Below are 117,625 nucleotides of genomic sequence, written 5' to 3'. Positions count from 1 at the left end.
GGACTAGGGGTGAGTTAGGGACGGGATTTCGGGAATTCGGGATTTTCGGGATTGGAATTTCGGGACTCGTGATAGAAATTTTAAATTTCAATCCCGTCCCATACTATTAAATCCCGGTATGTCGCTATCTATAAATATTTCGGGAATTTGGGATTGGGATCTGGAAATCCCATATTTTGCCTAAAAAGTAAGAAATATTGCATTTTTTTTTTCATTAGTATTATTTATACACTAAACCAACTTGAATATATTATATACATATTATTGTTCTTGCACTATTTATTTTTACCACAAAATTTGGAACAAATAAAATTTAAAAAAATTAAAAATAAGTTGAAACGATATGTTATATTGTATTTCTCATCTCCTTGACACTATATATTAATTACAAATGCAATCTACCATAAGAAAAAAGTTAAACAACCATTTGTTTTATTTCCCACAAAAAAGTTAGAACACTCACGGGCACACCACACACCAAAAGAAATTAAAAAAAAATAGAAAAACTAAAACGATATATATATATATATATATATATATATATATATATATATATATATATCGTTTTAGTGTGTGTGTTTATTAGTTTTTTTTTTCTTTTTTTCCTAATTCGGGATTAAAATATCCCGATCGGGTTGAACCAATTCCTGAATCCCGTAATCCCGAATTCCTGAAGTTTTAGTCCCAAATAGTAAAATTCCGATCGGGACGGGACGGAATCCCGAATCCCGATCCCAAATGCCCAGCCCTAGCTAGGACATAAAATAATAGGGCAAATTACACATCACCCCCTAAAAATTTCTAGTTATTGCACTTTACCCCCTCAAAATTTTAAAAAAAGTGAATGTCCCCTTCAAAATGTTATTCTTGTTGCACATTGCCCCCATATCGAAATTTCGATGGATTGTTCATCGTGATTGAGCATTTTTGTTGCACGTAGCCCATTTATATGTTAGTTTTGTTGCACGTTACCCCTTAAAAACATTATCTTTTTGCACATTGCCCCTTCATAATGTTATTTTTGTTGCACAATGCCCACAAAAAAATGGCTTATGGGGCAAAGCGCAACCAAAATAATATTTTGAAGGGGGATTATCCAGTTTTCGAATTTTTCGGGGGAAAGTGTGAAAATGAGAAATTTGTAGGGGGTGAAGTGCATTTTCTCCAAAATGATGACATATAGAGAATGAGAATTAGTATCGGAGATATTAATATTAAATGATACATTTCATTAAAAGTTTAAGTTTTTGGTTCAGATGTCATTTATTATGGTATCAACGACAAACTAAATGAAAGGTCCTGACTTTGAATCTCGCCGCTATCCATTTCAAATATTTCAAGTGCAGAACTTCAAATGTAATTCTTTTGCACTTGAGGGGGCTTATGCGTATTGGAGATATTAGTATTAATTAATACATTTCACTAAAAGATTATTTTTTTGATTGAGATAGTCATTTAGCAGCTAGATGGCTCGTGTATGCAATATAAGTGAATATATGGCTCGTGTTTATAATTCGGTAATATTTACAGATTAATGAAGGATAAGACATTTATAGTTGTTTGTGTATGATTATATTTCACTAAAAACTTAAGCTTTAGATGGCTCTGTGTATGTACGTGTATATATGGCTCGTGTTTATGATTTCGTAATATTTACATAATTAAAGAGGTAAAAACATTTAAAGTTGCTTCGGTACTTCTAGTTTCGTACATGGTTATCTCTAGAAAAAATATCTTAATTATTCAGTAATTCAACAAATTATAATATTTGGTATTTTTCATGGGCAAATTGCATATCACCCTCTAAAAAATTCTAATTTTTGCACTTTACCCCCTCAAATTTTTAAAAAGTGAATGTGCCCCTTCAAATTGTTATTCTTGTGCACATTGCCCCCATATCAAAATTTCGATGGATTATTCATCGTAATTGAGTATTTTTGTTGCACGTAGCTCCTTTATATGTTATTTTTGTTGCAAGTTACCCCTTAAAAACATTATCTTTTTGCACATTGACCCTATAAAATGTTATTTTTGTTGCACAATGTCCACCAAAATTTGGCTTATGGGGTAAAGTGCAACCAAAATAATATTTTGATGGGGATTGTCTAATTTTTGAATTTTTAGGGAAGAGAGTGCGAAAATGAGAAATTTGTAGGGGATGAAGTGTATTTTGTCCTTTTTTAATAATAATACTCTTGGAATATGTATTCATCATTCTATATTGTACAAAAAAAAAAGATAAGAACTACTTAGACATTCGAATAAGCAATATTGTCCAACAATTATGTCACATGTGTTGAACATATATATATGTCTAATATTGTTATTAACACGTGCAATATGTGGTAAAATTATCCACAACACAACATATAATAAATTAAGAAGTAATCAAGATGATCAAATATTCCGTGACAAACGCACAATTTTATTTATATTGCATATAACGAGCACAACTACATCAAGATAATCAAAACATCCTCTAAAATTAACTAGTTCATCCAATAGAAATAACATTGTCTACAACTACAAATTTTGATGTTAATATGGAGTTAAAAGATGTGATTTCCATGTGTAAAAACTTAGTTTCTTTAAGAAGGTTGCTAGGCATGTTGATCTTGATTTTCGGACGCTTGTAAGCTAGTAAATTTTCTATCGAAGAAAGGTTACTACTTGACAAGGAAATTTATTAATTAACGTGTAAAGGAAAATAATTATTATAGAAAGAGAAGGTTGAAAAGCAGCAATGACACTTTTTAGGGTGACGGAGGTTTATTATATAGTTCAATCAGGCAACGGGTGGTGGTGGTGGGGATAGACACAATATTGGGATAGGTAATATTGTGCAAAGACGTGGACGTGGGGGTGAAGTTGGTGAAGTTGCTGGTGGTGGTGGGGATCGGCAAATTATTGGGAGAGGCAGTATTGAGCAAAGACGTGGCGGAGGTGGTGGTGGAGATCGAGGAGGTGGAGGTGGTGATGGTGGTGGCGGAGACCTAAGTGGTGCTGGTGGTGGAGGAGAACAAAATATTGGTAAAGGAAACGGTGAGCCAGGTAGCGGTACACATAGCCGAATTTGAGCACTGATGGTTGGAGCCAACATCGGCAACAGAGCAATTAGAATCCATAATTTGAGTTCCATATTGATTACCGCTAACAAGCAAATTAAATATACAAGATGAGTTTGTTATAGAAAAGAGACAATTTTATTCATATATATATAGGCATCAATTTGTGAGCAATCCTTGAAATATTAAGTGTGATTGTGCATATTTTTTTGTTTGATATAGGTTTGTTATAGTTCATTAATCAAAGTTAGGCCACTTTATTATAAACTCAATTATTTCTTTCATTGACAAATTGGAATATTAGAAGCAAGTGTGGTGAAGTAGAATTGGGTACGCTGTTATAGATTACAAGTTGTTGCATCACCGTAAATTTATTTTAGGGCAAATTACAGCCACCCCTGATGTATGGTCAAATTACGAAAAAATCCCTCTTGTTTGGATAATTACAGCAATCCCCTCCTTTTAAATATTTTTACGTAAAATTTATGTAATTAGGTTATTTACCCAACCAAATCGTATATTTTGTTCGCTAAACGGTATGAAATGTTGGCGTACCGAAATTTTGGTCCGGTTTTACCGAATTAACATCCCTAAATTTACCTCTGGAGGGGTCTTTTCGTAAGATAAATACATAGTTGAGGGGGGTGGCTGTAATTACCCAAACAGGATGAGGGTTTTCGTAATTTAACCATAGCTCAGGGGTGGCCGTAATTTGCCCTTTATTTTATCTAAATGAAAATCTAAATTATAGAATGAAAATTTTCCAATTTGTGAAACCAATAATAAATTCAATAGTGGAATGACACATTGGATTCGATCATTTTAGTTTTACATTAATGTTAATATTAGTTACGAGTTTCACTTAGAGGAATTATATTTGATTTAATGTTAATATTCAGTACGAGTGTCACTTAAAGTAATTATATTAAAAATTAGAATAATTGATTACACTAGTAATTTTTTAAGGGTAAATTCCACTCACCCCATTATACTTTGGCTTGGTATTACTTTACCTCCCTTCTACTCTCGATTACATTGATTTATCCCCTAGTACTTGAAAATTTGTCTCAATGTGGTCAATTCTGTTAATTGTCAGACATTTGATATTAACACCGTTTGATCTAAGCTCTAAAATTACAAACACCTCTCCCAGTTTAAATAATTATTAAAAAAAATAATTAAAAAAAATCAAGACAACTGGGAAACATATTCCAAGAAGCCAGCCACAATTATTTTTAATTTTTAAAATTTTTTAAGTGTAAATTACAAACACCCCCTCAGGTATGGTCAAATTACAAAACCCTCTCTCTTGTTTGGTTAATTACATCTACCCCTCAACTATGATTTTTTCTAACACCTCCACCCTTATGGTGCCAAATTCAACATAATCATCTAGATTATGTGAAATCTGCTCTAGTTTGTACTCGTTTTGTGTAAAAATACAGTTTCCGATGCACCACAAACTGATATATACAAGCTAAAAATCACATATTATGATCATCTTGCTTCATAATGTAGAGTTTGAATGGGATAAAACGAGTACAAAAGTGATAATATTCCATATAATCTCGAAGATTCCACTAAATTTGAGGAGTTAAGGGGATGGTTGTAATTATCCAAACAAGAGGGGTATTTTTGTAATTTGACCATACCTCAGGGGGTGTTTGTAATTTACCCTTTTTTTAATAATTATTTTAACTAGGAGGGGTGACTTTTTTTTTGTAATTTTCAGAATTAGATATCAAACGGTGTTAAGGACAAAGATCTGAAAAGTAATGGCCAGGGCCACATTGAGACAAATTTTTAAGTACATGAGAGAAAATCGATGCAATCGAGAGTAGAATAGGGTAAAGTGATATCGAGACAAAGTACAAGAGAGAAAATGAAATTTTACCGATTTTTTGAAGTATTCACGCTTAAATATTTCATTTAAGGTTGGGAGAAAGTGGAATTTACCCATTTTTTAAAGTATTCAAGCATAAATATTTCATTTAAGGTTTTGACAACTTGTGTGTGGGGTATGACGCTAGATGAGTAAGTTGTATTAAGTAAATTCTTGAGTCAAATTAAGGAGCTTGCGGCATGGGCATTTAAAACTTCGTTGACATAATTAATATGCCAACAATAAATATCTAGAGCTATATTATATATCAAGTTCATGCATGCATTCAAATTAATTGTTCATACTTATTACAACTCGAATGTTTTATGAACAAAGTTCGGCCTAAATTTTGAATGTCTTCTACACAAATATAAATGTCCTTATTTTTAAGCTTTTGAAATTTGACTTGTAAATATTTTGGAAAAATAATTTTATCACTTGGTTTCTCTGTTTTCGACATGATTTGACCACTATAGTGATCAATCGGAATTTCCGAACATTTCATACATAATTCTGACTCCGATCCGTATATATCTGGAAAAAACATAACAAAATTTTGTGCTCCAAAATCAAATCGGAATCAACGGAAATCGAAAATTTCGTAGCAGTTTCCAACTGTAGGTATATCTAAGAGAGATAATATAATGGATTTAGTTTTTAAAAAAGAAAGAGCACAATGGAGTATCTCCAATATGTGCTTTCTTTGCCCCCAAACATAACATACATATTTAGGGGATGTGATTTCCTTATTTATCCTTTTTGTTTGCCCCCAAACATAACATATATTTTTGCCACTAAGGAAAAAAAATTGGTCATTTAGTTTATCCTTTTAACGAACTTATTTTAAAAGATACTTCAGTGGTGCTTGCAAAAGTTTTTAATAATAGATTACGAGCTTTTTTTCTCATATAATTTGTTTTTAAGTGTTTGTAAAATTGACTTTTGCTTTTGCTTCTTTTAAAATAAGCTGCTTTAAGCGATAATTTTAACAGCACCCATGTACCTACTTTTTCTATTTTAGTTAATTTCCAGATTTTTTACAAACACCCCAACTTTAAAAATTAAGCACTTAATATCAACTTAAGCTATACTAACTTATGCTTTTAAATAAGCTTTTCCAAACATCACCTTCATTTTTAAGTTTTAACTTATTTATTATGAACGTGATATCTTTACATTCATTGTACGCTAATTATCAATTACTGACCACCTTATTATAATTAGGGTAAATTACAAACACCCCCCTGACGTATGGTCAATTTACAAAAAAACCCCTCTTGTTTGCATAATTACATCTACCCCCTCAACTATGATTTTTTTCTTACACATCCACCCTTATGGTGTCAAATTCAACATAATCATCTAGATTTCGTGGAATGTGCTCTAGTTTGTACTCGTTTTGTGTGAAAATATAGTTTCTGATGCACCACAATCTGATATTTACAAGCCAAAAAACACATATTATGATCATCTTGCTTCAAAATGTAGAGTTCGAATGGGATAAAACGGGTACAAAAGTGATAATATTCCATATAATCTCGAAGATTCCACTAAATTTGAGGAGTTGAGGGGGTGGTTGTAATTATCCAAACAAGAGGGGGGTTTTCGTAATTTGACCACACCTCAGGGGGTTGGTTGTAATTTACCCTAATAATTACATGGAATCTAATAATTACAATATATATTATTGCTGAGAGAACTTATATCAAGTTTGGGAAGGTAAATATTAATTTTTTTTACTTAGAAGTCCAAAACACCATTTGTTCAAAACATAGTGTACATACTTGTGAAGAATGTAAAGACGTGCTCGTGTAATAATTTTAATTTTGTGTTTGGTTATCAGTAGAAGAATAATTTAATTATTTTATAGATAAAAAGATATAATATTTTATATGCTCATTAATAATCCACAAATAGGTTTTCCTCGTTCTAAATTGTGCAAAGTTATGAGCTATTTAAACTTTCAAAAAAACACTATTGCCATAATTTATATAAATAGAGGTAAGCATGAAATTGTCAATATAACACATATAACTTGAGAAAATGAACAAGATGATCAATTTTTTCATGACAATGCACAATTTTATTTATTACATATACGAGTACAACAACATCAACATAATCCAAACATCCTCTAAAATTAACTATTTCATCCCATAAAAATAGCATTGTCTACAACTACAAATTTTGATGTCTTCTGGAGTTGAGACGCGATTCCATGGGTGAAAACTTAGTTTCCCGAAGAAGGTTGCTACGAATGTTGATCTTGATGGTTGGACACTTATTATCTAGTAATTTTTCCATCGAAGAAAAATTACTAATTAATAAGGAAATTTATTATTTAACGTGCATAGGAAAATAATTATTGTAGAAAGAGAGGGTTGGAAAGCAACAATGGCACTTTTTAGTGTGATAGAAACTGAGCATATAGATCAATCAGACAGGTGGTGGTGGGGATGGGCAAAATATTGCGCGAGGTAATACTGTGCAAAGAAGTGGACTACGCGGAGGTGGAGGTGGTGCCGGTGGGGTTGGGCAAAGTAATGGGAGAGGTAATATCGAGCAAATAAGTGAACGCGGAGGGGGAGGTGGTGAAGTTGGCGGAGGAGGAAGGGTTGGGGGTGGTGGCGGAGATGGAGGAGGTGGAGATGGTGATGGTGGTGGCGGAGACCTAGGTGGTGGTGGAGGAGAACGACAAAATATTGGTATGCCAAGTATGGGAAGTCTTATGCATGGCAGAAGTTGAGCATTGATAGTTGTAACAAACATAGACAAGAACGCTATTAGAACCCATACTTTGAGTTCCATATTGATTACAACTAACAAGTAAACTAAAGATCAAAGCTGTGTTTGTCGTAAAAATGAGACTGAGTTATGTTCTTATATATAGGCATCAATTTGTGAGCCAATCCTTGAAATACGAAGTGCGAATGTGTACATGTTGTCTGAACTAGGTTGGCTATAGTTCATTTAAATCAAAGTTAGGCCAATTTATTAAAATCTCAATTATTCTTTCATTGACAAATTCGATTATTAGAAGCATGAATTGTGAAGTGGAATTAGATACACCGTCATAGATTACAAGTTGTTGCGTAATCGTAAATTTATTATATCTAAATGAAAATAAAAAGTATAGAACGGAACTTTTCCAATTTGTAAAAAATGTTGCATTATATATCGTAAATTCATTTTATTTAGGGTAAATTACAAACACCCCCTGAGATATGGTCAAATTACAAAAAACCCCCTCTTGTTTGAATAATTACATCTACCCCTCTCAACTATGATTTTTTCTTACACATCCACCCTTATGGTGCCAAATTCAACATAATTATCTAGATTCCGTGAAATGTGCTCTAGTTTGTATTCATTTTGTGTAAAAATACAGTTTCCGATGCACCACAAACTGATATATACAAGTTAAAAATCACATATTATGATCATCTTGCTTCATAATGTAGAGTTTGAATGGGATAAAACGGGTACAAAAGTGATAATATTCCATATAATCTCGAAGATTCCACTAAATTTGAGGAGTTGAGGGGGTGGTTGTAATTATCCAAACAAGAGGGGTGTTTTTGTAATTTGACCATACCTCAGGGGTGTTTGTAATTTACCCTTTTATTTAAATGAAAATCTAAAATATAGAATGAAAATATTCATGTTTTTGAAACTGATGTAAATTCAAGAGTGGAACGAGATAGTTGATTTGCTCATTTTAGTTTTACATTTTTAAATTAATTACGAATTTCACTAAGAGGAATTATATTAACCCATCCTTTCTAAATAGTTTGAAAATATAATTTCAAAAAATGTTTTATCTCTGTTTTCGACATGATTTGACCAATGCAGTGATAAACATAATACATTTCTCTCAACACAAACAATACTATATCTTTCAAAATACATTTCTCTCAACACAAAAAAACATAATTTATTTCTTCAATATTTTTATAAAGCATTTTTTTACGAATTATTGAATTTATTTAAAACAAAAGAAGAATTAATCATGCTGATTTTATCATCAATAAAAAAAAATATTATTAAAGAAGTGAACTATTTAATAATAAATGTCATTGTAGGTATTTTGAAATATAAGAAGATATTATTAGTACAAAATTCTTTTGAGTCTAGATACCCGTTTTTTTAAACCAAATAAATTATCAAATCAATTCATTTAGGGGGAATGAAAAAAAAACTTGAATGAAAAATGAGATTTAAACAAATTGAGTACAAGAAGAAAATTACATGTTAGATGAAATATGAGATATTAAACAAATTGGGTACAAGAAAAACAAAATGAACTAAGTGCATATGCAAATGGCAGGAATTATAGAAAATGAGGGGTATATTTAAGAAAAAAAAAAAAAGAAAGATTTTGAGAAAAAAAAAAAGAAAGATTTTGAGAAAAAAAAATACTGGAAAAGTTTAGACAAGAAAAAATAATTTTGTATAATGTATAAAAATTAGATACTTGGAAGTGAGGGATTTTTTTTTTATAATACTATACACATAAGAATATTACAAATATCTAAAAATTTCGAAGTTAACAAAATACTTTGTAAATTTCGGAAGAGTTTTGGAAAAGGAAAATAAGAAGATTTTAGAAAAGTTGTGGTAAAATTAAGAACTTGTAAAAAAATGGGGTTTTGCCATGTACCTATACAATGGATGTAAAGTTCTAACCACCCAAACTACAATTCAGTATTAAGTTTTTTTACATTTAATTTTATACTTCATAAATATATAGAGAATTTGTTTTTTTTTTGGGTAATCAAGGATGTGCAATTGCACAGTACCCTTGGGAATGAGTGGATCCGCCATTGCTAGCAGCTATTGGCAATATGATTCGAACTTTGTTCAAAATCAAATATGATTATACTTACATATTTCATGAAGATAATTTCTCTATTTAACTTACATATGGAGTATTTAAAAAAAAAAACTCCATATGCTTATGTTCTAAAGTTTTTTTTTTTTTTTTTTTTTAACTTGTTATAAACTACACATTCAAAAATTAAAATATTCTTCTAATAATTAAAACGAAACTTAAAACAAAAGTAGTTGAAGTATTTATGAAAATAACCTTATTAAAAGGATGAAGTAAATGACTATTTTTTTTTCTTAGTGGCAAATATGTTCAACACATTTTGGGGGAAAAAAGTATATTATTTTTATTCGGCTAGTGGCATAATTTATTACAGATAAATAGATAAATCATATCCCTTGAATATGGAAGAATAAATCATATCTCTTTCTTTTTTTCGTTGAATTGAATAAATCATATCTCAATTGACCAAAAGTTGAGATTATGATTTGTTTAAAGACGTGATTGAGGAACAATTTTAATTTTGTGTTCGGTTATGGGTAGAAGAATATTTTATTTTTTCAATAGTTAAACACATTGTAACATTTGATATGCTCAATAATATGAGCTATTAAAACTTTCAAAAAACCAGTCTTGCCCAATATTTATGTTACAGGTGTTGAACATATATGTCCAATGTTATTACTTATTATTGATACATATAATATAATATGAGGAACAAAACATGAAGTAGAAAACATTTTAATTCACATAAATAGAGGTAAGCATGAAATCATACATGACATATATAACTTGTGAAAATAAACAAAATGATCAAAATTTCCATGACAATACTCAATTTTTATTTATTACATGTACGAGTACAACAACATCAAAATAATCCGAACATCCTCTAAAATTACTAGTTCCTCCCATAAAAATAGTATTATCTACAACAACAAAATTTGGATGTCTTCTGGTGTTCGGATGCGATTTCCATGTGTGAAAACTTAGTTTCTTGAAGAAGGTTGCTAGGAATGTCGATCTTGATAGTTGGACACTTATTAGCTAGTAATTTTTCCATCGAAGAAAGATTACTAATTAACAAGGAAATTATTGATTTAACGTGCATAGGAAATTTATTATTGTAGAAAAAGAGGGGTTGGAAAGCAACAACAACACTTTTTAGTGTGATAGATGTTGATCATATAGATCAATCAGACAGGTGGTGGTGGGGATGGGCAAAATATTGCTCGAGGTAATACTGTGCAAAGAAGTGGATTACGCGGAGGTGGAGGTGGTGCTGGTGGGGTTGGGCAAAGTAATGGGAGGGGTAATATCGTGCAAACAAGTGAACGCGGAGGGGGCGGTGGTGACGTTGGTGGAGGAGGAAGGGTTGGGGGTGGGGGAGGTGAAGGCGGGGGAGGGGAAGGTGGTGGAGGTGATGGTGGAGGTGGAGGTGGTGATGGTGGTGGCGGAGACCTAGGTGGTGGTGGAGGAGATGGGCAAAATATTGGTATGCCAAATATGGGAAGTCTTAAGCATGGCAGAAGTTGAGCATTGATAGTTGTAACCAACATAGGCCAGAGCGCTATTAGAACCCATACTTTGAGTTCCATATTGATTACCACTAACAAACAAGCTAAATATCAAGGTTGCGTTTGTTGTAAAAAAGAGACGAGATTTGTTCATATATATAGGGATCAATTTGTGAGTCAATCCTTGAAATATTAAGTGTGATTGTGTACATGTTGTCTGAAATAGGTTGGCTATAGTTCATTTTAATCAAAGTTAGGCCAATTTATTAAAACCTCAATTATTTCTTTCATTGACAAACTGGATTATTAGAATTTGGACTCTTAAGTGCAATTAGATACATCGTTATAGAGTACAAGTTGTTGCGTGATCATAAACTTTTTTTTATCTAAATGAAAATAAAAATTGTAGAACGAAAATTTTCCAATTAGTGAAACTTTTTGCATCATCGTAAATTTATTATATCTAAATCAAAATCTAAAGTATAGAACATAAATTTTCCTATTTGTGAAATTGTTGTAAATTCAAAGTGGAACGAGACATTTGATTTGCTCATTTTAGTTTTCACATTATTAAATTAATTACAAATTTCACTACGAGGAATAATATTAACCCATCCTCGATACAGGGCAATACACATTAGAAATTAAAAAAGTTGATTATACTTATACTTCCTCTGTTTCATAATAACTGTCTCTTTTTTAAAATATTTTTCGTGACATAAATAGTGTGCCAAATCAATTCATTTTAGGGGAATGAATACAAAACTTGAAAGAAAAAAGAGATTTAAACAAATCGAGTACAAGAAAAAAATACATCTTACAAACATGATGGTCTAAAAAATTGACAAAAATTCAGGAGCAGCACCCTTGATTTTGTTTTTGTTATAGTAGTATACACGTAAAATATTAAAAAAAATATATCAAAATTAACAAAATCATTTGCCACTATAGGAAGAGTTTTGCAGAAATATGAATAGAAAGATTTTGAGAAGAAAAAAATGCTGAAAATGATTTTGTGTAATGTAGAAAAATTAAATACTTGGAAATGAGGGATTTTTTTTTATATAATACTACTACATGCACATAAGAATATTACAAATATCTAGAAATTTCAAAATTAACAAATTCATTTATAATTTTTGGAAGAGTTTTGGAAAAGGAAAATAAGGAGATTACCAGAAAAGTTCTGATAATGTTAAAGGAGTGGTGCGTAAAAATTAAGAATGGGTAAAAATGGGGTTTTGCCATGTACCTAAACAATGTATGTGAACTTCTTACCATCCAATAGTTTTTACATTTAAATATATATTTCGTAAATATATAGGGAATTCGTTTTTTTTTTTTTAATCAAGGGTATGCATTTGCACAGTACCCTTAGGAATGAGTGGATCCGCCGCTACCCTTAGGAATGAGTGTATCCGCCACTGTAAGCAACTATTCACAATAAGATTCGAACTTTGGTCATTGAAGATATGATTTATATTTACATATTTAAGGGATATAATTTCTCTATTTATATAGCAATAAATTATGCCATGTGCCAAATAAAAATAATATATACTTTTACCCGCAAAATGGGCGTAACATATTTGCCGTTAAGAAAAAAATTGGTCATTTACTTTATTCTTTGAACGAGGTTGTTTTAAAAAATACTTCAGATACTTCTGTTCTTAAGGTTTTTTTTAACATGTTATGAATCACACATTCAAAAATTAAAATATTCTTCTAATAATTAAAAAAACTCAAAACAAAAGCATACGATTTTTTTTTGAAAATAACCTCATTAAAAGGATAAAGTAAATGACCGATTTATTTTTTCTTAGTGGCAAATATGTTCAACACATTTTGGGGGAAAAAAAGTATATTATTTCTACTCGGCTTATGGCATAATTTATTACAAATAAATAGAGAAATTGTATCCCTTAAATATGCATGAATAAATCATATCTTAATTGACCAAAAGTCGAGATTATGATTTGTTTAAAGATGTGCTCGCGATTTTTTTTTTTATTTTGTGTTCAGTTATGGGTAGAAGAATATTTTAATTTTTCAATAGTTAAACAAATTATAACATTTGATATGCGCAAAATAATACGAGCTATTAAAACTTTCAAAAAAACCAGTCTTGCCCATTATTTATGTCACAGGTGTTGAACATATATGTCCAATGCTGTTATTGATGCATATAATATATTATGAGGAACAAAACATGAAAATAGAAAACATTATAATTCACATTAATAGAGTTAAGCATGAAATTATTCATGACATATATAACTTGAGAAAATGAACAAGATGATCAAAATTTCCATGGCAATGGACAATTTTTATTTATTACATGTACGAGTACAACAACATAAAAATAACCCAAACATCTTCTAAACTAACTAATTCATCCCATAAAAATAGCATTATCTATAGAACAACAAAATATGGATGTCTTCTGGAGTTCAGATGTTATTTCCATGTGTGAAAAATTAGTTTCTCGAAGAAGGTTGTTAGGAATGTTGAACTTGATGGTCGGACACTTATTAGCTTGTAATTCTTCCATCGAAGAAAGATTACTAATTAACAAGAAAATTTATTATTGAACGTGCCTAAGAAAATTATTATTGTAGAAAGAGAGGTTTGAAAAGCAACAATGACATTTTTTAGTGTGATAGTGGCTGATCATATAGATCAATCAGACAGGTGGTGGTGGAGATGGGCAAAATATTGCTCGAGGTAATACTGTGCAAAGAAGTGGACTACGCGGAGGTGGAGGTGGTGCTGGTGGGGTTGGGCAAAGTAATGGGAGAGGTAATATCGAGCAAACAAGTGAACGCGGAGGGGGAGGTGGTGACGTTGGAGGAGGAGGAAGGGTTGGGGGTGGGGGAGGTGAAGGAGGGGGAGGGGAAGGTGGTGGAGGTGATGGTGGTGGTGGAGGAGGGGATGGAGGTGGAGGTGAAGGCGGTGGTGGAGATGGAGGAGGTGGCGGTGGTGGTGGAGATGGAGGAGGTGGAGGTGGTGATGGTGGTGGCGGAGACCTAGGTGGTGGTGGAGGAGAAGGGCAAAATATTGGGGTGCCAAATATGGGAAGTCTAAAGCATGGCAGAAGTTGAGCATTGATAGTTGTAACCAACATAGGCAAAAGCGCTATTAGAACCCATACTTTGAGTTCCATATTGATTACAGCTAACAAGTAGTAAACTAATGATCCACGATGTGTTTGTTGTAGAAAAGAGACGAGTTTTACTCATATATATAGGCATCAATTTGTGAGCCAATCCTTGAAATGTTAAGTGCGATTGTGTGTACATGTTGTCTGAAATAGGTTGGCTAGTTGATTTTAATCAAAGTTAGGCCAATTTATTAAAACCTCAATTATTTCTCTAATTGACAAATTGGATTATTAGAATATGGACTGATAAGTATAATTAGATACACCGTTATAGAGTACAAGTTGTTGCCTGATCTTAAATTTTTTTATCGAGAAAAAAATAAAAACTGTAGAACGAAAATTTTTCAATTTTAGAAACCTTTTGCATTATCGTAAATTTATTATATCTAAATCAAAATCTAAAGTATAGAACACAAATTTTCGTATTTGTGAAATTGTTGTAAATGCAAAGTGGACGAGACATTTTATTTGCTCATTTTAGTTTTCACATTATTAAATTAAATACGAATTTCACTAAGAGGAATAATATTAACCCATCCTCGATATGGGGTATTATGCATTAAAAATTAGAAAAAAAGTGATTACACTTATACTTCCTTTGTTCCATAATAATTATTGTCTTTTAAAAATATTTTTCGTGACATAATTAAAATGCCTATATTAAATATTATCTAGACTCTAGAGCTATCAAGTTCATGAATGCAGTCAAATCTAGTGTTCATACTTATACTTTGGAATGTTTCCGAACAAAGTTCGGCCTCATTATCAATGTCTTCTTACTCTTTTGCAAAAAAAAATATCTAATTTTAAGCTTTCGAAATTTAACTTCTAAATGTTAAGAAAAAATAAATTCAGAAATTGTTTCTCTGGTTCCACATGATTTGACCACTACACTGATAAATATTTTCTCTAAAATACCAACAAACAATACTATCTTTCAAAATACATTTCTCTCAACATAAACAAACATAATTTATTTCTCTCATATTTTCATAAAGCAAATTTTACCAATTATTCAATTTATTTAAAACAAAAGAAGAATTCATCGTGCTGATTTTATTATTAAATACAACAACAGATATATACAAGCTCAATTTTTTCTATGTGCAAACACACATAAAAGGTTTATTAGTTTAAGCCCACAAATTTATTTAATTTTCGTATATCAAGACCAAAGAGGATGAATATGCTCTCATCCACAAATACTACCAAAATACAGACACAAACCTTATATTCCTATTTTTAATTTGTTCAACAACCAAGAAAACAAAAAACAAAACAAAAACGTCTGACTTGTCGCCGCTACACGACTCCCGCCGCACCACCGCCACGACACCGAACAGGGAGATTGCCACCGCATCGACGCCGACATACAACCCACCCACTTGCACACCACCACCAATGGCCACCACTTTTTATACTAAACTTTTTGTTGGTGAATTCGAAAACATTAATCGGGCATTAATTCTTTGAAAACGAGCATTGATTCCTTGATAAGTATGCGTGCTGAACATTAATAGATGCTTATTTCTTGTTGGGTTGCAATGATTTGGTCGATTTATGATTAAATTTTGAAATTGAAATTGGAGCTGGGAAAACGGCGTGTATGCGCCGAAATTTTTTTTCTTTTTTTTTTTTTTGAAAAAGGCGGCATATGCAGACCGATTTTTTTTTTGAAAAAATCGGCACTATAATACTGATTTTTGTTTGTAAAATCAGAACGTGAATACCGATTATGGTTGAAAAAATCGGATTGTGAGTACCGATTTTTGGTATCGGTGATTTTTTTCAAAAAAAAAAAACAATACACAAGCTAAAATAAACGGTTAATACATATTTTATTACGTTTTTCACCCTCATAAACCGCCATCTCCTTGTTTTCCGACTCCATTGTGAATATTTGGTGATTGTTTGATTGTTTTGGTATTTAGGGTTCTTGGTGGGTTTATGAAGAAGAAGAAGACGAAGATTTTTAAATTGTGAAATAATGGGTGTGTTTATAGGTTTATTTTATTTGGACTTGCACAAAGGAAATGGGTGTTTTTTTTTCTATTTTTTTTTTTTTTTTGTGTTAATTTGGTATTTGAATTTCAGTAAGATTAAATTAGTATTTTTATGTTGGTGGTCTTATACAAAGAGATTTGTGGGCTAGCATACATCCGCTGTCAAAAAAATATTATTTAAGATGTAAACTATTTATTAATAAATGTCATTTTAAATATTTTGAAATAATATATAAGAAGATATTATTAGTACAAATTTTTTTCCGACTCTAGATACCACTTTTTTGAAACCCAATAAATCAAAACAATTCATTTTAGAGGAATGAAAACAAAACTTGAATGAAAAAAGAGATTTAAACAAATCGAGTACGAGAAACAAATACATGTTAGATGAAATATAAGTTATTAAACAAATTGGGTACAAGAAAAACAAAATGAGGTAACTGCATAAGCAAAACTACTACACGTATAAGTGAAAACGGTATCTGCAAATGGCAGAAATTATAGTAGCAACTGCATTTTTTGGATATAAAAAATGAGGGATATATCTAAGAGATATGTATTAAAAAAAAAAAAAAAAAAAGAAAAAAAAAAGCACAATAGAGTATCTCAAATTCTCTAATATTTTTAAGAGACTTGATTTTGTATTTTTTTTAACAAAGGAACCCGCAACCAATCATATAAATGTATTGGCTAAACCTATACTCTCGTATAAATTATACGAGAGACGCAAATCATATTAGGCTAACTATGTGTGACAAGCTCGACTTAGCGACTAATGGTGAATCCATAATTTTATCCAAGGGTGTTCGAAACTTAATATAATAAAAAGGGCAAATTACGGGCACCCCCCTGAGTTATGGTCAAATTATGAAAACCCCCCTCCTGTTTGGGTTATTACAGCCACCCCCTCAACTATGTTTTTATCTTACGAAAAGACCCCTCCAGAGGAAAATTTAGGGTTGTTAATTCGGTAAAATCGGACCAAAATTTCCGTACGCCAACATTTCATACCCTTTACCGAACAAAATATACGATTTGGTTCGGTAAATAACCGAATTACATAAATTTTACGTAAAAATATTTAAAAGGAGGGGGTGGCTGTAATTACCTAAACAAGAGGGGTTTTTTCGTAATTTGACCATACATCAGGGGGTGTTCGAAACTAAGATATAGTAAAAATACACCTAACAGTTGATAAAAATGATGGACTAAAAAATTGACAAGAATTCAGGAGCCGCGCCCTTGATTTTGTTTTTGTTATAGTAGTATACACATAAAATATTAAAAAAATATATCAAAATTAACAAAATCGTTTGCCACTACTATAGGGAGAGTTTTGCAGGAAAAACGAATAGAAAGATTTTGAGAAAACAAATGCTGAAAAAGTTTAGACACGAAAAATTGGTTTTGTGTAGTGTATAAAAATTAAATACTTGGAAATGAGAGATTTTTTTATACATAATACTACATACACATAAGAATATTACAAATATCTAGAAATTTCAAAATTAACAAAATCATTTGTAATTTTGAGAAGAGTTTTGAAAAAGGAAAATAAGGAGATTAGGAGAAAAGTTCTGATAATGTTAAAGAAGTGGTGCGTAAAAATTAAGAATGGGTAAAAAATGGTGGTTTTGCCATGTACCTACCTATATAATGTATGTAAAGTTCTTACCATCCAAGATTTTTTACATTTAATTTTATATTTGATAATTATATAGGGAATTTGTTTTTTAAAATCAAGGGTATGCAATTACACAGTACCCTTGGGAATTAGTGGATCCACCACTGTCAGAAACTATTCGCAATAAGATTCGAACTTTGGCCAATTGAGATATGATTTATACTTACATATCAATGGATGATTATAGATGTGTCAATCAGTGGATACTTATTCATAAAAACATCCAGAATGACAAAAAACTCCTTTACAAATAAGTCCACACATGGTCCACATTTTTGTAAAAGACTAAAATAGCCCCGCATACTTTAATTTAACTTCAATTTCATCCTTAATTTAATTTAACTTCAATTTTACCCCAAATTATTCAATTTTTTTGTCGCCGGATTCCGACGTTGACTTTTCGATTTTTTTTTCTTCCAGATTTTTTCGCTTGTTTCCGGCGTTGACTCTTTTTTTTTTTTCTTTTTGTAACATTTTTTTCCGTTTAAACAACAATATTGCTGTGATTGACAATAATATTAATTATATTACTGTTAAACACAATTAAATTAACTAAACTACAGTTCAACACAACAATATTGTTATATTAATCTCTAGCACTAATATTAACACAACAAAACTCATTATTATTGTGTAATAGAGTAATATTACTATGTTGACCGTTCAACAAATGTAAACATAATAAAAAGACAAGAGAATTAATATTACTGTGAGTGACAGTAATATTACTATAACAACAGTAATATTACCGTCAACCACAGTAATATTACAATAATAGACAGTAACATTATTACGTTACTCCGTCAATAACTCAAACAAACAAAAAAATCCAAACAAAATAATAATATTGATGTGGTTGACAGCAATATTACTATAACAACAGTATTACCGTCAACCACAGTAATATTATTGTGTTTATAGTAATATTACAATAATAGACAGTAATATTAATACGTTACTCCGTGAATAACTCAAACAAAACAAAAATCGAAAAAAAATAATAATATTGATGTTGTTGACAGTAATATTATTGTGTTTACAGTTATTTTACTGTCAACGACAGTAATATAATTAAGTTGACTTGTCAACAAATCAAACAAAAAAAAATAATAATAATATTACGTTAATTTACTGTCAACGGCAGAACAATTACATAAATGTATTGTCAAAGGCAGTACAATTACGTTAATTAACTGTCATTGACAGTATAATTACATTAATTTACTGTCAGTGACAGTACAATTACGGTCAATTTTAGCGACGGACGTTAAAAAAAAAATCTAAAAAAAACACTAAAAAAAAAAGTCAACGCCGGAATCGGTCGGCGAAAAAAACAAATCAACGCCAGAGATCAGGGAAAAAATATGGAAGAAAAAAAATTCGAAAAGTCACGCCGAAAAATATGGTTATTTTCAAAAATAATTCATATGCTCATGTTCTAAAGTTTTTTTGAACTTGTTTGGAACTACACATTCAAAAATTTAAATATTCTTCTAATAATTAAAAAAACTCAAAATTCTATAGTTTTTTTAACTTGTTATGAACTACACATTCAAAAATTAAAATAATCTTCTAATAATTAAAAAAACTCAAAACAAAAGCATACGAAGAATTTTTGAAAATAACCTCATTAAAAGGAGAAAGTAAATGACCAATTTATTTTTTTCTTAGTGGCAACTATGTTCAACACATTTTGGGGGAAAAAAAGTATATTATATCTATTCGGCTTATGGCATAATTTATTACAGATAAATAGAGAAATCGTATCCCTTAAATATGCATGAATAAATCATATCTTTTTTTTTTTTTTGCCAAAAGACTTATTATTCCATTAAAACCAAAAATGGGGCCTCATTAAAACCTTGTGGGTCTACTACACAAGAAAAAAGAGTACCCCTACAATGGTAATAAAAAGCCGGAGATAACCTATCTAGGTTATTACAAAACGGGCTAAATATGTTGTGACCCAAACGTCTAGGGACTATAATGCAATTCCAAGACCAAGAGACGCAGCTGCTCTTCCTCCATTTTTGATAATGGCATATCTGCCCCCCATTAGGGGTAAAAATGCAAATACCAAAACTTTGCCAGTCGCCTTTCCAATTATAACTGGTCTGCCCCCCAATGCGGGTAAGTTTGTAGATACCAAAATTTGCTATCCTATCACTGGACCTTCTCTTCATTATTTACGGAAATTTGCTATTCCCAACTTGTCGAGAATAAATCATATCTCAATTGACCAAAAGACGAGATTATGATTTGTTTAAAGACGTGCTTGCGAAATAATTTTAATTTTGTGTTCGGTTATGGGTAGAATAATATTTTCATATTTCAATAGTTAAACAAATTATAACATTATTTGATATGCTGAGTAATACGAGCTATTAAAACTTTCAAAAAAACCAGTCTTGCCCATTATTTATGTCACAGGTGTTGAACATATATGTCCAATGCTATTATTGATGCATATAATATATTATGATGAACAAAACATGAAAATAGAAAACATTATAATTCACAATAATAGAGTTAAGCATGAAATTATTCATGACATATATAACTTGAGAAAATGAACAAGATGATCAAAATTTCCATGACAATACACAATTTTTATTTATTACATGTACGAGTACAACAACATAAAAATAATCCAAACATCTTCTAAAATAACTAATTCATCCCGTAAAAATAGCATTATCTTAAGAACAACAAAATTTGGATGTCTTCTGGAGTTCGGATGTGATTTTCATGTGTGAAATATTAGTTTCTTGAAGAAGGTTGTTAGGAATGTTGATCTTGATGGTCGGACACTTATTAGCTAGTAATTCTTCCATCAAAGAAGGATTACTAATTAACAAGAAAATTTATTATTGAACGTGCATAGGAAAATTATTATTGTAGAAAGAGAGGTTTGAAAAGCAACAATGGCACTTTTTAATGTGATAGAGGTTGATCATATAGATCAATCAGACAGGTGGTGGTGGAGATGGGCAAAATATTGCTCGAGGTAATACTGTGCAAAGAAGTGGACTACGTGGAGGTGGAGGTGGTGCAGGTGGGGTTGGGCAAAGTAATGGGAGAGGTAATATCGAGCAAACAAGTGAACGCGGAGGGGGAGGTGGTGACGTTGGAGGAGGAGGAAGGGTTGGGGGTGGGGGAGGTGAAGGTGGGGGAGGGGAAGGTGGTGGAGGTGATGGTGGTGGTGGAGGAGGGGATGGAGGTGGAGGTGAAGGCGGTGGTGGAGATGGAGGAGGTGGCGGTGGTGGTGGAGATGGAGGAGGTGGAGGTGGTGATGGTGGTGGCGGAGACCTAGGTGGTGGTGGAGGAGAAGGGCAAAATATTGGGGTGCCAAATATGGGAAGTCTAAAGCATGGTAGAAGTTGAGCATTGATAGTTGTAACCAACATAGGCAAAAGCGCTATTAGAACCCATACTTTGAGTTCCATATTGATTACAGCTAACAAGTAGTAAACTAAAGATCCACGATGTGTTTGTTGTAGAAAAGAGACGAGTTTTATTCATATATATAGGCATCAATTTGTGAGCCAATCCTTGAAATGTTAAGTGCGATTGTGTGTACATGTTGTCTGAAATAGGTTGGCTATAGTTCATTTTAATCAAAGTTAGGCCAATTTATTAAAATCTCAATTATTTCTTTCATTGACAGTATGGATTATTAGAAGTATGGATTGTGAAGTGAAACTAGATACACCGTTATAGATTACCAGTCGTTGTGTAATCGTAAATTTATTATATGTAATTGAAAATAAAAGGTGTAGAATGGAACTTTTCCAATTTGTGAAACTTGTTGCATTATCGTAAATTTATTTTACTTAAATGAAAATCTAAAATATAGAACGAAAATATTCCTATTTTGAAACTTATGTATATTCAAGAATAGACATAGACAGTTGATTTGTTCATTTTAGTTTTACATAGTTAAATTAATTACGAATTTTACTAAGAGGAATTACATTAACCCATACGATACATGGCAATATGCATTAAAAATTAGTAAAACTGATTACACCGATATTTTCTTATTAAAGTATTGCATGTAAATATTTTATTTAAGGTATTGACAACTTGTATGGTTTCTTATTTCCCTAGATGATTTTTGTTTTTGGCCTAAAGGACTATATTATTCCATTATTTTAAAATATTTGGAGCCTCGTTAAAATCTTGTGGGTCTATACAAGAGAGTGTCCCTACAATGGCAATAAAAAGTCAGAGAAAATTCTAATTATTCTATTACAAAATAGCCCTAGGTGGTTGTTTTACGTCAGTTCTTGCGTCAAATTAAGGAGTTCGCGATATGTTTTTATCTTTTCTTTTCTTTCGTTCTTCCAATCTATCGGGTTGAGATATTCAAGAAGTGAAAACGGATAAAATTATACAACTACTTAATTTTAATAGATTTTTAGTAACCGAGTTTACATATGTTAAGGAAAATAATAATTCGAGAATTGTAGTTTTATAGAGCACGGTGTAACATTTAAGAGTTCATTGACATAATTAGTATGCCAATCTAATAATAAATATCTAGAGCTATGAAATTCATGCATGCAGTCAAATCAAGTGCTCATACTTATATTTTGGAACGTTTCCAAACAAAGTCCGGCCTAATTTTGAATGCCTTTCCACTCTTTTGCACCAAAACAATGTCCTTATTTTAAGCTTTTGAAATTTAACTTCTAAATTTTTGAAGTAACATATAGGATAAAATACAGTTTGCACCCATGTACTATCGAAAAGGTCGCATTCACCCCCTGTAGTATTAAAAACTACAAAAAACCCCCTCTGTTAGTGATTCTGTCAGTCAAGTTTGATATGGCACGTTGACCACACATATTTCAATATTCTGGACATTTTTATCCCTTGACTATATTGTTATATATATATATATATATATATATATATATATATATATATATATATATATATATATATATATATATATATATATATATATATATATATATATATATATATATATATATATATATATATATATATATATATATATATATGTGTGTATGTATACTGTTTTATACAATTAACAAAACAAATAAAAAAAACTATAAAATTATAGAAACAATTAAAATACAAAATTAAGAGTAATTGCACTGCAAAATTGAACACCTTCATTTTTTTGTTGACCGGCTGTCAAAAATAGGGGGGTTTTGTAGTTTTTAATACTACAGGTGGTGAATGCGACCTTTTCGATAGTACAGGGGTGCAAACTGTATTTTACCCTAAAATATAGGAAGACATTTGAATGCAAAGTTCTTTTGACTCTAGATACCAATATTTTGAAACTAAATAAATCGAAACAATTCTTTTTAGGGGAATGGAAGCAAAACTTGAATGAAAAAAGAGATTTAAACAAATTGAGGCCAAGAAGAAAATACATTTTAGATGATAACAAAATGAGCTAATGATACGATATATATTTAATATATCGTATATTTATTCGTTAGTTAGTATTTTTATTATTAATTAATTAGAATAGTTTGTTTAGGTTTATATAGATAGCCGTGAGTTTAGTATTTAGGATATATATTAAGTATTTTATTAGTTTAGGTAATTATCTTTCCTAGTGAGATTAGGATTCTAGGGTTTTATTATCTTTAAATAGTCGTCTTGTGCTAGGGTTTGATTATGAAGAGAGAAATAATAAAGAATAGATCTTACGTTTCGTAGGAAATATTTATGATACACAAGAGATCGTATCAATTGGTATCAGAGCGAAGTTGCGATTAACACCAACGCTTCGTTAGCAAGGCAACGATTATATCAAAGCTACGCTGGAGCAAAGTTGAGATCACATCAAAACTTTGTGAAATCATGATGTCAGAAACAAGACGGTTGGAGCGATTGGAAAAATCCGTAGAGAAATTACGGATCGATTTTCAGAAATTACTCGAACAAAGTCAAGGACGACGTCAACGCCATCACAAAAGCCGAACGGACCGCCGCCCATCACCGCCAACGCCACCGCTGCCGCTGTCGAGCCTATTGCCAGAGGAAGAGGAAGAGGATGACGGTGAATTTTTCAAAGAGCCACCGCCGCCGCCGCTGCCGAGCCTATCGCCGAAGGGAGAGGAGGAGGACGACGATGACTTTTTCGAAGAACCCCAATTTTTTGTGAGTTCGCCGAAAGATGAATTGTCGAATTCACTTGAGGTAATTTGGGACGAAGGTGAGGAATTAACTAAGGAAGAGAACGAAGAACTACAGTGGATAGTAGAAGAGTCCCACGATATTCAAAAGAAAGGAGACGATCAAGATTTGGTGACTGTGAATGAGCCCGGATCTGTAAAGACGATCGAGAAAAATAAAAGAATGATATTGATTGTGAAGGAGATGAAATTTGAAAAGACAATTGAGAAGATTGATTTATCGGGAGAGAGATTGAGAAGATTGAGATTTTTTGCAAAAGTAGCCTTTGGAATTTTGTTGGATCAGCATGAACAATGTGTTAATAAGCTTGGTCGTTCATCGTGTTTTTCGGAATCGGAGTTAATCGGGAAGCAAGTCGATGAAGTCAAACATAGGTGGAAACGCAAAAGAGAGGGACCAAATTGACTCGAACCTTGAGGACAAGGTTCATTTCAAGAGGGGTGGTTTGATACGATATATATTTAATATATCGTATATTTATTCGTTAGTTAGTATTTTTATTATTAATTAATTAGAATAGTTTGTTTAGGTTTATATAGATAGCCGTGAGTTTAGTATTTAGGATATATATTAAGTATTTTATTAGTTTAGGTAATTATCTTTCCTAGTGAGATTAGGATTCTAGGGTTTTATTATCTTTAAATAGTCGTCTTGTGCTAGGGTTTGATTATGAAGAGAGAAATAATAAAGAATAGATCTTACGTTTCGTAGGAAATATTTATGATACACAAGAGATCGCATCAGCTAAGTATAGGGGTGCAAGTTGGAACGGAAATTCCGATTTCCGCCGGTTCCGATCCGAAAAGTTCCGATTTTGGAACAACTTTTTTCATTCCGATTTCCGATCCGATTATTTCCGAAATTAATTCCGAAAAAATTCCGATTTTTTTCCGAAAAAAAAACCGTTTTTTTTCCAAAAAATACATCTTTGAGACGGTTTTTATGTAAAACCCTAGTTTTACGTTTATTATTTCTTGTGCAAAGCCAAAGAGTTTATTTAATATTTGCTAGAAGTTTTATTGGATATTATGATGTCGTTTATATTTTGAATTGAAATTTAGTAGTTATTTTTATCGACGTGGATGTTTTTATTTTTAGCAAATTATGAAATTTTCAGCGAAGTTTCGAAATTTTAATACTTATGTCATTTCCGAAAAATTTCCGAAATTCCGAAATTTCCGGGCCTTTTGGAATTGGAATGAATTTTTAGATTCCGAAAATTTTGGAATTGGAATTGGAATTGATTTTGTACTTCCGAGATTTTTTGGAAATATTCCGAAAGGCTAATTCCGATCCGATCCTTCCGACTTTCAGCCCTAGCTAAGTACATAAGCAAAACTGCTACGCAACAAAAGCAAAAACTATATGCGCAAATGGCGGACATGAGCCAGTTTTTTGATAATAAAAATGAGGGGTATTTCTAAGAGAGAATATAATGGATTTAGTTTTTTAAGAGAGATGATTTTTTTTTTTAATCAAGGAATCCATTGGATTCTAATTATACGAGTATTAAATAAAACTTGGACTCTATAATAGGCTAAGTGCTAACTATGTATGACAAGCTCGACCTAGCAACCGTTACTAAAGGGATTCGAACTTGGGTCAGTTAGAAATATAATTTATAGTTAAGGGACATAATTTCTCTGTTTATGTGTAATAAATTATGCCATAGGCCGAATAAAAATAATATATACTTTTTTTTTACCCCAAAATGGGGGGAACATATTGCCACTAAGGGAAAAAAAAAATGGTCATTTACTTTATCCTTTTAACGAGGTTATTTTCATAAATACTTCATATGTTTATGTTTTTATAAGTTATAACTTACTATAAATGTGATATTTTTATAATCATTGTACGCTAATTATCAATTATTGACCACCTTATAATTAAATAACTGAAGGTCGTTCAGTATATTGTTTTTGAGAGAACTTACATTGTGTTTGGGATGGTAATAATACTTGGAAGTCCAAAACACCATTTGTTAAAAAGATAGTACATACTTGTGAAGAACGTAAAGACGTGCTCGCGTAATAATTTTAATTTTGTGTTCGGTTTTCTGTAGAAAAATATTTTAATTATTCGATAGCTAAACAAATTATAATATCTGACATGCTCGATAATAATCCACAATTTTCATGACATGTATAACTTGAGAAAATGAACAAGATGATCAAATTTCCATGACAATACACCTTTTATTTATTACATATACGATTACAACTAACAACATCAAAATAATCCAAACATCCTCTAAAATAACTAGTTCATCGCATACAAAGAGCATTAACTACAACTACAAAAGTTTGATGTCTTCTGGAGTTGAGATGCGATTTCCATGAGTGAAAACTTAGTTTCTTGAAGAAGGTTGCTAGGAATGTCGATCTTGATGGTTGGACACTTATTAGCTAGTAATTTTTCCATCGAAGAAAGATTACTAATTAACAAGGAAATTTATTATTTAACGTGCTTAGGAAATTTATTATTGTAGAAAAAGAGGGGTTGGAAAGCAACAACGGCACTTTTTTGTGTGATAGAGTATAGATCAATCAGACAGGTGGTGGTGGGGATGGGCAAAATATTGCGCGAGGTAATACTGTGCAAAGAAGTGGATTACGCGGAGGTGGAGGTGGGGCTGGTGGGGTTGGGCAAAGTAATGGGAGAGGTAATATCGTGCAAATAAGTGAACGCGGAGGGGGAGGTGGCGACGTTGGTGGAGGAGGAAGGGTTGGGGGTGGGGGAGGTGAAGGCGGGGGAGGGGAAGGTGGTGGAGGTGATGGTGGAGGTGGAGGTGGTGATGGTGGTGGCGGAGACCTAGGTGGTGGTGGAGGAGATGGGCAAAATATTGGTATGCCAAATATGGGAAGTCGTATGCATGGCAGAAGTTGAGCATTGATAGTTGTAACCAACATAGGCAAGAGCGCTATTAGAACCCATACTTTGAGTTCCATATTGATTACAGCTGACAAGTAAACTAAAGATCCACGATGTGTTTGTTGTAAAAAAGAGATGAGTTTTTTTCATATATATAGGCATCAATTTGTGAGCCAATCGTTGAAATAGTGAAGTGTGATTTGTCTAATAATATAGGTTGATTATAGTTCATTAATCAAAGTTAGGCCACTTTATTAAAAACTCAATTATTTATGTCCATTGACAAATTCGATTATTAGAAGCATGAATTGTGAAGTGGAATTAGATACACCGTTATACATTACAAGTTGTTGCGTTATCGTAATTCGTAAATTTATTATGTCTAAATGGAAATTTTCCAATTTGCAAAACTGATATAAATTAAAGTCTAAAAAGACATTTTGATCCGATCATTTTAATCCTACAATATGTCTTGAATATATTTGAAAAAGTGATCGATTACACGAATTTATTTTCTAAAGTATTCATGCATAAATATTTAATTCAAGAACTGAAAACATAAAATTACATAATTACTTAAATTTTGGTTAATTTCATTTTGCCTATCTGAAATAAACCCAACATATAAAACACCCACGAACTTCAATATGTACCGAAAAAGCCCCACCAGATATTGGGTCAATGTCAAAAATCTAACGCCGTTAATTTTAGTGTGCAATTACATTTGTACCCTCTAATTATATATCAGAAACTTCTATCTTTCTTCTTCACATCTCCATCTTTTGTTTCTTTTCTTTTCTTTGAAGTTTTTTTTTTCCTTCTGTTTTTTGCTAATTCAACATATGTCAGGGGAATTTTGGTAATTTGCAATAACTTATGCGCGTTATAGACTTTAGTAATTTTTTGTTAAGAAATTTGGTCAACCATTATTTAGAGTGGAATTTTTGTAATTGTAAATAATTGAGGGTTTTTTTAGGGTTAACAGCATTTTGCCACTTGTACTGTGGCCACTTCTCCACTTTGGCACATTAATTAAAAAAATTGTGCGGGCATACCTAAACCCTTTTTTGACATACATAATCACATAAGGGCAATATTCTGGCGAATTTTCTCTTTCCGGATGCATGCGCGATGCACATGGCAAAGTACATGGGATTTTTCGTCTTTTCACCTGCAAATATCATATGATTTTATTTTATTTTTTCTTGGAATATATATGAATAAGAAAGGATCAAGTCATGAACAAGAAAGACTTTAGAACATCATCTTCTTCAAGAAACTGTCATGGAAGAAGACAAAAAGCTTTATTTCAATTAATTTTGAATTTGTGTAAGTTTCAAATTATGTTCATTTGAGCCCTTGATACTTTCAATTTCACCCCATATAATATTTTTTTCATGTGAAAAGACAAAAAAAACCCTTTAATTTCACATGTGCATCGCACGTGCATCGGTAAATGTGAAGATTCGTCGGAATATTCGCGCCATAGGTGGTTATGTGCGTAAAAAAGTGGGTTTGGATGTGCTCGTGCGATTTGTTAGTTAAGGTGATAAAGTAAAAAAAAAAAAAAACGTCCAGATGGCAAAATGCTATGAACCCTTTTATTTTATTTTTATTTTTTTTAAACCCTTTTTAAAAGTAGAGGGACAAATACTATTTTGTACTCTAAATAGTTTCAATGTGTTTTGAAACTCATTGATCCAGGCTTTATAGAAACTCATTTAATCAATAATAGTATTTGTCCCTCTACTTTAATTTAGAGTACAATTTTAATCGGTGAAATTAATATTTTGATAAACTACTTCCTACAATCAAATTAAAACAACATTTTTAAACACATTATTTGAAGAACATGAAACAACTTGCCAAACAATAGCAATAACGTAACGTTTCTATGTTGACATTGGCAATATTAATTGATTGTGTTTCACTATATTAGAGGAGTATCTACCCTAATTGTCTTAGCAAGTGGTTATTATTTATAGGGTAAATTACAACCAACCCGAGGTATAGTCAATTTACAAAAAACCACCTCTTGTTTGGATAATTACATCTACCCCTCAACTATAATTTTTTCTTACATCTCCATTGTTATGGTGTCAAATTCAACATAATCATATAAATTTCGTGGAATGTGCTCTAGTTTGTAATTGTTTTGTGTAAAAATACAGTTTCTGATGCACCACAATCTGATATATACAAGCCAAAAAACACAAATTATGATCATCTTGCATCAAAGTGATAATATTCCATATAATCTCGAAGATTCCACTAAATTTGAAATCGCAAGGATGGACGTATAAGAAGATTTATAGTTGAGGAGGGTGGTTGTAATTACCGAAACAAGAGGATTTTTTTGTAATTTAACCATACCTCAGGGTGGTTGTACTTTACCCTTATTTATATCAAAATGCCATAGACTTCTTTTGGGTGGGCAATATATATGTGTGTTGAATTTGATAACTAGTTGATTCCTATTTGCCTAACTTCATGCATGCCTTCAAGATATGGCTTAATTGGGATTAAAGAGCGTACCGTCTATCTTCCTTGTCAATACTTTCTAGGCTGAGCTTGCCCGTTGCAGTTTACTCTTTTCATGGGATTCGGGAATTACTGCATAAGAGCGGATTTTTTACCCAATACACAAAATGTGTTTGTTGTTCATTTGATAAAGAAAAAAGGCAAATAAACTAAATTACAGTTAAACCTCTATAAATTAATATAGTTTGGACCAGTCAAATTCAATTAATTTAGCGAAATATTAATTTAACAAAATAATTGTTAGCACGTTGCTCTCGAGTCAGGACCGAGAAAAACATATTAATTAAACGAGATTATTAATTTATCGAGTATTAATTTATTGAGGTTTTACTGTATATGCACGTATAACTTCCAACGTAATTAAATAAAATTTATTATAGAACTTTTTCTAAGTAATTTGGGAATAATATAAAAAAAATTGAAACTAATTCAAATTTAGGGCCTATTATTATAGTTTGAAAGTAACTGTCGCATTGTTTTTTTAACTTCTGTGTGCTCGTGTGAAACCATAAAAAAATTGAAGGGTAAATTCCACTTTACCCCCTCGTACTCTGTCCAAGAACCATTTTACCCCCTCGTACTCTCAATTTCATCGATTTGCCCCTTTGTACTTGTACAATTTCCCAATACAGCCCTCTTCGTCAACTTTTTTCGATTTTGACTCTGACGCCATTTGGTCAAGAGTCAAAATATTGACGTAAATATTGATTTTTTTCGATTTTGACTCTCGTGATTAGAAAAGAGAAAGTTTCACACATTCATATATTTTTTTTCTTTGCTGCACTGGGTGAAATCGATCAATTTTTGGGTCTTGATTTTTACTATGTTAGGGGTTCAATTTGGGGATATCTTGGAAGGGGAAGTGGTGGGAGAAGAAAAAATGACAATATTGACGGAGGAGAAACGACGCGTTATAAGCAGTGGCAATTTTGTAATTTACAGAGTTGACCAAACGGCGTCAGAGTCAAAATTGACAAAAGTTGAAGGAGAGGGCTGTATTGGGAAATTGTACAAGTACAAGGGGGTAAATCGATGAAATTGAGAGTACGAGAGGGTAAAGTGGTTCTCGGGTAGAGTACGAGGGGGTAAAGTGGAATTTACCCAAAATTGAACTCACCTAGCTAAGAAAATACTGTATGGAATGCTAGATAGGTGAGTTGTCTATTCCCAACAATTCAGTTTGCAAAATAAATTTAATGATATGCTTGACTTGTATTTAGTGATGAATGTTGAATATTGAGTCCATATATACTTTTTTCTCTGGTAATGAAAGAATTCACAATCAGTCATATTGCTGCACTGGGTAAATCTACGTTCCTCGTATGATAGTTTGAAAATCATACGGAAGACGTAAAGCACACTAGGCTCTAACCATGTATGACAAGTTCGACCTCGCAATCATTGGCAAGGAGATTCAAACCATAATCAATTGAAACAGGCTCATTTGCTCCAACCGCTAGGATATTCCTTACGGAAATTGCTAACAGTTGTGTCTGAATTTGAATGTTGGACAATTATTTTTGTTTGATAATTGAAAAACTAGAATATCTTAATAATAAATTTTTCTTTTGGCAAATATATATATTTTATGTTCCTTATGTTTCCACTAATTAATACTTGATCTCTCATGTTCACAAAAAATGCACTTGGTTCACTAAGTTACCACATCATTACGGCGTTAATCCCAGTGGCTTTTTGGTGGCCCAAAATATGGGTGTGAATTAAGAGAAGACAAATAATATTTTTTCTCGGCTAAGATGTACAAAAATTTAAATTTTGAGGGGGCCAAGGTCTATTAATGAATAAATAAATACCAAAATAAAATAAAAAAAATTAACAAAAAAATGGTAAAAAAAGAGGGGCGGAAGCCTCCCCAAGCGTACACATGGGTCCGCCCCTGGTTAATCCTCTCCGTCAGTTCAACGTTAGTGGGTAATGGAATCGTGCACGTGTTGGGCACTTGCACCTCATTCCCTCAAATTAAATCAAAACTATCGAGGGACTAAAAGTGTAATTAGTTTTAGAACAAGAGCGACCATAGATGTTTTAGTCGTAAGTATGCATATTTCGTTAGTGTATTTATTTTTTTTCCGTTCTTTCCGACAAAATTCCGTTAACTACTAACAACCCATTAACACATGAGACTAGCTAAATGTGGTTAAGTGGTATTACATTACACATTTAATTAGTAGAATAAAAAAATTTAATGGGGGTGAGTTAAATTCCATGAATTTAAAGTATATAAAATACATATTCAAAATATAAAATCAGAAAAACAACTTTAATTTTACTATCATATTTTGTGAAATTATAAATTTTCATAATTTACTATAACTTTTCACTAGTTTACTGTCAGTTTTATTAGGTTTGCTTTAAGTTTTCATAAGTTCACTATCAAATTTTCGTAATAAGTTTTCATAAGTTTACAGCTATTTAATTTTAATAAGTTTAATACAATTTCCATAAGCATAATCAAATATTCTATACATTTTCATTAAGTTTATTGTCATGTTTTGTTGAAATTTAAAAACTATTTATGGCTCGGTTTTATGATTTCGTAACATATATTTACGTAGTGGTCAAGAAGATAAAGATATATTAAATGTCTTTATCTCTGGAAAAATATTATAATTATTCAATAGGGTTTTTTTTTTTTTTGGGTCTTGAGAAGGATAATTATTCGATAGTTAGAAAAAATTACAATATTTGATATTCTTGAATAATAGTCCTCGGATATATATATATATAATAATTATTTTAAGTTATGCAAAAATATATATGAAGAAGTGAGACTTTATCAAATAAGCAATCTTGTCCAACATTATTTCACATGTGTTGACCATATATGTTTAATGTTATTACTGATGCATACTCCCTCCGTCCTTTATTATATCTTATTTTAGGTGGTTACGCGTAGATTAAGATAATATTATACGAAAAATAACATAATAAATAGTAAAATATCTTTGTCATCAATTATTTTTTAATTAACTAATTAAGAGTGATACGAGACAAAATTGATAAAAAAAAATGCAATTAATACTTTATTGGAACTCTAAAATGACAAATAATTTGGGAAAAAAAACACCTCTGAAAGACATATAATAAGAGACAGAGGGAATATAATGTTATGCGCGTTGTGTTAAATATTGTTATCCACCTAAATAGGGCTTATTTGATGTTGCACCCGGCTAATTATACAGTTGATCTACACATACTTAGACACACACCAATGTGCATAGGTGCTTAGTTTTATTTCACATAAATAATCTTTCAAATTCACCCGGTAAATAGAGTGTTTAAGCATGGAATTACTCACAATAGATATAACTTAGGAAAATGAACAAGTTGATGAAATTTTCCATGGCAATGAGAAATTTTATTCAATACATATACGACTACAATTACATCAAGATAATTCAAACATGCATCCTCTAAAATTAACTAGTTCTTCCACAAAAAATAGCATTGTCCACAACTGCAGATCCCGAGGTCATCTGGAGTTAAGGTTTCATTTCCATGTCTCAAAAGCTAGTTTCTTCAAGAAGGTTGAGCTATGCAAGCGGATCTTGATATATGGCCGAATATTTATTAACTAGTAATTTTCTGTTGAAGAAATATTACTAACAAAGCGTCTTATTTTTTAGCGTTTAAACGAAAAGTAATATTATAGGAGAGGTTGATCATATAGATCAATTAGGCGACCGGTGGTGGTGGTGGGGATTGGCAAAATAGTCCTGGTATAAATATCGGCAATGGAGGTAAAATTGGAGGATATACAATGCAGAAAAATGGAGGTGGGGGTGGTGAAGGAGGTGGTGGAGGAGGGGATGGGGATGGAGGTGGAGGGGAAGGTGAAGGTGGGGGAGGGGAAGGTGGTGGAGGTGATGGTGGTGGTGGAGGAGGGGATGGAGGTGGAGGTGAAGGAGGTGGTGGAGATGGAGGAGGTGGCGGTGGTGGTGGAGATGGAGGAGGTGGAGGTGGTGATGGTGGTGGCGGAGATCTAGGTGGTGGTGGCGGAGATGGACAAAATATTGGAATGTTAAATATGGGAAGTCTTATGCATGGCAGAATTTGAGCATCGAGAGTTGTAACCAACATAGGCAAGAGCGCTATTAGAACCCATACTTTGAGTTCCATATTGATTACCACTAACAAACAAACTAAAGATCCACGTTGAGTTTGTTTGTACAAAGAAGATGATTTTTACTTATATATATAGACATCAATTTATGAGCCAATTCTTGAAGTATTAAGTGTGATTGTGCATATATTGTGTAATATAGGTTGGCTATAGTTCATTAATCAAAGTTAGGCCGATTTATTAAAAGTTCAATTATTCATTTCATTGCAAAACTGGATTATGTAATATATAAAACTTTCTCCCCTATACTAATCTCCCTATTTGTGTTAGACAAGAATTTCCCGACTTATTCCCACATTACACCCTCGAAATATAGCAATTTGGTATTTTGTACCCTTGAAAACATTAGTAACACGTTACATCCTCAAAACACAATAAATCATTTACGATGCACCATGGATTGATTTTTTTTAAACTTGATGAGCACAACTTCATTTTTATTATGTTTTTTTTTTTTTAGTGTGCAAAGTACCAAATTAAATTGTTAGTTTCTTTTACCTGCAACCTAATTTTGAATGTACAAAGTGTGAAAAACTTCTGCCCATCTGCCCTATACAGTTGTAATTGATGATATTAATATTGTGGCAATTTGCTAAATACTCCTGAGCTCTAATTTTCTTTTGAATCGGGACACACCATTTTTTTGCAATTTACTAAAGGTCTTGTGTTCTTCAGTTCCCCCACACTCCTTCAGATGTCGTCCAACCCTGTTGCATTCCGTTGAATCTGGTATATCCTTGCCATCGATAAAAATCTCTATCACACAGAGCCACACAGGGGCGCACACACATAATCACACACCTACACACACAAACGCAACCACACACACGCACACACATACGATTTTGGTTACATTCATTCATCTCCGATGCAACCTAATAATCATGGAAACCAAATCGAAAAAATATTAAGAATTGTTTCATGACAGTGACGGTATATATTGTTGGTAGTGATGTGTGCACCAGAGATTTAATTTTTTTTTTTTCAACTTATTAACTAAGCTGTGTAACTAAGTTGACTAAGCTATGTAACTAAGTTGTATGTGTAAGTTATGTATATGATGTGGGAATCATCTATTTTTGTTTTAGTTTTTTCTTCACTGTATGTTAACTTAGTTGTTGCTTATTAATATAACTAAGTTGTGCAAATCACCGCGTCGTCGTTAGTGTTAGTTTTCCTAAGAAATTCCGTTAAAGCGGGAACGCACAGAGACTTAGCAAAATTGCAAAATACGCGTATCCTTACAGCTATAGAGAATATTTTTTAGAATCTAGCTAATTTCCCTATTAATATTTTGATAAAATACTTGGTGTAAAATTGAATAACATTTATAAACATAATATTTTGAAGTACATGACACAATTGGCCAAACAATAGAAAGAACACAACGTTTCTATATTGACATTGGCAATATTAATTGATTGTTTTAGCTAGCAAGTGGTTATTAGTTATATCAAAACGACATAGACTTCCCTTGGGTGGGCAATATATATATATATGTGTTGAATTTGAGAACTAGTTGATTTATATCCGCCTAACCTCTTGCATTTACAATGGAATTACTCCATAAGGACCCCAACAACAATAACAACCGGTAAAACTGTAAATAAACATTCGCAAGAGTGACCTAGTTGTTGTAAGGAGCGAACGACTGCGAGAGCAGAATTTACACACTGCACAAATATGGTTGTTGTTCATTTAAAAAAAAACAAATTATTATTATTATTATTATTATTATTGTAGTTTCAAAGTACTTTCATAACAATGCTTCCCAAGGTCTCGTTTTGTTCCTAGGGAGGATTGACCATGATAAGATTAAATAATCAAATTAAATCCAATTGTATTATTAGAGGATGAAATGTCCAATAAAAAACTCTTTAAAAGAAAAGATAATTCATGACAATATGATATTTGTGAGTCAACCCAGCCAGTTTGTGGGTACCGTATACCAAATATCAAACGAAGTCTAATTATTTAGTTAATCGTGACTAATCTCTCCAACCAAACGAGGACTAACTTTACTGTGCTCGTTCATGAACCCATAACACAATTGGTGCATGCATGCATGCACCTAGCTAAGATAATCAGCCCGAGCTACATTGTGGAGTATGGAGTGGTAGGTAGAGTAGTAAGCTATCTATTCATAACTGATCAATTTGCAAATCGGTTTGAAGTCTACACAGATAGCTCCTCAAATCAACACATTTATTTGAACTTGGTCCAATTTTCATTTATTTTATTTTTTTCATTTCAAGAACCCCTTCGAAACACATATATCCTCGAAATACTCTAAATATTTTCTATTTGAGATTAACCTTCCGGCTCATGCCATGATCGTCGACCCCGCTCCACTATTACCAAGTCAACTAATACAAGTTAGCTGATTATTAGCTTTTTTTTTGTAGGAGATAGCTAATCTTTCGGCGAAGTCGACTAAACTTTTGGCCAATTCAGCTTATTTTTCGGGCCAAGTCAACTAATAACAAAATCGTTTCATATTCAAAATCATATATCGATTCTGCAACTTCAAAATCCATAGTTTCAAATCATTTCATATGTATGTAGAGGATACAATTTCCATTAAACTTCTCTTATATGAGGTCATTAAATTCAAATGTACCTAAATCCCATTCACATACGCAAATCACAATTTCTACATTCATCAACACTTTCAAAATTCCTAAACACAAATAAACCAAAAGGACGCAATGCACATAATCAAATTAAAAACGGCGTGCTTCGTCTGTTGAGAAATATATACATTATATATATCACCGCAAGGCTTAACTTAACGTTTCAAACTGTACAAAAAACCATCCAAAACACACAGGCTGTACAGCTAATAATCGAACTGAAATATTTTCACTAGTTTGATTCTTTGTTTTTTCCAAAACATTTTTTTACCTGGAACTTTCGAATTAAGGAGTAGTATTCACAGAGATCTCATGAGGCAAAGATGGAGGTGTTGGTTGCTCTACATACGAGGGAACGACAAGCCGCTGCAAAGGCTTTAGAGCCACACTCAGCTGTGCAAAAGATGGACGCAAATTTGGGTCCCTATTATCACGGTAGATTGGAATTAGTCCATTTATGTCCAAGAATTATTATTACAAAAAAAAACGTAAGGGTAGATGTGTAAATATAAAAATATGACTTACGTTTGCCAACATTCCCAAATTATCCTCGCAACGAGCGGATCAACCTCCTTAGGGATGTCGGGGCGGCGGTTTTGGAAACCAACAGCACCGACAACTTGCATAGGGTTCATCCCGCTCCAAGGCAATTTCAGTGTTGCAAGTTCCCATAGAATAATACCAAAGCTATATACATCACACCTGTTTAATTACACAACACAAATTTTTTTTTTAAATAATAATATTATCAATAACTAAAACAAATTTACCATCCATAACTAGCCCAGACTAAAGATCGTAATAATCCCTATATCTATCCAACTTCAAATTCGGCATGAGTGGTTATTTCAAGTTCATCAGCATCTCTGAAATTTGGAGTTCTAATTAATTTGTAGTGAGTCGATTTAGGCATTCTTCGCGTGCTTTTTCATGTATAAGAAAATAGCAAGTTGAAATTAATGCCAAAATAAATTTCGGACAAGGGGTAGACAACTGTTTTCTTTCCCACTGCAATTAAAGGCAGAAAATAAATGGAAATTATGCATACTTTAAGCACGCTGTGAACAAGACAATATGCAATCTATACAAAGAATACATATCGCTTGTCAAAAATTGCAAATAACAGCCCACAAAAGATGCAGAAGCACCTCACAGAAATTGATTAATATAGTGTAAGAGTGTAGTAGGAGTAAGGTGATAAGCAATTTGACTTACTTCTCATTTGAAGGCTCATTTCGGAGAACTTCAGGAGCCATCCACTCGGGCTTTATTATCCAACAACAAACCCCCAATATTAATAAGTGAACGAGCATAAAAGGATGAGATAAAGGTCGACCAATCTCCAAATGAAAATTGCTAAAGCTAGAGCTAATTTGGCAACATCTAAAATAAAAAGCTCACCGTTCCTGCAGTCGACTTTGAAGATAAAAATGTATTGTGCTTCAAACGTGACAATCCAAAATCACCCACCTGCATCATAGTTTCAATACAAATTAAAACACTAAGATGCACTGGAAGTAATAAAAAAACGGAAGAAAAATATACAAAAAAAATACAAAATCGAAAAAAGATATCCTTCCCTCCTTTAATATCTAGCCGTGCATTTCTAACAGTTCAGAAAAAAAATGGTAGCGACCAAATGCCATATTCTATGGTCTCTATCTGAGACTGAGTTTATACGTATCGAACAAAAACAAATACTCTCGGCTGCTAGATGATAAGTGTGTAAACCAAATCCAAGATGTGGTATACCTTAACATTCCAGTTGTTATCTACCAAGAGATTGGGTGATTTTAAGTCACGGTGGACAATTGTCGGCATGCTTGTGTGTAAGCAGTTCATGCCTTTTGCCTGCAAATATATAATCTCATTAAAAACTAGGTCGATATTGTATAAGGAACATACCCAAAGGCAACATGCGTACCACATCAAGAGCCATTTTTATTCTCCTCTTTTCATCAATTTGACAATGAGGGCGATGAATTATCCGATATAAGCTTCCACTGGAAACGTAACAATGTAGGAAAGATGAAAAATCATTCAAATTTCATTGCAAGAAATCATGTTTTATGGGTAATTATAGATTGGCTGAACTTATAAGGTTAGTAGTTTGTAACACATATGGAATATTGTCATACGAGCATGATCCTTGATACAGAATGCTTAGCACATTGGGTCAAAGAAGCCAAATATACAAAGTCTAGTAAGCAATTGGTCATAACTAGCTAGACTTGCAACTAAAGCGACAACTTATATACTATTCAATATTGATAGTACAAATTGTCCTCCTCCAACTTATAAACTTTTGAAGCTATACCTTCATCTTCACATGTTTACTTATCCACCTATACAAAAATAATACTAAAAAATTACAATTGAACAAGTCTAGAAACACGAACAAATTCGACTACTTCTGTTCATACTTAGCATTGAACTACTTAGAGATATCAGCATTCATATGGCAGTTGCAAACTACAGATGCTCATACTCTATAGTGAATAATCTACTTAATATGCTTAAGATAATATTTGAAGGTAAAAGATCAAAATCGAGGGAAACAAAAAGCGGATATCAGGTACACAACATTTGAATACCCTACCTGAACTTGCTAATCAAATACCCTCTTCCACATTGGACCTTGAAATTTGATCTCGGTCTTAGACATCAGATTCCATTAAATACTTAACTAGTCATATATATGAGCCAGTAGATTATTTCCTTCCTTAAAAGAATAATAAAAAGGAAGAAAGGGACTACACTAAGGATCAGCAACTTACCGAGGCAGAAACTCAGTGACGATAGAAAGGTTTGGAGGGCGAGTTACCGCACCCATAAAAAGAACTACATTTGGATGGCGTAACCTACGCATAATCCGCACCTGCAAACACAGACAGTAACTAGACTTCTTAAGAAGAAAAAAAAATTAAGAGGGATTTTTCAAGCACATTTACTGAACTATATAACATAAAAGGGATTTCAATTACAGAATGTTTTAGCAAAAATACAGAGAGCAAAACAGCAGAATCGTGACAAGTTTTGATTTTCATGAAATCTTGCCAAAACTCCATCGAAGTCGGCCTCAAAAGAAATAATGCAAAGCAATTCACAATCAAGAAACAGACAATATTGCTGAACATAATTAGGTGATGATATTAATGTGTGAGGTCTATTTCGATTTTTATTGCTCAATATCATTGTTGAGGTCTACTTCGCTTTTTATTCTTTTCATTTTGGAGAAGGGGTGAAGAAAAAAATACTTTGGTGAACTTTCAATATAACGTCGTACGCCTCCTGGCAAATTTTCCGTTAAATATCTGTGAGGATTTTAACAACTCACTCTGTAAAAGTTATCTTTTATCACATATCACCATTTTAGCATCAGATGTCTCAATTGTATTGCATATTACAATTCACAAGTAGCGTAATACTTACTTCTCTCTTGAACTCATCCAAGGCAGCACCAGAGAAATCTTGGTCAAGGAACTTCTTTACAGCAACTTCCTGTTGTTCAAAAAAAATCGAAATTCAATAGGATTTAAAGTAATTAATTCTATAGTAGCATTATGAGGTACACTTCGATAAATAGAAAAAAAGGGTCAATTGTCACTGTGCATCAGTCCTAGAGAACCAGTAGTTAAACGAGCACTATATTTGTCAGAGGCAAAAACAAGGAGGTCGTGAGGAATACATACTCGTAAATGCCAGCCTTCTCCCTACTCACACAGATTGAGATACAGAATATTACAACAGAGGACATTGGGAAAAGAACGGGGATGTAAATAAAAGAGAAGCATAAAAAAATCAAAAAAGGGGTGGTGATGGAGGGGCTGTAGTGGTGGCAGTGGGGATGGTAGCAGGCAAGCTTGGTGAAGAAAGAAGAATATTAGAGAAATAAAGGAGGAACAGAAGACACTTGAAGCAAAGATGAAAAATGTGTGAGGAAAGAAGAATAGATGAAACAGGTTAGAAAAATAAAAGGGACAAAAGAAACGGTGAAAGTGAAAGTAAGAAAATTTCAAAGAAGGGAAGAATTTGTCAAGTATGGTATTCTGGCCATGCATTTGCAATCACATCATTCAATCCATCAAACACAATACAGGTAAATGTTTTCATGTCCCTCAATCAGTCATCAGAAGTTAAAAAAAGATGATGTCGAATGGAAAAATCACTATACCAAGTAATCAATCATTTTATATCATCCCATCCCTCATAGTAGATAATGAACTGTAAGGCTAAAACAAAATACTTGCATCAATGATATCTTTTTGGTCTAGAAGAAAAAAAAAAGAAGGATTTGTACAACTGGCCCAAGTCTTCGGGTAGGGTGATATGCAAACAAGCTCTCAAGTGACGCCTCTCTTGCATAGGATACATGATGTCCTGTATGGACTAGCTAACCAACAAGACCAGGTCAGACATCTTATAAATCCCATACACCAATGCTCTAGCCACGACAAAGGAGAGAGAGGGAGGGAGGGGCAATAAAAAACTGCTCTACAAGAAAGATAATCTATTTTGAACAGTTCTTTCACATATTCGATAATCTATTTTGAACAGTTGTTTCACATAATCTGATTTGGAAATGATGAAACATGGGAACGTGTCATTTTGTTTCAATTATGACAACAATGTATATATAAATAGAAATGAGTCTAACGAAAAGGTTGAAACACAAAAGAAGACAACTTACAGTGCCATTCCAATCAGCATGGTAGACCTCTCCATAAGAACCTGCAAAGACAGTGGACAGTGATTTTAAATAATACTCAAATTGGAGGAAGACACGACAAACGAGACCTACAAAATCTCGAAATTAGTTGTCAAATCAGAAAAAGAAGAAAGAAAAGGGCCAAGTTACACACAAATATTACGGTTAAATCAAGTAATTGTATTACCAAGGCCGATCCTTTCACCGAGGTCGAGATCTTCCCAGACAATTTCACAACCAACATCATCAATACCCGTATCAACATACTTCGTGCCTAAATCCAGTGAACTGCCACCTCCAGTTTCCATCAGTTTCGTATTGGCCTTAGTTAACCTCTCTCGACCATTTTGCTTAACCTCATGCTGCCGCGTAATGTTGTTCCCATCCTCCGCGAGATATGTTTCCCTATCATTACTAAAATCTTCTGTGGAAGACATTCTTCTAGGTCCACTTTCACCAGATGAATTACTAGACATACTGTCACGTTTCTCTCCCAAATTAGGAAACGATTTCTCAGGTAATTTGGATGAATTTTTAGAAACAGCTAATGATGCATTGCCTTTATTAGCTCCTCCATAGTTCTTCACTAATGGACCTTCTGCATAACCATATTCATTTCCCTTGGGGACCTCATTCCATGCATGTCTATTTTTCCACATCAAGGGTGAAGGAGGCTTACTACTGACAATGTTAGTTTTCGAAAATTGCAGCTTGCCAACTTCATTTGCAAAATCATTCTGCATCACAGTTTTGCCGGACCCTTTTATTTGGAAGGGATTAAGCTCAGCAAAAAGATTTTTTGGGTCTTCAGCACTTTTGGGACTGTATGGAACGACATTTACATTTGTCCTCAAACTATCACCTGCTAAATTGGGTCCACGGCCCCCTTTGTTTAGTGAACTTCCAACTGCTTGAGAAGAACTATGATCGAACTGATTAGCAGAAGAAGTCAGTTTTTCATTTTGTCCAGAAGTGCCAACTCCACCATTAGAACTAGAATCCATTGATGAGATCAGCGGTTCTGCTTTCCAAGATGTACCACCCAAAGACGAGTTATATCCATCCACAGAACTCTGAGCAGCCTGTGTTGAATAAACATTATTATTACCCACAGTTGTCTGAAGACTGGGAAGCCTATTTGGTTTTGGATTATCTGACTTCAAAGGAATATCCTTTCCACTCAAAGCATCAGCTGGAATTAGTGTCCCAGGAGCTCCCATGAGATCAACCAAGCACTCACTGCAGCAAAATGTGATTTCCTTCAAGCAATGCCGAATAAATAAGTTTAAACAAACAAATTAATACATATATGGTGACATTCTGCATGTTTAGGAGTACAGTACGGTGCAAAAAATATTCAAGGAATGAGATCGTAAAAGCTATGCAAGGCCGGATAGTAGCTAGACATTTAATTATGACCACGGTTGTTTACTGTAGACAATTTAATTATTCTTTAGATGTTTCCGCATAGAAAGTATTACTGTATTAGTGAGATTAACCTTTTGAAATGAGCATGAACTGTTTGCATTCTTCCATACTTCAATGTTAACAGCTTAGCCACATACAAAAATTTATGTCATTATCACAGGACTACAGGACGCCAGGCGGCCTACCACAGGATTAGATGGTTATTCCTCTATAATATATGAAGCATATGTTTCATCACGTAAGGGTACCGCTAGAAATCAAATCTAGTGCAAACTTCCTCATAGAAGAAGACCCAAATAAACCAACAGTAGCCTCCTCAAGTAATTCAATAAATATATATAGATGAAGAATATATACTCGTACTTCCCATATTCCGGTGTAATTTATTTATACGGTTATACACCTATTTCATATTAGATCCATATCCACATTGGACTCAATCTTAAGAACTGATAGGATATTCCCCGTGGCTTATTCTAATAGAAAATGGTCAAATCATGCCTTACAACCACCCTAGAAACAATGCTCTTTCCATGGATTGTCTGTTCCACCATCTTCTCCCATGGAACAAGTCATCTACAACAAGGAAATGTGTGGAGCATCAAACAGAATCTCATATCATGCTTGTGCGTCTAAAAAGGACTTAAGTTCCTGAACAGAACGAGATTAATTGGGATTCCCAGGTGAACATCTGTTATCATCAACAACTAAGACATTGAGTTTCAGATATGAAAGCATCATAAAGGAACCTGGTCTCAGGGTAGCTAAGCAAAATAAAATGCAACTTCAAATGAAAACACAAAATATTCTGATTTCAAATGCTGAGCAGGAACTTATCCTGCTCGTATCTTAGCAGATACTCTGTACATACTAGATGGCACAAAATAAAAATCATATTCGTACACCTACACCAACCTACCTTAGTGAACACAAATCGGATACAAAAAGAACCAAATCACTATCAAATTCAAGATTCTGAGTCCAAAACAGGGAGCAACATCTAAAGATGGCCTCCCATAAGATTTAACTCAGTGAGAACTGAAACCTTCGATGCTTGGTGTTTACCATAAAATAATACTTTCCACAGTGTATCTACAACACTTAAACATAATACCACAACAGATGATTGTGAAAGAAATTTCAATTAGTGTACATACATCTTTGCATGGGTGAGACTTTATCCCATTCATATTGATTCTTAACAAAAAAAGTTACTAAATAAAAATAATAAATATCTCGAGCTGTTTCCAAGTTACCTGTCATCCTGTAGCTTTACAATGTTAACAGCATCGTCCTCAACACCAGTATAATGACTACCCTTGACTAGTTTACAAGGTATCCCAACACTATCAGCTAATGCCTGCATTCCCAGAAAATAAATAAATACAGGAACAGCTACAAGATCTGAAATAAGGGCATTTAATAACATTTACATAAGATCGAATTTTTTTCATAGAAAAAAGAACTTCAGCAAATAATTATAACATATCATCTACATAAGTCTTCCAATACGAGAAATAATTCAATATTCGAGCCAAAATGGAAACCGCAAATGTCTGGGCATGTGTTTTGGCTTTTGGGATTTTCGCTGAAGCAAATGCCCCAAGAGAGCCAGTTTGAAGTACTTGTTTTACTCCAATTGGATAGAGTTTGCATTTGACCATAAAGTAACGAGACAAATTTATCTGTCACGTCTAAATGATCTCAGTATAAAACTCTAATTGGATAGAGTTATAAGTTTGTATTTCAGTATCTTCCTCTCTTCGAAATGATCTCATTTCTGCACCTTTGACATGGCAATTCCTCCTTACCTAATTCCATCTCTCTATACCTCACTCCCATCTGATAACTCTAGTTCCACAGCTACCAAAGAACTAAGCAAGCCAACCTTTCACCAAACAGCTGTGGTTCAAGAAGAAGTCGAGCTAACCCTCAACATCTTGATCACTTAGGACACAGTGCTCCTCATTTTTCTTAACACCAAGATTTTCTCTTTCCAACTTCCAGTAGAATGTGTTAGGACTTAGGACCAGTTGTTTTTAGCTTCTGCTCTGGCAACTTGCTGTTGTTTAACAGTTTTTTACTTGTATTCATCAGGCATATCTGGTTACTTCTATTTTAACTTTAGCTAACCATAAGAGAAGCATGAGTCCCATATTAAATAGGAAATAAGTTATTTGAGGAAACTAGAGGGTCCCACTAAAATAATCAATGATACTTCACTAACCCATCATATAAAAGACACTGAGACTTTTATTTGAAAATAATATGTGAAATCTTGATCTTACCTTAAAAAGCAATGCACGGTGACGTGAGAGGCCAACTCTAAGGGATGCAATAGGCAGCACAGTGGTGTGAAGAGATGTCCTCAAGTCCATGCTTCTCTCCATCCATTTGGCCAATATGATATTTGCATCACGGACAGGGCCACCCAGGTGCTCCGTAACAAGTTCAGCTAGTCTCTGTATAAGCAGTGTGGTTTCAGACGTCGGGCAGTCTAATGCAATGCAGTGTGCTATCTGCATCAACTCCTCCAAAGCAGGGTCTATTTTTCGGTTAACTATGACAACCTCATAATCAGAGCCTCCAATGACGCTTTCAAGATCTGCCAAAGAAGGCATGTTCCCCCGAACTGCTGGATCCCCAGATAGATTATATACATCGTAGAAACCATCCACCACTCTCTCGTCAAAATCAAGGAAACCAAAATTCTGACAAAGATAAAGATATGGAAATCAAAACAACAAGACATGTTACAGATATGAAATGCATTATTCCCATCGATAAATTAAAAGCTCTAATCACATACATGTCTGACAATATTTTTAGCAAGACAGCTACATCATACGTGAACTTTAATTTCCGGGTACCCCATCAGGTAATCCCAATGAAACTAATAACCCGTATTAGATGTCATATGAATGCAGATAGAGCAAACATTATATATGGTAGCAATTTAAGGCATCTTTCAATAGAAGCCATGTTGATCTCTTGATGTATTCTTTGTTACCATAAGTACAGGTATATTAATGAATGACCTGGAATTTGAAGAAGGGTTTCTTGTAACAACATTTCTAATGAGTCCAAAATGCTACCGGTCTTCATAAGTAGGACAATATTTGGTACTACCTAGATTGAAATGATACAATCAACAATCAGGTAGGTGCCTTCCTATCAGGTTAGGATCATTCATTTGAATTTGAGACATCTTTAACATACTTGAGTGACCATTTTTTTGTTGATTGTAATAAAAATAGCTCCTTTTTCACCCGTCTACCCATCTTAAGAAAAAATCTATATAAATAGGTAGTCCAGTTCCCTTAAATGATTGCTTTGTTTGTGAATGTGATTGCTCTACTCTTACTATGAGTAGTAGTATCTCGCCTCAGATCTTATTGCCCCACGTTGCTGGGTTTAAATTTAAAAAGGAAATCATTTCAATGTGGTTGTAGGAACGAATACTTGACTGCATATAAAGTTACACTATTCAAGAGGGAAGGACATCAATTACTGATATGTATCTTTAATAGCTACCTAAAATACATGCAAAATCACAGTTCTCAAATCTTCAGCAGTAAATGGTTCGATAGTGACTGATGTAAGAATTAAATAAGACCTTCGCTTGTCTGTATTCTAACACGTCTGGAACTTATAATTGTTAGCCAGAAATGCATATGTTTGTACCTTAAGCAATCTCCTATAAATTTTAAATATTTACATAGACTTGTAAGAAATATTGCAGGAGTCAAAATAACATGTGTCCAATAAGATGTTCCTAAAAGCCAATTGACTCAATTTTCGCTTATTTTTTATTTTGTGATCTCAATTGATCTCATTGCAAAATGCAAACAAGTACTTCCAGAACAATTCAGCCATAATATGTAGAATCGGTGTTTGTAAGATCGAACTAGCAATCACCAAATTCAAGTACCTATTTGATGAAAAAACACAGACAACTACCAGAATAGAGGAAGCGGCATACTTAACCATGCAATATAGAAAATCAACTTAACTGCTACAAAGAAGTGGAGAGCACAGTAAGTCTTCCAGTTTTCCAGCCAGTCTTTGAGTATCAAAATTTAAATCCTTGATGATGCACCCAATTCCGACATTTTCGGTGCAAAAATCAGTGAACTGTTTAAAGATTCAAATGCTGCACTAACTATTCTACCATACTGTTGCGATCACATAAAGTGGATGACAATGGGCTGACAGTCTAGAATTTATGAGGAAAAAAAAATCTTACGATGGAACCATTGCTCGTAAAGCCTATTTATGAAAGAGATTTTTTTGACATTCCATATTAGATTTTAAAATAGAAAGGAGCCCTATTGATCATTGAGAAGAAACGCAGGAAGCAGACAGTAATTGATAAACCAAAAATAGCCTTCCATTTTGTTTATCATCTAACACAAGCTACCACAATATCTGCGTCAATAAACAAAAATCAATTTACGTATCACATTTTCCCAATCTATCATTTAAGTATTTATAAACTAAGTAGGCTTCAATTTACATTATACATTGCAAGTTGCCCTATTCCCACCGCACTCATCAAAACAAAATGAAAATCAAAAAGAGCCAATAAAAATACATAGACATATCCGGCACAAACAAAATAATAGCAAGAGAAGGAAAAATTGAAAATTCAGATTAATAACTAATTCCATTGTTAGTAGAAGTGATCAAACTAAAAGAAGAAGAAAGAACTAAAAAAAAAGAAGCAGTCAATGGTAGAAAGTTCAATTTTTTTCATGCGTATCAAGTTTTATACAGGCAATAACGGATCAAATTGAAAAGGGAAAAGGGGATTAGGTAAAGAACAATCAAAATGAAAACTGACCCAATAACGGCGGGACAACAAGTCGGCAGCTCCGTTGGGGTTATCGGCGGTTCGGATCGGGGCCTTGACCGGGTCAATACGGGCAGCATCCTGACCCGACGAGGACACGCTTAGAGCCAAGGCAAGCTGGACCTGGTACTCCTCCTCGGAGGTGTAGTAATCCTGCTGTGAGTGATGCTGCAGGTTATTATTACTTTCGGCGGTGGTGCTGTTGTGAGCGGTGGTGGTGGTGGGGACAGCGGCGGCGGCGACGTCGGTGGTGGCGGTGGTAGAAGCGGTGGCCGGAGAAGAAGAGGTGGCGCGGTTATCGGAGGAGCACGACGGAGATTGAGGTGGTGGTGGTTGAGGGGAAGGGTTTGGGGTTGGGGTTTCATTAGAGCGGTTGGGGTGGTGATGAAGCTTTTTGAAAATATGTTTCATCTCAGACTTTCTCTCTCTCTCTCTCTCCTCCGTTTGTTTCTCTCTCTAGCGCTGATCAACTAATTATACTTTTTCCCCTTTCTAATACTGTAGAGAGAGAGAGAGAGAGAGAGAGAGAGAGAGTAGAGAGAGAGAGAGGGGGGTGGGGTGGGGGCTGGAAAAGGAGTGAAGGGGGGAAACTTAGGGGAGTGGACAAAGAAAATTGCTATAGTATGGGCCTTTTGGTAGTGGTGGAAGATGAAAATTGGCGGATTTCCGAAATTCCGATTTTCCGATTTTTAACGAATGTAATAAGAATGCATATATAGATTCGATTTTCAAATGAATTTGAACTCATAATATTAATATTATTACGTAATTTTATAAAATAAGTGGATTAGCAAATGAAAATTTCAATACTCGTCCAATTATTTTTTATTTGGAACAAGTTACCGGTTTCTGATTTTTCTGAATTTTTCGGAAGGGAATAATAGACATCAATTTGTTGCTTCCAAACAAAAAAAAATTGAGGAAAACGAAATACTATTTAAGGCTAAATTGCCAACTCCGAAAGAAAATGAATTCCTTTGATACATCGAAATCCACCTTGAGACCGCTAACTTATGGGCAAGATGATTACCCGTCCTTTTAACAAATTGAAAATCACATAACATAAAGGATGAAGCTATAGCTACAGCATCAAAAATAAAAGCTCCAAATGGTGCAAAAGCATGAATATCATCTTTAAATGTGTTAATGGCCTCTAAACAGTCTCCTTCAAGAATAATTGAGCTCCAACCGTGAGAACGAGCCATCTTTAGCCCTTCGAGAGCAGCATGTGCTTCTCCGTCCGCCACTCGTGGCCGCCCTTTAAAGTTTCGCACCGACCAGCCCACACAATGTCCATCACTATCTCGTGCAATTGAGGCCACCTTATAGAAGTGCATGCCCCGAGGGAACGCTGCATCATAGTTAATCTTAATCAGGCCAATAGGAGGTGGGTTCCACATCTCTCTGTGTCGGCGTGTCTCGCTTAGGGCGTTAATATTTAATTTGTCCTGTTTCCGCACCTAATTATTGATTAAAGGCAAAAACAAAATCGAGGAATAATTATTAAAGTTGATTATTGTATTCTAGTGAAGTTGTATCGACACTTTATTCAAGTAATAGATCAAAAATCGATCGTGATAACAAATAATTCAGTTACATGGTCTACATACAAAAAAGAAATTAGTGGAATGTTTTTTTATTTTTTTTATAACGAAGAAATTCGCAATCAATTATATAAATCTATTGGATATAAATATCATGTTGAAGCAATAGGCAAGAAGAATTTTTGATAAGACTAAGATGAGAGAGTTGATAATGAATTTCGGTATACTGAAATTTTTGGTAGGGCAATGGTAATGAATTTCATAACACCGAAATTGCAATAGTGGTAATGATTCAAATGGTTTGGTACGGTTGCCCTACCAAATCCACCGTACCCCTAGCCAAACCCTTGAAATTTCTTTCACGTAAAGCTTTCATAGTTTAGTCTTATGTCGTGCACTTTTATACTCGTTTGCGACTTGTTATACACTGTAATGATTCCAATTGTTTGTGATGCATGAGAGTTTGTCTAACCATAGCTTGGATTGCTAATGTTGATCTCGAACCGGTGACGATTCAACTTTTCAAGAAAAAAAGATTCCTTAGGTGTTGAAGACCAAAACTAATTTTCCACCAAAGTGAATTATTAAAAGACTATTATACCCTTACTAAAATAAAAACACACAATCACAAAACACCCAAAACGCTCGAATCCTACAAAAATTTGCAAGAGAAAACATATGGAGTCTTTTTATATTGAAGAGAAAACATTATGGAGTCACAGAACATCAATATAGAAGATTCTATACAAAATGAAGAAAATGAGCTATGTATTAATATATTTTTATAGCTAGATGATCGATTTTTTAAGTTTTTAAAGAAAAAGATAAATGTCTCAACATATATATTGTATTAACAATTGAGAGAACAACAATTTCTTGCTCAACTATACATTAAGCTACAAAAACAACTTAGAAAATATAGATAAGTTGTACAATACAAATTTCAACAAACTATATAAAATTATAAAAAAAAAAAAAAAAAAAAAAAAGGAGAAGAAAAAAACCAAACTTGTATCCTATATAATAAAAACTATACTCACTATTATATTAAAGAACTTTTGATGTATACACCATCAATTTTCTAAAACATTCAATTCATTTATTCTTAAAATGTATGCTATTTTTTTTTTCATTCATCTTCACATACCAATATGAATGTATATGAATATATGGATGAATAAATTACGATAATATACTCGTGTATTTTTCAATCCGGTGTAAGCATAGAATAAATTAAATATATTTTTGCTCCACCGGAGATGTAAAAAAAATACTTGATTATTAATTATTTATTTGGTTGTTGTTATTATTGGTATTATTATTATTAGAAAGAGAGTTAGACTGGTTAAGTCTTGCAGCTGCAGCAACAGAGGCGGCGACACCTCCGGGGCGGGTGCAAAGGTTGGGATCGTTTCTCAACTCGGCGCCTATCACTCCCTCTGCGTCTCGGCGGGTCACCGGTTTGTCTGACGGCAGCTTTGAACTTGCGTCCTGCAAATATATTAATATATTTTTTTCAAAAATCACAAATATACAAATTAAAATCAATAGAACTCTAATAGTGTTAATAGGATACAATTTGTAAATTATAATTGAAAAAAAATGTAATTAATTAAATGATAAATTGTAAATATCATTTTCATGTTAACTTTCTTTTAACAAACTATACATATTATATATATTTGTCAAGTCCCATACAAATATGTAATAATACTTCAAGAAAATATTTGTAACTAATGTTTTTTAGTAGATATAAGACTTTAACAACTATTAATATACAATTTCGATGTATTATTATTAGGGAAAATTGCACTTCACCTCCTATAAATTTTCAATATATGCACTCCCCCCTCAAAATTAAAAAAAAGTTGATAGTGTCCCCCTTCAAAATGTTATTTTTGTTGCACGTTGTCCTGATAGCCAAATTTCGATGGATTATTCAACACTATTGAGTCATGTTTTTGTTGCACATTACCCCTTGAAAAAAAATTGCATTATTACCCCTTTCAAATGTTTTTTTTATGCAGGATGCCCATTTAAAGTGCAACTTGAACAATATTTTAAAGGGGACGTCTCGTATTTTAATTTTTTTTTTTTTGGGGGGTGCAAATTTGGAAAATTTATAAGGGGCGAAGTGCATTTTATAAGAGGCCGAGTGTGACTGACCGAAAGAATTTCTCCAAGCTTTGTCTTATCCTCGTCTCTTGGCAGACGAGCATTGCGAGTGGCGGCAGATTGAGCAGCGGCCGCAACGCCGCCAGGGACAATATTGGTCCGGCCGGTTGCCCTGACCTCCGCCGCCTGTATGGCGGCGGCATCGCTGTAGTCAACAGGCCGGTGCCCCGCCGTAAGAGCAGTAGCTTCAAGTGCTTCGCCGATGGTGATTTCCCCACGATGCGAACCAAGTGGACCACTTAATGATTGGCTCTCTTGTTTCAGCACCTTCATCAAATTCATAATTTACATTATATATCTCTATATAACTAATAAGGGTAAATTACAATCAACCCCTGAGGTATGGTCAATTTACGAAAAACCCCCTCTTGTATGCATAATTACATCTACCCCTCAACTATGATTTTTTCTTAATCATCTAGATTTCGTGGAATGTGCTCTAGTTTGTACTCGTTTTGTGTAAAAATACAGTTTCTGATGCACCACAATCTGATATATACAAGCCAAAAAAAATACATATTATGATCATCTTGCTTCAAAATGTGGAGTTCAAATGGGATAAAACGGGTAGTGATAATATTCTATATAATCTCGAAGATTTCACTAAATTTGAAACCATAATGGTGGACGTGTAAAAAAACGAAATAATTTAAATTACCTGGAGACCAATGGGTTCTGTCTGGTTAGCTAGGATATGGGATTTGTTACTCTGTAAAATAAAACCAGCACTCTCATTTGATAAATTGACTTTCTTTGTTTCTTCTTCAATAGCATTCTTGGAAAGTTGCTCTTGGCTCATTTTTATTTTTTATTTTTTATTTTTTATTTTTTATTTTTTGTATTTGTATATTTGCAATAAACTTAAAGTTAGAAATGGAATTTATATATAGGGTGATAAATTTGTTGTGCGGTGGAAAATTAGCCAAGCGTTGAAAAAAAATATATGCTACATATAGTCATTTTGATTTGTTTCAAGTACCCCAAAAAAATCTCTGGAAATTAATTAACTTCAGACTTGGTCTTTTATATTTTCCTTTTATTTTTTTTACAAAATTTAATGGTATTAGACATCGGTTAATGAGATTCTGCACGTGGTTAAATACACTATGTGATTTAAATATCAAATTTACATAATTAATTATCCACTAAGAGCACACATATACATGAGTGTGTGTTATTATGCGTAAATCAACAGTGTAACAAGTGATTATATAATATTCAGAACTTTTTATCAAGAATTAAGACAATCTAATCATATTTCAATGATAAGGTAAGGTAAATACATCATGTTTAAGCAATTATATATTCAAATGACTCGGTAAATGAAAATTTTAATTGAATCACATACCCTACTACTAGTGAAAATTGAAAGAAATAACAAATTTCGCCGATTCAGGTCACAAAAACTTCCAATTATGGAATAATAAATTTCACTTTGAATTTTGAGAGTTTCGACTTTCGACTTTCGACTTTTGAGATTCCAATCTAATATATATACACTCCGTCGCTTCAGTGAGAAGACAATTATCCGCTCATATATTGATGTAGTAAACTTCTTACCCTAGAACGTCGAGATACTTAATTTTCTTGTAAGACTCTATTACCTTGTCCAACTCCGTTCATGAATAGTAACAATATCCTCTAGGATCGACTTCCTTCTTTCCTTATTCTTATCATATATGCGAACTATCTGATTATAGGTCACGAGAAATCTTTTAGTTATAGGAGTCCCCTCGGCTCGTTGTTATTCCACACCTAATGGAACTTCTTTGAAGTCATTCCTTCTGAAAGTAAGCTCGCGTATTTCATTTCAAATATCCTTTGATTAGACCGCTTCTGGTCAAGTAATTCGATTTATGTATCAAATCAGTCTGTATCAAATCGATAGAGCGTGCACGAAACTTGGAAGGGCGAATTGGCAAAACCCTAATTTACAGAGCACACGGATAACTTAGCTCAAACGAAAATATAAATGTGAAAACTTTAATCGAAACTAAAATGAACTTTATTTTTTCTTATGAGGGACTTCTCACTAAATATTTTTAAAACTTTTAAAAGTGAATCATCCATTCTAAAACTTTGTGAAAATTGGCAAACTAAGCACTATATTGTTGGGTAGTGGTGGTTATGGCGACAACAACACAACTTTTTATAATGAATATTTTAATATTATTTTCTTGACATCCTAAGTGTGCGTGCACGGTGCACCGAACCGCCCGGCCCCCTTATGGCGTCACCCCCAACAAACTGGAAAATTGCATTTACGCCCTTCAACTAACGAACACTTTTCACTAATTCCCCAAAACTTCATAGAACTCTACTCCGTTACATCATCTGTTAAATTATTAAAAGACTAGAATACCCATAGCATTTGACTGAATATACAGAATTGCCATTACGTGATTATTATATTTTTTTTTGAGAAAGTCATCAATAGTTGTTAACACCCATAATTGATGTTCTTCAAAATAGTGGGCTTTATTTGCTACATATTCAAATTCACTTAATTTATTGTTGGTTATCCAAAATCATATCCAAAAAATAAAATAAAATAAATCGGAGACGTTGCCCACTGCCCGCATGAACGTGTAGTTCATTTTTTTCTCTAAATTCTCACCCACCAACCAAATGATTCAGGGTTTGCCTATGGCGTTTAGGGACTGTCACACGATAAATTTGCGAGACGATGATTAATCGAAGATAAATTAAAAATATACTAATTTCTTTTTAAATTTAGTGTAATATATTGTTAAATATTATTTGTTAATACTCAAAACATATATAAAAACTTACTTAAACATGATTATGTCCCCGTCATTTATATATTCTAATTACATGACAAAAGTTTAACAATAACAAGATCATAATATATTAAAGATTCTTGTAAAATAAAAATAAAATGCAAATCTTCCGCATTCAAAATTATGCTGCCTCAATCTGTAGAAGTCTTCGGTCGGTTGTGATTTGTTTTGAATTAGTAAGTTGGGAGGTTCTTTCTACTTTTCCTTTTGTACAGGGGCTGATTGGTGACTTGGTGGTGGCTGAAAGAATAATGAATATTTTTTCCGAGTTATTGCTAGAAGTTTGACTATATCAATTTGATCTTTCTCAATAATCAGCCACACACCGCCACAAATCGTCACACAAAAATTGTAGATTTACGTCCGACACCATCTAGGTGACCGATATACATCTGTCAGCACGATTAATATTTATAACACTGCTTGAGATGTGTAGACCGCAACCTATACATGTAGTCTCAATAAGTGTTCCTCGCGAATGACCGATATTATATACTTTATTTATGCAACTCATTTCAATTTCTAAAGTTATTTGAACCTCTTTAAAATCTTTAAGTATGCAAGTTGCTATGATTTAAAAAAAAATTCCTAAAATGTCGAAAACCCTCCAAAATGAATCGCAAAAGAAATTAAATTTTCATTTCCAAAAAATCTTAAAATTTATCGAAAACATTAAATTCGATCCGATCTGTTCGATTCCACACAAAGAGGAAATAGAAGCAATTGGAAGGTTCATTATGGCGTTGCACTATCCATTAATCGTTGACGTGTCAGCATTTAGTTGGCTGCTATTCCAAGTAAACGGCCATTTAACGGAAAAGCTGACAGGATAGAAACGTACATGTTTTTAAGCAAAACGTACAAGCACCCGAAGCGGGTACCAACTTTCAGGGACGCCATTGCAAATTTCGAAACTACACACACACAATACACACAATACACACACTACATATAGATACAAACCAGCAAACACAGCTGCTAAATCCTTTTCTGTTAAACGTACAGACAAATTTAACTCTCCGGCATCTTCTCTCTCTAGATACCCAATTTGCCTAATCCACCCACCCCCTACCCCCTACCCCCTACCCCCACCCCCACCCCTACCCCTATTTCTCTTCTTCATCACTGTTGATTCTTCTGATTTTTCCGTGTTTGAACTTCACGCGCATACTAACAGAAGAATTGCATGGCTGCCGCCGCCGCTGCTGCTGTTGCTTCTTCTGCTTCGCTTTGCTTTCTCGGTAATGGAAACCGACCTAATTTCGGCTTCTGCGCTAACCGGTTCAAGAGGACTCGCCGGTTCACAGTTCGTTCTGATTTGGATTCTCTGGACTCGAATGTTTCCGACATGAGAAACAACGGTATGACCAATTCAAAATTCGCTTCCCAGTTATTTCAATTTCACTTTATTTGTTCAATTTTATGTTTCCTTTTTTTTTTTTTTTTTTTTTTTTTTTTTTTTTTCCGAATTGGTGAGTGAGCACTTGTTTATCGATTTTGGCGATTGAATCAATTTTCTTATGTGCTGCTTTGCTTCCTGTTTTGTTGTTTTTCTGAATGATTTTCGGTCATGTTTCAGTTTTCAATTTTCAATTTTCAATTTTCATGCTAAAAAGTGATCCTAATTTGAACTGTTATGAATGTTTTTTTTTTCAAATTTTCAATTTTTTAATTTTTTTAATTTTTTAATTTATATATATATATATATATATATATATATATATATATATATATATATATATATATATTTTAAATTTCTTTGTGTAAGAATTTTCTGTTTCTGGTAATAAATATAGATTTATTTGCCTTGCAGCTCCAAAGGGTTTGTTTCCACCAGAACCAGAACATTATCGTGGGCCCAAGCTCAAAGTAGCCATTATCGGAGCTGGACTTGCTGGCATGTCCACTGCAGTCGAGCTTTTGGATCAAGGCCACGAGGTTGTCATTTTAAAATGCGACGAGAAAAAATAAACTTAATTACTTTGATGACCTAACAACTGCTCTTTGTTTAATTACTACGCTTTCTACTAGTTAGTGGGAAACGAGAAGTGAGTTTGCACTTTGTTTTATGAAATGTAATTGCCGGATTGATTTTAAGATGTTTGAAGAACGATTTTAAGTTGCATTTTTAGTTTCTTTGCTTTCCTAATTAGAATACGGATTTTGTGCTTTCTTGTTTGCAGGTGGATATATATGATTCAAAGTCTTTTGTTGGTGGAAAAGTGGGTTCGTTTGTAGACAAACAGGGAAACCACATTGAAATGGGATTGCATGTTTTCTTTGGTTGCTACAATAATCTCTTCCGCTTGATGAAAAAGGTAGAGTTGACTTGTTCCTTCTACACGAGCACTCAATTTGTAGGCGAAACAAGCTAAATTAGATAGTAATCATGCTTATCTCAAGCAAAACTATCCTATCGATTGATTGGTATCAGAGATTAATTGATTATTCTTAATGATAGCCGAAATTGAATTTTAAGCTATAACATGCTTTCTTATGTTCATTTGAAAGCCAAACAATCTAAATTAGATACTAATTATGCCTATCTCAAGCAAAACTATCATATCGATAGATTGATATCTGAGATTAATTGATTATTCATAATGAAGGGCGAAATTGAATTTTAAACAGTAATCTGTTTTCTTATGTTCATTTGAAGGCCAAAGAAGCCAAATTGGATACTAATTATGTCTATCTCCGGCAAAACTATCCTATCGATAGATTGGCGTCAGGATTAGTTGATTATACTTAAGGATGGCCAAATTGAAGTCTAAGCTATAATCTGCTTTTTGATGTTCATTTGAATGCCAAACAAGCTAAGTTAGATACTAATTATGCCTATCTCAAGCAAAACCATCCTATCGATAGATTAGTGTCGGGGCTTAATTGATTATGATTCAGGATGGCTGAAATTGAAGTTTAAGCTATAATATGCTTTCTTATAATTCACCCGCATTTCAGTACTTTATGCAGATTGATGGATGTCATTATTTACTGTAAATGATCTCCGATTAACTTTTCTATATTGCTTGACACAGGTAGGTGCTGAAAAGAATCTTCTTGTCAAGGATCACACTCACACTTTTGTCAACAAAGGGGGTGATATTGGCGGTATGATGAATACTTATTACAAAATTAACCTGTCTGTATTTTCCCAGTAAATGGTCCATTGGCATGTGTAGTTTTAAGGAACATGTAATCAAGTGTGTTTCTACTTGCAGAACTTGATTTTCGGTTCCCAATTGGAGCACCAATACATGGAATGCGCGCATTTTTGACGACGAATCAACTCGGGGTACTATATATTCTGTTCATATATGTATTTATTTGGTCCTGCACATTTCTGCTGTTTCCTGATTAGTATTTTTGTGCAAGCAACTTCATTTTCCTAATATATCATTCTTTTGACGTGTATGGAGATGCAGTTTCGGGATTTTTTGTCCTTTCACCTTGCTGTTTAGTCGAGCTTATATTGTCATACAGAACTTTCCGTTTGGTGCTAAAACGTATATATACTTTCCGTTTGTACATCAGAAGTTTTTACTCGGAGAATGCCTCATTTCATGAGCATCTATGTCGTAGCATTGGTGCATGTCTGGGCAAGTAAATTTAACTACCTGGTCTCGAATTCACTAACTAGAAATAAAATGCTTTTGGTCAGAATTTATTGTTTAGTTCAAATCAATTGGTCCTTCATCTTGGTAAATCATGGTAATCTTGTGCATGGGTTTATTCTCCGATTGCATGACAATCATAAACAGAGTGTTTTCCGGCACAACATAATTATGTATGGAGGTTTATGAGAGCCAACAAGGGATCTGGGGATCTCATTTGTTCTCTATAGTTCTTAACTCGAAAGTCATTGGCCGAGACCAGTGAAAGTTAGAAAAATGGCTTTTCTAAATTTACTATCCAGTCATGTAAATAGGTTTTTGTTTGTATTATTCTTTTCTTTCTTTTGCCGTTTTCTTTTCTTTACATTTTTTACTTCCCAAAGTCCACTTCTTTTTTAAAAGGAGATACTATATTAATTTATCAAGTTCACGTCCACATATATCAATTGTGTTAAAATGTTTGTTCCAATGTTATTGCTTATTGGTTACTACATGATGATAGTTTGGTCCTTTTTATGAAGTAAACTATCAGAGAAAGGTTCACCCTCTCTATATTATTCTTGTCATGCAAGTTAAAGAAATCTGTCTACATCTATTTATTCGATGACATTTTCTAAAATTTTTCCCACTCTGAATTTGCAGACTTACGACAAAGCAAGAAATGCAGTGGCTCTCGCCCTTAGTCCAGTCGTAAGGGCACTTGTCGATCCAGATGGAGCAATGCAGAACATACGAGATCTTGATAATGTTTGTGTTCTTTCCAATTCTCTATTTCTTTCCTTTTCGCAAGTGTATGAATAAGATATATAAGTCAGGATTGGAAGCATAGGGGCGCAGTAAAATCTTATGAATAGAGAATAAGAGTCCTAAAGAGAGAGTCTTATAGTATGAAAACGGCAGATATAAAGTTAAAAAAATAGCATTCTATAGCCCGATTGTGTGATGATATCAGCAAGCAGAGCCTCGTGCGTTAGCCCCACTTTTATTTTTAAAAAATGCTACTAGAATAATGATTGGAGGAACTTCACCTTCTCACTCCAGGATTACTGGAACACATGTAGGCTTTTAACATTTCATGGTTGACAAACTATGTGATATATTGATATTGCTCAAATTCATTGCCATGCATTTTCATGCCAGAGTTTATATATATATATATATATATATATATATATATATATATATATATATATATATATATATATATATATATATACATACATATATATATTGTCTCATATCTTCGTTTTTGGTAATCACTTAGCTATCTATTTACTACAGATAAGCTTCTCTGAGTGGTTCATGTCCAAAGGCGGGACACGCAAGAGCATACAGAGAATGTGGGACCCCGTTGCTTATGCACTAGGATTCATCGACTGTGATAATATTAGTGCACGCTGTATGCTTACTATATTTTCACTCTTTGCTACTAAAACCGAAGCTTCCCTACTTCGAATGCTAAAGGGCTCTCCAGATGTTTATTTGAGTGGTCCCATCAGAAAGTATATAACAGACAGGGGAGGCAGGTAAAAACAATATATTTTACTCATATTATCAAACTCTTTTTTACTATTACCAAAAAAAAAAAAACTTTTTAGTTTTGGTCCGCCAGTAAAATTTCTTGAGCTTGTTTGCGGCTGAAGGTTCCATTTGCGGTGGGGATGCAGAGAAGTTCTTTACGATAGATCTGCCGATGGAGGTGTGTATGTAACGGGGCTTGCAATGTCCAAGGTACATTCGTTTTTATTCAAAATTTTACCTTGTACTAACTGATTTAACTAATTTACGAATTTAAGTAGCAAACTTCAGCTTATTTAAATATTCAACAATCATAGGTATATTTGGAGATAGCATAACTTCCTCCATTTATGAGGTGAATTGTTTTGAAGGGCAAAAACTGGACACCTCTTACTACTGAGCATTTATATACGTGCATTCATCCTTAATTGCTGGCTATCCATGTTTGCTGTACATTTTTCACAATTCGTTAATTGAATTTACATACAATTATATCTCATTAAGAATTGTTACATGCTACGAGTAGTGGATTAATATCTTATATATTTTTTTCTCTCCATTAGTGGCACTCACTTGTAGATTAGATTGCAGAAGGTCAACTCTATCTCTGATACTTTTTGTGTTTGGAAAATGAGAATAGGATTAAAGTAAAATATATTTTGTGGAGGTTTTGTTTACATGTATTATTTAGTATTATACGAGGAAAAAAAAAACTGATCTTCTTCTCCTTCCAGTACGAAAATAAACCTGAATTGCAAAATGATGTTTTCTTTTAATTCATTTGCAAGACCTTTTTAAGGCTATTTCTCTAAGGCTGGTTTCCATATTTTATAATATCTTATGTATCTTTATCTATGAAAATTGTGGGCTAGCCATGCAGACTAACAAATGGTTTCTCCTTCGTTCAGGCTACTGAAAAGAAAACAGTAAAAGCCGATGCTTATGTGGCAGGTTTGCAATTAACCTCGCCTTTATATTTTCTCCTTTACTATACAGTAAGATAATCTCATGTTCTCTAATTTTTAATTGCAGCATGTGATGTACCCGGAATTAAAAGATTACTCCCACAAGATTGGAGAGAGTCGCAATTCTTCGATAACATCTATAAACTGGTAGGAGTACCAGTTGTCACTGTGCAGCTTCGATACAATGGCTGGGTTACAGAGCTAAAAGACTTAGAACGTTCACGGTCAGCATTATTAACCTTTTACTATAGTTATACTTTGATTCTTTTTGCAGCGCAGAATATTCTTCTTTCCCACCAAATTTTTTTAACTCTGAGATTTTTCAGGCAATTGAGGCAAGCATCGGGACTTGATAATCTACTTTACACTCCGGATGCAGATTTCTCTTGTTTTGCTGACCTGGCGCTCACATCACCAGCGGATTATTACATTGAGGGACAAGGCTCGTTGCTTCAGTAAGAAATGCTATGATTATAAACAATTTTTTTTCTAGGATGATGATGTTTTTCTGCTCGATGTTTATTATTTGTTGGATATTTACAGATGTGTACTTACACCTGGGGATCCTTACATGCCTCTACTAAACGATGAAATTATCAAGAGAGTTACAAAACAGGTTCGTTTAACTTGTTACTTTCTTTGGGAAGCTGCTCTCTGGTTTAATTAGTCGATGTATTATTTTACATTTTGGTTAAAGTTTCTAGTGTAATCACTTGCCAACTCCTTCCTAGTACAAAATTTACGTTTTAAGAAGGGTAAATTACAACCACCCCTGAGGTATGGTCAAATTACGAAAACTCCCCTCCTGTTTGGGTAATTACAACCACCCCTCAACTATAAATTTTTTTACACGTCCACCCTGGCGGTTTCAAATTTAGTAGAATCTTCGAGATTATATGGATTATTATCACTTTTGTACCCGTTTTATCCCATTTGAACTCCACATTTTGAAGCAAGATGATCATAATTTGTGTTTTTTGGCTTGTATATAGCAAATTGTGGTGCATCAGAAACTGTATTTTTACACAAAACGAGTACAAACTAGAGCACGTTTCACAAAATCTAGATGATTATGTTGAATTTGACACCATAAGGGTGGAGGTGTAAGAAAAACTCATAGTTGAGGGGGTAGATGTAATTATTCAAAGAAGAGGGGTTTTTTCGTAAATTGACCATACCTCAGGGGTGGTTGTAATTTACCCTTTTAAGAATAATATTATGCAACTTATTTGTGTTTCATGCAATGGTAGTAGACTCGTAAACATTTTTTTGTGTTTATTATTTGGCTAATCGTACGTGTTGATGTTGTTGTTATTAGGTTTTGGTGCTGTTTCCATCTTCCCAAGGTTTGGAAGTAACATGGTCGTCAGTTGTGAAAATCGGACAGTCTTTATACCGTGAAGGACCTGGTAAAGACCCTTTCAGACCCGACCAGAAAACTCCGATAAAAAACTTCTTCCTCGCTGGTTCATACACTAAACAGGTCCGTCACACTCCGCCTTCCGATTTATACTTATAACCCAAATAAAACGGCAATAATTCGATTTGGATAAAAAACAATTAAATTATTAATTTTTTTCTATTGGGTTTTGATAGGATTACATAGACAGCATGGAGGGAGCGACTCTGTCTGGCAGACAAGCCTCGGCGTTCATATGCGGTGCTGGAGAAGAGTTGGTCGCGTTACGAAATTCTCTTCTCAAAGAAAATGAGTTGACCCTTGTCTGATTTTATTTTATAATACAGTTCCCATTATATAAGTTATAAGTACAGGTTATGACAAACAAGAAAAGAAAAAAAAAAACACCAGATAAACTGCTCTGGTTATACTGACATTGTAGATCCACCGAATATTATTCTGCAATATTTATTGAGGCCGGTATTTATGTAAACGAGAGAAGCCCCCGGAGGCAGAGTCTGCCTTTAACAAATGAATGTTGCGATCAGTTTGAAAGCAGTAACTATCGAAATGGATGAGTTTACGCATTTGTAGGATTTTTTTATTTAAATGTTCGTGTTGTACTAGACGAACCCGAAGTTCCGGGTTCTCTCCATCGTAATTATATATCTACCCCCGATTCCACCAACGCGACGAGGGATCGGTTTCACCGGTGTCTTGGGGGCGGTGGTGGACAAGTTGTGATAGTGGCAAAGAGAAGAGAAGATATTATGAGAGTTACCGTTTGAAGGCGAGATTTCTGGGCAAAGTGAATGGAAAGAGATAACGTTTAAGGGTAATTACGTCAATTCACAAGCCTTGAGGGGGGTTTACCAAATTATTTTTGAGATTTGGGTACCTAGTTCGATATAATTACCAAATAAGGGGTATTGCATATTCTACTATTGTTTGGACTTTTTCATTACATTTTTCATCACGCCTACTCTCACCATTTATTATTATTAATATTATTATTATTATTATTATTATTATTATTATTATTATTATTATTATTATTATTATTATTATTATTATAATAATTATTATTATTATAATAATAATATAGTTCTCGAATAAAAAAAGTGAAACTTATAGGTATTATACTAGTGGAAGATGAACGAGATGAATACGTTGATGTTGATTCAGATGGCGATGACAACAACTCCACCACGTCTCGTATGGCTCGTGCTATTATTTATGATACAAATACTGAGCTAGAATTGAATCCGAGAACAAGTGACATATCGATAAATGAATATAATAATGCGTCGTCGCATAATACGATCTAAAGAAGCAAATCGTGCTCTTCAGAAAGATTTAATCGCTCATGTGTGGGCAAAGCACAACAAAAACACGTGATTGTAGTAATTATTTGATTATAAGAGTGTTTGATTTTATTATATTAATTTAGAATAGTAATATTAATCTGAAATGCTAAATCCCTCACTATTTTTACCAAATCATGCACATAATTAAAAATATTTCTCTCTCCAAAACTTCTCTTCTCCTTTCCATCCTTACTTTTTTTCCCTAATTTTTTCACAAAACCACAGACTAAAAACATCCCTAGCATTCCAAGTTCGAATTTGACGAAAATATTTTAATGTTCAAACTAAAATAAAGTTGGAATTTGAGCAAAATATTCGAATTGATATGAATTTGAATAATTAAAAATACTTAATGAAATTGAATAAATATTAAAAAAAAAACATTTTATGATTATTCACGTAAAAAAATAATGGATTTTGATTTACTTGGATAAAATTATTTAGAGAGAAGTTAGAGAGTATTTGAGTAGAGAGAGATTTTTTTTTAATTTATGTGTGAGATTTAGTACATTTTAGTGTGGGAAGTAGCATTCCCCAATATTAATGGAATAATAATAATATACTAATAAAAATAATAATAAATGTTAAATATTTGAAATTATAAAATATATATATAAAAATAAAATTTTATTTTGATTTTAGGTTTTTTAAAAGAAAAAATGGAAAAGGAAAAGAAAAACAAAATAATAAAGTAAGAGACATGCTATTTCCACCCTCAAAATATCATATTTCACAACCAAATTAAATATATTTATCATTTTACTCCTTTCTTCTTCACCTATATTTTTTTACAAATTTATAAACTATCTAACACTAAACTAATTAAAATATTTATAAAAAAACCCCACCATTTTCACTCAAAATTTCACCCTCTCCACCATAAGTGTATAATACTTTCGTCAGAGAAAAACATTTTCGAAGGTCAAAAAGAGCAGAAATTCACGTTTTTTGAAAAATAAATTAAGATTACTTGTACGGAAGATCTTGAACTTCCTCCAAAATTGACCAGTTTGGATTAATATAATTTTATTTCCTAAAAATAATTTACATAATTCGTAGCTAATATGATATGAAAGTTTAAATATTTTGTAATATATATTTCATTGCAAAAAAATTTAAAAAAAATTAAAAAAATTAAAAATAAAAATAAAAATAAAAAATAGCTGCATGCGCAGCAGCACCGATTATGAGAAATCCACCAATCCACATGTGATGTGTGAACAACGACAGTTGTGTACCATAGTCAGTAGCTAGATATGGATAAGGGGGCATGGAATACATATGGTGAGCTATAACAATGGTTAAAGAGCCCAACATGGCTAGGTTAAGAGATAATTCTACTCAGTCGACTTTATCGCGAAAGATTATTTTTTTTAATTAGGCCAAGAAGTTGATAGAAATAAAATAGAAATAACTTAGAATAATTAAGTGAATGTAAGGAAGAGTGGTGTATTATAAATTTGAGTGGTATTTATGACATTGTATAATCTTAGGTGGTGAATTGAGATACTTTAGAGGTGGAAATAGCATCGCTCTAGAGTAATAAGCCAACTGAAATTGAAAGATAAAGAAAGACAAAAGAGAAAAAGAAAATGGGTCTTTAAGATATAAGCCCCTGGTGACAAACCTTATTAGAACTAAATGACAAGTCTAACTAAAATTTGCTTCACATCCTTTATTAAATTTATTCCAAAAATTCCCCTCCACTCACAAATTCGAAACTTCATCAAATTGTAAATATATTATGATGAACTATGGTATTATTTAACATTTTTAAGTTTGCATCTAGCATTTTGTTTTTAATTTTTACGTGAAACACGTTTTTTTTTTCTCCGTATTTTTTCATTATTTAAAAAATCTATTTTTTCCCCTTGTTTTATACATAAATTGAAAATTATGATTTTTTTTTAATTTTTTCGGTCGTAGACATCTACAGAAACCCATAAGAAACCGTAGTAATCCGTAGTCAGCCATAGACATCTTGAAACCCTTAGAGATCTTGAAACCCTAACTCCTCCTACAAACCCTAGCTGCCAGAACCATAGACACCCATAGACATCCAAATCGATTTTTTTTAAATTTCCCCCACCAAACCCTAGATCCGCTTCTCCACCACCACCATCCACCACCATCACCGAGCGCCACCATGACACCATCATCCATGCCCAACACCGTCGTCGCGCCTTCCACCATAGATCTGACCTTACACCACCATAGCCGCCGTCTCCTTGCATCTACAATCATCCGCTTATTGCCGCCGTCTCCACCGCATAACCACCGCCAGAGAGAGATAGCGATATCGGAAAATAGAGAGATAAAGATTGAGAGAGAGAGAGAGAGAGAGAGAGAGAGAGAGAGAGAGAGAGAGAGAGAGAGAGAGAGAGAGAGAGAGAGAGAGAGAGAGAGAGAGAGAGAGAGAGAGAGAGAGAGAGAGAGAGAGAGAGAGAGAGAGAGAGAGAGAGAGAAAGAGACAGCGAGAGAGCGAGATTGCGAGAGAGAAAAAAAGATTGCGAGAGACAGACAGAGAGAGCGAGATTGCGACAGAGAAGAAAAAAGAAAAATAAATCTGAGAAAGAGAGAGAGAGAGAGAGAGCGAGATTGCGAGAGAGAAGAAAAAAGAAAAATAAATCTGAGAGAAACGTGACTTTAGAATTTATGGATTTAAGTTAAGGGTAAATTATGGATAAAAGAAATATTGAGGATGTGACTCAAATTTATTTTTCTAAAAAGGATTTAGTTCATAAAAAATTATTAAGTTGTATTCCACATCTAATTATATTTCCAATTAGGGACCTCTAGCATATTATCCCAAAAGAAAAAGAGAAAAAAACACGTGAAGTACCAACCAAATAGAAAAGGAAAAGAAAAAATAAAAAGAGGAAGAAGAGCATGTGCGCATGAATTTGGCAGAGGGTGAAGAGCATGTGCGCATGTGGCGCGTGAACATGTGCGAATGAATTAGGCATGGGTCAAATGCCCGCGCCCACCCCTCCCCTTCTCCCTTAGGCCTTATCCATAGCAAGCAAAATATCCCACCCATCTTTTGGATTTCTTATTTAGATTACAATTTGGCATTTTAGGACCTTTGCCAATTATCTATCATGAAAATTACAATTGCTAATTAAATGTGCATATCGTCCCAAGGTATGGTAATTTACGAAAAAAGCCCTTCTTTTTGGATAATTACATCTATTTCTCAACTATGATTTTTTTCTTACACCTCCACCCTTATGAGATCAAATTCAACATAATCATCTAGATTTCGTGAAATGTGCTCTAGTTTGTATTCGTTTTGGATAAAAATACAGTTTCTAATGCACCACAATCTGATATATACAAGCTTAAAACCACATATTATGATCATGTTGCTTCAAAATGTGGAGTTCGAATAGGATAAAACGGGTACAAAAGTGATAATAATCCATATAATCTCGAAAATTCCACTAAATTTGAAATCGCAAGGGTGGACGTGTAAAAGCATTTATACTTGAGGGGAGTAGTTGTAATTATCCAAGCAAGAGGGTTTTTCTTGTAATTAATTTGACTATACCTCGGAGGGTAATTGTAATTTACCCTAACATTTAACCAATTGATGGTAAGAAATGCACACACTTACATTCGACTTTGATAATGTAGGATCTTCGACGCTACTAGTTATCTTAAAAATATAGTTAGTAGTAGAGCATTAAAAGACGTATACCATAATCGCATACTGCATTCAACACACACAAACACACACAAACAAACAATATAATAATGCTGCTCAAATTTCGATTGGGCAACCTAAGAGTCTTTGAGTCCGAAATGGTAAAGAATAACAAAGATTACTGTTACGTGTCTAAGGTAGTCGGAAGAATGTGATCACTCGTTGCTGTTCAAATGTCGATTGGGCGAGAGTATTTTCACCAACAAGAGTAGAGATCTGCTTGTTAACCTACGAAACAACCTACGAAACAGTTAAAAACCACACACTGGGTTATGCCCGACGATTATCCTTCCAAATCAGATAAACCTGTCACAATTGAAGCATGATTCATCCCACTCTCAAACCTCCAAAATATAGTAATAATTGATAACTCGACTCAACCCTTTGATATAATTAATAATTAATTTGGAGATATTTATATTGGATCCAAATACACACATACACACACCTATATATATATATATATATATATATATATATATATATATATATATATATATATATATATATATATATACCCATCACCTTTTACCAGAAAATATCAAATTTGTATGATATATTGCATTCATGCTACAAGTTGTATGCCCTACTGTTATAGTCAATCATGCTAAAGTTGTATGCAGTATGCCCTACTGTTTATAATCAATCATCGCTAAAAGTTAGAAGATATTTCATATTTATTTCATTTCCTGGATTTTAAAGTTACAAAATATATTAGAAATTAATATTCTGTAAAACCAACCCCAAAATAATATTTCTGAATTTATATATATATATATATATATATATATATATATATATATATATATATATATATATATATATATATATATATATATATATATATATATATCGAAATAAAATCATGATACTTTGACTTGTCCACATATAAATAAATATACCTAATAATAATAGTGGAAATATGCAATACCCCTCCTTTAGAAAATATTTTGAATCAAACTCAATTGACTTTAAAGACTTTTCTCATAACCCAAATTTCAATCTAAATTAGTTAGACCCCCTTACCACATATAATAAGACTCAAGTGCCCATATGTGTTAGGTTGTTAAGGTGATACAATTTTGTTTCACTCTTGGGCATCTCTGTCTTAAATTCTCTCGCTCTCTGTATCACAGTTTTTTTTCTTCTTCAGATCTGTAAATCACCGCCGCTGAAGTCAACAATATCCCTCAAACGCCGCCAGCCGAAACCCGTTGTAGGAGGCCCTCCTCCGCCGATGTTGGAGATCGTCAACCCCTCGTCCAACACCACCACATCGACGCCTGGTACAATTGGCGGCGGCGCCTCCCCTACCTCGTCGCCGCCCTCCGTCGGATGCGTGATTTCTACATGGAGATTTCCCTTCTCTCACCGCCGAATACCAATATATACGTTTCAATTTTTTTTGGAGTGCGACAATTGAATTACAAGATTATAGATAGTAGTCATATTTGACAGAGTAGTCATATTTCCACTATCCTGTTCAGTAATTGTTATACAAACCATAGTCACATAATAGTCACATTCTCGCTGTTTTGTTAAGAATACATCTACTGTATGTTAATTCCCAATATCTTGTTAATTACACTTTCTTACAAAGCACAATCACATAATAGTCATATTCTTACTGTTATCTTATTAATTATACTTCTACAGTATGTTGATTACACTGTTATACACAACCTAGTCATATAACAATCATATTCGCATTGTTTTGTTAATGCCTACATCGAGATTTGAATGTGACTACTTCAAATCAAAACCAGAGACTGTATATGATTAGTAGGAGGTGATGGATGTATGACATAGTACGTACCAAATGTTTTCGATTTTTTGGTATGTGATTGTAGTTAATTCCGAAGCAAAGAATTTTCGATTTGGGGAGTTTTCACTTTCGTGCGTCTTCTTTAATGAATTTTATGTAATTTGATTTTTTTTATTATTAAATATGTAAGCAGTTTTGATAGAAAAACATATATTAATGCTAATTAATGGGGAATTAGCTAGGCTCCATATTATTAGGTATTTCGAAAATTATAGTTGGGTGTTACAAAAGCAGATATTAATGCTAATGAATATGAATTTAGGCGCCCATATTATTAGGGATTTTGAAAATTATGGTTGGGTGTTACAAATCATGATAATTGCTGCAAGGGCAATATTGGGAATACATATTCTAGGGGGTTATTACAAAAAAAGAATTATGGTATGGACATAGCACAATTTTTTTATCTATATGAGGGGTTATTGCTAATGACCCCATTATAATAACAGTAAATTACCAAAAAAAAAACCCTGAACTTGGCTAAATTACGAATAACACTCTCACCTATTCATAGATTTTCAAAATTCCCCCCGACGTTTGTTTCTGGCTTACACCGACCTCCTTAAGGTGTAATTTTTCACATAATCTTTTTGATTCCATGGAGTATTGCCCCAACAAATGCTAATTCTACCGTCGTCGACGTGTCATTTCTTTATGCTACTTCTAAAAGATAAAAATTACTTTCAAACAGGTAACTGTAATACTAAAAAGTTTATTAAAAAAAAAAAAGCTAAAAAGTGTTAAAGTGTTATTTAAGAAGAATAAAGATTCCGTGTAAAGATCCCCCTTAGAGGTAATTTTTGTCTTTAGAAAAGTAGCAAAAAAGATTCCACGACTCAAAATGATTATGTGGAAATTCACCATAAAGGGCCGGTGTAAGACGGAAACAAACGTCGGGGAACTTTGATAATTTCGAATAGGTGGAGGTGTTTTTCGTAATTTAATCTAAGTTCAGAGCTTTCTTTATGATTTACCCTAATAATAATAGGGTTAATGGAGGCCCATGACAAAGGCACTTAATTAAAAAATGGACATCCAACTTTTTTCTCTTTCGAATATTTCCAGTTCATTCAAACTTATTTGCAAATAAGAAAAACTTTTTTATATATACCAAAATTACCCCCAATTCATTGAAAGTCAATTCAACTCCAATTTCATGATTTACACCCCAATTTTGACCCGCCACCACCAGAGACCGCCGGTCTCCGGCGTTGACTTTTTTATTTTGTTTTTTCTTAAAAAAAATATTTTCATTAATATTACTGTCTTGTCTGCTAAATTACTGTCTCCAGCAGTCATTTAACTGTTGGAGAGAGTAATTTAACTGTTTATTGATTTTTTTTTTCTTAAAAAAATTATTTTAATTAATATTACTGTCTTGGCTGCTAAGTTACTATCTCCAACAATAATTTAATTATCGGAGATAGTAATTGAACTATTAATAGACTTTTTTTTTCTTAAAAAAAATATTTTAATTAATATTACTGTCTTGAGTGCTAAATTAATGTCTCCAACAGTAATTTAACTGAGACAATAATTTTACGGCCGGTATTAATTAATTTTATCGTCTTTACCTGCAATTTTGTTGTCTTCGACTGTTAATATTAAAGTCTCATGCAATAATATTAGTAATATTACTGTTCGAGAAAATAATATTCATACTGTCCTAAACAGTAATATTACTGTCTGAGACAGTAATTTAGCAGCCAAGACAGTAATATTAATTAAAATAATTTTTTTCCTAAGAAAAAAAAAGAAAAAATCAAAAAAAAAAAAAGTCAACGCCGGAATCTGGCCGAAAATAAAGATTCAGAAAAAAAATTATTAAAAAATAGGTGTTAAATGTGATATATTTGTTTAAATTCGGGGTTAATGTGTATTATAAAGGAAGTTAGAGTATTATGCATAGAGTTGATAAAAAAATATATTATGAATGATATTTTAGACAGAAGACATGGGAATGAATTTATTTAAAAGACTCTATTTTTATTACCACGTGTATTTGTATTTAAGTCTGTTATCATTTGCCTTTTTGCGGTTTGGCCATAATAATAATAATACCAGTAGACATTTTGGGTGGCACAAAAATCATGTGGGAAGTTGAAAGGTGGGACCCACAGATCACTTCCATTAAAAGATCATCTTCCTTACTAAGACTTGGTCTGGTTTTAATTTACTATTTATAGTAAGCAGTCTTTCTCCATTTTCAAGAAACAAAGAGAAAAGTGGTGCATGTATGTATGCATGTGATACGGACCGAATTGTCCTCATGGGGTTTCCCAATCATTTATTGGGCCGTAGATGGAGCCTTCACTTGTATTTGTCCCAAAGCCATATCAGGCCCAAGAAGAGGAGTTAGGGCAAGTTTGCTTATTTCTTGCTCATCAAGTATCTTCACCTATAAATAGGGAGTTGCAGGTACACCGCCGGAGGAATTTCCGGCAAGCTATCATCAAAATATCGTCCAAAGAAGACAAGTCATCATCTCAACAATTTTGGAGCGAATCAGCATGGCTGCTGCTACTTGTGCTTCTTCTTCTTCTCTGTGCTTTCTGCAGACCATTAATAATGGAAATATGCGAATCGGGTCATCATCTACTATCCATTTACACAGGCCTCCACGTCACCTAACTCTTCGCTCCGATCTCGAATCTAATGTCTGCGATATGACCACTCATGGTCTCTCTCTCTCTCTCTCTCTCTCTCTCTCTCTCTCTCTCTCTCTCTCTCTCTCTCTCTCTCTCATGTTTCTTTTATATTTTTTTAATGAATTGTAAACGAAGTTTGTGTAATTTTGAATTGCCAACTAAAAACTCCTAATATTACTAGCTAATTAATATTTAGCAAAAAAAAATTTATGATGCATATTTTTTAGTGCTCAACCTATAAGTGATTAGTTTTTTTAGGGATTAATTTGCTAAGAATTCAAATCGTATAGGTAGGTTTTGATAATAAAAATATGTTTTTACTACCTCCGATTTTTGTTTAAGTGTCGTTTAAGGTATCTTAATTCTGCATACTAACTAAGAAAATTATTAAACGGTCTTGATTTGTGATCAAAAGTCCTTATTTAATTATTTGACCAAATTATCCGATCCATTTACGAATTTTCGTCTTCTCTTTCTCGTTTCATTAATTTATCATTACCGTTAGGGTAGAGTTGGGAAAATATAATTAATTAATTCATTAGTTAATTAATATTGTCTTGCAACTCTAAAGTGACACTTAATGCGTGAAAAAACATATAAGGTTAAAGCGACACTTCAGAAGAAAAACATATATGTAATAGATATTTTATTCTTCTTTGAATATTTAAAGATTTTTGACACCTTTTTTTCCCCGACGAATTCGCATAAAACACTTTCTTGACGAGTTCTTTCGGAAAATTAGATGTTACACATGGTGATTTACACCAAATGATTGTTATCCGTAGATCTGCACATAATCTCATTAGCACCCATGTGTATGTCTCTTAGTTGGAGGTTATTTAACCTCATCTATAGTTAACACTCATCCAGTATAAAAAATAACTAGGTGTAGTATCTAATTCCCCGAATATATTTCCTTTTGCAGCTCCAAAAGGTATATTCCCACCGGAGCCTGAAATATATCGAGGACCAAAGCTCAAGGTAGCTATCATCGGAGCTGGGCTCGCCGGCATGTCAGCGGCAATCGAACTTTTGGATCAGGGCCATGAGGTTTAATTTATTTTCATTCCGACCCGACCCAAACCTACCCAATATTAATTTATTAGTTTTTGTTTTCTTTTTTTTTTGACCCGACAACCGGTTATGGATATATTCGAATGCAGGTGGATATATACGATAAACGAAGCTCCGTTGGCGGAAAAGTGGGTTCGTATGTAGACAAACGCGGGAACCACATAGAAATGGGTCTCCATGTTTTCTTTGGCTGCTATAGCAATCTTTTCCGTTTGATGAGAAAGGTATAATTCATTCATTCATTAATTAGGGCTTCTTTATTTTATTTTCTTTACAATAAATTGAATTTTTTTTTATATATATGTTTTTATTTTTATATTAGATACAAGCTGATAAATTATTATTTTTAATTTTTTATTTTGTTTGAATCAGGTTGGCGCTGACAAAAATTTCCTAGTCAAGGATCATACTAATATTTTTGTGAATAAAGGTGGCGACGTTCGCGGTATGATTAATACTCGTTATTGACATGCTATATCGGGAGATTTTTAATTATTGATGTGATTAAATAATTATCCACTAAACACACATATATATATAGAGATGTGTGATAATTATTTGCAGATTAACGATTACTAATCACCCTATGTGTTTCACCCACTGCAGTATCAAATAAACCATACTTCAGATATACTAATTAGCTAATTTCGCAAAGTAAATTATTAATTTGCATTTAGTTCAATTGAAGGTAACATGTACTAAAATTGTTGCACGCAGAAATTGATTTTCGGTTCCCAATTGGAGCACCATTTCATGGAATTCAAGGAATTATGAAGACAAATCAGCTTGAGGTACATACTAATTAATGATTTCCAATAAATATTTAAACATATATATGTAAAATATTAAAATATTTAAGCGTGGTGCATTGCGCCGGTAACATTCAAAAAAGAAAGAAAAAATTATTTAAAGAGTAAATAGCAATAAACCATCCTCTGGTTACAAGCTTTTGATCCCCTTGTGTTCGTATTATTAGCACATAATTCCCTTGCGATTTATGGAGTGTAGCGTCTGTTAGTTTTTCCGTCAAACTGAATTGCGTATGACAAACTTGAAGGGGGTCATCTACAAAAAAATTATTTTGACGTTCAACACATGCAGTTAAGTCAGGCGGTTAAAATTGATGGAAAAACATAACAAAAGCTACCACATCTACCACAAGGGCGTTATTTGTTATTTGCTGATGTTAAAAACACAAGGGGTCATCTGCAAAAGCTTGTTACCACAAGGGGTTTAAGTGTTTTTTTATCCTAATATGAAAGGCAAAAGTCTAACTAAAAGGACTAAAATACAATAAGTCTAACTTTTTTTTTTAAAGAAAAACGATGAGCATATATTAGGCATAACACGCCAAGTTGTGAGGTACAGATGAACCCTCCAAACAAGCTACGTCTGAATCCCTCACAAGGAAGTGAGCAAGTTAATTACAATGCCGTTTAACAAAAGAAAACGAGCAACTATTAAAAGTTTTGACAGTAATTTTAATTTCCACTATAAAAATTTCTATAAACTATTAAAATACAATAAGTCTAACTAAACCGACTAAAATGCAATTTCTATAAACTTGTTTTAAAATCCTAGACTATATTTGGCAATTTAAAAATATTAAAAAAAAAATCATCCTTCTCCAAAAATTGTTTTTGTTTAACGTTTATATGAATTTCTAAATGCATTTCCCGCTCTGAATTTCAGAATAATGATAAAGCAGGAATCGCTATGGCTTTCGGCCTCAGTCCGATTGCAAAGGCTCTCCTTGATATCGATGGAGCAATGCACAACATACGAGATCTCGATAATGTTTCTTTTCTTTCTCTCTCAATAAAATTTTCGATTTTGGAATAAAAAAAAATTCATTTTAAATTTCAAAATTTCCGAATTCCATTTTTTTTGAAATTATTTTGACAGTAATTGAAATATATATGAGATTCCGATCCAATGTTAATTTCTGAAAAATAATTTCAAAAATTCCAATAAAAAAAGTAGACTTAAAATATCAATAATGTGTACATTTTAGGTTAATAAAAAATTGCATTTCCCGAGTTCACTTGATTTTTTATCCGAATTTTTTCAATTTGGGAACAATTTTCTTTACTCCAATATCCAAAAATCCCAATTTCTGATTTTTTTTTCCTGAACGAAATTGAATTAGTTTTTCACTTCTTAAAAAAATGATTTTTTTTTTCTGAAACTGCTAATTTGGATCTGATTCGTCCTATTTCCACCACTAATAAAAATTGATATTTCAATTGTATAATTCAATAAGCGAGCAACGTAACAATATTGATCTTCTATTAAATCCGGCGCTGTGTATTTTACAACAGGTGAGCTTCTCCGAATGGTTCTTGTCGAGAGGAGGGACCCGCAACAGTATCGACAGATTGTGGGATACTGTTGCGTGTTCCCTCGGCTTCCTCGATAGTGATAACATTAGCGCGCGTTGTATGTTGACTATATTTTCACTTTTGGCTACTAAAACCGAGGCTTCATTACTTCGGATGCTTAAAGGGTCCCCCGAAACTTATTTGAATGATCCCATTCAACAATATATCATCGAAAGGGGAGGCAGGTGAGTGGCATACAGTAGAAAGTCGATATATTAATAACTTTGTTTGAATAATATTTTCTCTCTCTTCCAACTCACTGGCAACATGCTAAATTATTAATTCGATAATTTAGTAGAATTTTACTGCTTCAGACTGTATTGATTTAGAGAAGTTTAACTGTATTTACATCTAAATATTTTTTACTCCTGTTTTCGGTTTAATCTATCCATTAAATCGATCTTTTATATGTTTGTTGCCACGCAAGGTTCCATTTGAGGTGGGGATGCAGAGAAATCCTTTACGATAGATCTGAAGACGGAGATTTGTATGTGACGGGGCTTGCCGTATCAAAGGTATATATACATATATACGTACATGCTTTATACGTAAAAAATGATTCCGATGAATTATTTATACGTCAATTTAATAATCGAATTGAGTTAAATTAGCATATGTTATATACAAAAAACATATATAATAGAAGTTTACACGTAGAATGAATTTTTTTTCGAAAGTTGGGGAATTATAATACATCGATCGGATACATGAATCGTGACGTCGATCACATTTTTTTATGTCGTTAATAGTATTTTTGTGCGCTTATTATTATTATTAAATATAGTGCTACTTTTTGTTCAGGCTACTCAAAAGAAAACTGTAGAAGCTGATGCTTATGTAGCAGGTTTGTGGTTTAAATTAATTTGCCAGATTTAATATTTTATCTTTTTTTACAATTATTTAAACATTGAAATTTCTTTTTCTATAAACTCTATCAAAATTCTATAACAAAAAAATATTTGTGGTTGCAGCATTAGATGTCCCTGGAATTAAAAGATTACTCCCGAAAAATTGGAGGGAGTCCCAATTCTTCGATAATATCTACAAACTAATCGGAGTACCCGTTGTCACCGTGCAACTGCGGTACAATGGCTGGGTTACGGAGATGAAAGACTTGGAACTTTCACGGTGAATCGAACACTAAACTTTTACAATATTTATACCTTAGTTATCAATCTATTTATTTATATATTTATTGTATATTTGATGTACAAAAATAAAATTATGGCTCCGCCACTGACTATTGAGATGGTCAGGAAATCGAGGGGAGCCGTAGGGCTCGATAATCTACTCTACGCTCCCGATGCGGATTTCGCTTGTTTTGCGGACCTTGCAATCACATCTCCAGAGGATTATTACATCGAGGGCCAAGGCTCGTTGATTCAGTAAGCGAATATTTGCCCACAATTACTAAGAGGACTAATAATATGAGCAATTTTATTTAATATTATGTTTAATTACAGATGTATAATTACACCCGGAGACCCGTACATGCCTCTATCAAACGACGAAATTACGACTAGAATTTCAAAACAGGTTGGCGTTACTTAGTACTCCCTGTGTCTCATAATATTTTTTCTTTTCAGATGACTTTTTTTTTTCCTCAAATTATTTGTCATTTTAGATTTTCAGTGAAACATTAATTGCATTATTTTCAATTTTACCATTTATCATTCTTAATTAATTTAATGTCAAGGGTATTTTAGTAATTTTATATATTTTCTTTTTACTTATAATCTATGCATACTTATTGAATTTCTTAATATATGGGCAACAACCCGAAAAGACATTTAAATTGGTACGGAGGGAATAATTTTCAACAATTAATGGCGTGTTGCGTCTTGTATTTCATTTGACTTCTTGCCAAAAGAACATTTACTATTTGTTGTTAATAATTTTTTTACGCATTAAATTTTGAACATTCTCGAAAAGAATATCCGATTCACGACTACACGAACGGCATCATCAAAGTACATTCAACATGTATTAATTATAATGAAATACGAGATATACTGATTAGGTACTGGAGTTGTGCCCATCTGCCCAAGGATTGGAAATAATACGGGCATCAGTTGTAAAACTTGGGCAGTCGTTATACCGCGAAGGGCCGGGCAAAGATCCGTTCAGACCTGACCAGAAGACTCCGGTCAAGAACTTCTTCCTTGCTGGCTCATACACAAAACAGGTGATCACAATGCACATCAATATTTTAAATTAGTTACCACTTCTTGATAGAAAAAAAATCAGGTGTTATATCGAATTGCTAAATGACTACCTTATGTTACTTCATGACAAAATCCCCCTATGATTCAATTCTTTTTAGCACACAATCCCCTAAATAATCCTAAATAGGGTACTAATTATTAAAATGAATCATAGAGAGTTTTTTTGTCAATTTAATAACTTTGGGTAGTTTTTCAGAAATTCGATATTACACAGAGGTACTAATTGCAATAAACTCGATACAGACCGCAACTAATACAATGCTAAACAATTTGATTAAAAAAAATGTGTTTTTGACAGGATTTCATAGACAGCATGGAAGGAGCGACTCTGTCCGGCAGACATGCATCTGCCTACATATGCGATGCTGGACAAGATTTGATCGCATTACGAAAGGCCGTCTTAGCCACCTCGGACGAGTTCGCCCTGGTTTGATTATCACAATTCCCATAAAAAATCGTGTGCCGATGAACTATATATACGTACAAAATGCAAATAACTTTTAGATACACAAAGAAAACATGAATTGAGTAAGTGTATGTATACATGTATTTTTTAAAACTGTTCACAAATGTATATATTAATATTACAATGTGCATTTTGGCGGGAAATGTGGTTTAGTTCATATGGTCGTAAAAAGTCTACATTCGGGTGAATAAATGTGGAAAACACTCATTCGTGTTGTTATAACTTATATGCATACTAAAAGGAGGGTATTTCGATCGTACAAAGTGCGAAACTTACACAATAAAATTAAATAAAATTTGATCACTAAATTATTCTATTGATGATCTTGTATTGTAATTGGTGAAAATATTTGGTAGAAATATTTGGAAAAAAAATATGATTTTCAAATATCTTGACAACAAAAAAATGATTTGACATTTGGCATTCTAAACAGCTAGCGATCACTAAAAATATTAAATTATCATAAAATTAACTTTAAATTTTCATTGTGATGCGTTATGCAAGATTTATTGTTTGTTTTTAGGTGCAAAGTGCTATTAAATTTTTCGAGAGTGCAATGCCCAAAAATGCTATATTTCAAAGGTGCAAAGTGGGATTAAACAAAAATTATGAGCCCTCAATTCTCCCCCAATTACGTACTGTATGTGATCTAAGTCACGTGATCGATCCTTTCTTCCTTCACACGTCATCACAATATATTTATGGGCAAATAGGCCCATGACAAGGGCACTTAATTAAAAGAGGGATATCCAACTTTTTTGTCTTTCAAATAAATACAGCCCATTGAAACTTATTTGCAAATAAGGAAAATCCCTTTATATATACCAAAATTACCCCTAATTCATTGAAACCCAATTCAACTCCAATTTCATGATTTACACCCCAATTTAGCCAAATTTCATCAAATAACCAATTTTAACCATAATTTCAATTTTGACCCGCCACCACCGGAGACCGTCGGCCGCCGCCGTTGACTTTTTTTTTTTAATTTATTTTTTCTTCAAAAATATTTTAATTAATATTACTGTATTCGTTGCTAAATTACTGTCCGCATCAGTTATTTAACTGTCGGAGACAGTAATTTAACTGTTAATTGAATTTTTATTCTTAAAAAAAATATTTTTAATTAATATTACTGTATTCGTTGCTAAATTACTGTCTCCAGGAGTTATTTAACTGTCGAAGACGGTAATTTAACTGTTAATTGACTTTTTTATTCTTAAAAATATATTTTTTAATTAATATTATTGTATTCGGTTCTAAATTACTGTCTCCAACAGTTATTTAACGGTCAGAGACAGTAATTTAACTGTTAATTGACTTTTTTTTTCTTAAAAAAAATTATTTTAATTAATATTACTGCCTTGGCTGCTAAATTACTGTATCCAACAGTAATTTAACTGTCCCAAACAGTAATATTATTGTCTGAGACAGTAATTTAGTAGCCAAGACAGTAATATTAATTAAAATATATTTTTTCTAAGAAAAAAAAAAGTCAACGCCGGAGACTGGCGGTCAACGGTGGTTGACCGGTCGCAAAAAAAAATTCAGGAAAAAAAAAGTTTTCAAAAAAAAAAAAAAAAAAATTCAACGCCGGAATCTAGCCGGAATTTTGTTTTTCAGAAAACAAATTATTTTCTGAAAAAAAAATTGGGGGGTTAATGTGATATATTTGTTTAAATCCGGGGTCAATGTGTAATATTAAGGAAGTTAAAGCATAATGGATGGAATTGATAAGAATTATATTATGGAGGGTATTTTAGACTAAAGACATGAGAATGGGTTTAATTGAGAGACTATTTTTTTTTTGTACCAAAATGCATTTAAGTCCCATGTGATGGGCCTTTTTGCCATTCGCCCTATATTTTATTTAAAATTATTTTAATTTTTGAATTATATTAATTAAAAATTAGTAGATTTATCTTTAAAATTCCTATTAAGTTTGTTTAGGGTTTCCGAGTGTTCTTGATTAAGTCACTGAATTATTCTCCCTATCAATTTAGGGTTTCCTAACAAATTTTTTTTTCCTCTCCAAAATTTTCAAGCTCCATGGATTCCAAGGTGAGATTTATACAAAAATTAATGCTCTTTTTTCTCTCTCTCTTTTTTTTATTTTGGATTATTCTCCATAATTAATTTTGTTTGCCGATATGATTTTATTCAATATTTCTCATGTTCTATTATTTATTATAGATGTTAATTCTATCCGAAAACAAAATTTATTTCCCCTGGGTATAATTTGTGGAATGACACAACACGAATTGGAACTCGTAAATTATATATAATTTGTAGATACGAATATGCATGCATGTAATTGACGATACGTACATATTTTTGTTAATTGATAGTGTGGTACGATATGCGTTGGCCGTGAAGACGATCGGATAAGTCGATTGCCCGACGAAATCCTCGTCGAAATCCTGTCTTTCCTATCTCTAAAGGAATCCGCACGCACGAGCATTCTCTCTTCTCGTTGGACGAACTTGTGGAAACACACCACTCGTCTCTACCTAGACATGGACGGTGGGTCATCGTTGCGCAAGACGAAACACTTTGAGTTTCGGACAGTGTTAATCAGACGCGACACGAGTAGCGAGTACGTGCGCTGGGTGGACCGAGTCCTTGAATCGCACAAAGGTCTCGTCTTGAAAGAGTTCGTAATCCGTTCTTGTCTAGGGTTACAACACGAGGAGCCAATCACTCGATGGCTCGAGTACGCGTTGGCCAGGCAAGTTCATAGCCTGGAGTTGAACCTCGAACCTTGGTACGACAATTCCATGTACGGCCTCCCCAGGGAGCTTCTCGTCGCGGGGGATTCCCGATTCAAGTCAATCCGAGCGTTGACTTTTAAAGACGTTAGCGTGAGCGAAAAGGATATTGACTTCTTCTTGCGAAACTGTCCTCTGCTCGAAGAGTTGATCGTGTTCAACTCCCCGGCGCTGTCGAACCTCGAAATTTGTGGCCCGTCGCTCGCGTTGAAACACTTGGAGATAGTTTTCTGCAGGCGTTTGAAATCGCTTAGCGTTTCAGCGCCGAACCTTGCTCGTTTTTGGGTCGCGACGTACAATGGATTGTTGGTTGGGAACTTGCCGATGCTGGTCGAGATTCTTGCTCAGTGCAGAGACGATGATGTTTCCTTGGCACATTTGTTTTCGACACTGTCGTCCAGTTCGCGATTGGAGACTCTTCGTCTGACGATGTTTCAATCACGGGTTGATTTTTTATTTTTATTAAAAAAAAAAAAAATCGGGTGCACTACTTAACTAATTTTTTGATTGATTTCGCATGCAGGGAATGCACGAGCTCCACAATCTTTCTCTACTGCCTAAACTGAAGAAGATGGTCATAGAATATATTGACAAGGGCCGCAAAACTATTTTCCAACTCTACGATTTGATAAGGGCATCCCCTTTCTTGGAGGAATTTGTTTTGAAGGTACGTTTTTTTTTACGATATACAGTTAAACCTCTATAAATTAAACCTCTATAAATTAATACAGGTTCAAGACTAGTAGAATTCTATTAATATAGCAAGATTCTAATAATTTAATATATTTTTCACCGAGTCCGAACCAGAAAATATATATATATATATATATATATATATATATATATATATATATATATATATATATATATATATATATATATATATATATATTCAAGCGAGGTTATTAATTTATCAAACTTCTTCTGTATGTGATTTTTTTTTTCTCCCTAACGCAGTATCAAAGTGGGTGTATTCCGAGGACAGATAACGAAGTGGAGGATGCCATAGTGTCGTCTCCACACCACCACCTTAAAGTGGTTGAATTTTCCGGAGGTTTTGGTCGAACTAGTCTTCTTCGATTCGTCGACTACATTTTGGAGAACTGTGTTGTGCTTGAGAAAGTAATTGTCGATCCGTGTTATGGAGCATCGAACCTTATTATGCTTGATAATATGTTAGATTTCCAAGAAAATGTAAGAAAGAAAGCAAAGCAACACTTTGAAGCACGAGTTCCTCAGCACGTTGAATTGGTTATTCTTTAAATTGGATTATTTAGGCATCTTGCATTTTTTTTCATATTTAGTTTGGATAATTTGCTCTATTTTTATTATGTTGAGTTGTTTTCACTGATTTTCTTATCAGGTTGAATATCTAAATTAGTCATAATTCATTATGGGGTTTTAATACGCAAACTAAGAAATACTCGTTACTACCACATTAGAATTTTGATAAATTAATAACCTCTCTTAAATAATTTCTTTTTTTGGTTACGATTCCGTGAAAACGTATTAAATATTAGTTTGATAATTTAATATTTTATTAAATTAATAGAATTTTGTTACTCTCATATATTAATTCATAGAGATTTACTTAATTTTTTCAACTACCATAATGTATAAAAACTTTGTAGGATACGTGGGGAAAATTGCTGCCAAACCCAAGCTAACAATCTTCCCTTCCATAACTGCAGTTGGGAATCAAACCCGTAACATTGGCTCTGATACCACATATAGAACCTCAGAAGTTGGGAATCAAACCCGTGACATTGGCTCTGATACCACATATAGAACCTCAGACTCTACCAGCTGGGAATTTAACTGAATTTAACTCGATAAATTAATAACTTTGTTTGAATAATATTTTCTCTTGACTCCAACTCAGCGACAACATGTTAAATTATTAATTCGATAATTTAATAGAATTTTACTATTTCAGACTGTATTAAGAAGTTTAACTGTATTTAAATTTAATTTTTTTTTACTCTCGTTCTCGGTTTAATCTATCCATTAAATCGCTATTTTATCTGTTTGTTACCGCGCAAGGTTCCATTTGAGGTGGGGATGCAGACAAATCCTTTACGATAGATCTACTGACGGAGGTTTGTATGTGACGGGGCTTGCCGCATCAAAGGTATATATATATACATACATACATACATGATGTCTACGTATAAAATGATTCCGGTGCATTATTTATACATCAATTAAATAATTTAATTGAGTAAAATTAGCACTAAAAACTATATTATTTATATAAAAAGAAAATATATATACTAGAAGTTTATTCGTAGAATGATTTTTTTTTTCAAATGTTGGGGAACTATAATACATCGATCGATACATGAACCGTGACGTCGATCACATTTTTCGACGTCGTTAATAGTATTTTTGTGCGCTTATTAGTAGTATTAAATATAATGCTACTTTTTGTTCAGGCTACTCAAAAGAAAACTGTAGAAGCTGATGCTTGTGTAGCAGGTTTGTGGTTTAAACTTTAAATTTGCCAGATAATAATTCGGAAAATTACAATTTTCACCCATCAATTAGTTTGCACTAATTTCACATTTGGTCCCCATGTTTACAAAAACCCCATTTGGTCCCTCATGTTTCAATAATTTCACATTTTTGGTCATTTTCATCAATTTACCGTTAGTCCGCCATTTAAGTCAGTGAAAGGCACACGCTTGATTCCGCTAGTGCTAACGGAAGTTTAACGGGAATGACTAAAAGTGTTGAAATTTTGTAACATGAGGGACCAAATGTATTTTTTGTGAACATGAAGGACCAAATGTGAAATCGGTGCAAACTTGAAGGAAGAAAACTGTATTTTTTCCGATAAATTTTATATATTTTTAAATTATTTAAACATTAATTTTTTATTTTTTTTTATATATAAACTCTATCAAAATTCTATAAAAAAAATATTTGTGGTTGCAGCATTAGATGTCCCCGGAATTAAAAGATTACTCCCGAAAAATTGGAGGGAGTCGCAATTCTTCAATAACATCTACGAACTAATCGGGGTACCTGTTGTCACCGTGCAACTTCGGTACAAAGGCTGGGTTACGGAGATGAAGGACTTGGAACTTTCACGGTAATCGATCAATCTATTTATTTATATATTTATTGTATATTTGATATACAAAAATAAAATTATGGCTCCGCCGCTGACTATTGAGATGGTCAGGAAATCGAGGGGAGCTGTAGGGCTATATAATCTACTCTACGCCCGCGACACGAATTTTGCTTGTTTTGTGGACCTTGCAATCACATCCCCGGAGGATTATTACTAAGAAGACTAATAATATGAGGAATTTTATTTAGAGTAAAAAGCAGTTTACCCCCTAAATTGCACATTGCCCCCCAAACAATTTTTTTTTGTTGCAAGTTGCCAAAAAGTGGTATCTTCAGGCGAAATCCACGAGAAGTGTAAACATGCAGGGGCAAAATTGTCTTTTCCCCTTTATTTATTTATTATTGGGTTTAGTTTAATTTTCCTCCCCCATTTTAGTTAATTTTTCCACCATTCCCACTCGCTAGTTCCATCTTCCCCAAATCTTCTTTGGTTTCATTATTGTTGCTATCACAAAGATATGGATTTGCCAAAATCAAAAAATAAATAGCAGGAAGGCGTTGATTCGATAAATTGATTAGGGCACAAATACAAGGAATGAAATTGGAATTAGAACCAAACCAATCATCGTAAGAGAAGAGGACGGGGACGGCGATTCCGAAGATTCCGGCGAGGGCAAGGTTGCGGCGGGTCCACCGAAAATGGTGCTCGAAATTCTCTCTCTTCGTTGCCCATTCCTCGATCCAGTGGTTATAGCTATCTCTAGTTCGAGCTGCCCCAAATCGACAATTGGCAGATCACATTCCTCCACCGATGGAAGCTCCGATCCGGCAGGTTCATCTTCTGCGGCGGCGCAGTGGCGATCAATTTGTTGAAGAGATTTTTTTATGTTTTCTCGAACGGGTGGGTGAACTTGCCCAAATTAACAGTTAGAACAAGAAAATAAAAACAGAGGTCTTAATGTTAATTTCTCACAAAAATCACGATTGAATTCGAAATTAAAAATCATGTAGAACAAGAACCACCGTCACCACAGTCCCATTTGTCTTCAGTGATTTTGTTTGCCAGAGAAACAGATATAAAAAGAAAATAACGAGAGGGGAAAAATCGAAGAGAAGATGAAAGCTAAATTGGAAGAAGAGGAGCAACACGAAAAATGATGAATAATTGGGGGGAAAAGTGCAAAACGAGCCATAGTTTAGGGGGCAAACTGCTTTTTACTCTTTTATTTAATATTATGTTTGATTACAGATGTATAATTGCACCCGGAGACCCGTACATGCCTTTATCAAACGACGAAATTACGAGTAGAATTTCAAAACAGGTTGGTTTTACTTAGTACCCCTCTGTCCCATAATATTTGCCTTTTCGTGTTGTCCGCATTATAACTTATATGCATACTAAAAGGAGGGAATTTTACGAAAAGTCTTTTGCCATTTTTATATTTTTACATTTAAACGCCCAATTTTTTTTTTTTTTTTCTAATTTCAACATACGAACACGCATATACTAATGCACACACGTACGCACACAAGGACACATATAGAACAACACACAAATTCTACATTTTAAACTCTCGTTTGTAGGGGTGAGTTCGGGACGGGATTTCGGGAATTCGGGATTTTCGGGATCGGGATTTCGGGATTCGGGATAGAAATTTTAAATCCCAATCCCGTCCCATAATATTAAATCCCGGTAAAATCGGTATCTCTAAATATTTCGGGAATTCGGGATTGGGATCGGGAATCCCATATTTTGCCTAAAAACTAAGAAATATTGTTTTTTTTTTTTTTCCATTAGTATTATTTTATACATTAAACCAACTTGAATATATTATATACATACTATTATTATTGGACTATTTATTTTTACCACAAAACTTGGAACAAATGAAATTTGAAAAATTTAAAAATAAGTTGAAACGATATATTATATTGTTATTTCTAATCTCCTTGACAAATATATATATATATATATATATATATATATATATATATATATATATATATATATATATATATATATATATATATATATATATATATATATGTGTGTGTGTGTGTGTGTGTGTGTGTGTGTTTATTAGTTTTCTTTTTTCTTTTTTCCTAATTCGGGATTAAAATATCCCGATCGGGATTGAACCAATTCCCGAATCCCGATCCCGTATTTGTTCCTAATCCCGATCCCGAATCCCGTAATCCCGAATTCCCGAAGTTTTAATCCCAAATAGTAAAATTCTAATCGGGACGGGACGGGATCCCGAATCCCGATCCCAAAGTCCCAGCCCTACTCGTTTGTTTAGAGCTTTCTAACTCACATCTCTGGTTAAGTTCTCCATTAAAACTACTTGGAACGCATATTTGTTTGTTAAACTCTCGAAAGAAACTGAAAGATGTTTTTAAAACTACTTGAAATGCATATATTTATTTGCTAAAATCATAAAGTTATATCTCTAATTAAATCCAAGGAATTAATCTCTGCAAATTTCAACCCTAAGTCATGTACAAAAGCATACTACTCAAGATCTAAGCCCTAAGTTAGAGGGTGTTTGGCTAAGCTTATAAGATGTTAAAATGAGCTTATAAGATGTTTTAGAGCTTATAAGCTCTTCCAAAGTGTTTGGTAATTTTTTTAAAAAAAGATCTTATTTTTTTTAAAATAAGCTGTTGGAGAGCAAATAAGATCTTTTTAAAAAAGTACCTCTACCCCACCTTTTTATTTAAGATCTTTTAATGAGTAAAAATACGAAATAAGCTCATTATCCAAACACTCTAAAAATAAATCTTAAAAATAAGATGTAACAGCTTATCAGCTCTAAAAACATCTTATCAGACGTAAGAGCTTATCAGCTGTTTAAAATAAGCTTAGCCAAACACCCTCTTAGGTATCCAATTTTCCTTGTTTATTCTAGCACCAAGAGCCTTATTATATGTAAAAATTATCGGCTTAATCACACCTGGCACCTTGAAATATATTTTTTTGTAAAGAATAATAGCACCTTGCACCCTTAAAACACAATTAATCATTCTCCGTGCACCCTAGTGAGGATAATTTCATTTTTATTGCTTTTTATTTCTTTTTCTTTTCTTTTATAATTTTCGGGTTGCAAAATAACAAACTAAAATAATATTTTCATCAACATCCAACATAATTTCGAGCGTACAAAGTGCGGAACTTACACAATTAAATTAAGAGGCTTTTGTGCATAAGTCCATAACCAACCATCTTTATTATTCTATGTTCAGGGGTTTTACATCTCTTTGGACAATAAGCACATCCCTTTAATATGTATTATAAATAAAGGAAGAATTAATGTATATGACAAAATTACCCCCAATCTTTTACACTCAATTCTTAATTGTAACCTAATTTAATCAATTTTGACCACAAAAAATCAATTCTGACTTTTTTTTTTAAACTTTTCTTTTTCTGAAATTACTTTTTTGCCGCCGTTTTCCGGCGTTGACTTTTTTTTTTTGTTCTGTTTTTTTTTCTGTCGCCGGTTTCGGCGCTGACCGTCGGTCTCTGGCGTTGACTTTTTCAATTTTTTGTTCTGTCTGCTTTTTCCACCTCCGGTCTTCGAGGTTGACTTTTTTTAGTGTTTTTGTTTCCTAAATTTTTTATCCATTCGTTTACCCCCGTCGCTAAACGTTGACCGTAATTATACTGTCATTAACAATAATTATATTGTGACTGACAATATATTAACGTAATTATATTGTAGTTGACAGTAATTAACGTAATTGTACTGTCGTTGACAGTACATTTATGTAATTGTAATGTCGTTGACAATACAATTAGAGTCAGCGACAATATTTTTTTTTTATTTTGTTTTTTTTTTATTTTGTTTGATTTATTGACAAGTCAACGTAATTACATTACTATATATCTTTGGCAGTACAATAACTTTAAACACAATAATATTACTGTCAACCTTTTCTTGTTTTGTTTGAGTTGTCGATTGAGCAATGTAATAATACTACTGTCTACTATTGTAAAAACAATAATATTACTGTGGTTGACGCTAATACTACTGTTGTTACAATAATATTACTGTGAACAACACCATATTAATTTTTTTGGCTTTTTATATGTTTATCTTTGTTGAACGGTCAACATATTAATATTATTTTGTTACACAATAATAATGAATTTTGTTGTGTTAATATTATTGTGCTAGAGATTAAATAGCAATATTATTGTGTTCAACTGTAGTATAGTTAATAGTAATGTGTTTAACAATAATATAGTTAATATTACTGTCAACCACAACAATATTGTTGTGTAAACGGGGGCAAAAAGATGCTGAAGGAAAAAAAATAGAAAAAGTGAACGCTGGAAACCGGCGGAAAAATCAGGAATAAAAAATAAAGTCAACGCCGAGACCGGCGATCAACGGCAGCGAAGGACAAAATTTTACTCAAAATTGTGTTTTTGGTCAAAATTAAATAATTTGTGAAATTTGGGGTCAAATTGAGGTTACATTAAATTAATGGATGAACTTGGAGCATATTAAAATTTTGAGTTGTATTTTACTCTTTTACAAACCTCTAGACAATGTGTGGATGTTTTTGTAAAAAACATTTTTGTGTGAACTCGTTTATAAATAAGTACCAACTGATGGCCTTATTTGTAAAATGTTGTAAGATTAAATAAACTTTTATCGCTAAGTTATTCTATTCATGGATCTTTTATTGTAATTGGTGAAAATATTTTGTAGAAATATTTGAAGAAATGTGATTTTCAGATATCGTGACAAAAAAAAATTGATTTGACATTTGGCATCCTAAACATCTACCATTAAAAATATTAAATTATCTTAATTAACTTTAAAAATTCATTGCAGGGGCATTATGCAAGATTTATTGTTTTTTAGTGTGCAAGTGCTATTAATTTTTCTTAAGGATGCAAAGTACTAAAATGCTATATTTCAGGGGTGCAAAGTGGGATTAAGCCAAAATTATCATCCCTCAATTCTCCCCCAACAGTCAACACCCTAACAAAGCAATTATATTTTTATTTACGTACTGTATGTGATCAAAGTCACATGATCGATCTTTACACGTCATCACAATATATTTTATTTAAATTTTTTTTTCTGAATATTCGAGTAATTAAAAATTAGTAGATTAATTCGTTTAGGGTTTCGAGTGTTAATTAAGCCACTAAATTATTCTCCCTATCAATTTAGTGTTTCCTAACAATTTTTTTTTTCCTCTCTCAACTTTTCAAGCTCGATGGATACGAATCGAGTCGGCACTAATTCCGAGGTGAGATTTATACAAAGATTAATGCTCTTTTTTTCTCAATTGTTTTAATTTGGATCATTCTCCCAAATTAATTTTGTTTGCCCGATACGATTATATATAATTTGTAGATACGAATTGACGATACATACATTCGTCTTGTTAATTGATAGTGTGTGCTAAGACAATTAACAATATACTTAATGGCTATTATCTTGTTTATATAAACAGTGTGATACGATATGCATTGGCCGTGAAGACGATCGGATAAGTCGATTGCCCGACGAAGTCCTCGTCGAAATCCTATCTTCCCTATCCCTAAAGGAATCCGCGCGCACGAGCGTTCTCTCGTCTCGTTGGACGAACTTGTGGAAACACACCACTCGTCTCTACCTAGACATGGATGGTGGGTCGTCGTCGTGGGGTAAGACGAAACACTTTAAGTTCCGGCCAGTTTTAATGAGACGCAACACGAGTTGCAAATACGTGCGCTGGGTGGACCGAGTCCTCGAATCGCACAAATGCATCGTCTTGAAAGAATTCGCAATCTGTTCTTATCTAGGGTTACAACACGAGGAGCCAATCACTCGATGGCTCGAGTATGCGTTCGCCCGACAAGTTCGGAGCCTCGAGTTGAACCTCGAACCTTGCTACGATGACCCCATGTACGGTCTCCCTAGGGATCTTCTCGTCGCGGAGGGTTCCCGATTCAAGTCAATCGAAGCGTTGACTTTTAAGGACGTTAGCTTGAGCGAAAAGGATATTGACTTCTTCTTGCGAAACTGTCCCCTGCTCGAAGAGTTGATCGTGTTCAACTCCCCGGAGCTGTCGGATCTCGAAGTCTGCGGCCCGTCGCTCGCGTTGAAGCACTTGGAGATAGTTTTCTGCCGGAATTTGAAATCGTTTCGAGTTTCCACGCCGAGGCTTGCGCGTTTTTGGGTCGCGACGTACGACGGATTGTTGATTGGGAACTTGCCGATGCTGGTCGAGATTCGTACTCAGTGTAGAGACGATGACGTTCGCTTGGGACATTTGTTTTCGACACTTTCGACCAGTTCGCGATTGGAGACTCTTCGTCTGAGGCTGCTCCAATCACCGGTTGTTTATTAATTTTTATTAATTTTTTTTTTTTTTCGGGTGTACTTAACGATATTTGTGATTGATTTCGCAGGAAATGCATGAGCTGCACAATCTTTCTCTACTGCCTAAACTGAAGAAGATGGTCATAGAATATATTGAAGATGGCCGCCGAAATATTTTTCGACTCTCTGATTTGATAAGGGCATCGCCTTTCTTAGAGGAATTTGTTCTAAAGGTACGCAGTTAAACCTCTATAAATTAATACAGGTTCAGGACTAGCATAATTCTATTAATTTAACAAGATTATAATAATTTAATATATTTTCACCAAGTCGGAACCAGAAAAAAAAAAATTTATTCAAGCGAAGTTATTAATTTATCGAACTTCTACTGTATGTGATTATTTGTTTTCTCCCTAATGCAGTATAAATGTGCGTATATTCCGAATAACGAAGTGGAGGAGGCTATAGTGTCGTCTCCACACCACCACCTTAAGGTGGTGAAATTTTCCGGAGGTTTTGGTCGGACTAATTATCTTCGATTTGTCGACTACATTTTGGAGAACTGTCTTGTGCTTGAGAAAGTAATTGTCGATCCGTGTTCCGGAACATTGAACCTTATGCTTGATAGTACAAATTTCGAAGAAAATGTAAGAAAGAAAGCAAAGCAACACTTTGAAGCACGAGTTCCTCAGCACATTGAATTGGTTTTTCTTTAAGTTGGATTATTTAGGCATCTTGCATTTTTTTTCATATTTAGATTGGATAATTTGCTCTATTTTTATTATGTTGAGTTGTTTTAATACAAAAACTAAGAAATACATGTTGCTGCCATAGTTAGGGTTCTAAAAATCGACCGAGGCGGTTCAAAATCATTTCGATTTTAGTGTAAAAATTTGAAAATTCGGATTTTGGCCTATAAGGCGGTTTTGGTAAAAAGGATGATTTATCAAAACTAGATTGTCAAACTCTTACGATTTACGATTCGGTTAATTGATTTGTTTCTTATTTTCAACATTCCAAATTTGAATCGTAGGAAAAATTAATTAGACCCGACTCCAATACTTGTTTTCTACTATTGCAATTTTATATGATCGAAGGCTTTGATTTCTTAGTCGATATGTTTTATTTGGACAAACTACAATTTCTCTTTTTTAATAGTTGCCCAATTTTTACAGTTTGATATTTTGGGGAAAAAAAGATCTAAAAAATACTTTTATATGGCCAAAAATTGCTCATTGTTCAAGATATTTCATTTTGAGGTATTATATGAAAATCTATGTTTTTTACTTATTAAAAAAAAAAAAAAAAATGATAATAGAACAATAACATTGTTGTTGATGAGTGAAGAAACACGTGTTGCACAAAGTTTGTTCTGTGTTCTTGATAAAAAAAATTACGAGATACGTAGAAGCAAAAAGAATTACGATTAGGAAGGCGAAAGGGGTCGAAAAAATACTTCTAGCAAATAAAATTATGAAAGATATTTTTGATAATAAAATTAAAGGACTTTTATTATTAAAAATAGAAAAAGTTCGGGCATCTTTATATGTAAAGAACGAGAGGTCTAATTCTTCCTTTTATTCAAAATGCATAATCTCCGGTAAAATAGTACGGGTAAGCGAAGAAAGCAAACTGAAAACCCGAAAAACCAAGCCATTTCAAACCGTTCCGGACAACAAATTATATGTAAGGTTTTGTTATATTTGAAAAACTGAATTATTCGGTTCATACGGTGCAAAGGGTGAATAACCAAAACGAAAAACCAAACCAAACCGAACCAAAACTGACTTTGTTTATGTTATATATATTATTTTACCTTGATTTTTGCTTTCTATCTTTCAATTACTAGTCTCATTTTAAGTATTTGTGCATAAATTGAGACATTAACACTTTAAGCATTTAGTAACTAAATCTTTATTTGAATTTGTGGGTTTAGTCATGTGGTCGATGAAAGTAGGACAAAATTTAAATGGAGTATAACACATCATAAATAATGTAAGTGAACAGATCATTATCATTAATAATGTAAGTCCTATGGAATTAAATATTTGATATTTCCGTTGCATTTTGGTTAGTTTATGAAGGTAATTGTAATATGATTCTTTTGTTTGTACAAATTGAATATGCAGTTACTCGTGAACAAAATAAATAATTGAACTGAGCCAAAAAAATTGAAAACGAATGAAACCGAAGTGATGAAAAATCGATATATGACGGTCAGAAGATAACCCCCTTGTGGGTTATGGGTAGCTTCCGTCAGTTTTTCGGTCAAACTTAACTGCGTGTGTTAAACGTCAAAATAATTTTTTTGCAGATGACCCCCTTGTGTTTTTATTTTCCCTTTAATTTATGCAGATAACCCTCTTGAAGTTTGACACACGCGTTGACGGAACACTAACGGAAGCTACCCCACATAAACCGCAAGGAAATTGGTTATATGCTGATATTGCGAGCACAATGGGGTCATCTGCAAAATTTTGTAACCAATGGGGGGCTAAATGCTATTTACCGTAAAATTTAATGTTTAATTTAAATTAAACGAAAAAAAAACACAATAAACCCATGTGGGTCAAGTTGATAATTACTATGTACTCGGGGGAGTGAAAAAAAAAATCATTCGCAACCAAAGATTCGTTTTTGTTTGCCGTGCGCCACCACACCTCTTGCTTCTTCATTCTTTACCGCCCAACTCCGGTGGTAGATCCTTCAGTATATTCCAGGATTTAAGCACCGATTACACACACCACACGCGCACACACACACGCGCTCGCGCGAAGGAAAGATGGTGAGTAAAACAGAGGAAGAACAAGTGAATAGATTGGAGAATCAAGTGGACAACGGCGGAGGCGGCGCGTGGGAGTACCTCTGTCTAGTCAGAAAGCTCAAGCTCCGCCGCTCCGATAAGGTCCTCAAGTACGGATTCTCAATTCTCAACGATTCCAAAAAGCGATCTGCTCTTGGCCCCGAAGGTATAATTTTATTCCAATTTTGTTTTTTTAATTTAATTAGCTGAATCTGTTTGTGGAAACAGATCGAGTTTTTTCGGAATTGGGGATGTTCGTGTAATAGAGATCTTATGATTTAGGGTTTGTTTATCATACAATTCAATGAAAACTAGTTACTGAAATTAGTATAATTTGATAGTTGTATCATCCAATCGCAATTAGGGGTGTTGTAATCATGCTTCTCAACTAACAGGAATTTCAAAGCAATTTTGTACATTGGCTAATTTGATATTTAGCTAATCGACCTCGTCGACATCTTACACTGATTCAATAGAAGATCTACAATTGACTTTCACTTTTGTAATCTCAAATCGAGGATTATTTGATGTTTTTCTTGTGTGGTCTATAGTGTTTAAAAAATGTTTTTTCTTTTAGTATATGAATTGTTGGATTGACTTTTTTCTCCGTATTGATTGATGTAGAATGGACTTTATACGAGCAAGTAGCTATTGCTGCTATGGACTGCCAGCGTCTTGATTTGGCAAAGGTACGTATCTTATTTTTGTAAAAAAATATTGAATTTTTCTTTGTTTCATATTGCATGAAAATCAATTATATTCAGGACATTTTCGGTTGTTTCTACCTTCTGGATTTTCTTATAGTTGACTTTATCTAATCCATATGATTTTTTTTTTAAGTTCATATATGTAATGTGCTGTAAGTGTAACCCTTTCTGAGTTTCTAGAAGGGGAATTAGTACAACCAAATAGCTTAGTGCTTGGAACATTGATTTATTAGATACTCTATCTAGGCAGGACAATGATCTTTATGAAAAATTCAATCTTTAGTTTTAACCATTTTTTTTTTGGGCTGGAGTATGTGAAGTATGCCCTTATATGAGAAGGGATCTTGGTGGGAGTATGTGAAGTATATCAATATACGAGAATGGTTCTTATTAGTGAACTTGCTTTAGCTTGATTGCTCGACTATTGAAGAATGTGAAATCCCTTTTTGCAATCAATAGCTTTCTGGTTGTAAACAAATAGTATATGAGTGTGCCGGTGTAATTTCAAACTTATTTTCACTCGATTTGCCTTTCTGACTTGCATATTAACTCAATCCACTCAGAACAGCCTTCGTCTAATATTTGATGAGTTGGCTTCATGGATTTGATAATATGTGAACGCGCTGGATGTAATTTACCATTGAGTCCTCATAAGTTGTTATTCTAATGTTTAATTTACCATTCCATCCTTGACCTCTTCTTTCTTTACTTATCCTGTGATTATAACCATTATAAGTCAATCCACTGTTTTTCAGATAATAGAAAAGAAAAATATATGTGAACAATAGATTCAGTAGAACCCTTTTACTATGCTCTCTGATATTTAAGGCTATTTTCTTTTTATTGATTTTTTTTTACATGTAAAGTAAATATTTGGATTCAATATTTAATTGGTCTTTAACTGGCAATGGCAGTTAGTAGCACTCCTGCTATGGCATAGTTTTGTTCTTGGGTTATAAACTGTTCTACATTGTGTCGAGAACTGTGAAATATTTGGATTTATATGTTAACCGGTGACCTCATTTGCAGGAATATATCAAGAACCTGCAAAAAAAATTTCCAGGGAGTAAAAGAGTTGGTGAGTTTAACTAAACAGATAATATATGTATTAATCCATTTATTCTGTGTACCTAAATTATTTTCACCATTTCTTCCTTTCTAATTTATTTCCATGGTCAAATTATATATGTAACTAGGCCGTCTTTGTAATATATCTAATTAGAAGAGTGAAATACAAGTTTATAGGCTTTTGGACATTAGCCAAATGGCTGTCCCACGTAAATATTTCCGTTTAATCTCTCTTAAAGAAATGAATATGTGATATACTGTAGTCAAACCCCTTAAATAACTCAACTACTCACGTCATCTTTAGCCTTTTGAGGCTTAATCGCGCGCAAAAGGTGGTCTTGTTTTATCTTTTAGCGTTTTGGGTCTGGTTTTGATGTTAGTCTTAGGTAGCTTTTTCTCTATGTATGTGGAGTAAGTTCTTTGCTATTCTTCCCTTGAACCTAATTTGGTTTGTGCAGGCAGGCTGGAGGCAATGTTGCTTGAAGCCAAGGGGTCGTGGTCAGAGGCCGAAAAGGCTTACTCAAGCCTTCTAGAAGAAAACCAATTTGATCAAGTACGTGGATAAATTTTAATTTATCACATAATATTCATCATAACGAGAGTACATTCCAGAATTCATGTACAGAACTTACGTATATCTTATCTGTACTTGTGGAGAATGGATGGATGTTCATACATACGATACCCACATTATTTTGTAATTCGATACGCAGGTAATTCACAAAAGAAGGGTGGCGATGGCAAAGGCGCAAGGCAATATTTCAGGGGCAATTGAGTGGTTGAACAAGTACCTCGAGACGTAAGAGAATCCAAAAAGAGTCGTTCTTGATTAATTTGAAAACTTTCGAGTAAATAGTATTAACTGTTTGGTTTTTATCCAGATTCATGGCAGATCATGATGCATGGAGAGAACTAGCTGAAATTTACGTCTCTCTACAAATGTATGTTTTCCTTCTTCCTATTACTTATTGATCTGATGTGATAGTGGATGAACGGGAGGAGTAGTTGATCTTCTAGATAAATTACTAGATGATTATAAAATACCAGTATATTATTTATCTTTTTCTTTTAATTTTCTTTTGTTTTCTTGACTATGATTAGGTATAAGCAAGCTGCCTTCTGTTACGAGGAGCTGATCTTATCGCAGCCAACTATTCCGTTATATCACCTTGCCTATGCTGATGTAAGTAGCTTTCAAACTTTTCTTATTCTTTATAGAAAAATCGACTGAAATGAATGCTTGGTTTTGCTTTTAGTGTTTTGCCTTAAGTTGTGGAAATGTATAGATAAATGTGATATATACCATATACGTTTGGTTTTATTCTGCTAGTAATGTATCTTGGAGTGTAATAACTTGGTGTGCCAAATAGTCTTAGCTTTTAAGTGGCAAGCAAACTTATCTGCGTACACTAACGTTCCTGTAAAATGTGTTGTTTATTGGAGAAACAACACGGCATCTAATCAAAGAGTTTAAATCTGAACGAGAAGATGAGGAATATCACCTCTTTGAACACGATGCTCTATTTAAAAATCACAATTTTGAAAATTGCCGATGCTCTATCAGGTGAAGAAGCTATTTACGAACATACTTAACAATACTCTGTCTATCCCAAAATGCAGCTCCATTTGTTAGAGTACAATTTCAAACTGTTGGACAAACATATGACATTGATACATTACTAACAGTAGATATGCTTCCTTGTTTTAGTCCCTCTATTCCTAATTGTAGCTCCATTTTTTTTTTAATCTTTTTGTTCGGCTCAATTAGGTGCTATACACACTCGGAGGACTTGAAAACCTTCATGCAGCAAAGAAATACTATGCAGCAACCATAGACTTAACAGGTGGCAAGAATACCAGAGCCCTTTTTGGCGTATGCCTGGTACTCTCTCTCTCCCCTCCCCCCTCTCTCTCTCTCTCTCTCTCTCTCTCTCTCTCTCTCTCTCTCTCTCTCTCTCTCTCTCTCTCTCTCTCTCTCTCTCTCTCTCTCTCTCTCTCTCTCTCTCTCTCTCTCTCTCTCTCTCTCTCTCTCTCTCTCTCTCTCTCTCTCTCTCTCTCTCTCTCTCTCTCTCTCTCTCTCTCTCTCTCTCTCTCTCTCTCTCTCTCTCTCTCTCTCTCTCTCTCTCTCTCTCTCTCTCTCTCTCTCTCTCTCTCTCTCTCTCTCTCTCTCTCTCTCTCTCTCTCTCTCTCTCTCTCTCTCTCTCTCTCTCTCTCTCTCTCTCTCTCTCTCTCTCTCTCTCTCTCTCTCTCTCTCTCTCTCTCTCTCTCTCTCTCTCTCTCTCTCTCTCTCTCTCTCTCTCCCTCCCCCCCCCCCCTCCCTCCCCCACCCCCCCCAACCCCCCACCCCCCACCACCCACCCCCACCCCCACCCCCCACCCCCACCCCCACCCCCCACCCCCACCCCCACCCCCCACCCCCCCCCACCCCCCACCCCCCCACCCCCCTCCCCTCCCCTCCCCTCCCCTCCCCCCACCCCACCCCTCCCCTCCCCTCCCCTCCCCTCCCCTCCCCTCCCTCCCTCCCTCCCTCCCTCCCTCCCTCTCTCTCTCTCTCTCTCTCTCCTCTCTCTCTCTCTCTCTCTCTCTCTCTCTCTCTCTCTCTCTCTCTCTCTCTCTCTCTCTCTCTCTCTCTCTCTCTCTCTCTCTCTCTCTCTCTCTCTCTCTCTCTCCCTCCCCCCCCCCCTCCCTCCCTCCCTCCCCCTCCCTCCCTCCCCCTCCCCCCCTCCCCCTCCCCCCCCCCTCCCTCCCCCTCTCTCTCTCTCTCTCTCTCTCTCTCTCTCTCTCTCTCTCTCTCTCTCTCTCTCTCTCTCTCTCTCTCTCTCTCTCTCTCTCACCCTCACACACACACACACACACACACTATTGAAAGCTTTAATAGTGGCTATATTTCTTACTTTCTCAACTGAATTTATTTATTTATTTTGTGCAGTGTGCATCTGCTATCGGGCAGCTGACTAAAGGACGCAATAAGGAGGATAAAGATAGTTCGGAATTGCCATCTCTCTCAGCAGTGGCTTTGGACAAAGTCTACAAGAAGCAATCTCCCACCAAAATTTCACTTCTGAGTTCCACGTTGAAAAGCTTGAAAATCTCGTTATGATTTCTACCAACTTCAGTTTTATTTTACTTTAGTTTTCGGTGATAGCTTTTGCATGCAATGCAGTCCTCACTTCAAGATAGGAACTGGAAACGACCTGTTGGACATCCGATTGTGTTTCTCTCTCTTACATTCTTAAATTTTATACTTGAGCAGATTAATTCAATGACTAGGACCGAGTCTTGAGTATTTATTTATATTCGAAAAATTTGACAAGTTTGTGAGCTGAAGTCGACCTTCATAAGGTGAATAAGTTCATATGGTTTTTGTACTTATAGATACGATTTAAACTTTTCCGTGCAATTATTTGTCTTTTAACTCAACGGTTGTGTAATGACTGAAGTAAGATCAATAGTGGATTTCTTTTATAAGCATTTTTTCGAGAATTTTCGTGAATTCTGAGCAAAGAAATTACAGTTTGTTTTATGCTACAGCCTAAATCCGGAGAACTTACCTGGATTATATCCTACATACAGATTATGCATGTATAATGGATCGATACATATTTTACGTGTGTATATATGTTTCGATAATTTTCATAAAGCATGATGTTGATTGCATTACTAAATCTTTCACAAAACAAATGAATGAAATCGAAATTAGAAATTGAACTGATTCACATCATAAATACATACAATGAAACATAATTTGTATCTCACATGATCAATAAATACAAAAAAAATAGATAGAATTACACAAAGTGCACGTGGGAATCTACTTACACAACAAGACAATGGAAATTCAGACAATTACATGCAATGTATGTATGTATATATCTATGTATCTCCCATAAACCTGCTGTTGCAAAACCACCTCAGAACAGAGGAAGAAACACTGGAAATCTCAAGGTCTGAATTTATTTCTTTTTCTCAATGTACAATATTGCATGCTAGTTCCATCCTCCAAAAGTCGAAGTACGATTTCCGTGCATTCCTCGAATACGGTGAGAACATATAGATAGCCCTGCATTTTATATGTAGTTGTTAGAAAAGAAAATCCAAAACGTACATTTCTCGTTGTTTGGTATTGCATAATATCTAGTCGTAACAAAATATTATGTAACAGTAGTTATATGCAAAGTTTATACGTACATATATATAGAGTATATATACCTCTAGAATAACTCATTGTCTGCGGGGTGTGCAAGAACTCCATCATCGGTCCAACTTACATCCTTTGCATTTGTTTCTTTTCCAATTAGTTCAAGAGGAGCATCCAACGGCGGAGGGCTCTGCATAAAAAGAAAATAAAAATCGAGACTAAGTTAAGATTTATCATTATTATCAAAGCCGTTTTTTTTTTAGATAAAATTCAAAGTGTTTATGTTGGATAAAATAAAGTTAGGAGTGTGGAAAGATAGATACCATGCAACGAATGAGAGGCCAATTAATCTCACGGAAAAAAGGGTGTTCCTTAATCTCGTTCGCACCACTGTTCGATCCTAAACGGGAAGCTGGATCTCGATTTAACAATGAATTAATCAGTTGCCTAGCTGCAAGAGATACCTGTGAAATAAAAAACAAAAAAATAATAAACTAAACGGCATTTTGGTGAGTTAAAATATTAAATACTAGTGATTAAAATATTTGATTTTACCGGAATACTACTCGGGAAGGTGAGGTCTTTGTGCAAGATGTTGCCAAAGGTTTTCTGCCGATTCTTTCCCCTAAACGGTGTACGACCGTAAAGCATCTCGTAGAGTAATATACCTGCATTTTCAAATATTATAAGATTAATGAGAAAAAAAAACATTTAAGCTAAATTAAGTCGCGTTATAAAGATAAACGAGCCACGAAAAAAATAAGAAAATATGGAAATTTAATTCAAGAATATTTAATTGTGATGAACTTACCAAGAGCCCACCAATCTATGGCACTACTATGAGCTTCACCTGTAATGATTTCCTGCAAATCAAAATCATAATTAGAATTAATTTTCGAAATATCTTCTTAATGTTAATTCAAATAACTTAAAAAATAAAATAAAATATAATCGACGATTATCTAAAGCAAATATACCGGTGCAATATATTCTTCAGTTCCAACAAAAGAATTCGACTGAGTATTCGGTTCTGCAAAAAATATGGGAGGTGGTTGACTCCTTGATCTTCTGTTCTTCGACGGAGGATGCTTTATAACCTGTAAGAATATTCTCACTTCATTAATAAAAATATCGATGTCGAATTTCTTGATTTTGAATATGTAATAGTATTAAATATTAGAAGATCGTAAACAGAATTTAATAGTGGATTTTTGTCATTGCATTAAATAAAAACATCAATAATATAACTTCGATGTAGGAAATGATTTAAATTAAGTGCAATAGAACAAAGATAGATATATCACATACTTGAGGTTTACAAGCTGTCTTAAATGACAGATCGAAGTCGGTTAAGACAACGTGCCCGTCGTTCTGAAGAAGAATATTTTCGGGTTTCAAGTCCCGATAAATTATTCCTGTTACAAACAAACGAACATAAGAGAAATTTAATAAAAATCAGTGATAAATATATTTAAGCAAAAAACACATGCAGTTAAACTAATAACCTCATTTATTTACTACTTTTTTTTCAATTAATCATGTTTATGTTACCAACCAATCAAGGCCCAAGAGTAATATATATATATATATATATATATATATATATATATATATATATATATATATATATATATATACAAAATCGTCGACTACATGAATTACCTAAACAATGAAGATATTCCAAGCCGATGACAACCTCTGCTGCATAAAACCTGGAAATAATGACATAAAATTCATATTAAGTCAAACAAACATAACCGTAAAATATTTCAATTACCAGGTGAATACTCGATAGATGTTTCGTAAAATTAATTAAATAAATTACCTGGCTGAGTCCTCTTTAAACATTTTTAAGGGCTGTTTGTCAAGCAATGCAAACAGCTCTCCTCCCGGACAAAAATCTGTTATCAAACAAACATGTGTAGGTGTCTGCACAAAAAAGCGGACGTTTTTTTTTTGTTAGATATAATTTTTAGTAATATAAGAATAGATTTCGAGGTTCGAAAAAAACGATAGTAACCTGAAAAGAGCTGTAAAGTGAGGGAAGAAACGGATGGTCAAGGAGTGAGATAATTTCTCTTTCAATACATGCTCGATGAACCTGCAGTGTATATATATATATATATATATATATATATATATATATATAGAAATGGAAGCTTTTTAAATAAAATACTCATTTTTATACTTCGAAAAATTTCTAACCATTTAATTTTTTCTTTAAATACTTAAAGAGAAACGGAACTTAGCTTCTTAAAAAACAAACGCTTTTTTTAAATTTAGATTTTCACACACTTTAAAACATGTTATCGACAACATATTTATAATAAACATATTCGAATAATAAAGGAAAGTAATTGGTTGACCGATATACCTTGTTACGGTTAAGCATCATTGCTTTATCCATTGCCTTCATCGCAAAAAGTTGACCGCTACCAATTAATTCCACCAAATGAACACTGCAACAAAAAAAAAAAAATTATTGAATCAGAAAAACTCAATAAGTTAAACGATGTATGTAATGACGGCTATATATATATATATATATATATATATATATATACCTGCCAGTATCTCCACAACCCAAAGGACGAATCGGTTTGAAGTGATTCAATCCAATTTTTTCACCCGTTTCAGTGATCTACATAAGATACAAAAGACATATCTATATCAATAAAATTTACAAATTAATTAGATTTTCTGTTATTATTTAAAGTTGACTTACGAATAATTGTTAAAAAAAATAAAAAATAAACCTTTTTTATTGCTATCCATGCAACACTTTCCCTCTTGTGTGGTTTCGGGAATACAGGTTGTGAATGTAAAGCCCACAGGTCCTCTGGTCTCTGAATAGTTACACATTATATATTTTACGTCAGAAAAAAAAAAACAGACCTTATAACGCGTGCATTCAAACTAGTCCACCAAAATTCGATACATACAAGTCGAGGTAAACATTTTTTTTTTGATATATACAATTTTTCTTTTTTAAGGATAGAGAGAAAAGAATACCTTACCGAGTTGGCATCAGGAAGTTCTCTTACAGCTTCATCGACATTTTCGGCCGTAGCTTTGACCTGGTCAAGAATTTTTTTTTAGCTCAATATGACAACATTTTTATTTACTTATATTTTATTTTGAGCAAAACTGAGAAATAAACGAAAAATTATACCAACTTAGCGCTCTGTTGCTCTGTTCTTTCGGATAAGCGGTTCCTCAGTGGTTCCAAATTATCACTTCCATCGAGTTGTACTCCAATAAAGTATTGCAACTCCCCCTAAAAAAAATGTCATAATAATCAAATGAATTTAAATAATTTCTTTAATTTAAAATAAAGAGAATATTTTGGCAATGCAAATGCCCACCTTCTGATCACGCATGGGTTGCAAGTGGAACAAATTCCAGAATTTCTTCCCTGAAATATTTTTCGATTTCGAATAACAGATAAGTCCAAGTTGAGTTGACTTTTTTTATTGCAAAAAAAAAGTGAAAAAGACGTAAAATTTGAACATACCACTCTTTGTGTAATTAATCAATTGAACGGTAATTTCCCTTTGTTCCTTTATAGCATCCCTAATCTTTGACACAGTCCCTTGATCGGTTTCTGGTCCTTGAAGAAACCTGTGTACGTAAAGAAACAGATTAAATTTCAATAAAAGATTCATAAAACACGAAAATCGCATAAATTACCATTTTTTATAGTTTTTAATGCATAAATTACACGAACAAATAAAAAAAAAATTAAAAATTTAAACCGATAAATTCAAGAAAACATATGAAATAACATTGATATGAAACCTGCAATTCCTTCCCAAAATTTCTTCACGCGTAAACTCAGTCAGTTCAAGAAAGCTGTCCGATGCAAATATCTGCAAGTTAAGAAATAAAAAATCATTCATAGAAATGTTACTAAAAGAACACGAAACAAAATTAAACAATGTTTTTAGTATTTTTTTTAATTGATCTTACAATAGGATTATCGGGGAGTCGAGGATCAGTAATAACAAAATTCTTCTCAATTCTTTCCAACGTTGTTGCTAAATCAATGCCTTGTCGAATATCTCTTTCTCTTTCAGCTCTCTCCCAACTATTTGTTCGTCCGTCGTCTTTTGTCATTATTATTTGTGGATCAATAGCTTCTTCATTTTCACTAATACCTGCATTGTTCGAACCCTTCCCTTTCAACCTGAATTTTTCCAAAAAAAATATATATACACACACAACACTTTAGCACAATCGATTGCTATTTAATTTCACATTTACCAAGTTCGATATTTCCAACAAAAATTCCGAAGCAAAATCGCATCAATATTAAGCTGAGAAAGCATGCATATATTTAAAAAAAAAAAAAAAAAAAAAAAAAAAAAAAAATCCTCTCACCCCATTAATGAAACTCGTGTAGACTTTCTCGACTTGTTGTTTGCTTCACTACGAGAACCCGAACGAGATAAGTTACTTTTGTTGCCCACCTCAGAGAATTTTCTGACGGGTGTACCTTTAATTCCCTGTGCAGCTTGTGCAGGTAACATATAATCGAGGTTTAACTTCTCATAATCTTGACTTTTAGAGCGTATGTGCGACTTTGGATCTTTAAGCGTTTGCACAACCTCCACTACCGAATCTAACGCCTCTTCCTTTTGACGAGCTGAATCAAAATTCAAATAAAATAAGCTACGATATTCCAAAAAAAATGATGTCAGTTTTTTTTTTTTTTTTAATTACCGTCATAACGAATTAACGATGTTGGTAATCCGTTTGGTCGAAGCTCTTTCTCGTTAACACCTTCAGTGTACTTGCTGACCTCAACCTGCATTCTGCCAATAAAAAAATGTGGACATCTTTTTAATTAAAAATTTCGAGAATTTTTTTTGTATCTATAAGTCAGAATGGGAAATATATATATATATATACATATATATATATATATATATATATATATATATATATATATATATATACATATATGTATATATATATATATATATATATATATATATATATATACATATATATGTATATACATATATGTATATATATATATATATGTATATATATATATATATATATATATATATATATATATATATATATATATATATATATATATATATATGTATATATATATATATATATATATATATATGTATATATATGTATATATATATATATATATATATGTATATGGGGATCAATTTTTTACCCAATGAATTTGATGGTCTTTCCTTTATCATCCTTTATCGGAGTGATTGTTAGAAGGTTCCAAAAAGGTGTGCCGTCTTTCTTGTAATTTAGAAGCCTCCCACAATAGCTTGTCCCCGTTTTTGCAGCATTTCGTATTTTGTCGACCTCTTTTTGATCTGTATCAGGTCCTTGAAGAAAACGGCTGAACCAAAAAACACACACACAAAAATCTTCAAATTTTTATTTCTAAATTCTTTTTAACAATTTAACAAAAATATCGAAAATAAATTTTTTAACTACTCACTTGATGCACATTGTCATACTTTTAAGTGGTGTTTGCAGAAGCTTTTGCAAACTAGCTTCTCTAGTGTACAAGCACTTACGTAACCAACTAACAAATGCATTTGATGTTTTTATCCTTATCTTCCTTATCCAAATTCCTTTTATTACGACAATTTAGACATTTCATCAAAATAAGCTAAAAATTAAAGTTTATTTGCAAACACCCCTAACTTTTATAAACAAGTGATTATTTCCAACTTTTACTTTTACGGAAGCTTTTGCAAAGAAACTCGTCTGGATTTTTCTTATCCAAATTCCATTTAGTACGAACAATTTAGACATTTCATCAAAACAAGCTAAAAGTTAAAGTTTATCTGCAAACACATCAACTTCTAAATTAAGGTACTTATAATTGAATTTTTCTTGTAATATGCAAACACCCCCCAACTTTTATAAATAAGTACTTTTTTTAAACTTTTGCAGAAAACCATCTTATAGCATAAAAAATTGAACTAAAAGCAGTAAATAAAAAATAAATAATAAAAAAGAAAAAATATCTCACCAATTCCGTCCAATAATCTCTTTCGAAGAATAACCAGTCATCGTGAAAAATCCGCTACTCGCATACATAATCGGACAATCGGGCTTCGTAGCATCGGACACAACAAATGTCTGTTGAAGTGTAGCCAAAGCATCCTTAATCTCCTGAGACACCCTCGGAATCTCCGAACCAGCGCTGGATTCCTCAGACATTCTCGATCCCATAGAGAACCTATCTATCGAATCCTTAATTATCGCGTGGAAGCTTCCTTCCCCGACATCCGTCCGAACATTAAGCCCCCACTCCGCAGTCCGTTCCGCTATATTTGCCTCCGCCGCATTCTTCTCCTTTCTCGCCCTCTCGATTTCACCGTTACTACTCCCCGACGGTTCGAACACGTCGATCGATCGCCTCGGCGCTGTTGCACTACTACTACTCGACGGCTCCATATTTTTCCCCAAATTGCACTTATCAAAAGAGCATCATTTTCCTCTTCTTCTAATATTTTTCTGTTCCAATACACAAAGTACTGACGAATCAAACAAAATCGTAAAATCTAGGGCAAAATTGAAAAAAACGATGGAATCGTGCAATTTCAATCAATCAATCAGCACAGCATAATCAATCGTACAATTGCAGCTTGAATTGAACGTATAATTGGTGTAAACCGACATAATCGATATAAAAAAAAAAAAATTGAAAAATTAAGAGAGAGAGAAAAAGGTACCTGGAATAAACGTGAAGAAGAAGAAGGGAAAGGAAGGAAAAGATAAGTAGAGAGATAGAGTTCACAGAATAAATGGGAGTGAGAGAGAGAGAGAGAGAGAAGCTACTCCAAGTTCAAAATTTACGTGGCCATATTCTGCAACACCTGTGTTTTTTTGTGTGTGTGTGTGTGTTTTCGTACTAGTGATCCCCCCAATTACCCCACCCCCACCCCCACGGCCACCACCCACCCACCCCCCACCCCCACGGCCATCACCTACCCCCAGCGGCCGCCCCCAACGCATCCACACCAGGAGACTGAAATTGGCGCTCGAGTTCAGAGTTAAAAAAGAAGACATGGGAAAAGACCAAATTATCCCCCAACTAGTACAGCATTGTTGAATAGTAATTTAAACTTACCGCCGCTTCACAAATTTCCAACGGAATTTCAAAAGCTTTCAATAGTGTTTTTGCAAATGTTTTTATAAATAAATTATGATTTTTTTTTTCTTCACATAATTTCTTTTTAGGTGTTTGCAAAATAAGTGTATATTTTTGTTTCTCTTAAAATAAGTTGTTTTAAGCTATAATTTTAAAAGCATACATGTACATGTTTTTTTCTATTTTATTTGATTTTTCAGAAAATTTGCAAACACCCTCAATTTTTAGAAATAATCACTTAATTCCACACCTAAGGTGGTGTTTGCAAAAACTTATTTATAAGCAGGTGTTAGTGATTGTGAGTTAAGTCGGTTTTAAGTGGTTATTTCTAAAAGTTAGCGGTGTTTGCAAATATTATGGAAAATGAACTTAAATTGAAAAAAACAGGTTTAGGGATGCTTTTAAAAAAATAGTTTAAAGCAGATTATTTTAAGAAAACCAAAAGCAAAAGCAAAAGTTGATTTTACAAACACCTATAAATATAGTATGAGCAATAAAAAGCTCAGAATCACTTTCAAAACGATTTTGCAAACACCACCTAAGGGGTGGAAGTCAGACGGATAATATATATATATATATATATATATATATATATATATATATATATATATATACATTTATTTATTTATTTATTTATTTATTAAGGTGGTGTTTGAAAAAGTTTATTTAAAAGCAGAAGTTATTGATTATGAGTTAAGTTGAAATTAAGTGATTATTATGAGTTAGTTGAAATTTACTTAGAAATCAACTAAAATAGAAAAAGCAGCGGAATCGGTGCTTTTAAAATTATAGCTTAAAGCAACTTATTTTAAGATAAGCAAAAATTAAAGTTTGTTTTGCAGAACACCTAAAACCAGATTATGTGCAGAAAAAAAAAAATCATTATCTACTTTCAAAAGCTTTTACAAACACCACCTAATTCCAATTTCATAAAAAAGAAAATTTGAAAAGATCAGAAACCGGAATTTCGGAAATTGAATGCAAAAAGTTGTTCCGTAATTGATTTTTTAAATTGGAGTCGACGGAATTTGGAAAGTTTAAATTTTTAATTGGAGTCACCTCTAATATGAAATATATAATAATGTTGATATTATAAGTATAACTTTTGAAACATAATAGGATTTTTTTGGAAATAATTTTGGAATCGGAACGGATATCGGAATCTAATGTGTATTACAATTTCGCTCCTGGTAAAATCGGAAAAAAGTGGTTCAATTAAGGTTCGATTGATGAAATTGGAGTATCATATTTTGATGGTTATTTTAGTTTCTTTTAAGGGTTTGTCCTTTTTGGTAAAATAATTTTCAGTGTGCAACGATTTGCAAATAAATAGTTTTCAATGTGGTAATAACTTATAAGATGTTTGACATTTATTATTCATTTATGGGTTTGATAAATTAATCATCAATTAAAGTGATTTTATTTTTAATGTCTGGTGTCAACTTATGATACACTAGTTGTGTGGCTGATAATTTTTTATACCTTAATATTCATGATGTATTTTTACACTTAAAGAGGTGTAGTATTCAAATACAAACTCACTTTCAATTATTATTAAAGGAGAAATTTTGGGTTTTGAATTATCAAAAAGTCAAGGTTCTAATAAGCGTGAGTCGGTTAGGAGGTTGTTAGGCACCGCATCATGATTAATCGGTGATAAATCGGAAGTAAATTAATTTTTCAAACTTGATATCATATATTTATAGACAGTATTTGTAAATATTCAAAACATGTATAAAGAAATATTTCAACATGATTATATACATTATTTATATATTCTAATCAAGTAACAAAAGTTTCATAATAACAAGATCATTATAGCATATTTAAACATGATTTATCTATGTAGCATTGCCGTCGGTTTTGGCTGTTGTGAGTGAGTGCGTCGTTGCTTTCTTTCTTACGGGAAGAACAAAGTCGAGAGATGGAAGAACTGAACAGTATGACGGGTTTGAACTAAGAATCCGTATTTATTTTTAATTAAAAAACATTAGATTTGAAAAATTAATGTTTACCTCGAAGGTTTGACCTGTCTCCGACTCCTCACATGCCAAAACATAATTTTTCAGACCTCGGTGATCAATTAATCGGCCGCTTCGATCGACTTTTAGAACACTGCAACACATAGTTTAACTATTTGATACATCATTTGTTAGGAAATCCTACAAATTTTGGATGACGCGGGTCTCTAAACTCTGCAGCAATTTCTCGGCATTAACTAGTAAAGAAGGGTATTTTGGTCTAACAATATCGATTTTCCTAAAATCAAGACATTTATTGACTTTCCTAAGATTTGCAAACGACACCTATTCAAAAAACGGAGAAAATAGTATAGTTTATTAATCTCGTCCTTTATCAACATCAATTGTGTAGACATTAGTGAGTTGAGGACATTTTAGTAAATGCACAAACAAACGGATTTAATGAAGGCAACGAATATTTGCAAGACGAAAATTACTAAGTGTAAGACCTTACTTCATGCAAGACCAAAATATAAATAAATTTACTAAGATCAAGACTGGAAATTACAAATATAACCCCAATAATAATTTAGATATTATTAATTTAAATTAACCTAATTGCTATTGCAAGACCAAAAAAAAAATACAAAAAATTTTTACCAACATCTTCTTCACCCTCATTTTACACATTTTTTTCCACAAAAAATCTTCCATATTCTCCAAAATCCTTATCACATAAAACCCTCAAATCTTTACTAAAACTTGAAAAGAAGGACATTATGGATACACAAGACATAAATATGGAGGATTCTAAGGTCGAAGAACACAAAGAGGTAATAAATATTGTACTTTGTGATCGTTTTTCTCGTTTTTCGCACCTCATTTCACGTATAAAAAATTCGACATGTACAGGTCGAAATATCCGCTTAATATCGACACAGTAGTGTCGAAAATTTCAACATAATTCGACACTCCTTAACTGTCGAATTATATTGAAATTTTCGACATTCTGGTGTCGAATTATATTGAAAATTTCGACATTCTGGTGTCGAATTATATTGAAATTTTCGACGCTGGTGTGTCGAATTTTCAAAAATCGACACCAGTATGTCGAAAAATTTCCAAAAAATCGACAAGTACAGGTCGTTTTTTGTAAAACCGCAACTCCTTCAACAATAGTGCTACAATCGAACCCTAGAATCATTAATTATGTTCTAAAATGACTTGAATTCATTATTCTAACAATAAAATCATGTTTATCACATTTATTTCTCAAAAAAAATTAATTCAAAAAGTAATTTCCTTGTTTTTCGTGAGATTATTGTGGCGGGGTTGGGGCAACAACGGACTTCAACGGCGACGGGGAGGTGGTGGACTTCAACGGCGACGGCGACGGCGACGGAGCGATGGGGCGACGGTTGAGTGCTGCAATTGATTTTCTTGTTTTCTTCTTCCCTTCTTCCCTCCTCGTTTTTCAATTCTCAATTCAATTTCTTTTTTCTTTCTTTTTTTATTAATTTTTCTTTTTTAAACTGGTCTTGCAAAAGGAAATTAATAAAATAATTTTTATTTTGTTTGTATTTTATTAAGGTTATTATAGTCTTTTTATACTGAATTTAATAAAAAAAATTAATTTGGTCTTGCACTAAGTAATTTTCGTCTTGCAAATAGTCGCTGCCTTTAATGAATGAAGTGACAGCGAGGAGGGAAAAATAAATAAATTAGAATATATATATAATTTTAAAATTGTCTTTGTATTTGATGTTAACATTGCAGATAAAATTAAAATAATATATTTATTTATTTTAAATATTTATGAGGCTCTAAAATTAAATGAGGACGTGGTCCATCTTGAGGATAGATTTTTGCCCATCTACTTCTAAATTTTGTCCCCTCATTCTATTACTGTGAAGTGACATCCTATGTGGAATTTTACATGTTTTATAATTCAAATTTACAAACTAACTCTATAGTCTTTGGTCGGTAAAAATATAAGTTATTGATTGTGAGTTAAGTTAGTTTTTAAGTGTTTATTTCTAGAATTTACGGGTGATTGCAAATACGCTGGATAAATAACTTGAATTGAAAATGCAGGTCTAGGAGTGTTTTTGGGTTTACAACCTAAAACAACTCATTTTAAGAAAAACAAAAAACAAAAGTTTATTTTGCAGACACCTAACAACAAATTATGAGCAAAAAAAAAAGAATGTTTCTTTCACCACTTCTTGTTCAACTATAGAATGAATGTGTTCATTGATTTGGTAAACTGATCGAATCGTGCTGAATCGAAACTTTGACGCCTATCAAATATTGAATCGATAATTATGTTCTATACGTTTTTTTAGTTTTCACATTTGTTATCATATCGGAAAATATGGTTGTATAGTTTCCCTCCACATATCGTACCGTATATTTATCGTATCGTATCGTAAGATATTTGACTTACAATTAAAAATAGTACAAAATATATATCATATCATAAAAATACAATAAACATGTAAAACTTAATATTTCAAAGCCAAATCTAAATTATAGTTTCAACATTAAATTATTAACTAGGACAAAAATAATAGTTTTTAGAAATGTTATTGTCGGTTTATTTACCTTTGCTAATAGAAATTGTTTTTGTTTTATGTGATGTTAAACAAATTTATTAGTTTTGTTAAGAGAACAATAAAATTTATCTAAAGCATTTTCTTTTTTGGTTTTCCCTTAATTGAAAAAAAAAAACACACACACACAATTGTTATAAAAAAAATGTGTTGAAAATTGCACAAAACGCCCCAATGTGATGAAAATCACACAAATCATCACCTCGAAATGTGCAAAAAGTTGACAAATCATCCGCAAACAAATATCGTTTCGTATAGCGATATTTAGCGGTATTTAATTTCAATCGATACATATCCCGAGTTTCATCTTTCCATAGGAATCGTATCGTATCATGATACATATCGAAGTATATCGTAGTGTTGACTATACTATGATAAAATATTTAAAAAAACGAGGTCGTAAACCACCATTTTAGTTGCGGCCTTACGGTAATGACTCTTTTGTAAACCTAATAATCGACGGTAAATCGAGTGCAGTCGAGACACTTGTCCATATATATATACCTCTGCACCAGAAAAAAAAAAAGGACATAAATCTGCAAATCTATAATGCAACAAAAATAAAAACACCACTGCGGAAATATCTATTATAGGAATTCAGCACATGAAATGTGTGTGGCCCAAAAAAATATGAGAGGCACCACAAACGACCACTAGAAAAAAATCCAAATTTCATGTCTGGATAATGTAAGCTGTCAAAACACATGTATATTCAATTTGAAATATTTGATGTTAATCAATAATTCAATATGATATATACTTATTCCTATAGCAGCTATAAGTGAGTTAGTAGTTTATATATATATATAGACACACACATGCATACATCTGAGTGTACCAACTGTGAATTATGGTATCCGCTTATAGGAAAATTCCAATAAAAACGGTGGTATACCGCACGATGTTTAAGTGTTTGATACATTTTTTTTTTATTTACGATCTTATAATGAGTAGAAATAGCTTATAAACTCAAGATTCAAACACTGAACAATTTTTTTTAGAAATAAAACGTAACAACTTATCAACTCTTGAAACAACTTATCTGTAAGAGATTATCCTGTTTAAAATAAGTTTAAAGTTGATTTTTTTTTTTTGTCATTTTCATTCTACCAATGTAATAAAATCCATAATATATCGTTTTATGTTATTTGAGTATTTTTAAATATTTGACGAGATAAATATTATATATTAATGTATGATGCTACTAGTGCAAATTTATTCATATGAGTTACTATCCATATATATAAGGAAAAAAAATTGAAGACATGAAAAACATACATTTATATTGAGTAAATATAAAAAATCTTACACATTATAATGTAAAGTATGAGAAACAAAGAATTGTAAAATGAGGTTAAAATACTAGGATAACAAAAAAAAAAAGGAATAAAAATAATTTATGAATTAATTTTAGTCAATGTATTTTTGTATCAAAGATTCAACAAGTCTTACTTATATTATATTATATATTTATATATCTAGATATATAAAGTTGCATGTGGATGCTCTTTTACAGAAAATATAATAATAAAAAAAATAGACATGCTTTTAATTTAATTTTAATTGATATTGTTTAAATTAATCTAATACGTACATTGTGATATTATTTAAATATTTTATGTAAATATATGAATACAGATTTTGAAATTTCTATCTTCAAATACCAAATAAATCTGAATATAAATTGCCAGTCCATAAAATGAATTGTGAAAAAGACTAAAGAAAAATGACTTATTAGTTAATATATTTGTGGCTTTGGATTTATTTCATTATTATATCAGTTAGTTTGTGTGGTTCTCGTGCCTTCCACATGCTCCATTTTGGCCCATAGTATATCTTACCTAGCAAATTAATTTCATTGATGTTATTCCAATTGGACACATATTTTGTTGACAATTTAGTTTTAATTGCAAAAGACAAAGGAATATATATGTGTATATATACTAGCTCCTTTTTTTTTTTTTTTTTTTTTTTTTTGTAAGTTAAAAAATCCATTATATCAATAACATAAAGTCCAACTGAGAAAATCAATGATGGGCTGAAAATTCTTATTGGGTTGAGTTTCTTACTTGTGGATAATTCCCAAGTTTGTGTAGCTTGTTTGCATTTTCTTTTAGCCCACTTTTATTGCTAGAGATACGCGGGAATGTCGGAAGCATGGAATTCGGCTCGTCCGACGAATTTTCCTCCTTTTATTTCCCTTCTAATTCATAACCATGCCTATCTTGTTCGAACGTTGTGATTCTATTCAAGACAAATCTATCTCATCTGATGTTCGATTGAGATCATTCAAAATGTTACATAAAGGCGAGCAGGTCTAAAACTTTCATGTTTTAACTTGAGAGACATAATGGTCAAAACCAGGCTTGAAGGTGCACAACCAAATGACTACTCGAGTTGAAAAGAGTGCTCGTGCGGTCTATTTGAAGTTTTTGAGTTATATATTTGATGGGGGTCAGTTCGGCACAATTGGACCAAACTCTCCATAACTCCGGGTTTATTGGGCCAGAGTGGCCCAATGGATCATAAAGAACCGGTGATGTAGGTTTCTGGAAGCTAAAGAGCTCGTTGTCTGCCCAAGGCAATGACGAAGGAGGCACGGTAGATGGCGAACTGATCTCAAGACCGTTGGAGGGCTTGATTCGCGAATCTTCTCCATAAATAGTTAAGGGATACAAAAGATCGCACGCGGCAATTCGTACTATCAGAATCAAATCTTGAATGAATTAGGGCTCTAAAATAGGAAATGTCTATTTAGAGTTTTCATATATAAATAAGTCGAAAGACCCAATTAGGGTTACGTTTTATCAAATAATTAATAACAACATACTCTATTCCAAGTTCTCTCTTGATTCTTATATATTTTTCGTTAGTTCAATTTACCTTGGCCCGCTATAACACCACCGTTAGGTTGGCTTTCCGGCGCTTTAAGAGAGTAAGGTTCTGAAAAAGGTTTTTAAGGTGTAGATCCTACACCACCAGTATTATTAATAAATGTTTTAAATTAGAATCTATATGATCTTCTATGTGCTAAATATCTATCCCAATACACCTTATATTGAGCAAACTACAAGTTTGAAGATTGCAAAAAAAAACCCAGAAATTTTCTTCAAACTATTTCGTTTACGGTACCTATTGACATGGGCACTCGCAAAGAGGTAATCCGAAAGAGAATAACACAAACATCGAAAGAACTAATCTCAATTAACATGTTAAGTTTCCATAGAAATCAATTGAATAAAAATCATCAAGAAAAAAAAGAGAGAGATTTACAACAAAAGAAGAAGGAATTTGATTGAAGTTCTCTCCGATTTCTCGATTTCTTACTAAAATAGGAAGAAAAAAAATGACAATCTGTACCAAGTATATAATCATTAATCCAATGTCGTAAACAATTAAAAGCTCGCTCAATATCTATTACCACTCAAATTCGATATCAAATTCCTAACTCCTCTCCCCTATTCGTTCTTCCACGCATACAAAACCAATGAAAAACCGACGCTCTCCGATCTCGAATCTCGCAATCTTTGCGACCAAGAACACTGCACCGCCACGTCATCAAGACGGGAAGAATATTTCTCGCCCGAACAAGAATCCCGAGTCTTGAACATGAAAACCCCGTTCCCGAACGAGGTCGTACCGAACAACCAATTATGCACATCCCAAAAAACCTCCACGTCAACACCGTCAACCCTAATAGTGTCATTCCCTCTGAACTTCCACCTCAGCCTCTTCACGTGCACAACCAACTTACTATCCAATCGAATCGCAAGAAAAGGCTCGTCCATCGAATTATCACACTCGATCGCAAGATCGTGGGCAGGGGTAAAATCGGAAAACTTCGCCTTAGTGGTGAAAACCTTCTTCCCAAAAATATGCTCTCTTTTCGACACTAAAACAACACTTCTTGATAAAGATGGGGTGCAATTTGTTCTCTTTAGTGCTTCTTTCCTCAAATCACCCAAAACAAGAACCATTTCCTTCTCGAATACGATCCCCACGTAGAAACCCTCAATCGGTTCGGGCCCGGATCCGAATTTAGCGGAGGAAAGATCCCAATAAACGTCGATTCTAAACGAATCCGCCTCGAGAACTTTCGACCCCTTTTTTTTAGAGAATAACCACGGTTTGATGTCCATTTTGCAGAGCGATTGATTCGTGTTGTTGCCGTCGTCGTCGTCGATTCCGACGGTTAGGGTTTGGCCCATCAAATTCTTGATCCACGTGACTGTAATCCAGCAGGGCTTGGTGTGGAATTTGCACTGATAAATTGAGGCTACCGCATTTTGCGGAGGTGGTGCCGCCCTGCTGTTATAATTACCACTACTGCCACTGGTGTTTGAAGATGAGAAATCTGCAACTTGGACACCGTTTTCGCCGAAGCAAGACGGAAAATCCTTCATTTTTTTCTGCAGATTAAATTTGTTCGGTTTTCACCACTCTTCAGTTTAATTCTACAACAAAAAAATAAAATAAAAAATTAAAAAGGGTTTATTTACCTCAAAGAAATCGAATCTGTGAAAAATAATTGAGTTTTTTTTTCATGTGGGTTTGGAGTGGTAGCTCAGATGCATTTTGCTGCAGGAAGCCATGGAATAGCAATGTTGAGAGAGAAAGAGGGAAAATAAGAGAGAGAAAGAGTTGTTAACAGGGTAGAGAGAGAAAGAGTTGTTGTTAAACAGGATGTAGAGAGAGAAAGTGAGAGAGAGGAGAGAGAGACAAAAAGTAGACTACACAGACCAATTTCACTGTCATTACCTCTGGACCAAAGACCAAATCTGCTTTCTACAGCACAACGCATATATATAAATGTATGTATGTATATATATGTTTAAATCTAGATAGCCATACTTTTGAAGAAGAAAACTATGAAGAAGATGCAGAAGATAAAAAACGTACCTATACACGCATTGAAGGTGTCTGGTTAAAACAAGGAAAAGGGGGTTTTGGAGTACAACTGTAGTAATTGGCTGAAAAAGGGTGAAAATTAATTAAAAAGAAAAAGAAAAGAATCTTTGAGTGATTTTTCCTCGTGGCCATTCTTTTATTTTCTTTGTTTTCTTCTTCTTCTCTAATGGCTCTCTCTGCTTTTTACTTAGACATGGACACGTGTAATCTTAAGATTGTGAAACGAAGCTCTCTTTCCAAAATTTCTAATGAGAAAAGAATTTTTTTTATAGCATAATGTTTTTTTTTTTATGGATTTTGATTTGTGAATTTGACTTCAAATCTTGTGTGAACTTGGTAAAAATTGTTTAATTGTCCGTTTGGCTAAATTTATTTTAAATAAATGATATGCTCGTAGTCTGATAAGTTGTTTTAAGAACTAATAAGTTGGTAGTAGTCTGTTACATCTTATTTTTAGAATTAATTTTCAAAGTGTATGGATAATTAGCTTATAAGTTATTTTTACTTATTATAAGATCTTAAATAAATAAAAATGGTATAGATGTATTTTTTAAAAAGATCTTATTTGCTCTTCAGTAGTTTATTTTTTGAATTTTTAAGATTTATTCTAAAAAGTTACCAACACTTTGATAGGCTTTATAAGCTCTTAAACATTTTAACAACTTGTAAGCTCAGCCAAACATATCTAAGTCATAAGATCAAACTTGAGAGAATGAAAACTAAGGTTAGTGTTAAAAAGTGGAATTCCAACATTAGTTAATAATAATTAATGTTGTAAATGTATTTTCTGGAAATAAATGGAATTTTCTAAATTATGTCTGAAAAATGATGTCGGTTCGATCGAGAGTCAGAATCTCATATACATTTCATTTCGATTAAAAAAGATGAGAATCGGAGTTTCCGACATTTGCAATGAAAGACATTATTCCACCTGTAATATAAATACATAGTAATGTTGATAGTATGAAAGATAAAATTGGAACGATACATAGAAGATTAAAAGGCCCCTGCGCAAGAATGACACGCATAAATAGTATGAAAGTAGTTCATAGATAAAAGTATTTTTTTGAAATGATCAAAAATTAATTCAGACCGAAACTTCAGAGTTTCAAAATTAATTGTATAAATTTTATTATTATTTCTTATCTCCGTCCATATATATTTATTCGAGGCGACTAATACCTACTAACTTCAGGGGAAAGTGGGGCAGAACTTATCAGGTCAAATTGCCATCCCTAATTGTTCGAAAATTTACATGATATGCTGCAAAACATATTTCACACTATATAAAGCATCTAAACACATCCATTTTTTTCTATTAAAAAAAAAAAACACATCCATTTTCCAGTGTACCTTAAATAACATTTTTCTTCCAAGAAGAATTCCTTAAACACAAAAATAAAACCTAAAATTTAATGCAAGTAGTAGGTACTAATTTGTATTTTTGTATTTTTATATTAATCTTTTTTTTTAAATAGTTAATATGTATGTATTAATTAAATGATGTGAAGAGGAAGTGGAGGGAACGTGTGAATTATAATATGAAAACGGGTTTTTCAATAATTAGCCAGCCATTAAAATTTAAAACGACAACTCACTAAACCACAACATAACATGCAAACATGCAATATAAAATTAAGGCTCTGTTTTGGTTGTAAAGATAAGATTATCTAAGATAGATTAAATAATCTAACGAATACTTAATTATTTTATCGGACTTCAGAACGTCTCACAGAAAACACTTCATAAAAGTAAGATAAACTATAATAACATAATATTTGCAGATCAAACTGGCAAATTATTGGGGATCCAAACATCAAACAAAGTGCAATAATTCTATTAATTATAATTTATAGCTAATCTTCCCAATCAAACGAGGCATAATACTATAATATTATGTCGAAGTGTTTGCCAGGTTTCTTCAACAAGGATTGTCGGATCAAAAGAATGTAATCTTAGTTAGACATATGAATTAATAAAAAAAGAGTAGAATATATATATATACACTATATATTGCAAGACAAAAAGAACTCATAATGTTGGTATTCAAAAAAAAAAAAAAGAAAAAAATATTCTCATATTTTCGTAAAGCAATGACATATCATCATTAAGGGATTGTTTGGTTGATAAACACGTAATCATATTAATAAAATAATTAATATTAGAAAATGACGTTTTGTATTACTAAATTAATATTACTGTGTTGACCGGTTAATACATAAAAAAGAAAAGATGTCAACATGGTCAACGGTCAAAATTGATCAATTAGTGAAATTTTGGCTAATTGGGATTTCAAACCATGGTCAATACTGATCCAGACTGATTTGGGCATAGAGAAAAGGCTCAAGCCCAATTGAAGGAAACATAGATGATCCGGACTGATTTGGGCCCAGAGAGAAGGCCCAAGCCAAATTAAAGGAAGCCCAATACCATAACACCATAATAGACCGCAAGAGGTAATTAACGAGGTATAAATCTTACGAGATAGGTATGGTTGTAATTTACCCTAGTGTTTATTATATTTGTTAGAATACTTGAAAGGGTATATTACATATGCACACATTATATTAGATACTTTATATATATATATATATATATATATATATATATATATATATATATATATATATATATATATATATATATATATATATATATATATATATATTATATTTGCATCTTATTTTCTAGTAAGCTTCTTTAACTTTATATGTTATCATTATTTGCACCATAATTTTGTAACAATAATTTTAATTTTAAATTCCAAAAATCCCGATTTTCAATTTTTCCAATTTATTCCAGGTTGGAATTTTTTTTTTTTTTTTTTTGAGAAAAGCAGACTTATAATTCCATTAGTGAGAAGAATCATAAATTACAATGCTAGATATGAAATCTG

The 117,625-nt window shown here is 33.1% G+C and overlaps 9 protein-coding genes and 1 non-coding gene across 14 annotated transcripts; 6 read left to right on the top strand and 4 right to left on the bottom strand.

The window, feature by feature from the left end:
- Window positions 1-36,610: 36,610 nt before the first annotated feature.
- On the bottom strand, window positions 36,611-48,195 carry EDR1 (Protein kinase superfamily protein). Of its 2 annotated transcripts, none has more exons than XR_016029910.1 (13): window positions 47,497-48,128; window positions 44,942-45,364; window positions 43,910-44,013; window positions 41,413-42,464; window positions 41,208-41,248; window positions 39,950-40,018; window positions 39,295-39,395; window positions 38,442-38,520; window positions 38,270-38,368; window positions 37,919-37,987; window positions 37,353-37,782; window positions 37,043-37,306; window positions 36,611-36,941 (listed from the first exon to the last, which is right to left on the bottom strand). XR_016029910.1 is itself a non-coding variant. In XM_088814462.1 (13 exons), exons 1-13 carry the CDS (start codon window positions 47,914-47,916, stop codon window positions 36,803-36,805), a joined length of 2,823 nt encoding a protein of 940 aa, XP_088670588.1. In that variant the 5' UTR covers window positions 47,917-48,195; the 3' UTR covers window positions 36,611-36,802. The 2 variants fall into 2 exon arrangements, 1 of the variants encoding a protein (XP_088670588.1); XM_088814462.1 differs by having other exon boundaries at window positions 37,043-37,219; window positions 37,733-37,782; window positions 47,497-48,195.
- Window positions 48,196-49,878: 1,683 nt separating this feature from the next.
- LOC105964815 (Seed maturation protein) lies at window positions 49,879-52,081 on the bottom strand. Its single transcript, XM_012989320.2, has 3 exons — window positions 51,883-52,081; window positions 51,216-51,491; window positions 49,879-50,540 (listed from the first exon to the last, which is right to left on the bottom strand). The coding sequence occupies exons 1-3, from the start codon at window positions 52,021-52,023 to the stop codon at window positions 50,331-50,333; spliced, it is 627 nt and encodes a 208-aa protein (XP_012844774.2). The 5' UTR covers window positions 52,024-52,081; the 3' UTR covers window positions 49,879-50,330.
- A 2,781-nt stretch (window positions 52,082-54,862) lies between these two features.
- Window positions 54,863-62,108, top strand: LOC105964808 (zeta-carotene desaturase, chloroplastic/chromoplastic). The gene is made up of 14 exons (XM_088814764.1): window positions 54,863-55,386; window positions 55,839-55,963; window positions 56,209-56,343; window positions 57,064-57,136; window positions 57,247-57,320; window positions 58,282-58,386; window positions 58,921-59,165; window positions 59,283-59,370; window positions 60,066-60,108; window positions 60,190-60,346; window positions 60,449-60,577; window positions 60,666-60,738; window positions 61,441-61,605; window positions 61,719-62,108. Exons 1-14 carry the CDS (start codon window positions 55,212-55,214, stop codon window positions 61,848-61,850), a joined length of 1,719 nt encoding a protein of 572 aa, XP_088670890.1. The 5' UTR covers window positions 54,863-55,211; the 3' UTR covers window positions 61,851-62,108.
- Window positions 62,109-70,578: 8,470 nt separating this feature from the next.
- LOC105974162 (zeta-carotene desaturase, chloroplastic/chromoplastic) lies at window positions 70,579-77,276 on the top strand. 2 transcript variants are annotated; one of them, XM_088813185.1, is made up of 15 exons: window positions 70,579-70,665; window positions 70,929-71,098; window positions 71,993-72,117; window positions 72,231-72,365; window positions 72,514-72,586; window positions 72,859-72,932; window positions 73,834-73,938; window positions 74,463-74,707; window positions 74,950-75,037; window positions 75,324-75,366; window positions 75,494-75,650; window positions 75,779-75,907; window positions 75,986-76,058; window positions 76,543-76,707; window positions 77,046-77,276. In XM_088813185.1, exons 1-15 carry the CDS (start codon window positions 70,652-70,654, stop codon window positions 77,178-77,180), a joined length of 1,731 nt encoding a protein of 576 aa, XP_088669311.1. In that variant the 5' UTR covers window positions 70,579-70,651; the 3' UTR covers window positions 77,181-77,276. The 2 variants fall into 2 exon arrangements, with proteins under 2 accessions (XP_088669311.1, XP_012854686.2); XM_012999232.2 differs by lacking the exon at window positions 70,579-70,665 and having other exon boundaries at window positions 70,915-71,098.
- A 1,986-nt stretch (window positions 77,277-79,262) lies between these two features.
- On the top strand, window positions 79,263-81,350 carry LOC105974163 (F-box/LRR-repeat protein At3g26922). Its single transcript, XM_012999233.2, has 4 exons — window positions 79,263-79,274; window positions 79,562-80,425; window positions 80,505-80,648; window positions 80,939-81,350. The coding sequence occupies exons 1-4, from the start codon at window positions 79,263-79,265 to the stop codon at window positions 81,242-81,244; spliced, it is 1,326 nt and encodes a 441-aa protein (XP_012854687.2). The 3' UTR covers window positions 81,245-81,350.
- Window positions 81,351-88,192: 6,842 nt separating this feature from the next.
- On the top strand, window positions 88,193-90,218 carry LOC105964140 (F-box/LRR-repeat protein At3g26922). The gene is made up of 4 exons (XM_088814461.1): window positions 88,193-88,324; window positions 88,532-89,398; window positions 89,472-89,615; window positions 89,805-90,218. The coding sequence occupies exons 1-4, from the start codon at window positions 88,292-88,294 to the stop codon at window positions 90,096-90,098; spliced, it is 1,338 nt and encodes a 445-aa protein (XP_088670587.1). The 5' UTR covers window positions 88,193-88,291; the 3' UTR covers window positions 90,099-90,218.
- A 1,713-nt stretch (window positions 90,219-91,931) lies between these two features.
- On the top strand, window positions 91,932-97,436 carry LOC105964141 (Protein prenylyltransferase superfamily protein). The gene is made up of 9 exons (XM_088812899.1): window positions 91,932-92,351; window positions 92,810-92,874; window positions 93,922-93,970; window positions 94,419-94,513; window positions 94,674-94,759; window positions 94,842-94,901; window positions 95,062-95,143; window positions 95,729-95,842; window positions 96,890-97,436. The coding sequence occupies exons 1-9, from the start codon at window positions 92,165-92,167 to the stop codon at window positions 97,058-97,060; spliced, it is 909 nt and encodes a 302-aa protein (XP_088669025.1). The 5' UTR covers window positions 91,932-92,164; the 3' UTR covers window positions 97,061-97,436.
- A 227-nt stretch (window positions 97,437-97,663) lies between these two features.
- PHOT2 (phototropin 2) lies at window positions 97,664-105,041 on the bottom strand. 2 transcript variants are annotated; one of them, XM_088812897.1, is made up of 24 exons: window positions 104,830-105,041; window positions 104,124-104,611; window positions 103,299-103,481; window positions 102,821-102,912; window positions 102,479-102,743; window positions 102,068-102,284; window positions 101,897-101,967; window positions 101,613-101,719; window positions 101,464-101,513; window positions 101,271-101,375; window positions 101,116-101,175; window positions 100,855-100,944; window positions 100,663-100,739; window positions 100,473-100,557; window positions 100,119-100,199; window positions 99,924-100,027; window positions 99,761-99,810; window positions 99,407-99,513; window positions 99,076-99,195; window positions 98,910-98,961; window positions 98,654-98,766; window positions 98,422-98,562; window positions 98,170-98,288; window positions 97,664-98,020 (listed from the first exon to the last, which is right to left on the bottom strand). In XM_088812897.1, exons 2-23 carry the CDS (start codon window positions 104,549-104,551, stop codon window positions 98,172-98,174), a joined length of 2,715 nt encoding a protein of 904 aa, XP_088669023.1. In that variant the 5' UTR covers window positions 104,552-104,611; window positions 104,830-105,041; the 3' UTR covers window positions 97,664-98,020; window positions 98,170-98,171. The 2 variants fall into 2 exon arrangements, with proteins under 2 accessions (XP_088669023.1, XP_088669024.1); XM_088812898.1 differs by having other exon boundaries at window positions 97,664-98,094; window positions 98,145-98,288; window positions 104,830-105,001.
- Window positions 105,042-113,089: 8,048 nt separating this feature from the next.
- On the bottom strand, window positions 113,090-114,773 carry LOC105965633 (uncharacterized). Of its 2 annotated transcripts, XM_088813837.1 has the most exons (3): window positions 114,721-114,773; window positions 114,321-114,399; window positions 113,090-114,230 (listed from the first exon to the last, which is right to left on the bottom strand). In XM_088813837.1, exon 3 carries the CDS (start codon window positions 114,222-114,224, stop codon window positions 113,280-113,282), a length of 945 nt encoding a protein of 314 aa, XP_088669963.1. In that variant the 5' UTR covers window positions 114,225-114,230; window positions 114,321-114,399; window positions 114,721-114,773; the 3' UTR covers window positions 113,090-113,279. The 2 variants fall into 2 exon arrangements, with proteins under 2 accessions (XP_088669963.1, XP_088669962.1); XM_088813836.1 differs by lacking the exon at window positions 114,721-114,773 and having other exon boundaries at window positions 114,321-114,605.
- A 902-nt stretch (window positions 114,774-115,675) lies between these two features.
- On the top strand, window positions 115,676-115,779 carry LOC148765320 (U6 spliceosomal RNA). The gene has a single exon (XR_016029992.1). It is a non-coding gene; the product is annotated as a U6 spliceosomal RNA (small nuclear RNA).
- The last annotated feature ends 1,846 nt before the right edge of the window (window positions 115,780-117,625 follow it).

This window comes from Erythranthe guttata, chromosome 14 (genome assembly GCF_056151865.1).
Source record: "Erythranthe guttata isolate IM_541 chromosome 14, IM_541, whole genome shotgun sequence".
NCBI classification, from domain to species: Eukaryota; Viridiplantae; Streptophyta; class Magnoliopsida; order Lamiales; family Phrymaceae; genus Erythranthe; species Erythranthe guttata.
The sequence above is the reverse complement of the archived record's forward strand: the minus strand, read 5'-3'. Positions and strand labels throughout refer to the sequence as shown.

Excerpts from the sequence above, each read along its gene's own strand:
- LOC105964815 (XM_012989320.2), bottom strand. The coding sequence starts at position 52,023 with ATGAGCCAAGAGCAACTTTCCAAGAATGCTATTGAAGAAGAAACAAAG. Across the intron at positions 51,492-51,882 it reads CAGAACCCATTGGTCTCCAG|GTGCTGAAACAAGAGAGCCA; the intron begins GTAATTTAAATT and ends AATTTGATGAAG. Across the intron at positions 50,541-51,215 it reads AGCTTGGAGAAATTCTTTCG|GACGCAAGTTCAAAGCTGCC; the intron begins GTCAGTCACACT and ends ATATATTTGCAG.
- LOC105964140 (XM_088814461.1), top strand. The coding sequence starts at position 88,292 with ATGGATACGAATCGAGTCGGCACTAATTCCGAG. Across the intron at positions 88,325-88,531 it reads GAGTCGGCACTAATTCCGAG|TGTGATACGATATGCATTGG; the intron begins GTGAGATTTATA and ends TTATATAAACAG. Across the intron at positions 89,399-89,471 it reads TGAGGCTGCTCCAATCACCG|GAAATGCATGAGCTGCACAA; the intron begins GTTGTTTATTAA and ends TTGATTTCGCAG.
- LOC105964141 (XM_088812899.1), top strand. The coding sequence starts at position 92,165 with ATGGTGAGTAAAACAGAGGAAGAACAAGTGAATAGATTGGAGAATCAA. Across the intron at positions 92,352-92,809 it reads ATCTGCTCTTGGCCCCGAAG|AATGGACTTTATACGAGCAA; the intron begins GTATAATTTTAT and ends TGATTGATGTAG. Across the intron at positions 92,875-93,921 it reads AGCGTCTTGATTTGGCAAAG|GAATATATCAAGAACCTGCA; the intron begins GTACGTATCTTA and ends CCTCATTTGCAG.
- LOC105974162 (XM_088813185.1), top strand. Across the intron at positions 72,366-72,513 it reads TTTTCCGTTTGATGAGAAAG|GTTGGCGCTGACAAAAATTT; the intron begins GTATAATTCATT and ends TGTTTGAATCAG. Across the intron at positions 76,059-76,542 it reads CGACTAGAATTTCAAAACAG|GTACTGGAGTTGTGCCCATC; the intron begins GTTGGCGTTACT and ends TATACTGATTAG.
- LOC105965633 (XM_088813837.1), bottom strand. The coding sequence starts at position 114,224 with ATGAAGGATTTTCCGTCTTGCTTCGGCGAAAACGGTGTCCAAGTTGCA.
- EDR1 (XM_088814462.1), bottom strand. The coding sequence starts at position 47,916 with ATGAAACATATTTTCAAAAAGCTTCATCACCACCCCAACCGCTCTAAT. Across the intron at positions 42,465-43,909 it reads GTAAAGCTACAGGATGACAG|TGAGTGCTTGGTTGATCTCA; the intron begins GTAACTTGGAAA and ends ATTTTGCTGCAG. Across the intron at positions 37,988-38,269 it reads ATAACAACTGGAATGTTAAG|GTGGGTGATTTTGGATTGTC; the intron begins GTATACCACATC and ends ACTATGATGCAG.
- LOC105974163 (XM_012999233.2), top strand. Across the intron at positions 80,426-80,504 it reads TGACGATGTTTCAATCACGG|GGAATGCACGAGCTCCACAA; the intron begins GTTGATTTTTTA and ends TTTCGCATGCAG. Across the intron at positions 80,649-80,938 it reads TGGAGGAATTTGTTTTGAAG|TATCAAAGTGGGTGTATTCC; the intron begins GTACGTTTTTTT and ends TCCCTAACGCAG.
- LOC105964808 (XM_088814764.1), top strand. The coding sequence starts at position 55,212 with ATGGCTGCCGCCGCCGCTGCTGCTGTTGCTTCTTCTGCTTCGCTTTGC. Across the intron at positions 57,321-58,281 it reads TGACGACGAATCAACTCGGG|ACTTACGACAAAGCAAGAAA; the intron begins GTACTATATATT and ends CTGAATTTGCAG. Across the intron at positions 60,578-60,665 it reads GGACAAGGCTCGTTGCTTCA|ATGTGTACTTACACCTGGGG; the intron begins GTAAGAAATGCT and ends GGATATTTACAG.
- PHOT2 (XM_088812897.1), bottom strand. The coding sequence starts at position 104,551 with ATGGAGCCGTCGAGTAGTAGTAGTGCAACAGCGCCGAGGCGATCGATC. Across the intron at positions 102,744-102,820 it reads ATCGTTAATTCGTTATGACG|CTCGTCAAAAGGAAGAGGCG; the intron begins GTAATTAAAAAA and ends ATTTTGATTCAG. Across the intron at positions 102,285-102,478 it reads ACACGAGTTTCATTAATGGG|GTTGAAAGGGAAGGGTTCGA; the intron begins GTGAGAGGATTT and ends GGAAAAATTCAG.